General features: G+C 42.9%; 1 protein-coding gene across 6 annotated transcripts; it reads right to left on the bottom strand.

Annotated features, from left to right (window-relative positions):
- Positions 1–50,917: 50,917 nt before the first annotated feature.
- On the bottom strand, positions 50,918–115,466 carry Dnajc15 (DnaJ heat shock protein family (Hsp40) member C15). Of its 6 annotated transcripts, none has more exons than XR_005493707.2 (7): positions 115,206–115,397; positions 98,661–98,712; positions 90,871–90,944; positions 75,658–75,734; positions 72,082–72,152; positions 70,974–71,067; positions 50,956–51,162 (listed from the first exon to the last, which is right to left on the bottom strand). XR_005493707.2 is itself a non-coding variant. In XM_063274152.1 (7 exons), the coding sequence occupies exons 2-7, from the start codon at positions 111,971–111,973 to the stop codon at positions 51,089–51,091; spliced, it is 396 nt and encodes a 131-aa protein (XP_063130222.1). In that variant the 5' UTR covers positions 111,974–112,044; positions 115,206–115,381; the 3' UTR covers positions 50,956–51,088. The 6 variants fall into 6 exon arrangements, 5 of the variants coding, with proteins under 5 accessions (NP_001099520.1, XP_063130222.1, XP_063130223.1 ...); XM_063274152.1 differs by lacking the exon at positions 70,974–71,067 and adding an exon at positions 111,926–112,044 and having other exon boundaries at positions 115,206–115,381; XM_063274153.1 differs by lacking the exon at positions 70,974–71,067 and adding an exon at positions 111,926–112,044 and having other exon boundaries at positions 114,248–115,315.
- Positions 115,467–144,179: the final 28,713 nt, after the last annotated feature.

Here is a 144,179-nt window from a genome sequence, read left to right on the forward strand (position 1 = left end):
GAGATGGCTCAAACTTCTGGAGCCTTGATAAGAGTCTTAAGCAGAGAAGTGTAGACTTAGCAAGAAGAGATAAACCTGCCTAACAAGAAACCACACGTCTCTGCTCAGCATTCATCTTTAGCAAAGCAGACTAACCTGAGTGGAAAGGTTCACTGTGACGGTGCCTCTCCACCAGGGTATCATCATTAAACTGATAAAGAGCAGGACTTTGGCCTAACAACCAGGAAACGCCCCAGGCAGATATCCTTTTAAGAATGAACTTGTTGCCAAATGTGGTGGTGCCCATGCCTTTGGAGTACTTGAGAGGCAACGATAAGAGGATCTCTGAGTTTGAGGTCAGCTTGATCTACATAGTGAGTTCCAGGTCAGCCAGGGATACATAGTGAGATCCCATCTACAAAGAAAGAATTGTGGTCTGGAGACTTAGCTTGTCTAATATACAAGAGCCCCCAGTGGGATCCCTACCATAAAACTGGGTGCGATGGCACATGCTTCTAATTCAGCACTGGGGAGGTAGAGACAGGAAGGGCAGATTAAGGTTATCCTCAGCTACATATCAAGTTCAAGGCTGTCAGGGCTACAAGAATCTTCAGTCTCTAAACAAACAAACATACACAAACCATGCACACACTACACACACACCGAAAACAAAACAACAAAACAAACAAGCAGAAAAACCCAAACACCAAAGCAAAATTAACTATCGGGAAGCTGAGGCAGAAGGATCATTAGTTCAAAGCCTATCCAGGCTACAGAGTAAGTTTAAGCCCAGCCTGTTCAACTAAGCTAAACGCTGTCGCAAGGTAAGTGTTGGGGATACACTGCCAGGTTCTAGTCCTGAGCAATCAGCCTGACTCCATTTTGAAGGCAAGTGTCATTCCACTGTATTGTTCAAAAGAAGTTTCTGCCACTGTTTCCTGAAACCTGACCTCCCCCATCCTAAGATCGTGACTTGATTTTGGAAACACCCAAACCTTCGCTAATTTTATGGCAAACCCATACTGTTGGCTCTTGCTTGGTTGGTTGGTTTTTGAGATTTTTCTGTATTTCTCCATTGTCTTGTATAAACCTGCTTTGCAACTCCTAAGGACCCTAAGAAATGGACTTGGGGTTGCTCTCTTTAACCCAACTTTGGAGGCAGTTGCTGGCCAGCTCTTGGGAACACCAAACTTGCTTCAAATTTGGCTCAAAATCCCGTGGGATTAACAGCCCCAAGCACTTCAATGGTGGGGTGGGTGGGGTGATTTTTCTTGAGGTGTGTGGTTCATTCTGCTTTGAAGCTGAGACCACATTCTGCCTGAGAAGAGTCTAGTCAAAGGGGAATTCAGCCAGGGGTGGACCACATCCCTGCAGGAGGAGCTTTACCAATAAGCCCATCTTTGGTCTAATAGTCAGTCAGTAAACACTGTTCACTCTCAGGTCTCTATCAGTGTGAGACTTGCCTTTCCCAAACCCCTCTTTGCCTGCCTCTCTCTTCCCAGACGTGAAAGCTAAGCCCCACCCTTTACCTTCCACGGCTTTCTTCTTCTCCATCATATCATTATCCCCTGATATCATGTGGCTTTTGAATGTTCCTCAAAGCCACATGTGGTAGAGGTTTGTTCCCCAGCTCGGGATGTCTGTGAGAGGTGGTAGACTCTTTAGTGGGGCCACATGGAAGGATGAGATAGAGAGACACTGGCTCCGCCTTTCTACCTCTTTGCCTTCTCTACTGAATGCTTCCCTTGTGTTGAACCTCACGCCCCGAGAAACAGGCTCAGGTCATATGGGTGGAAATCTCTGAAACCATGGACCAAAATAAAACTGTATTAGTTACTTCTCTCCTGCTATGGTAAAACGCCATTGCTAAGACAATGTAGAGAAGGGAGTGGTGTATTTGGGAATATGGTTTTGTAGAAGTGAGTCCATCATGGCCCAGAAACTTGGCACCTGGAGCAGGAAGCTGGGGGCTCACATCTCGGACCACAAGCACGAAGCAGAGAGAGTGAACTAGAAACGGTGTGAGTCTTTAAACTCTGAAGCCCTCCTCTGGGGACATACTTCCTCTAAGACAATACCTTTTAAACTTCTGAAACAGTGCTGTGAGCTGGGACCGAGTATTTAAATGTCCAGACTGTGGGGGCACATCTCGTTCAAACTACCATAAAACTTACCCCCCTTTAAACTGATTATCTCGGAGGATTTGTTAGAATAACACAAAGATGGCTAGCAGACTACTCACCCCATCCTGCCCCCCAAATCCCACAGCATTCTGCTTTCCAAAGGACTGAACAAATTTAATACACTGAGTACAGGAATTGATTGGAAGCCAAGATACAGAAAACTATGATCTTGAGGCAGCCATATTACCAGAGAAAAACCAAGATTTAGTAAATCCTGTTTAACTTGTAAAATGACATCGAGATCCCCCAAACTTGATGGAAATGAAGTGGCCTGGAAAGGCTTTGCAGCTTCTTCCTTAAAGTGTCAGGGGTGCCATGGGGACAATAAGCAAAGAACAGGGTCCTCAACGCCAGGCAGGCTAAGCAAGGAACCAAATCCTCTCAGATCAACAGGATTAGGTTCGCGTTAATGAGTCTGGTGCATTTCCTCTCATCCACTTCGCCAAGTGTGAGTCTTGTGAAAGGTGCCTTCCCTCTGCACGGCTGCATGTGTAGCGGGAAGCCTGTCGCTAGCTATAGACACTGCCAGAGTCCAGATGGGAAATCTCTCAGAGGTGCAGGCTTCGGTGCAGCCTACAGCCTGGATGAGCCTGTGCAGTTACTCTTCCCTCCCAAGTTGGAAAATCATCCTACCACAGGTGATGGGGCGGGGTGATGTCTGGAGCTGGTGGGCAACCATGGGGATGGATTCCAGCGAGTCCTTCTGCAAGCCAGCCGCAGACATGCCCGACATTGTCTTTGTAATGTTTCTTCAGTGGAGGGTGAAACTGGCAAGGCTTCTAGGAAAAGGAGAGAGGAGTGGGGAGAGCTCTGCTAGGCTACAGGCTTCCAAGCACTTGCTGGGTAAACAACTTTGGATTTCAGTCATTGCTAGGTGGATTTTCAGCTGCCTGGGACAGTATGGCTAGTGATCGGATCGCCATTTCCCTGAAAGGGAATTCAGCTCCCTCAGTTACCTGGTTTTCTATATACAGGCATTTAGATTTTTAAATATAAATATGTCTTCAAGTAAAACGTTAGTGTGCAAATAAAGATCTTAACATTGAGAACTTTTGTTTCTATGAAACTGAACAGTCATTACTTAAGGAATCCCCACAGTCTGTACAGTCCCTTGCTGTCAAATCACCAGTTCAGTTGGAAGTACAAGCACGCTATCCACTTGAGATCCAAAATAGTGTGCTTGGGCCTCCCCTAAGTGATGGGTATATAAGAGCTCTGTAGAAGGACTGAGGCCCTGGTAATTGAGAAGGGACCACTGCCCACATGCTTGCCCTACAAGAAGAAGAATGAAGCATTACAGATGGAGAACCGGTGTGGCACCTCTGTGTTACACAGACAATGGGGAGGACATTCTGAAACAAGTTTCCAATACCAAATACTATTTTAACATCATCCAGTCTAATGCCCTCACTGTCCAGACAGTAAGGTCTGGTCCAGGGCCGTGAGTGAGCTGCTAACTCATGTTGATGTTTGTTGTGACAGAGTTGGGACACTAAACCCAAGTCTCCTGAGGTCAGTCAGGTCCCTGTGCTACTGAGCTCCTTCAGTGCAAGGAAGGGCAGCCATAGTCTCTTATCTGATGTCGCTGCTCCCAAAGCATTTAAGACAGATTCATCATAACTATACCTAACGGAAATCCAGTGAGCTTCTGAGGAATGAACACATGCTGTGGTGTAACAAAGAAAGCATTGTTTTGTCAGTGACAATGTCAGACTTAAGAGACTAAACTTGTTGAAAGATGCGATTTTTTTTTCAATCTTAAATTTTTCCATTGAAATGGAGTTCTGTGTTGACACACTAGGGGCCGTGGACATCATAGGCACTCAATTAACACTTGCTGAGTTGGACTGAATGGAATCATTTTTATGGGGTCAGAAGCGTCAGTCTTACATAGATTTAGATAAATGTCTTTGCAATTACATTATTAGCAGCAACATTGGAAATTATGTTTTCTACAAACACTATTGGAAATGTGATGAGGACTGCCATGTTTCTAAGAAGTACGTACAAAAATACCTTATATAATTTGCACAATTTAACTAATAAATTAACTCAGTACACTTTATCAAGTTTTTCCTTTCAGTAGATAACCAAGCTCATTTGGGGGCTCAAAGATGAAATAGATACAGTGTCTTCTGTTCTCGGGATCATTTGCTCTCTAGATTTGATCTGTGTCTAGATCAAATAACTATGCCATGAAGATTACAGGACGCAGACATGTTTGCACGAACTCCCATGCAAGCAAGTACCCAGAGGAAAGGTGGGCCTAGCAATGAGTCCTAGAAGATCAGTGCCTTCAGCTCAGTGACTTCTCTTTCATCCACCTTGAGACATTGATGGTGCTGGCTGTGGTCACACATTCATCCTATCCTGACTTGTCATTTCCCAGTGCTGTGACAAAACACCCGGGAAAGTCAACTTCAAGGAGAAAACGGGTTATTTTGGCTCTTGGTTTCAGCCATTGCTGATTCACTGCATTGCTATGGGTCTAAAGCAGGGCAGGGAATGAATGGTAGAGCAGGGTAGCTCTCTCCACTGAGTCCAGGAAACAGACAGTAAGAGGCAAAGAGCCCTTGAAAGCCACAACCCTCAGTGCCCAACTGCCTTCAACTACCTTAATACTCAATAGCCCATTTCAATAGAGTACCCTGGTGATCCAGTAGCCTCTCAACAATGTCACCAGGTGGGAATCAAGGCTTTAACATACGTCCCTTGGAGCATAGTCTGAAACCAAATCATAACAGACCTGTCTTTCTTGTATCCTTTCTTGTATTCAAGTGTTCTCCTTGAAAATAATAGTTCTTTGCCAGCATAGAAGGATCCCGTACTCTACTGGGGCTTGGGAATGGGTCGTAGGGGAACAGTATGTAGTTGTGAAGAGAAAATGGCCACCGATGTGTCAAGGAGGGTGAGTAGGATGTGAGCTGGAGAACAGACAGTTTCGAATATGTAACTCCAAGGAGGGAACAGAACAGAAGCATTACAGCTGAGAAATGAAAATGGCGGGGACAGGGAGCATGAAGTAATGCAAGCTGGGAAGGAAAGCAGGTCCTCCCCAGCTAAGCTCATGATACTACTGGTCTTTATCAGGAGAGAAGCAGAAAACCACTGAAGACAGACAGTTGAATGGTTTCCTTGGTGAGTATTTTAAAGCACTCATTCATGCTTCAGGCCTGAGACTATTTATCTAACTACGTCAGCAAGTTAAGAATAGAGTGAGATACTGCTGATAGAGTCTGAAAATTGGTCTCAGAAGAATTCTGTCTCCAGCTCTGATGGCTGTGGAAAATTCCACAGCCAGCCCCGCCCCCTCCTTGCTCACCATCAGCTCTCACCTGAGTGCTCCTGGGGATCTGGTTGTTTATCGGGGCTGGAGGAGTCTGGGGCTACATTTGTGTCATGATAGATTTAATATATGCCTGCTCACAGCATCAGTGCTTTATCTGAAGAAAAAATGGAAAGTTATTCTGGGCTGAGAGGCTAAAGAGATCAGTTTATGGAAAAGAGAACTTCCTTGTGCAACACATTCTGTAAACTACAGATCAAAAGCCAGAAGAGGGATGCCAGCCATGAATAATGAAATCACACAGCCAAAGGTCTGTGTGGAGGCAGATTTCCTGATGATTTCTTTTTGAGGGAAAAAAAAAAATCAAGGCTTCTGCCTCGTGCTGAATGCTTTGAAGATAAGCGCCCCCAAGGCAGAGCAAGATAACTATCACATTCAGTAGCGATAGGTACGCTTTTGAAATTGGGTTCATTTAAATAGCGTGTCCTAGAGTGCCTTGCCAGATAAGGAGGGTCAGAGGGCCTTTCAGGGAGCTTGAGAGACACTTTAATCTCCAATAATTTGGTTGTTCCAGGATGTCAGGTGGCTAAGGACTGAGTAGATAGATCCTGAAAACTGTACTTTGGACTAAAATCACAAGTCTTCATCCTAAGAACTTCCTGATGTGGCAAAATCACGAGGAGGGGAATAGAAGTCAGAGCCACAGCCATAAACCTGAAGGTTTACTGCAGGATCACTCCCCAGCTCTAAGCTTCTGTCCTGCCTTCTTCCCACCCTCAATAATAACCCAGCTGCTGCTGTCAGGGCGAGCAGCATCCTTGTGGGGGGTGGGGAGGACCCTGCTACTTAAGGTTGGAGTCTACCGTGTCCAGATAGCTCCTCTGAGCTCTGCACAAAATGGACGTCTCCCTTTACCTGCAGGGCCTCCCCTTCTCCGACCTTGTCTGGGGAGCCTGACCCCCACACCCTCTACCTGAGGAAGGTCATGTACCCTTGGCAAACCTACAAGTTAAAAGTTCTGTCTTCCTGATAAGAACCCACTCAAGTACCTGTGATTCTTGGAAAGCCTCTCCATACGAACGAAGCATTCATAGTACATTAAACTCCAGCCAATGGTTTGCATTCGCCCTGAAAACTCCTTCCCACTCTCTAAGGTTCATATCCAGCCTTTGTTCACCCCAAACAAAGTACATGTGTACCAGCTGTTTCACTGATGATCGTCTATGAGAGCTGCTTCATTGAGTATCATCTGAAAGAGCAGTGTTGACACTAAAACCCTCAGAGAAGGCTTTCCTTGAGAACCAGACCAGGATCCTGAAAGCCCACCCATTCCAGAGTTTGACTCATTTTTCCACCCTGGTATGTAGCAGTGCCTGGACACTATGATGGAGGAAATGAAGGACTGGGAACCACATCCAGTCCCTAACATGCACACGCATCACACTTGTGTCCCTGAGAATGTCCAACTATGGAACTGAAATATGTATGTGGGCTACCTACTTGGTTCCTGGATATATAGATATGTCATAGGTGGCCATGGACACACAGACACATCAAAGATGGCTAGTTGCTAAGATTTCCAGGATTATTTGATGAACACATGCAGTGACCTGTGTGTGGTCAACACTTACCTGTTGTTGTAAAATTATAATAAATAAGTCTTTTTCCTGCTCTAGGTCTGGCACTGCAGTGCCTCAAGATATCTGCTAGATATCTTAAGTCTCAGTCAGCAAAGCTTCTCACCTGCTCTGCTCCATCCCTTATCACACGGCCAAAGTCCTCTCTCTGAGCCTGGCAGCAATCTCTCTACCCATCCAGTTCCCAAGGTAGGTTTCCGTGCCAGAAACACACATCCCAACTCCATGGCGGCCCAGACCAGCCACTGCACACTCTCTTAAATCTGCATATGAAAGAACACACAACACAATAACCTCTGATCCAATTGATAAGATATAATTGCCCACCTAAACATACAAAGCCCAGTACACATCCATCCCTTAAGAACATTCATAACAACCTGTAAATACACAGAGTGGTGGAATCTTAACGTCAGCTTCCATCACGTTCTCTCCGCCACAGCTACCCTCCGTCTCCTGTCTCTCAGTTCCTGTCTCCTCCTCTTTCTTCAAACTTTTCTCTCACTCATCCTTCCTTCTCATCCAATGACAGGCCTCCTTCTATCCTGTACCTGCCCTCACCTGTATTTTACAAATTCAATGGGGAGAAGGTTCTGGTGAAGTCACCTAAGTCCTGAGTACAGGACTAGGCAACCGTTCTTGGGGCAATAGAATTAGCATCAAAATACAGATAACACCAGGGCAAACCACAACACCTACCTTCACAGCAGGTACTAGTAATGGTTTGTCCCTGATCATGCCCACCATCCAGTTAGTTAGTCTGACTTTCTCACTTTTTCTTTCACTCTCTCTCTTCTTTTCTACTAACCCCCAGAATATCAAGGCTTCCTATCATGTTGTCTTTACCTTGCATTGCTGGTGCACATTTCCCTGCGCCAAGTAGTGGCTTACCCTGCATGTTTCCTCAGAACCTCAGAACATGGCCTTACTTGTAATAAGGGTCTTGACTAATAAAATTAGTGAAGAAAAAGCCTTTAGTGTCTCAGGGTTGGCCCTAAATCCAAGGTGATTGATGTTTTTGTAAAAAGGGAGTGTACAACAGAAAGACCTATGGGAGTGAAAGTCAAAGAGTGCTAAAGATGGTTCACAGCTAATAGAAGCCAGAAAGGACAAGGGCAAACACATCTTCATAACCTTTGCAGGGAACTCATCTCACCTTAATTTGGATGTCTAGCCTCGTGAAGTATGAGATTAGGCTGCTATTGCTTTGTACCACTCAGCCCACAGTCATTTGTCATGATGGGTTTAGAAATCTAAGAGTAATCATTTTATGTGCGAAGGTTATTCAATCCTTGTGGTTACAATTCAATATATATGTCTATGCCATCCATTCTTCTATTTCTGGTTGGGAGCCTAGCCTTTAACAGCTGAGCCATCTCTCCAGCCCTACGCCAACCATTCTTATGGCCTGTTCTAACTCTCTGCTGCACATTCTAGAATGTTTCCAAATACCTCCCAAAATAACACAAATACACGGTCATGGTCGGAGTTCTGCATCTGCTGTCTGTATAATATGTGCAAATGTGAGTTCATCCCTCCCACACGTCTGCCTACTCCTTAGCCATTTTTTCATCTAGCTCAGCGACCCCACAAAATACTGGACTCCCAAACCTCAAATCTTGATGTTACTTTTGATTCTCCCTGCTCCTCTACACTTCACTGGCTATTAACACTAGAAGGGTGGTGAGGTAGGAGGTATGGCCAGCTCAAGTCATCTCCATGGTTCAGTTCTTGATGGTCTGCATCTTGGGGGAAGAGACTTAGGGTCCATCCATGAGCCATTACCAATGAGAGAGTTGATTCATGAGGATGGAGTTGGCTCTTTCCTACAATACATCAACCTACACTAGGAGAATGAGTTCAAGCTAGGGTGTGTTGCCTCATGCCTATAGTTCCAACACTCAGAGGATTGAGGCTGGAGGATTGCTGCAAAGCACAAGCTCAGCCTGAACTTACAAAGTGAAACCTTGTTTCAAAAAGTCAAACAGACTAAACAAAAACAAGGTCATAATTCCCTCTCCCTTCTACAATCAAAACCCTGGTGGCAGGAGACCTCTCCTGCTGCCTCCTAAGAGTCCTTCTGTTATTTATTTCCTAAACTCCTTAGAGGGACATCCCTTCTTTGTTAACAAATTAAACTGGCATGAGAAAGGGCAGTAGGCGGGTGCTCTGGCCAGGAGTGTCAGAACCTATCAGAGATTCGCTGAAAACTGTAGCATAACCAGTTCCCCTTGTTGAAAGGGATGCTGAGGCGTGCACCAAGCAGCAATGGAGGAGACCTGGGAGAGTAACTGGTACCTGCAGCTCTCTTCCTTCTCATCTTTATTCATCGTTTCCTGGTTCTGCTCCCCTTGTCCACATCAAACACAGCATGACTGACAGAAATTTCTTGCTTCAAAAACCCAACAGGAAAGAGGAACTTCTTTCCAAATCTTTGAATTAACCCCACAGCAGGGTGTGACTGACTATGCATCTCATACCCAGGCCTGGCCAACAGCCATGTCAGGGCAAAGGCCATGGTAATGGGCTAGACCTGTGTCAGGAGACGTCTCCACAGTGAGGAGATGAAGTCTGTTAGTAGGTGACAGTAAGTGATGGTGGAAAGCAGTGGATTACACAGCCACACCTGTGTCCAATTTCATCTTCCCTTGTCGCTCTGATTTCTCTACATCTGTACCTACTGCCTTAAAAGCTACATGGGAAAGTCTGATCCCATCAAGAAATCCAGAACAGATAAATCATTTAATCCTGTTACAGCAGTGTCACTAAAGAGGGGAGAAGAGTATTCTTCCATTGGAAACACCTTGTCTGACATCCTAAGGATGTCATTCCTATGAAATCAGCAAGGGTATGGATGGCAAGTCAGGAGGGTGACATTGAGAGTGCCTAAGCACAGAGAGTAGGTTATTACTCTCAAGGAAGGAAGGAAGGAAGGGAGGGAGGGAGGGAGGGAGGGAGGGAGGGAGGGAGGGAAGAATACTGGGGACTGGGGAGATGGCTGACTGGCTCAGTGGATAAGCCTTGGCCACTCAAGCATGAGGGCCAGGACCAGTGTTTAAATCCCCAGCACCCATAAAAATGCAGGGTAGGCATGGCAACCCCTTCAAACTCCAGCACTGGGAAGGGCAGGCTGGCTAGATGGTCCAGCAATACTTGGGAAGCTCTGGGCTTAACTGAGAGCTTTGCCTCGATGACTAAAGTGGAGTGACTAAGGAAGACTCAAGCTTCCCTATGCACACACACGTGCCCCAACACATGCAAACATGTGTGTGTGTGTGTGTGTGTGTGTGTGTGTGTGTGTGTGTTACGGAAAAGAATTACCAGCTTTATATACCTAGTCTATTCTGACAGACTCTGATTCTGTAAACATCATAATTCTCGACTATCTGTCTTTCTCAATGTAGAGATGGAGATTTCTCCAGAATCCCATTGAATGTGTTTGCTTCCCACCTCCAGGCCCTACTGCGGCTCTCCGAGGACATCAGCTCTGCATCACTATGTCTCAGCTGTGTCAGGGCCTACAGAGAGCTGGTGGGGTGGAAATGATGGTTTGTAAATAGAACTGGCTCTCCCAGAATGGGACCCCTGATCCACCTCTTGGTCTGAGACATTTGTCATAGGAGATGAGGCTGGCAGTTCTGCTATGGGCCATCCTGGTACAATACCAGTCCTGGGTGTTGACTGTAATAAGTCAGTAGAACCAGAGTTACCAGCCAAGGCTGGTGTAAAGGGACTGTTTAGCTCAGTGGTTCTCAACCTTTCTAATGCTGAGACCCTTTAATACTGTTTGTTCCTCATGTTGTGGTGACTCCCAATGATAAGATTATTTTTGTTGCTACCTCCTAACTGTAATTTTGTTACTGTTACGAATCATAATGTAAATATCTATATTTTCTGATGGTCTTAGGTTGAGAATCACTGGTTTATACCTATCCTCACTTGCATAAAACACAAATGTGTGTGCTTACTGAGAGAGGTCTGGTAAATGGAGTTTGTGGCTTGACAGAGAATCATTAATACATTATCTACAGAAAGTTTAAGACTGTCAGTGCAGGCCCATAATGATTACTCCCAGAAGACAGACTGTAATTGTATCATTCCATCCAAATGTACTGGGAGAAATGTTTTGGGAAGGACAAGAATCTAGGCAGAGTAGAAGTGCTCATGCCAGATTAACAAGAGGAGACAGGGGTGAGAGGAAGTGGGAAGGAGCTGGACAACACACAACTACACAGTGAGAGCAGAGTGTGACTGTTGCAGGATATTTGATCACAGATGAGCCTGAGATTGTGTTATTTGCTGATAAAAAACTTTTGAGTTGTGGTGTGGTGTGGCTCAGTCCTTTGCACACACTTTTAATTCCTCTGGCTGTATTGCAGACATGTCCTTAGTACTCACCTCTAATCCCAAACAATGAAGGTTAAGTTAGTTTGTATAGGAAGCAGCCATGTTTGAAAGTGATGTCTAATTGAGTGACAGACTAAGCGACGAATCAGAGAAAGACTGATAGAATGAGATACCCCCAACTTTCAGGAGAACAGAGAGGACTTTTACTGGAGGAAGAGGTGCAGGGGGGAAGGAGGAGGGGGAGGGGGAGGAGGAGGAGGAGGAGGAGGAGGAGGAGGAGGAGGAGGAGGAGGAGGAGGAGGAGGAGGAGGCAGTATTTACCTGGAAAGTTTTACAGAGACGGGTTGAAGAAAGAATGAGTCAGAGAATGAGAAGGAGCTAGAAGATTAGAACATATTGCCAAAGTTAGTATGAAGCCAAGCAGAGTAATTCAGGAGAGACTGAGAGAGAGAAAGAGAGAGAGAGAGAGAGAGAGAGAGAGAGAGAGAGAGAGAAAGAGGAAGAGAGAGAGGGAGAGAGAGAGGGGGGAGGGGAGGGAGAGAGAGAGGGAGGAGGAGGGAGAGAGAGAGAGAAAGAGGGAGAGAGAGAGGGAGGGGGGAGGGAGAGAGAGAGGGAGGGGAGGGAGAGAGGGGGGAGGGAGGGAAAGAGATGGGGGAGGGAGGGAGAGAGAGAGAGAGAGGGAGGGGGGAGGGAGAGAGAGAACAGATTGAATCGGGAGCTTTGAGGCAGAATAGCTGAGTTAGCCAGCCATCCAGAGTACAGAAAAGGAAAAAGAAAAGGTAAGCTCACCCAGCTGTAAGTTTCAGAGGCTGAAAAGATTCTAGGCCTAGAATTGTACGGAGACTGGACGCTTCCAGGACTAGGCCTGTGTTAACAGACGGGGGCAGTAAGCCTCAGAGACAACGATTACATCAAGAGAATAAAAGTTACATTGACACGTGATATGGAAGGTGCTCACACAATAAGGCAGAAGGAGTCGTAAAAGGGAGGGGACTATGTAACCCAGGACCCTCGATGTCCATTGTTTTGGGTTTGGTTTGGGTTTTTTCTAGAAATGTTTTGCATGTGGCTTTCTTGTACAGACAGACTTTCATTGCCATTATACTGAAATAACTTTAACGGCTAGGCAGACTCTTCTCAAACCAGGGGATTTCTTCTAACCATGATGTCTTCTCTCCCATTCTCTGGCCCAAATCACATCGATATGCTTGCCTGAGCTGTTGCTCCTTTCCCCCTTACTGCCCCATTCATAGTTGGAACCACTAGGGGGCAGTCCAGAGCTCCAACCTCCGTGAGATGGTGTGACATCATATACTCACATACACGCGCACAAACAAGTCTACAAAGTAAAGAGAGCTGTTTCCCTAGACCTTGAAAAGGCAGTTGAATAACGTTCTATAAACCAATTGCTAGGTTAGCTAATGTATAAGAAAGGCAGCGCCCCAAAGAATGCCCATCTACTGCATGCTATAGAGATTCCCATACGGGGTGGGGGTTGAGCCAAGTTCTCCCTCACCTTTCTAAGTCTTAGGCCCTTTATATGTAAAGAGAGAGAGAGAGTCACAATAAAAAGAAATATTGGAAGGTAAAAGCCACACAAGGAAACACTCTGCTCTGCTGCGCTATGTATCCTGCCTGGGTCTCTAGGATGGCACCGCTCTGCCTCAGGCTGCAGAGTGGCTCTTTTATCGCGTTCAAATACTCACCAGCAGCTGAGCTAATCTTGGTTGTCGATGTCACCATGTCTGGACTCATCTAAAACCCAAGTGGCTGGACACACTTATGAGGGACGTCTTGATTGGATCTGTTGTGGTGGGAAGACTCACCGTAACCTGGGCCACATCTTCTGGTCCACATAAAATGACACGGGATACAGAAGCTTTTGCATTCTGTCTGCTTGCCCTCACCCTCACTGGCAAGTTCATCCACCCTGCTGATGAGACACTCATTTCCTGATGTTATAACTTTGAGATTCTGACATAGACTGAACACTAGCAGCTCTCTAGGAATCCTCCGGAATGCCAGCACCATATATATATAATTAGAGATACATACTTACATACATACATATGTGTATATATATATGATTATATACATGTACACACACACACACACACACACACACACACACACACAGATCCATTGTACCAGAGAAGCCTATCACAGCACCTGTTTCTCTTTGAAGAGAACCTGATCCTCACAGCATACTCATCCCATTTCTCTTTTTTCTTTGGATAGTTCTGGTGACAACCTTCCCCTCCTCACAGCCACCACAGCCTGAGATGTGCACAGAGGACCCCCGATTAATATCCAGGTGCCTGCTCTACGAAGGGGTCAACTCTCTAATCATCAGGACAGAGCGCCTGACGCTAGGCTGTGCATAGGGGGTTTCTCAGGCCATTGTACTAGAGAAGCATGTGGAACCAGTGTATCTCGGGCTGCATAAAAGTCTTGCCCAAGGTCAGCCTGGAAGTGGCCAAGGAAAGGTTAAAAGCAACTTTGTCCATTTAAGATTTTCTTTAGCTTATTAAAAACAAGATTTTGTTACAATTCTTCCTGTTGCATCATTTGGAAAGATATTCCTGAGTTATAAAGGTCACTTGCACCTTAACAGCTTAAAAATTCTAGTTATGTGTGATTAAATTGTGTAATTTAGAATGTGATGCTGCTGCTGTATTAGCGAGATAGACACACTTAGTGATGCTCACTTCTGAACACAAAAGAGCCATTTAATTTAAACAAGATAATTCAAATGTCTTCTGTGCCTAAAGCTCATAAGGCGGCCATTTCATTAAATCATGTTTTCATTTATGTAAGATGATAGTCATAGCTTTTACCGTTATAGACGTGAGAAGGGTACGGGGCATTGTTATTGAATTATGGCCATATCAGGAAAACATACCTTTGGGAATAGAATAACTTTTGCTACATTGATTTATTTATTTACCTACTTCATAAATACACAGTATCTGCCATGTCTGGGGATGACCCTGAACACCCAGGTTACAACAGCTTTTCTCCACTGGGAGTGGACAGAGGCGGCAATTGCAGGAGGTTGGGGGGTGGCCACTGATGCTGTCAGTCTCATCTGTCGTCGGTCGTCATCGATGCCACCTTATATTGAAACGAGGCTTTTGCAGATGGGACTAAACACAGAGGCAGGACTAGGAAGCGCAGAGCAGCAGTGCTGGTGGCTTACCCAGTGTACTATCTTATTGTAAAAGCTGTTCTTCTGGGTGCTATTTTAATCAACATCACCACTATTTCCTCAGTGACAGAGGGTAATAAATTAGACAACACCTTTTTCTTTCCTATCTCCCATCACCCACCCCCCATCATACATGACCAGTGGCACAACGGTAAATGCACCACTCTCACCTCCCTGTAGAAGGCATGGACTTGAGGTAACACAGCAAAGTGCTCTGAACAAAGGATGGGTGCCACCCATGAACCATAAACCATCCCCTTCGCCTTCACTGTCTCCTTGAGCTTCATCTTTCAGTCTCATTTCCATCCTGGCTGCTCTTTCTTCTTCCCACCTTCTTATCCCCACACCCACTGTGACAGATTTAGTTTTCCAAAAGAGCTGTTGGTCATCTCGCTCTTTTCAGATCCCCAGTCAGTGCAATATCCCCGCCTATGTATGCAGCGTGAACACCACAGGCTGACTCCTAGCTCGCCTACACACCTACACCTACACCTACACCTACACACACACACACACACACACACACACACACACACACACACACACACACACACACAGAGAGAGAGAGAGAGAGAGAGAGAGAGAGAGCCGCGCTTGCCTTTTTTAACTCACGTGGATTTCCCCAGTGTACAACTGCCATGCCCAGCACGACCTCCAGGTGTTTTGTTTAGTGCCTGTCAGTGTGGCTTTTCCTTCTCTGCACCCTTCCAAAGTACTTCCCACCTCCCACAGGGTCCTTCCTCTTCCCAGCTCTGAATAAACTCATCCATCCATCTCTTCATTAGACTGGGCAAAACCCTTTATCTTGCCTGTCTTTATAGGAAACACCCAGATCAAAACAACTTAAGCTGATGCTGTGTCCCGAGACAGTTCTCTCTGATGGCCTTAAAAGGTGGGGTGAAGGTTTGTGGGGGTCTGAGATGGAACAGAGGGAGAGTTTTTGCTGAGAATTATAAATACAGTGAAGATTCAAAACAGGCAAATGCCGAATCTTTTCTCCATGGAAGACGAGAAAGATCTGACCTAACGAGGTAATGAACCCACTAGCAGTTCCCTAGTCCACAGTCAAGAGCTGCCAGTTCTTGACTGTCCAGCAGCCATGATGGCTGAGCAGAAACCATCACTGCACATGCGCAAGGGCTCTCCAATTTAGGATTCCTAAACGAAAACGTCAAACCTCCATGGTCCATGCACGGAGAGGCCTGGGTGTGGCTGCACAGGAGGTGACCAGAAGGAAGAAAGCGAAGGATAGAGCTTGCTGGATTGCCAAAGAGGCTCGGAGGATGGGAGAAGCAAATAGTATACTCTGTCTTCTAAGCCCCCGTGTTGGAAAGGATTCTTGAAAGTTCGGTTTCACCGAGTGGACCGCTATCTTTTTCGCTGCCAGCATGTTCTCAGCTGTGCTCCCACCTGATACGCACATCCATTTTCACGGAGGAAGACTTTACTCCAATGTTTGAAAGAAGTATAAGAATGCACACTGTGTGTGGTTTCTGTGTTTCTCTCTCTTCCCTTTCCTTAAAGGAGAGGAAAACCATGATTCAAGAGAAGCAGGAAATTCTGGCATCTTTCCCTGTATACTAACTAGTAGGGGGGAGCCTTGGCCTTAAGAAAAACAGCACCTCTCTGTGCTCAGGCACAGTGGATCCTTGGCTCCCTTTGATCCATACTGTGTTGCCAACCACACGCATATTCCAGAAGGCCAGGGTAGGTTTTGATTCTAAGCCTCTAGTGACTTAACCTCACCAAGTTCACTTCTGAGAGGGAGTAAGATCCCTTCTGTCCCCAAGGACTCCACAGAACTGCACTTCACAGCCCTACTCTTGCAGTGTTTCTGGATCCTTGTTCATCCCCCAGTAAAATGGATCCTGCCAGAGGTTTACCCTGGAGACATTAGAATCCAATCAACCAGGAAAGGACTCCATGTGTCTACATAACGGTTTAGGCTGTGAAGATAGCTGGTAAAGATAAGAGGTACCTGAGTCAGGGTTCTCTAGAATGACAGAGCCAAGAGAGAGAAGATATAGGTTAAGTTTCAAAATAGAAACAACAACAGTCCCACACCTGAGAGGTTGAGAATTCAGTCTTTGAGGCTGGATGTCTCAATGGTCAGAGAAGGTCCTTAATTGCTGCCTCATACTGAGACAGGGGATGAGGGGCAGTTACTTAGTCCACAAAGCCAGTGTCTCCGTAGTCCCTACCTAGAGCCTAAATCCCAGAAGGCTCCTGGAGAGCCACTGGTCCCTATCCCACAATGAAAACTTAGAAACACTGATTCTGCTAGCACAAGGTCCTGCCCACACCGGGCTAGGTCTTTCCGCATTGAGCAGGCCAGGTTTTCCAGTGATATTTTTTCGACTCCAGTGATTCTATTAGGTGGAATCTAAAGCAAGGGGAGTCAAGGAGAAATAAGCTGGTCCTGTCTGTGGGGTGCGTGACTTCTGAGATCACACGTGGAATCAACTGCACAGGAGAGAGAAGATTTAGGACCAAGAGCTGCCAGAAAAAAAATTCCTCTTGATTGCACTCCAGGGATTGGCAAACTCCACTTGGAAGGGCAAAAATGCAGGAACCCCAACACAGAGATCCATACCTCTCATCTCCTGCCAAGTTATAAGCTCTTCATAATCTGAAATTATGTGGTGTTACCTTTATGCTGAACTATTACGCTCTGGGCCTGGCAAAATCCACTCAGATTGATTGGGTCTGAATTCAAGCGAGAAGGAACATGATGTGCTTATGTAGATTTCCAGTGAGGTTGCAGGGCACAGGCCTGACAAGGTTAAAGAGAGTCCCCCCTCCCGCCAACTGTCACTAGTCAGCTCCTTGGAAAGTCGAGTAAATGACACCCACCAAACAAAACAGGAGTTTTTAGATACAGGGAATAAACAAAAGGTTGTAAAAGAGAGTCAAAATTATTACAGAAATTGAAGGTTTCTCTGGTTTTCCAGCTGTCTTTGTTATCCTCTAGGTGTTAATTACATGTCATCCTATAATCATAATAATTAACTTCACGCTCCTTCACCTTTGCTAGTCTGGGTTCATGTGTGACCATGTGTGATCACACATGCACACACACATATACAAACACACAGCACTTGTCCCTCTCAACAGTGTATGCTCTAAATGGCTATTCAGAAGGGAATCCATGAAGAAATAAACTCCCAGTAAGATTATTATCATGAATCTTTTTCAGGGCACAGGGACCCTCTTGTCATGGCCTCTTATAGGGAACGGCAAAGTTCCAGCTGCTTCCCGGTGACTAAGCCACGTAGGTGAAATTGATGACCTGAGATTCTGTCTTGGGGCATTTGCTTCCGTCAATTATTGAAGTCACAGCTAGTTTTGAAATAGTGTTTGCTTTAAATCTCAAATAATGCAAATCTTCCTGCAGGAGAAGTCCCTTAGCAGCCGTTGCAGCTCCAGAGGAACAAACGAGAGACAATACTGAGCAGCTATGAAGCTTTGGAGACCACGGCTCACGGTCTAGATGGTGAAACAACCATTGCTAGCACGCAGAGGGAAGACGAAAACTTCCGCTTTGCCTCATGCACGGTACGGAAAGAAGTCAGCGGCTCGAGTATCAAATCATGCCCATAATAGGTCATTTACACAAATCAAAAAATGAGATTGGTGCATGTATTTTACTCATAGCAACATTCTATAATCTGTAGGGAGGAATTTCTCCCTTGTTAATTCTTATATTTTGTTTGTATTTAATACACCATTAAGAGCTGGAGCCCTAAAATTTGTTCACTCAACCAAAATTTACTGGCATACAACGTGTCCTGTGATAGGCAATAGGCTCCCGGGACTCTTCAGAACTAGAAGTCTATTGAGTGAGAACAGATATGCTCACTACAAAACGCCATTACAGTGCTACTGGAGGGGCCGCCAGAGGGCGCATTAGTTTCTTAGGGTAGTGTAACAGAGTACCACTAACTGGGTGGTTTCAGACTACAGGAGTCTGTACTATGGATACAAGCCAGAACTCTAACATCAGGATCAGCAGAGCATGCTCTGTCAGCAGGCTCGGGGAAAGATGCTTGCTTGCTTGCTTGTCTCTTTCCACTCTGTTTTCTGTCAGTCATCCATCCTTGCCTTCCTTTGGCTCCACCCTCACCATCAGATATTTTCTCACTGTGTCTCCATGTACCCATGCACTTCCCGTATGATTAACAGCCGTACTGGACTAAGGGCCTGCCTTACAGTAGGATCTTATTGGAATAGACTGAAGCTACAATAACCCCATTTCCAGCTAAAGGTGCACCCAGGTATCAGGGTTAATACATAATCAAAGGATACTAAAGTGTGACGAGGTGGGGGCCAGGAGATGTCTCAACATTAAGAGAACTTGCTGCTCTTTCAGAGGATCTGGGTTTGATTCCCAGCACCCACATCAGGCAACTCACAACCACCTGCAATTCCAGTTTCGGGAGATACAGCCCTCTGGCCCCCACAAGCACTAGGCATGCATCTGGTTGGCGCAGTGACATACATGCAGGTAAAACATTCACACATATGATGTATCCGTGTGTATATAGGTATATATGTATGTATGTTTTGGACTGCTGTATTTTGAGTGAGAGCTAAGCATCTTGCCCTCTGTATGGGACTTAGGGTTTGCTCGTTTGATTAAGAGGCTGTCATTTAATGCTGGATCCATTCAGGTGCTATCCTCTGAGTGACAGGGCAATGCTTTTAGAACCTCTGCAAAGAGGTGCATCTCTCTGCTTTTCCTTCCTTTATCCAGAGTGCTTGAAAGTTCTAGGTTTCCTCTTGGTTATCTGTTCACTGTGAAAAACAGCAGCAAATAAAAGTCCATGCCATGAACAGTCTTCCTTGTGCCTAGGCGAGTTAATAAGTCATGCGGACATGGTCACCTAGGGCACTGTTCTGCGACCACTGACAGGCTTGAAGCTGTACAGTTTCTAAGAAGGAAAAGCATTTGTGGGGCCAAAGAGGAGGCTTCAGGTAAGATATCCTCCCCGTCAGTCATAATTTACCTCTGTAAGAACGATCTAGCATGGAACCCGGCAAATTATTTACCTCAGACTTGTTACCACAACACTCCACTGTGTAACTTCCTAAACGTCTGTGCCATCTTGGTCAGCCTGCTTCCAACCCAGACTGGAACACAAGAATCAAAGAAATGTTCTTTGCTTCTGAGATGCCCTCCACCAAGAAGGTAATAGACTTCCTCCTCATATCTAAGATCACCCCATTCTCCTATCACCTCCATTTTAGTCCAAAAGCTGATTGTAAAGTGTTTTCCTTGTTTGTTTGGTTTTTTTTTTTTTTGGTTTTTTTTGACACACACACACACACACACACACACACACACACACACACACACACATGCACGCACACACTATTCTTCTTTATGCTCTGGCCAAGATAAATCATTGCCCACTTGGTATAGGATCTCATTGGTCCTGAGACTCTGAGAAGGGAAACGGGGCCCTTTTGGAGGTCAATGTTGACGTTGGTAGTAGGAGGCTAGTTATTGAAGGGCCAGGGATAGCTTGCATTAGTGTCAAGGGCTCAGTCCTATGTGGATTTAGCCACCAGATTCTCCTAAATGGCAACCTTACAGCCTTGAATGTCATAAAGCACTTCCCATAATGTCACCCTGCCACCTTGCAGCAAACTCCTCTAGGTGACCCAGCCTCTATTCTCCCTCAGACAACTAATTCAGTTTGTTCCTCCCGGTAGGTGGTTCAGCACAAAAGTTCCCTTTCTGGTTGTGAGTTTGAACAGTCAGATGCTAAGGAGGGATTCAACCCTGCTGACACCAGAAAAATGAGGCATGGTATTCTTTTCTCTAGAATGGGAGAGGGGATGCTCTGAAAACCACCTGGGGGCAAAGAGAAGGCGCCTCAGCCCTATCTGCACCTACTGAACCAAAGCACCCACTTTTAATAAACTCTTTCTGCTACTGTGAGACATGTGTTCATTAGCGTCTGAAAACACCCTTCTCTCTCAGTAGTAATCAGAAAGGTACAGGCATCTGGTCGACACGTGTATGTTTATGTCATTGACATTAGCCGAGAAGCACGGGGCTAGACACCTCTTCCTACCTCCCATCTGCTGTGTGTGAACCTCCAGATTCAAAATAGTTCCTAACCTTTTCCGTTAATTCTTCGGATGGTATTTTCTTAAAATTTGTCTGATGAGTTACACGTAATTTGAAAAGTTAATTTCTAAAGGTTCTGCGTTCATCCTCTCTCATCTGTTTTCAGTAGAGCATATGGCTGAAATGGATCGTGTCCCTGGCAGGGAGAACCCACATGAGCTCAGCTGGCTTTTGAAATCTATTCTCCAGCAAGGCGATCAGACGCCACGTGGTTAGTGTCCTCCCAGGCACAGGCCTTTGTGTGAAGCAGGTTGTAAGAACTTCCAGGAAACAGTGGCTCCTCAAAGCACTAGAAGCTGAAAATTCACAGGGACAAGGTAATCGCTTTGTAGACCAGGCTCATCTCGAACTCACAGAGATCTGCCTGTCACTTCCTCCCAAGTGCTGGGGTTAAAGGTCTGTGCAAACTCCTCATGCTTGTAACTCAGTTTACCATGAAAGTTGAAAATCCTGATGGGAAGTCTCTTCAGCATCCCCAGAGATTATTCTTCCTAGACTGTGCCTAAAGTATAAAACGGGACCTTGGAAAGAAGATGGAGCAGTCTCCAAAACTCAAAACATAAAATATTAATCAGGTTTTAATTTTTGGAGCCATTTTCTTATTCAATTACCATTCACAAAGCTTTCAAGACAAGAATTCAACACACGACTATATTTCCTCAACATGCGTTTCAACACTTTATTGCCAAACTTTTGTAGTCCCTCTTCCCCAGCAAGCATCAACTTCTTGGCCACCAAGCTCAAAACCTTATGAAGAAAGTAAAACAAAACATACCCATAACCCTCACACAAGGCACAGCCATTCCAGAACACTGGGATAATCTGTTCTCTTGTTCACACAATGGCTTCCGGCAAAATGCATGCTCAGACATAGCAAGGCCGTTTTCTTTTTCTGATCTGAATTGTAAGTCCAGCCCAAGAAACCTACACATTTGCATGAAATACTCTTAACAAGTGCTTCCCAGGTGAGGAACTTTACATGAATGTTTTTGTTTTGCTTTGGCCAGAAGAGGCAGAAAAATGGCTGCAGCTGGTCAAGGGTTATATTTCTTACAGCCAGAAGATTCCAATCTGTTTCTTAGTCCATGGGATCAATAAACAGACAGGCTGATATGCATAAAACTGCTTCGGTCTTGCCAGTATATACTCACATGAATTTGTGTGCACATGAGCGCGCCCACACACACACATACACACACACACACACACACACACACACACACACACACACACACACACACACACACGCTCAGGATTTCTTGGCTCCCCTTAAGGTGGAGCCATTCCAAATCCTGACATCATTGAAATATGTGCAGTAAGAGAAGTAATAAAGGGAGAAACACAAGAGAGAGACTCGGCTCTGGATGTGCCCTCAGGACAGTTGTTCCTATGGTGCAGGCTTTGTTCTTGTGCAAGCGAAACACAGACCAAATTCAACTGTCAGCAAGGACACTGGCACAGTGGCCCCAGATGGGACTGGTAAGATAAACGACCTGTGTGAGAAGAACCGAGGAGGCAGGGCAATCACAGTTAGTCATAAACCCCCTCAAAGGGCCCAAGATCTGCAGAACACAAGGATTGAAGTGGCTTAAATGCTACAATCTCCATTTATAGACTTCCCCAGGACTCCATCTAGGCCTCGCAGCTATGCCGTCCTTGTCCATCCACCAGAGCTTCAGCACCTGTTCACAAAGAGGAAGGCATAGCCTGCAATGACGCAGATGCCCAGCTTCCTCCTGGAAGCAGGACCCTGGGAAATGGGGTTCCTGGAACACATGCTCTTCTCTACTGTGGGATAGATAACTTCTCTAAGAAGCCTGGGTGAGAAGGTAAGACAGGAGGGCCATTCTGCCATTTCTCAAACGCTCACTAGTGTCTTCTTGGTTCTCTTTAGAGTTGGTGAAAAGGAGAATTGAGAATAATAAAGTTGAGTATTCCTAGTCTGAAATCCAAACTGCACCCAAATCCGCTCACGCTACCATACTATGTGTATTCTAAGTCCCCCAGCTCTGAAGCCCTAAGCATTTAGATAAGGGATCCCCGAGCTGCTTCCAATCGTGGGTATTTGTTGATTTGCTGTGGATGTTACTGACGTTGACAAGGGAAACACTTGGTAGAAAGGAGCCGCAGTTCTGTTCTTCAGGACCTCGTGAGCTAAGGAGGACACAGAGAAATGAATGTTTTGTTTTTCCCTACCACACAGAGGGAAGTTCTACAGCTCAGGAAGGAAGGAAAATATCTGCACAGGGGGAGTACTTCCCAGACCCACGTCCTCAAAGAGAGTCCATCCCTCTGAGTTCTAAAGGACAAGTTAGGGTGACAACCTAGTGCTCACAGCAATAGATTAGGTTCCCTGAGCAGACAATAGTGTCCTGGGTTTGAAAGCAGGCCCTGAATACCTCAGAGCCTGAGTGGACCTCTGCCTGAGTCTGTCACCTGAGAATAGTACATTGTATAGGAAAAACCACCAGAAAACATACACCGTGTTCACGGTAATGCCCCTTCCAATAAAGCATGGTCTCTATGGATTTGCAGACCAGAGAGCTAGATTCTAAGCTGGACACAATGGGCCATGTATTCAGAAACAATCCCAAAGGAGGGAAGGTTGGAGGGGCTCTGATTGCCACCTTCCTGACTTGGCATTTTAAAAGAAAGAACAATCCAGATCTCCAGGGCCTGGCACTAAGGAGAGGAAAAGTCTTGCTGGTTTCCTTATGAGTTCTCAGTCTTTGAGGGGAACTTAAGGAGCCCCTCAACTCCCATGAGGGAGAGAGAAAAGGCCTGGTACAGCATCCTGCCAAGCTGGCTGGTGGGCACCATGCAAACAACGCTGCTGGGGTCCTCCTCACATGCATTGCCTCTTACCCTTGTATTGCTGCCACCCTGGTCCCCAAAAGTCAGGAGTACAGACTGTTTTGGCTCCACAGCAGCAGTCAGAGTGAGATTCAGACCAGGGCCATCAGAGAGTTGGGCTTGCTAAAATGTCTCCCTCAAGGCAGGCTGGCTAGTGCTTGCATTTGCGGCATCCATGAGTTGCCAGAGTTAGCAAGCCAAGCTAGGTGATGTCACACTAAATTTGAATTTCACATAGATTTCTTTTTCCTAGAGTACAACTATGTCCCAGGGGTTATATGAAACATTATTATATTAATATTTTGCTTCGGGGTTTGAGACAGGGTCTTGCTATGTAGCAAGGCTGCCCTTTGGAATGTCCACCCCACCCCCAATCCTTCAGCCATGCCTCCTGCACATATACTGGATTACATGTGTGCTACATGATTCCAGCTCTGTGGGTGGGTTACATGTGTGCTTCATGATTCCGGCTCTGTGGGTTACATGTGTGCTTTGTGATTCGGGCTCTCTGCTATTATAGCTTATCTGAAATCCAGAAGTACGTTTGTATCCTGTATTTGTGTCTCAGTTCTTTCATTTGAGGCTTTTTAGTTGTTTGTTTCTCAAGCCCCAGCTGGCCTGGAACTCATTATGTGACTCCAAGTGACCTCATACTTCCAACAATCCCCATCCTCCCAAACGCCACTGCAGCTTATCACCCTTCCTGGATCATCTGATAATCTGACATACTTTAAAATTAATTGTGTGTGTGTGTGTGTGTGTGTGTGTGTGTGTGTGTGTTCACTGTAAATATGTAAAGCTGTGCGGGACATGTTTGCACATGCCCGTAGAGGCCAGAGATCACCAGTGTCTTCTTACATGAGCATCACTTTGTCTTTTAAACACAGTCTCTCACTGAGCCTTGGACTCGACAATTGGCTTGGTTGACCACTCAATGAGAGCCAAGGGACCCTGCTGTTTCCATCCCTATTCAGGGTGGTGGGGTTCCACACGGGCACTGGCATACCTGCATGCTGACAACCTGAACGCAGGTCCTCATGCTTCTGTGGACTGTGAACTCCAAAGATCGGGATTTTAAGTTTTATTTTGTTCTCTCCAGTGTCTCCAGCCTCTAATAAGCATCCTATACATCCTATAATAAGAATCTAATAAGCATCCTATACATCCTATAATAAGAATCTAATAAGCAGCCTATACATCCTATAATAAGAATCTAATAAGCAGCCTATGCATGTTTGAGGAGATACATTATTTTTTCTTATATATTGTCACAAAAAAATTAGAAGGAAATGGGTAACTTCCATCTATTTATTTTCTGGTACTGGTGGACATGTCCTCTCTGAAGACTACCTGTACTATGATTCGAGAACAATACCTCAAGATAGCTTAGGCGGCAGTGAGCCCTGCCCCCTGGTCCCTCAAATACAATAGGTGCTCGGTACTTAGTGACTGGATGCAAAAGGCACATTTGAAAAGCATTTCAGACTGAGTAGCAAGCCCCGGATGAACGTTGCTGGCCTTCGCCTTCCTCCGGCAGAGGCGGGGTCCGCACACTGAACTGCGCATGCTCTTCTTCGCACTCCCCCAAGGCCCTATTGCCCTGTGGAACACAGCCCAAGTTCTGTTCGGAGTTGTGTGAGCGAAGCCCCTGATTACTGGGAAAGAAGCTAACTGGCTCCCTTGGGGATGGAGGCCAGAATTTGGTTTATTAGCACCAGCTGCAACCAACCAATCACATCACAGACTTCACACGCAAATAGCTGACTGGCTGAGCCAGGTGTCTGAATGAAGCAGCACACCTGTAAATAATAAATACTCGCAGGAAGCAGACGGTTTAGCAAGACCGTGAGGAGGAGGTACTGAGGAGGGAAGGTTGGCTGTCCTTTTGGTCAGGGCAGGGAGTTCTGATGTTTCGAGGTAGGTATGAGCCCTCTCCCACTGTGACCACATGGACAACTGTGACTTGGAACACAGGTTATTCACATAAATATCATTCGTCTCAAGGGAGAATGAGTGCGAGTGTCTTAGAACTAAGGCGGCGTTGTTTCTTACTAGTTTGTGTTTTTTCAATTAAGAAAGGAGGCCCACAGGAGTGGAATGGCTCTCACCTGTAGACTTAACCTTTAAGAGGCTGAGACAGGGACTGTGAATTCAAGGCCAGTGTGGCCTAACACAAGACCAACAACACAAAAGACAGATTCACCACTTCTGAAAAGCACCCGAGGGCTGGCGATGCTTGCCTAACACGCAGGAAGCCCTCGATTCTGTCCTTCCCTTTGCAAACACCAGGAGTAACAGCAGCCTGCAAACCTAGGGAGGAGGAGGAGCAGGAGTTCAAAGGCATCGGGTTGTGAGGCTAGCCTGGGCTACAGGAGACCCTAGATCTTTCTCATAAAAGATTTTTAAATGTCCATATTCAGGTTGGGTGGGACGGTGGTTCATACTTGTAATCCCAGCTCTTAGAAAGCAGAGGCATGACGATCAGGTTCAAGGTCAGGCTCTGCTACAAGGTCAGTTGAGGTTCAGCCTGGGAAACACAAGTCCAGAGCTCACCTCAGGTAGAAAAGGGGTGTGGGTGTGTGTGTGTGTGTGTGTGTGTGTGTGTGTGTGTAGGGGGGTGTTAAACAATCTATCAACTTGATGCTTTCACTGCCGTCTCTAAAAATCATGGATCATTTAGCAGACAAAGAGAGTGGACGAGCTTCTGAGAAAAGGTTCTTGCTTCTCACCACTTGTTCCTTTCCCGCGGAGCTGCTTCAAGTATGCAGCTCAGCAGCTCTCAGAGAAGAGCCCCAGAGGGGAACTGACCTGGGTTAGTTTTCCTGCTCAGCCTTCATACAGAGCCGGAGGCAAGAATTACAGTGCGGCCTGTGTACCAGGAGTCCACACTCAGGAGGTGGTGTGAGGAAGGAGTAAGAAAGGAAAGCTTTCAAAATTAAACCCTGGAACCAGTGAGCTGGGCAAGCGCTGGCAGCATAAGCCTGTTGAACTGAGTTTGAACTCTGGAGCCCTTGTAAAGATAGGAGAGGATGGATTCCACAAGCATCTTCTGACCACTGTATATCATTGGTGCACTATCCATGCACCTGCATTTGCACGCCCATCCACGGCATGTATACACAGGGCATCTGTGTGAGGGTGCGTGTGAGTGTATGTGTGCGCACACACACACACACACACACACACACACGTGCACACGTGCACACGCACTGCTTGGCTGCCCAGTACAGGGCTCGATGGTCAGGAATACTCCCAGGCTGCCCCTGGGTGTGTCTCCTCAGTCTGTAAGAGTCAGCAGAAGATTTCTGCCAGGAGAAACCATGTGTCCGCTCTCTGCTCCTCCTCTCTGTGCTCTACACTCATTTCTAGGCAGGCAACTGATGGTGGCTAGGGCACCTCATCAAGACCAGCCATAGAAGAGCGTTTGGACGGATTCTGTTCAGTGATGGGCCTGTGGGTCACCACTCAGGGTTAAGGCTTAGCTTTGGGGATCCGGTTTCTCCAAAGCTTGGCACAGCCAGTGATGGTGTTGGTGGTCAGGACAGGCATGATGGATAGGCAGAGAAGGGAGCTGAGGAGCCCCTCAAGGTTTGTGTCCAGTACAGTGAGAAGGCTCACAGAGTTCTTCCAACTCCAAAACTTAATACAAAATTGGCTTACAAAACTTGTTTTGAAAACCAGTGGCCATGACTTTTGGATACTGTGTTTGCTTTAAATCCAAACCAGGTCAGAGATTTCTCTGAAAGAGTTTGACATGCCAGTGCCCTGCCCACACCTACACAGAAGCCTCGCAGACAGAATTGATCTTTTTTTCTTTGTGTGTTGTTGATAGATCATATTATAACTCTCTCTCTCTCTCTCTCTCTCTCTCTCTCTCTCTCTCTCTCTCTCTCTCTCTCTGTGTGTGTGTCCCCTATTCCTAGAATGTGCTTGCTCTGTCCAGGTGACCCCTCTTTCTTTTCTACCCAGCCTCCTTCCTCCCAGAGGACTAAAATTCTCAGTGTTTACGCCTTAGAACTTAACACTGTGGCCTTGACCGATACAGAAGCCCCAGAAAAGATTGCTCAGTGTTCCCAGGGAGGGGTGCAGTGAAATCAGCTCCGATGAGAAATGGATCTGAGGTGGGGAAGAGGACGGGAGCACGGCTGGGCTGACAGTGGCCCAGCCAGCTTTACAACCAGACTTCCTCAGCCCTGTCTCTATCCTGCGTCTTGGGGGCCAGTGCTACACAGTTTCCGTGATCACAGTGGTTGGGATTGGATGCTTTCAGCCTTGGAAGCTGGGGCCACACCGTGGCCCAGTTGGTGGGGCTGGGGAGATGCTTGTCACCAATGTCTGCAGTCCCACCACGCATTTGATGTAGGACAAGGGAGGTAGATTGGGGTCCACTTAGCAATTTCTTTCAAAGGTGATAGAATATTCGTAAAAGTAGATGGTAGAGTAGGCATAGGGAAAATATGCATGTTACTGTAGATGATTCAGTCCTGTGCGCCTGAGAGCACTGTGTGTGTGTGTGTGTGTGTGTGTGTGTGTGTGTGTGTGTGTGTATGTTAGGAATTGCAAGGTCAAAAAATGAGGCCAGAATAATATCTGAGAAACATTTCTCAGTGATCCCTTGGTCTCCCACCACACACATTTTACAGCACAAAGCGAATCAATGCAGCCGGCTACTGCAGAGGCAGTCGGTGAATAGAAATCTCCCTGCCATTGCCCTGCTACCAGAAAGGACAGGGGCTCTTCCTGCCCTTTAATTGTTCTGCCTACAAGATACATTGCAATGCCTTTTCTTCCTTTTTTTTTTCCAGGAGAAATTCAAAATTAATTTGGCTTCCCGGCATCTTGTCCCATTTTTATGTAGCTGCTAACGGTTCATTCAAAAATAAAAATAAAAGGATCGTGGAAGATGCACGCAACTGCCTTTTATCCTTAAGGATGAAAAACTGGTTATGAAGGAGGTTAATGTTGTTATTCCAGAGAGATAACCCTGGTTGCTATGGTGAGGAATCTTCTGTCAATCATCCCAATGAAGTTGGGTCCGTTTACAAGAACGGCCTATATTAGAGCCACAGTTGGAATCTATTTGCCACTGAGCTTTGACTTAAATGTTTAACTTAGCGGACAGGTCTGTGTTTTATCAATTTGGGAAACTGTAGCCTTTAAACGCAATGCCTAGGAAGTGCAGCTGGGCTTTCTGAACACACTCAGAAGGGGTCAATTTAACAACTCAGTCTGGATAGCATTTAACGTCTGAATAAGTACAGAGGGTTTTTTTTTGTTTTTGTTTTTGTTTTTTTTGTTTTTTTTGAAATGAGAACTAGCCTTAACCAGGAAAGGAATAGCCACAAGGAATTCAACAACATAGAAGGTGTGATTCACTATCAAATGGGGCTTCCTTTGATGAATTTGTTGATTGGTTTTAAAAAAAAATGCAATGGTTTTGATCTGCGGTGTTCACAGCTTAATGATCTGCCTTTCTGTCTGAAATTTATTAAGGCAATAATCTACCAGAAATGGGCTGTTTCCAGCACTTTATGACTTGTTATTTAACATTTAACAGAATGGCTGTTTATTTTGGAAACAGCCAATTCTGAGAGGTTTATTGTCACTGTGAACCGTGATCAACCGCTTGCATGGTCACAAGTTCTGCCACAGATAAAATGGGCAGCTGTGATGGGGACAGCTTTTGCATTTGCATTCTGGATTGCACAGGGGTAACTCTGCCTTGGAGCCCATCTGCATTCACAGCTACTTCGGATTTGCCTTCCCCATGAAATAGTTCGCTGTTACCACAAGTTCCAAATACGATACCGCTCCTAAAAGTCCCTGCGTTTCTCCCCAAGTTACTTACATGGCAAGAGAAGATAAGGCCTGGATGAACGGAACCATGTTGTAGATTACATTTTGTTTATCCCAGTATCGTAGCGGGAATTAAGTTTCCTTGCTTTGTGGAAGCCTATGTTCGGGTAATACATTCCAGTGAGCCCTCAGAGAATTTCTTTTGTCACAGTCTTTCTGCTTCTATACTTGCGGGGCTGGAAGATTCACGGCTGGGACTGAGTCCTGGGCCCTGATTAGATCTCTGAGCTGCTCCCTGGCTGGGCGACCTGCAGCACAGGTGATTTATAAAGGACACCATGTGTCTGGGAGACACACAGGTACTCTTGGATACCTTTAATCTGAGAGGTTAGCGATTTCCACAGGGAATCAGTCCTAGCGTTGACAGGGACACCAAGAGGCTAGTGGGTTCCGAGAAGGCATATCCTGGGGCCGAAACCCCCCCCCCCATGAAAGAGAGCAGGGCTTTGCGTCATTCGGAACCCCTATTCCCTTGTCCAGAAGGCAGATAACAATCTCACAGTGTCTCCTAATATACAAAGATTATGCCAAAGAATACGTAAGATGAAGTATGGAGAAGCCAGCGGTGAAAGTGATAGGACCAAGTACAGCCTTCTGTTACAAGCTCCTTACCCTTTGTTACTCAGCGCATATGTGTGGAGAATAGATCCGTCCAACACCTACAGAGATGAGGCTTCCTACACTTGGTATTAGAAAGGATCTGTGAGAATTTTAGTAAGACCTGAGATGTGATTTCCTCTCCCAGACGTGTTCCAGGTGGATCCCCTTATGAGAGTCTCCATGGAGAGCATCTTCTGTTTATGGAGAGTATAGTTGTCCGAGCCCTCGTGTGCTGCAGGAGGTTAGTGGGGCAGATTGGGCAGGAGGACCTACCTACCCTTGACACAAAGGCTCTGTATAGTGGCATGGAGGAGTGAGAGGTCTCAGAATTGTGTCCTTGGGGCCTAGAATCTTTCTCCCCTTGCCTGTGGGAATGCTGAGTCCTGCCATGTTGTCACCCACCTATTTCTAGGGCAATGATAACTGGTATTTTGTTCTTAGCATTTATCCTTTGTCATTCCAAAGGCCCTTGCACAACAATTCACTTCCTGTGGCCTGTGGATCAAGATGCAGAACTCTCAGCTCCTTCTCTAGCACCATGTCTGCCTGCAGGCCACATTTCCTGCCGTGATGATAATGGATTAAACCTCTGAACTGTAAGACAGCTGTCTTAGTTAGCAGTTTATTGCTGTGAAGAGACACCATGACCAAGACAGCTCTTAGAAAGGACAACAATTTAATTGGGCCTGGCTTACAGTTCAGAGGTTCAGTCCATTATCATCATGGTGGGAAGCATGGCAGCGGGCAGGTGGACATGGTGCTGGAGAAGGCAGGCTGAGAACTCTACATCTTGATTCAAAGGCAGCAGAAGCAGACTATATCACACTAGATGTAACTTGAACAGAGGAGACCTCAAAGCCTGCCCCCAACACTTTCTTCAACAAGGCCACACCCACCCCAACAAGGCCACACCCACTCCAACAAGGCCACACCCACTCCAACAAGGCCACACCCACTCCAACAAGGCCACACCTACTCCAACAAGGCCACACCTACTCCAACAAGGCCACACCTACTCCAACGAGGCCACACCCACTCCAACGAGGCCACACCTACTCCAACAAGGCCACACCTACTCCCAACAAGGCCACACTACTCCAACAAGGCCACACCCACTCCAACAAGGCCATACCCACTCCAACAAGGCCACACCTACTCCAACAAGGCCACACCTACTCCAACAAGGCCACACCCCCTAAGAGCCCCACTCCCTAGCATTCAAACACATGAGTTTATGGGAGCTGTACCTGTTCAAACCACCACACCAGCCCCAATAATCTTTTCCTTTATAAGAGTTGCCATGGTCATGGTTTCTCTCCACATATAAATCCCTAACTAAGGCATATGGGTAATAATATTTTTGGAACATTTCAGATTAAATATACACACAATTCCACAGAGCCTCATGTGTGGCCTACTTTTGCACAATTCTATTTATGATCGCACCTTATATTTTATTAACACCCATTTTTGTTCCCATTTGTTACCACTCTACTTGGTGGCATGACCCTGGGAGAATGGAGCCTAGAAATGAGGTGGACTAAAGTCTCATCTCATAGCTAACTCTATTCCGAGCATCAGACAGTTTATATCCTGGGGGTGTCCTGAGGGTATCCTGAGGGTTAAGCAAAGCCATGTAAGCAAAGTTCACTTGAGTACAGTTTGTATACAGGGCGAGGTCACATGGGCTTAGGCTGTGAACAGTCTAGAGGGCAATGTCACATTAGTTTTGTATACAATAATAAGGACCACTCATGCTTGGAAACATCATCTGAATGACAGTAGATGATGGGTCATCTAAACCCACTCCTGTGCACTATACCTGGGAGGGGCACGGAAGCACATTGCAAGAAGAACCCATGTTTTGGAAGAACAGAGACCACAAAGACTCTTCTCTCGTTTATTTAGCATTTTCTCACAAGCTCTCAGAAATCTCACATGGCTTCATTTATGGGCTGTGCTCTGACATTCGTTAACATAACACAGCAGTTTCTTCAAACTCCAAGAAAGACATTTGTCAGAAATTGTTTGATCATCCTACACCTGGCCCTTAGACCCAGGCCACCCCAATGAATACACACTTGGAGCTTTGATGCGGCAAGTAGGGGACTAGGTTGCTGTGCAAAGCCTCTGCTCCAGTTGAATCTCAAGGAAATGGGGTGTAATATACAGCATATTGGTAAGTTGTCATTGTTGTTGAAATCTGACTCCAGGAGCAAGGAGGCCCTCCCTTGCCTCGAATTTAAATGTGTTTATCTCACGTGTGTAGGATGATGTCACAGGTGAGGCAGGATAGAAGGAGGCCTGTCATTGGAGGAGAAGGAAGGATGGGCGGGAGAAAAGTTTGAAGGAAGAGGACTAGGGGAGAGAGGGGGAGACAGGAGACAGAGAGAGGGGAGAAGCCGTGGCAGGCGATGTTAAGATTCTGCTCTGTGTATTTACAGGTTGTTATCAATGTTCTCAAGGGATGGATGGTACCGGGCTTTGTATGTTTAAGTGGACAATTATATCTTATCAATTGGATCTAAGATTATTGTGTTGTGTGTACTTTTATGTGAGGGTTTGAGTGTAGGAAAGTGTGCAGCTGGGCTGTGTTTCCGCCAAGATATCTAGCAGATATCTGGGCACCACAGTGAGGACCTAGTGGGGTAAAAGACAATTACTGCATTCTATTTTATATATTTTTACAACAACACACGTGTTCTTCAGACCTCTCTGTCCAGGGTCCGGCTGGCCCTCAAACCCTGTGACACAGAAAAAGGGAACAGCATTAAGAAAACATTGTACCCCTGAGAACAGATCAAGTGAGCCATTCCCAACAGAGGCTATTGTTGTTTATCCGTGGTATAAAAATGCCTGTGTTGTGGAGATGCTCTGCCCAGGGGCCGCTCTGTCAGAAGTTCCAGCATGACTGTTTTCAGCAGGGCTTCTCCAGTCACTTGATGTCGCTTTCTTTGTTCTCTCTACTGGGATGCTCCAGTCATTTCTGCAGCATGTTGTAAGTGCCCCATTTATAGATAGTGTGTTTGCTATCTATCTAGCTATGATGTATGATGTATGATCTATTATCTATCTATCTATCTATCTATCTATCTATCTATCTATCTATTATCTATCTATCATCTATCCATTTTTCTATCTATCTACTTGCTACTCTGGGTTTTCTTGTTGTGGTATGCTATATATTTTAATAAGCTCCCTCATTTGATATCAAAAGCTATTGTAGGTCATTTTCCATTCAGAACATAGGGGATATAAATGCTAACTCCCTAGTACCATGATTTGGACACTCTATCCAAAATTCATGTTGGAGATTAATCTTCAAGCCTGTATGTAGATAGTATTTAAAGGTGAACTATCTGAGAAATAATTGTGGTTAGGTAAAGTCTTCAGACGTAAGTAGAGGGAGAGAGTCCTGGGCTGGCTGAGGCTTATTCTGACTTACCATGTGTTACCTTTTGTCAAGATGCAAAATCTGACCTTGGGTAAATGCTAAGCACAGGTGCTGCCGTGCCCCTGAACTAGGAGTCAGGTAGAAACCTTTTCTTTAGTAATGACTCAGGCTTGGGTATTTTTGTTCTAGCATCAGAAAATGGACTAAGATGACCACACACTAAGATAGCCTCTATATTAGCTCAGGCTGCAGAGCCTGCATAAGGCCCAGAGCTGATGACCATGATGGTAAGGCCTCTATTCAAGGTTGTTTTTAACGCATATTCTCCTGAAGTATCGTGCTGGACTCAACAGGAAGGGCGTAAAAGGAGGCGGCCAAGGGGGAAATGGGGTGCTTCTGTCTGTCTCCACAGACACCCAGTGTGTCACAGTTCTGACAGCTCCTGTAGACTTGAGGTCCATGAGAATGGAGTCGGTAGGATTACTGCCTCTGCTTTGGTGCTCCCACCACAGTCAGCTACCAGAAATGTTGGCTATAACTCCACAAAGAGGCAAGCAGGCCACTGGTGCCCAGTGGAGCTTCCTGCAAAAGCAGAAACATTCGATATCTATGCTCATAAAATGGTAAAATGAATGTTTAATGTATGGTTAGTGTGCCTAGGAAATTAATTTTAATTAAATTTGTGTTGACTGATGTAAATTAAACAGACACCTGTGATTACTGCTGCCACGTTGGACAGTGTCATCCCGTTGACAACGGTCAATGGCCTGCCCGTTCTGAGTCAGTGCTCTATCTGGACTTGTCCTTCGGGGCCTGCGAGTTTTGGTTCGTGTATCTTAGGGACTATGTGGGCAGAGCTGGCTTATATCCTAAATCTGTAGGCATCCTTTGTTTCCCCAGCAGTTGACTAACCTACATTGTGGATGTAGGTGGACAGAACACACAGCGGAATGCATCAGGCAGTCTCTAGTGTGTGACTGGAGCCAACTCAGGCTGATCTAAGCACAAACAAAACCATTAGAAGGATATTTAGAAGGACTCAGAAGCACCAGGAGGGCAGAACCTGGCTCAGGGATTCAGCTTCATGAATAGTGGCTTGGGTCAAGAGAGGAGGTCACAATTTATGTCATCAATAGGATGTTCCTGTCACTGATGGCTCCAGGCAGGATGTCTGTTAGTGTTTGCAGCCACCGCCAACATCCTCGTCATTGTTGTCACTCTGACTGGTGGTACCTGGGCCATCTGTCCACCTGCTACTAGAAGGAAGGCTAGGAAAGGAAGCAACTGCTACCTTCAGCTGCAGGACTGGAGGTGAGGCCTGTGTTAGTTTGGGACAGTGGTTCTCAACCAGTGGGTTGTCATCCTTCTGGGAGAACAAAGGAGCCTTTCTCAGGAGTCAAATATCAGATATCCTGCATATCAGGTATTCACGTTGTGATTCAGAAAAGTAGAAAAACTATGGTTATAAAGTAGCCACAAAAATAATTTGATGGTTGGGAGTCACCATGAGGAGCGGTATTAAAAGGGTCTCAGCTTTAGGAAGGTTGAGGAGTAGCCAGTGAAAGGGCTCATGTTCCCTAGTATTCACGCCTACTATACGCTGCTCGACTAAATTTTCATCGAGGCAAGAAAACTGTTGTCTCATTAGATCCAGTAAAGGTTGCTGGTAAACCTAGCAAGCTAGCAAAAAGCCATACAACTTGCTCTCACTGGATTGGCCACCCTGGCCATTTCTCTGCCTGGTCCTGTGGTGTAATGCCATAGATAGAAGGATATATGTACCACTGCCACCTAAAACTGCATGTCCATCCTAAGGGTACTGTGGAAGACATGGCTCGTGGTCACTGTCAAGTTCCTCTTCATGAGAAACCATGGGGGAAGTTTGTCTTCGGTCCCCATAACAGGAGAAGCAAGCCTCTTCTGACCAAGTGGGACCAGTGAATCAAGGAAATAAGAGCCCTGGTTCCAGTCAGATCCTGGGAGGGTTAGGGCCAAAGCTGTTAGCCACTTGCAGCCCAAGAAAAGCACAAGAGCATGCGTTTCACACAGATTTGCCTTCTTTTTCTTCCACTTTCTCAGTATTGAGGATTGAACATAGGCTCGCACACATATAAATTCTCCCCAGCTGAAATTCCAGCTTACCTTAACTTTTCTATTCCCTGGGTCCTTTGCCTTCATTTTGTCCTCAAGTCTAAAGATTTGTCTTTTAACCATCTTTGTGATCCTCTTTAATTCCTTTGAGTAGTGGGTCAAAGGAAACAGTGTTTGCCGAAATTAGCTTAGAAGTTCCAAGGGTGTCCAGTGAATTGGGGAAGCGAGCAGGCAGGGGCTCTTCCTGAGGCCGTCCGTAGGACAGTGCTGTGGACACAGCCTTCAAAGGCCATCAGGCAGATCTCCATTTGTGAAAAGGATGAGTCAAAGGTACTTCCCAGGCCATGTAAGATCCCAGTTTCCAGCAATATTGCTCTATAGTTTGGAGGAGAGCCTTTAAATGCCCACGCTCCTAGAAGGCTGTGGATTATATTTTTGCCTTCTGTGCTTTGCCAGTTTCCAGGCAGACCACGGTTGCCAGGAGAGGACTCTGGAACTAACTTAAGGGCCTCTCTGCTGGTTCTGTATTCATGCCTTCTGCCCCCTTTGGCTCCTGTCTCTTCTGACAGGTGGGCCCAGTATGGTGGCCAGGCCCTTCAGTACACTGTGGGTAGTTGTGAATCTGTTCATTCACTCTGGGAAGAATCACCCCAATCAATCAATTCTCTTTGGTGGATTTCACAGCCAGCATAGCTTTCTGGAGAGCAAATGGTGCTGGAACAGTTTCGCTTCCTTGTCTGATGAAAGGAGGCACGTATAGGCACATACAGATAAGGAAACAAGCATCAGATGCAATCTCTCGGGCTGTAGGCAGGCTCCTCACTCTGCATGGTGACTGATTCACGAGCTCAGCAGGACTGGGGGTCAGGGAGGAGTGAGAGACGGGGTTCAAGTGGCCCTTGACCATCTAAATGCTGAGTCCCGGCTAGAACCAGCCTCTGCCATCAGGGATCAAACTAGACTGTTTCAAAGATTCTGCTGAGAACTGAGGGCCCTTTACTTGAGGATTCACTTGTCTTCCTGATGAGCCCTAAGCAGGATGATGCGGAATCTCCTGCTGGAGGGACTGTTGTGGTGGTGGGAGCTCTTTTGGCCCATGGATGGAGTGGGGAGTTCTCTGTCCTGAGCCTTGCACTGTGAGAGGGAAGCCTCGGCTTGTGTTTTACAGAGCCCAGCTTTGGGTTTCTTGCATGGGACAGGTATTTCGGCTTAGATATCAGTGTTGACCTCACTAGCTGAGCTCAGACTTAACTCTCTCCAGGCCTCGGTTCCCTTATCTGTGCAGTAGAGGATGATTCTATGTACCTTGCACTTCAGTCAGCACTGAGAAGCCAGAATGGAGCAGCAAAGAGCATGGTCTGCTCTTCCCGAGGTCCTGAGTTCAAATCCCAGCAACCGCATGGTGGCTCACAACCATCTGTGATGGGATCCGATGCCCTCTTCTGGTGTGTCTGAACAGCTACAGTGTGCTTATATGCATAAAATAAATAAATGAAGAGAGAGAGACAGAGACAGAGACAGAGACAGAGAGACAGAGACCAGAGGATAGTTTCTTGAAAAAGCAGGGGTGGGGGAGGGTTAGAATGGGGCCTAGAGGCATTACCCAGCTATATAATATATAATATATATATATATATATATATATATATATATATATATATATTGCTCTTCCAGAGGACTACAGTTTGATTTCCAGCACTCATGTTGAATAGTTGACCTCCTTCAGTACCTGCACACATAGGCACATACATAAAATTGAGTAATAAGAATAACTCTTTAGAAATAAAGTCCAACGAACATAACATACACAGCACTCTCATTCTGTTTTCCCTTCTCATCTAAGCTCAGATTTCGTGTTTCCCAGGACTTTATATCCAGTGAACCAACACTGAGCACATAGGCTAGATATGTCACCACTGCAAGAGCTGTGTAGTAGCACATGTTTCTCAGGGTTTCAGAGTTCCAGGACAGCAGATGTGGACCTCTGTCCCCTCTGCCACCTTCTTGACCTAAGAAGATGTAGAAGTCATTCAATCCTCCCCCTCTACTTAGACTTCCCAGGAGCATACACATCTGTATGGCAGTCAGATGCCAGGGTCCTTCTTACCAGCTCTGATTAGATGGATTCTTAGGACTGGGGTGGAGCTCAGGATGGACCTTAGCACTGCCAAAAAAGAGACCTTCACTGGAAAACCTCCTTCCCCTCTTTGGCTCCACAAGTCCTCAAACAACTCTCATTTGTTCTAGAGAACTTGAATTTTACACACACACACACACACACACACACACACACACACACACACACACACAGCCTGCAGGGAAAAAAAGACTGCCCAGTGTAAATTTTGGTATCGATTACCCACCACCTCCAAGAAGCCTAGAGGGCTCTTTGGCCAGGCTTGGGACAAAGCAAGACTCGTAAGGCAGAAGACAATCAGGGCTCTGCTATTGAGCCTCTGCCAAGTGTTGGGCACATTTGACTGCATTTAATCATCACAAAAGTTTACAAAGCAAGAAGGGTTTCTTTGGTACCCTGAGTCTGTGGATCATGTTTCAGAATAATGTTTTTAAATACATACCCACAATAATAACAATTGCAAAGGAAACCAATTAGTTTAAAATACAATTTCATAAAATTAAAAAGCTTCCCATGCCTCATTATTAATGCATTAAATATCAAGAGCTAGCAGCAAGTCTAAAGAACGGTGGTTAAGGCCGAAGCACTTGAATGCAGATGCTGCTTAGAGACCTCTGCAACAGCATTCAGGTAGCCTGGGAACAGCTGTTCTACAGCGACAAAGACACCAGGTGTCAACAAATGCTAACATTCAGAATCAACTGAGATACTAGGTTTCAGTTAAGAGACAAGAAAGAAAAAAAAAAAACAATTTCCTCTTACACTAAACAATAGTTTCCTCTGTTTCATCCACAATGGTCCATTATCAAGGTAAATCACTTTGTCCCTAATTTACACATGAAGAAACTACTTCGGGGAGACCAAGTAACCTTTCAAAGATCAGGCAGTTCTCTGCCCCTCCAGCCTGTTCCATTTCCACTGGCTGTGCTTAGCAGTTTTTAATGAGCATGCTGTCAGTCACTTGGAAACCATCTTCCAGTGTGTGAGCCTGGCTTTCAGCTAGAGATTGTCTCAGTGGCTCTGCTTTCTTGGGAGTGTTTGGTATGGAATTCTGCATCTTTGACCAGCCCCTGTGATCCTATGTTATTGTGCCAGGGCCATAGTTACATCCTTTGATAGTAATGTAGGAAACCCCAGTGAGAATTGCTGGTCACTTTGGGGATGTGTACTGAGCAAGGCTGCCTGTGTAGTTGCATCTACAGGGTAGACTTTGTTCCCGTCCTCTCTGAATATCTCCTCCTCTCTTCATCTTTGGGTATGATGCTGCCTTAGGCTTCCATTTTCATTTTATTTTAGGCTGTTCTTGCTTGGGGTAAAATTTTGAAGAAGGGAAAGCCCCAGAGTGATGAATCTGTTAGGTCTTGGAAACACCTCTGTCTGGCCTGTCCAAGATAGTTGAGGGCTCCCTCTCACACTCCCCATCAACCTGAAGCCCAGCTACCTTGGGAGCCAAGCTGCTGAGGAGGCCATGCAGAGAGGCTTGCCCTGGGCTCAAATTTAGTCTATTGATGCTTAACCTAGGCTGGTCAGGGAAGCAATAAAGCTTTGATTGATGCTTGTGCCTGGCTCCACCCCAGAAAGCTGGACAGTCTGCCTGGGCTTTAGGATTTTAAAACCAGATGGTTCTAAGAAACAGCCCAGAATCGCTTGTTCAGTGAAAGAGCATCCGCTGTGCTCATGGCTGGGGAGGGCCAGCCCCATCCTGACACGATTTGATGGCTCCACTTGCACCACTTCCCCATCCTCACAGCAATCCCGAGTGGGGGTCTTAGGTCTACTTTATGAGTAAGGAAGCTGAGCTCAGAGCATAAGTAACTCGTCCACAGTCATGTGACAAGCAAGTATATGAGCAGGGATCGAAATCCTCGTTAGTCTCTCCTGAGCCTGAATGAATAGAATTCCATCCATCCCCAAAGAGAAACCACATACAAGTGGTAATTTTTTTTTAAACCCCAGGATCTAAAGTTTTCCTTTTCATTTAGTGTTGATCATTTTTGGGGTGATCGAGCACACGAGAGATGCTGCAAACCTGGAAAGCCATCAGGCCACACCCGCGGATGGCTTCAGAGCTTTTTTCTTCTTCCAGTTACCGCGCAGGTTTCTGTGACAGAGGTGACTCCTGTCTGTCTCAGCAGATGCCTGCTCAGTGTCCTAAATGTTACGTGACAGGTGACAAATGCTGCGTGAAGCAGGGAGGCCCTTGACTGTGCTCATGCTGGAACGAATGACTACCTTGAGTAGGCTCAATAAATTACCAGCTTCCAATTCAAAGTGAGAGAGAGAGGCTCTCAGGAACTCGGGCTGAAAGGCGGAAGGGGTGAGTTTGGCGCTGACCTGGGAAACAACAAAGGGAGAGACTTTGGGGTTAGACTCTGGGAACAGAGCCCACTCTTCCTTTATTGACTGTGTGGCTTGTGAAAGGTAGTTTGACCCTTGAGCCCCACTTTGTATAAAATGAAATTAAAAATAGCTAGCGGTCTCGTTACAATAAAAGCGAGAAGAACATGAACAATGGTAGCTACGTTAGGCACTCAATGACTGACAGCCATGACTGTCTCCTTCTTCTGATTGTTATAAACCTGCACTTGGCATGCAGCTGTTAAGCGGGCATTCTTAGCTTTTAGAAAAGATAACCGATTCTATGCAATGTTGTTGTTGCTTCAGACCTCGAGATGAGCATCTTTGTCTCCAGGCATTTCCAAGGCCCCACATCTCTACATGTACCAAAGGGATCGATCACTCTTTCCCTGAACACGAGATGGTTATGAAACAAATGTTGGAGTTACTCATTGGTAACACTGTTCTTTTAAAATTTACTTACTGTTGTTGTAAGATGTGAACAGTGTCTGAAATGTAAAATAAACTGAACAGGGACATCTCAAAGAGTGGTGGGGAAAAGGAATAGCTTTGAAAAATCAACCGTGCACAGGTGGGAAGCCCACTCCTTAGTGTCTAGACAATTGCCTAAGGTCCGTGTCATTATGTCAGGAGCTGACAAAATTGCTCCACGATCGCTGTTAGCAGAGAGTGACTCAGAAGAACACACTTCTCATGACTGTTTAAATAGGAGCATCTAATTTAAACAGTTTCAGTTTTGTCTTGCCAAACTGCACACGAGCTCCAGAGACAGATGACTAGAACTCAATTTAAGACCTAGGTGTGTTCTTCAAGATAAGTTGTTGTCATATGCATTTTACAAAATGGAACACAAAAGCCAGGTAATCTTTATTAGGCCACAGGGCCTGCATCAAGCCAGAATCCTAGAACTGAGAGGGGAAAGTGGGTGTGATCTCCCATTTCTAACCTAGAAACTATCGATGGTTGATAAGGAAAAATTGGTTTTCTCCAATAGAGCCTCCCTGGGTGTATAGACCTCACTCAAGGGCAGGCCCATGGCCATCACAAAATAGACTCAATGGTGTTCTGCAGATTCTTTTTTTGTTTCCTATTGCTTTGTTTGTTTTTAATCTTACCGGTGTTTTGATTTCTGATTTGTATTTTTATTGGCTTTGTTTATGTGATTTTTTTGTGCTTTTTTCATTGTTTTATTCCAGTTTGTTTGCCTTTTTGTTTGTTTTATAAAGAGAGAAAAAGAAAGTGTGGAATTGGATGGGTGGGGATCTGGGAGAGGTCAGGGAGGGGAAACTGTACAAATTCTCAATTAAGTTAGACCTACACATTTTCAGAAAAGGCCTGAACAAGATCATGAAGGCTGTTGTCTCTGCATTCCCGAAGCACTTTGGCTGGGAGTGTAGTTTCCCAAGAGGCATCATCCCACACATTAGCAATATGGAGAAAAGACTAGATACCCCCACCCAAGTGGCAGTCCATGTGGATGCCTGCCTAATGGAATGAATGTAGAGGGAGCATGACCAAAGAGAGCTGTGTCAAGCGAAAAGCATCTTCCTGCAGTGTTTAACTTGAGCAGATCCCATCACAGGGAGCCAAGGCATCTACAGATGCTACCTCGTCATCCACTGCTTCCACCTGGTCCAGAGAAAACTCGCTAATTGGCTTCAAGGTACACTCATACGATTGACTGGCTGGGCTGCAAAGAAAACTTCATTCCATCGGTGTGCAAAGATTGCAGCATGGCGCCCACACAGCTCTCTACACACCGTGGACCATCTGCTTGACACTGCCTAACTCGTCTAAAATGCTCCAAATAGAAAACTTACAATGTTTCAGTACTACCCAGGGTAGGTTTAAACAGACAGACTTCTCAGCCACCTGCGAAATGGAGAAATACTGGCTAGAAATAAAAAAAATCTAAACCCAAACTACAACTGCAAATTCCCCAAAACAGAATTCTGTAGTGGGCTCCGTGTGCGTTGCTTCCCCGTGGACCAGAGACCTTGTCGGGTGTGATGGAGTAGGCATGACTGTAATCCCAGCATGCTAAAAGCCTTGGCAGAAAGACTAAAGCTCTAGGGCAGTTTGGACCATATGGCCAAACAGAGCCAGAGAACATATATATATATATATGTGTATATATATATATATATATATATATATATATATATATATATATCTGGAGAGAATGCTTCCACACCAGCAACTCTGCACATGCAGAAGCCAGCACTGCCGCTCCTCGCAAAGGTGCACTGAGCGTGCCTCCCATGCAGGCTAGTTCTACGGCAACTTGACACAAGCCACAATCGTCTGGGAATAGAAAACCTCAATAGAAAAAAATGCCTCCGCCAGAATGGCCTGTGATACACTGTGGACTGGGCCACTCTGGATTAGGGGTCCTGGGTGCTATAAGAAAGCAGGCTGAGCAAGCCATGAGAAGCAAGCCAGTTTGGAACTCCTCCCTGGTATCTGAATTGGCTCCTGCCTTGTTTGAGTTCCTGCCCCGACTTTCCTCTGCAATGGAGTGTGACGAGAGTTGTAAGCTGAAAGAAAAGCTTTCCTCCCTGTTATTTATGGTTATGTTGTTTTTATCACAGCAGTAGGAACTCTAACTAGACACCTCCTCTCAAGGAGTCCAGAACGCGGTATGTGTCTCCCTAATTATTCCCAAGCCCACCCTTCTCGTCAGTCTGACTCGATCTCTGCAGGCAGGTGGATGGTACTCCAGAAAGGGAAATAAAGCACCGGTTTGAGCTGGGTGGAGAACTCGGCACACGTGTGTGTCAGCAGGACCCATCCCTAGTGTGTGTGTGTGTGTGTGTGTGCATGTGCGTGCATGTGTGTTCGAGCGTGTGTGCCTGTCTATCCATGGATGCAGGGCAAACAAGTACAACACAATGACGGCCAAGAGTTGCAAAGGGGAAAAACAGGGACCTCTTAGAAGGAAAGATTTTCCTGTCATTATGGATTCCCGATGTCCCTTAGGCTACACTGTCTCAGGAGGAGACTGTTGAGATGGGGGATGCAAACTTTAATGCTAAGCAAGCCTCATAAAAAGCTGAACTGTATTTCATCTAGTCCAGAAAGTCAGCGCCATGGTCAGTAACTGGAACACTAAAAATCTACAAAACTTCCCTTGGTTCATCAATTTGTCCCCTAGGCCAATTTATACCACGGCAGTTCCCACTGCTCCCGTGAGTGAGGCTCAGAACAGTTGCCGCCTGACCTACGCTGACCTCCACTAACTAGGTGTTCAGAGCCGGGTATTTCTGGTCAGTAAAGGTAAGGGACAAACTTGTCACCTGGACTGTTCTGTCCCTGGAGTAACTGTCCACCAGGCTGTGAAGGAATTGATCTCCTACTCCCATGACCTTGTTAAATCCCAAAGGCCCTTAGACCTGCTGACCCTGCTCAGAGCTGGAATGGACGGAGAGCATTTCTAGGCCAAACAGCAGATCTGAGGATCTGCCCCTTAGCGATCTTCGCCTTGTTAAAAAGCAGTCCGTGTAGGAAGAACAGAGTAACAGTCTCAGGATCTCTGTTGGTATACACAAGAAGTTGCTGCTTTACATGTATTTTGAACACAAATTTCAAATGAATAACTTCATCACTTTTTATCTGTTTTGAAGTCTTCTGACTTTCCACTTCATTAGTAATTAACATCCCCCCATGCCTGATTGCCACATGGTTTCCTATCATGGTAATATGTGTACAGAAAATTGATGTTCCTTATACAAATCCCATGGACGGTCAGATAAAAGATGCTCACCGCGTGGTTTCGTGCTTTGCTTTTAACTCAGCAGACTGCTGTGAATAACGTATTCTGTCAAAACAAACTCAAGCTCCTACTTTATCCCTTCATGTCATGTTGGCCCAACAACGTCCATCCCCCTTCTTTGATGGATGTGAATACACGTGCTCATAATGGCACCAATGAGACCTCCCCAGGCTATGTAAAATGTAGTCAACCCTGGACTACCGGTCAACATAGGAACCTCCAATGGGAGTCTGGGAATGAAAGGACAGGGACAAAAGAAGAATGGCACCGAGACAAAGTTCTGATCAAGGCTCAACTTTATTGCAAAGCAGCAGGCTTATAAAGGCAAAAACCACAAACCCAACCCCTAGACATGACTGATGACGTAAATCACCTTATGCTGACAGCCAATGGCCTAGGTTTTCATTTCTCAGCATGGGTCTCTCTTAAAGGAAGGAGAAACTGAGATCAGGCCAAAAGTGGACCTCCCAACTTGGGCGGGGAAATCTCACCAAGGGCTGTGATAGCAAAAGTAGCTGATGTGGCAACTTCTGCTGTGCTGGTCAGGGTAGAGCCTCCACAGTAAAGCACAGCGATGCATGCAGTGCCGGCTGCGGGTCTATTGGCCATGGTGAATGTGACTGTAAGGACGTGTGTGTGAGAGGCAAAGTCTACACACTCGCAAAAGTATGTTTCCACGCACGCAAGCATGAGAGGTGAGAAGAAGGGGAGGCCAAAGACAAACAGCGGTGTGTAGAGTCCTCTCAGCTAAGAGCCGAGCATTGCCCTTGTCTTCCCTTTGCAAGATGTACTCGTGTAGGCAGAGTTATTAATACATTCCGGGGGTGACGGCTCTGTTGTGTCAGCATTTCTGTTACCACATGCCTAAGTGTGAAATTCCGTCTGTAGTCAAAAGTGCTGAGGGCCAACAACTGGTAAAAATACCTGAGAACAGGACCAAGGAACCAGACACTTTAGTTTGGTTTGCTACATTGTAAGACAGTTAAGAAAATAAAATTTAAAGTATTCTTGGGCTGATTTCTATTCCCTATCCAACCCCCACCCCCGATCATTTTGACATGAAAAGAAAAAACCCAGGTTTTAATGCCATATTTTGGTTTTACTCCCCACCCCCCACCCCCACCCCCAGGCCAGGGTCTTGCTATGTAGCCTAGGCGGGTTTAAAACTCCCCACCTCCCTCAGTATCCTGAGTGCTGGGATTACGGGAGTGCAGCTCGCTGCCTGGCTTCAATAGCTAACTTTAGAATGAATCAGTCAATATCTTGTCTGCAGGGGCGCCTGTTCTGAGCAGCTCACGAAATGTGGGGAAGTTCAAATAGATAAATGCCTCCGTCTTTTAATAAAGAGCACACAATGTAGATGGGATTATGTAATACACAAGGTACTTTTCCAGAGTTCTACAACAGAAAAATTGAGTGTAAATTCAATTTTGGCAGGTAAGATTTTATTTTAACTGTACTGGGAAAAAACCTATAGATGCATCACACAGTTTATCCTTTATGATGTTTAAGGGAGAGCAATATAAGAGCATTCCATTTCATTTCTTTATAGTTCAGTATTAAAAAAATAAGTTTTGTTCTCCAGAAATAGTATATATCTTTACATTGTTTTTTAATCCCTACTTTTAGGGTGTGTGTGGGTGGGTGGGTGGGATACAGTCTGTAAGTGAGTAAGAAGTGGGCTAGAGAAGACCCCCTGAATAGTTACGTGTCAGGAAGCAGCGAACAGAAGATACTTCACATCCATGTGGGATTAATTAGGGGAGGCTGTTGCTGTGGACACTGCTGCTTTCTGCAACACTGCCCTATACAACATCTCAGAACAGCCCAAGAGAGGCGACATGCCCAGAATCTCCTAGCTCACCACCAAGAACAAACATTAGGTCAGCTCAGTCTGCCCTAGAGGCACAGAAACAAAAATACAAACACCTACAAACTCACATCTGGAACACCTTATTCACAGAGCCAGAGCAAAGACACCAGTAGCCAGACGGCATGAGGAAGCCAAGGAAGCAGCCATACTTTCTGAGCCTACGTGTGGTGGTTTGAATAAGAATGGCATCCATGGGCTCGTAGATAGATATGCAGGCTTGGGCACCAGGCAGTGGTGCTGTTTGAAAGGATTAGAAGTGTGGCCTTGATGAAGGTAGTGTGTCACTGGGCGTGGGCTTCGAGGTTTCAAAAGCCAAGGCCAATCCCAGAGTGGGTCTCTCATACTGATGCCTGTGGATCTGGATATGGAGTTCTCAGCGCCTTCTCCAGCACCATGTCTGCCTGCAGGCCACTATGCCTGTCACCATGATAATGGACTAACCCTATGAATGTAAGCCAGCCCCAATGAAGTGTTTTCTTTTATGAGTTACACTGGTCATGGTGTCTCTTCATAGCAACTGAACCTAATACTCAAAGAGCTCACATTTCTGCTGTAAATACTGAAACCATTTCATCTGTTGGTTCTAACTGATGCAGACACTTATGGGTTGAATCTCAAGACGGTCTCAACACTCACGGCTGATGCTCTGTAGACTCTAATAGAAAACCTCACCAGTGTGCAAATGCAACTTTACCTTTGGAGTAAAAGCATGGCATGGGCATATAACTTGGCTATAGAAACACACTCTGTGTGTGTGTGTGTGTGTGTGTGTGTGTGTGTGTGTGTGTGTGATATTGACTGGACCCAGAACCTTCTACCTGGTTGGGGAGGGGCTGTATCGCCAAGCTACATCTGCACCCCAAAGCACCTTTAACAGTTCCACAAAAGCACCCAGTGGCCCAAGTTCTCTTCTGGCGTCAGTCAGTTCTCACTCTGTAACCCATCTGTTCCTTTCCTCTCCATTCTGTTTTATTAATTTACTGAACTACCTTTCTCACCCAAAGTCAGGCTTCCCTTTTGTGACATGTCTTTTATTCCCAGTTCTGAACATGCTCATGTATTTTCACTAGAATGCTTCAAATGGAATCTCATCAGGGATTCCCCCAGCCCCGAGCTGAGAAAACTCACTGCTCAGCCTGACAGCCGAGACTGCTAAGTGCAGCTAGAACGTTGCGAGCTTAGGGCAGTTATGCATTGCTTCTGATGTTCAGAACTAGATTCTTCTGCACATAGGTCTATGTCACACTCAGGATCCAGTTCATGAGAACAAGCCAGAATGATGTAAACCCCATTGTCTTACTCCTCCCAACATATCCAGTGCCTTGCTTCAGGGTTGAGACAAACTATGTTGAGACCCTACTCCCACCTTTTAAGAAAGAAATTGTAATCTTGAAAGGGATTTTAAACTCCTATCCAGCCTGCAGTATGAGAAAAGAGTCATACCCATGTCTGAGATTAGCTCTGAAAATCAAGAGATCATGTAGGAAAATGTTTGCATAAGTGTTTGGCAAATGTTGGGTATAATTATATTAGTTTGTGGGGCTGGAGAGAGCGCTCAGGGCTAATAGCACTTGTTGATTTTGTCGAGGCTGTGAGTTCGATGCCTATTACCTGCACAGCAGCTCACAACCATCCGTGACTCCAGTCCAGTCTTATCTCCTTGGGCACCAGACATCCACATACATTTGTACGGGCAAAATATTCATGTGCATAAAAATTAATCTAAATAAAAGAAAAAAACCCAAAACAAAACAAACAAAACAAAAGGTTGTGAAAGCGAAGTGGTTTCCTAAGAGACGGCGGCTCAGATTTCAGTGTTGAAGGTGCTGCTCCGTACTGTAGGATGATGTCATTACGCAGATGAAAGCAGGTACCAGAGCTGACCAGAGCAAGGCCGAGAACTAATGTGCCTTAATGAGCTTGCATTTCAATTGAACAAGGTTTATTTATCTACAAAAAGGTTTTTATAAGTTCTTTGGCTCAGCAATAAACGGAAGCAAGAAGCACTCAGTTGGGAATAGCTGCTCGGCTCGCAGGGCGGCATCAGGAGGAGTGTTCTCCTTATCTACCACACTTGGAGGCTACGATCCAGATCACCTAGAGTCTACCTATAAAAATCAGGCCGGAGAACGTTTTCAGAAACTTCAGCTAATAAATTATACGACAGATTTTTATTTCCTAATGTATGTAACTACCCATTAATACAATTTTGGCCCATAATTCACAAAATGTTTTTGACAACTGGAGGATACTGACCTAGTGCTAATAGCATGTGCTGCTTGGTAGCCTTTCTTTAGAAGCAAGGGAGGATGCTGACAGGCAGAGACCTTCCCTTCCATCAAACTCTCGCACAGCCAGAGGTGAGTGTCCGGAGGAGTTGGGGAAGTGACAGGGACAGCAGCACACTTCCTTCCCACTCTGGGATGGAGCAGCCTCCCTGGAAACAGCTCTTGGAAAAGGGGCTCCTGCAGCTCACCCTAGGCGGACTTAGCCACAGAAAATTTTGACATTAAGGATCTGAGTGAGTCATCTGTTCCCACAAATGCCATTAAACTATTTTAAGCTAATTATGAAGGGCGTTGAAGATCAATCGCACAAAATTCTTGTCTGTATTCAAGGTTTTCCATGACAACCAAATTTTTTCCTCACAGATATGCAATCTTTAATGGCCTTCCTGGGAAATCATAAGTAACACAACTCTTGAATTTTCTTGTTATAGAAAAGTAGGAGGCAAAAGTTACCTGCATTTAAAAGTATTTTTTTTTCTATTTAGTTTGAGCATTTACATTTTAAGAATGTATTCTGCACCCTTACTGCAGTGGTGAACTCAGTACCAAGTAAAACTTTTAAAATGTTCAAACAAAGCGCAGGGCATGCACTGAAGACTCAACAAAACAAAGCCTATTATGTTTGGTCACCGTTCTTTCTCCTCCCTCACATGGTCCACCGTTTACACTGCATTGCAAATTGGCACTGCTGACTGATCTAATTGGCCCTACATAACCCCCCTTAGCTGTTCCTCAGAAGTACACATTCTCTGTCCAGCAACTGTGTTTTTAAAAGGTCTTTCTTATTCTCAGACTTAAACTTAGAGAAAGCAGAAACTGCAATCTCAACAATGCTTAACTGGGCAGAGTAGGCATGACAGGAAACAGAAAAGCAGTCTTTACTGAAGATGAGTAACCATTCAAATAAGCTTTTTACAGATGAGGAATTGAGAGTAAATAGTTGGTCAAAATCCAATTTTAAAGCTATATCACCATTCAGCGAATTACTACTGAAGTACTTTTACCCCAAATGCAGTTACGTGAACTGAAAGTGGGAGCTTAGGCCCCAGTACCTGTAATTAAGGGATCCATCACAGTCTTGTGCACGCCACTCATGTGCTCTCTCGGAGGTCAACTCCAGCTCTTCTCATGTTTTGGGTGGTTTGCTTTGTTCTATTAACTCATTCTGAACTATTTCCAAGTTTCCCAGGCTGGCTTGGAACTTGCAGTCCTCTTGTTTAACCTGCCCAGGTAAGGTGTGTCCTATTGCATCTGTCCCCTCTCTGTGACTGATTCTTTTTTTAAATAATGCCTAAAGCTGATATGGTAAGGGGTGAAAGTCCTCTGAGAGATACAGAGGGCTCCCCTATGAATCTGGCAGGCTCTACAACTCTTAGGTCACCAAGGATGCAGAAATGATGCCTTCACAGACCCCAGACCCAGGATGAAACGAGCAGCTTCCATTTCCTGTTCCTGGACAACTGTCCCCGGCTGTGGGTGAGCATGTTCTTGAGCTCTGTGGAGAAGCCCATAGAAAGAGGACTTAGGGTCCAGCCGACAAGAAGCCCCATGAAGCGGTTGCCCTAGCCACAGTTGATGCTGCACAGGACGGCGACGAGCAAGCCCACTGCTCAGACCCACATCAGTCAGGGCAAAGGACTAAGGGAATGTGCGCCGAGCCTTAATCTAAGGTTTCCCAGAAGATAAAATGAAGCAGGGGCAGTAAAAGAATACACTTAACATTTGCTACCTGCTAGATTTCTTATACACCTTTAATCCCTCCGACCTCCATCCTAGACATGATTACTCCCTCTATTTTGCACATGAGGGTTATAGACTCACAAACTAAGTAACTTTTTTATTTTTTTGGAGCTGGGGACCGAACCCAGGGCCTTGTGCTTGCCTAGCAAGCACTCTACCACTGAGCTAAATCCCCAACCCCATAAGTAACTCTTAAGACTACATAACTGGAAGAGAAATTTCAAAAGGAAATCTGACCTCAAGGGACTTGCTAGCAGGGAGTGAAATGAAGGGGACTGCAAGCTGCTGCAGGGTGACTCACTTGTGCTCTAGTTACATGGCTGCTTTCACAGCCACTCCGTGCGTCCATCATTTACATCTGAGTATCCCTGCACTCTAGTCACCGCAACTGATGTGCTTACTTCTGCTCTTCTGACTTCAGGAGAAACAATACCGATGATTACATGGTGTTTTGTAGTTTTTTTTAAAGCCCAGGGTTTGTTCCATTTGTTTCAGGTAGACCCTCTCAAGTTCTGAGATTTAAAACACACTTCTCTTACTGCACTTTATCAGCAATGACGTGTACCTGTCTGGCTGTACTCATCACTTGTATAATTCATCTTTTCTCTGGGTTCGTAACTGGTTCATACATGTTGCTCTCGGAGGACCCAACGTTACTTATGCATCATAGCCGGGTCAATAAATACTCATAGAATGAATTATTGAGTACATATACAGCATAGGAAGACCATAATCAGATGCAAACTTAGGTTTTCCCAGCTCCGTCTGGCCTTTCCTCATAGTCTACTTTAGTAAATCCCTAACCCATGTCCTCATGCCTCCGCTGTAGGGTCTTAGCAAGCAGAGTCCCTTAAAGTTCCAAACACTCGCCACAAATCCCCATTTAGTAAATTACATACATTTGGGATCTTTTTCCTCATGATGTAGTAGTCACTGTTTAATCTCAAAACATTTAAAGGCCTTGGCATTGGCAGAGTCCCAAATTCTTGTAAAGCAAGAGACACTGTGGAAGCATTGAGAGGACACTTTAGCTCTGCCCAGGAGAAATCCCACTGCCGTCATGACGCTCAGACTTTTCTGTGTGTGTGTTAGGGGCAGAGAGAGGGATAGACTAACATCACCACAGTCTTCACAAGGAACACCTTACATATGAAATGATGTGGAAAAGCACTGGCTACAGAAGGTGTGAAGTCCCTTTCAGAGGAAATTTCCAGAGGAAGGCTGCAAGGCTTTTATTGCTGCACGCTTAGTGACAGAGAACAGACTTGGTCAGACAAGACCACGTCCCACATTCTTCTGAAGGACCTTTAAAGTCTTGCGTTTCATTTCCCCTGGCACAGTCCTTCAGCATCAGTTAGCTTTGCTGGATGCTTCGAGCAAATCTTTTGCTTCATTTATTTTGGATGCTAAGTAAGGAGATCCACCTGGGACGACAAAGAGAAATGAATGATTAAGGTTTATGTCTTTACTGACATTTTACAAAGTCAATACAGGAAAAACAACAATTCAGGTATTTTCTCACACATACTTTTCCCAAGAAACTATTGTAATGATTACCAGAAATTAAACAGCACAAATTAAAATTAGTGAAGTATTACAGTTACCCAACAACCAAAATACATTTTATGAGAAAAAATTAAGTAATCACATGAAAACACCCACCGGTTATATAGTTATCATATAGATGTTTGAACAGAATATTTTCTAAAATTAAGTATATTATTGGGTAAACAAAATAACAGTTTCTATATAGCTACATTTTAAAAGCAATAAATATTCATTCCTTTAAGAAGGAGGTAAATCTATCTAAAGGGGTCTTTTTATGCTTATCATAATTTCAAAAAAATAAATGCATGCATAAAAGGCAAATACATAATATCTACCTAGTGGTATGATAAATGAACTAACAATAATGACAGTGATGATAAAAATAATGCTAGAAGAAATTCTCCCTGTTCTCTGAAACAATTCTATTACAACATTTATAATCGAGTCTTAGATTTGCAATGTCCTCAAATAAAATTAAATCAGTTCTTTTTTTAAGTGTTCTTTGCAATGAATTCTTTCTAATGCAAACAGCAAACTGAGGTGAATTTAAAATCAGAGTCATTATAACCATAAACAATGCATATTTAACATACAAAACCCCAAACTGTCACATCAAAGCAACACATCAGGGCCCTAAGTTCTGCTCTAGGTCACTGCCACTGCTGAATGCTGGAGCTGATGACCACACTGCAGGTCCCAGTCTCTGCATTTATTCTGTAATGCTCTCTTAAGTACAAACTATCTATGGCTGTTGGAAACACGGTCAAGTCTCACTGACCTTTAAGAAGAAATCCTTTGGACAGTATAGGTGTAAACCATCCTGGCCTGCGCCCGCCCTCTGCTGTTACCACCCGCCATGTTATGTAGGAAAAAGCAAGCAGAGAAAACCCGGCAGCACCCGGGCTGCAGAGGAGCTGGAGGAGGCTGTAGCTAGCTTTTGTCCTTGAGGACACCACTGACATTTTCATATCAAGATCTGACGCAGGATAAACATTTAAGGAATATATCACACAGTGACCCTGAGCACAAGGAGAATTACAAGGGAGGTCCTGACCCTCGAGGGTGTGAGTAATCTAATAATGACCTTGGGACATGCAAGGCTCTTCTTCATCAGCTACTTAAATGTCTCACTTAGCAAGGAGCTGCCAGGCATTTTGTCTGCTCCAAAAATACTAAGATATTAACTGATCTAAGCTATAATCTTTAATTGAGCAATATGCATTCTGATTATTTAAATTAAAAATCATTGTAGGCTCATAACAGAAAACAGATAAACAACCAAAAAAAAAAGGGCCCATAAGAGTAAAAGTCTTATTAAACGTTCTATTTATTGATGGTAATTAATGTCAGATGAAGCAATGATAGTTTATTTAGAACAATCCTGGGTCCTCAGCCACTCCTCTGAAGCATGGGGACACCAGGCTTGTAACTTCAGTACTAGGAGGGAATTCACACTGGCTCTCACGTCTCTCAGGCTACCTCATTGTACCTGCAAGAGACTAAGCCAAAGCACAGCTCCCAAGTCCCCATCCATGGTAGTTTAACTCAGAATGAGTTTTTACCAACTAGAGGCACGCTTGTGTTACCTAAATAAAATGTCTGCTTCTTGCCCCTAATCCTGACAGACAGCAAGATATAGGATGCATAGCCTATAACTAACGGAAAAATATACTCTTTAATTTTCCAATCCCTTTCAGTTTGGGGGAATGAGTCCCCTTGATTCTACTAATTACATAACTCTCCTTTCCATATAATCTGTATATGTTTGTACCTCCACTAACTATTGCTATTATTAACCTTCTTGTTTAAGATCTACCCTTCTTTTTTTAAAAAAAAAAAAGAACAAATACATCGGGATAAACATACTGGAAGGTTTCTAAGTCAGGGAGCTCCTCACTACCGACATCTGATTGGGAAAGTGCACAGTGTAAGTCTATCAGTGTGATTTGCTTTTCCTATACAGACCAGAAACTAATTATGCAACTCCGCCCTCCTCACACTCTGGACAAGGCATATTTACCACAGTGATGAGAGCAGAACCAGCATTGCCCAGCTAGAGGGCACGATATGGATAGGAAAAATAAGGGTTGGGCCTTTAACCTGATGGACGTCATCTATGGCTTGCTAGGTGAAGGATCACATGGCTGGAAGTCTTTGCCAACACTCATCAAACTGCACATTTAAACGGCACATAGTACCATATACTACATTCATATTTGATATAGATTATCTGATAGGTTTATTTATTAAAAACATTAGCCTAGGCTAAAGGAAATTTTTGTTTTCAAATAATATAAAGATTTACATCAATAAAAAAAGTGAGCATTGCTTTGCTAATTTTCACAGGAAAACGCAGTAATAGAGATTCAGGGTGTCTACAGGACAAAACACTGAGATCTAGATTTTGTACATGCCTAACATCTTAGGATCAGAACATATAAAGAAAACCCTGACAGCACCAAAAGGAAAAACGTACTTATAATCACTGGGAAGTTCAAGGCACGTCTCTCAATAATTAATTGAAAACTAGAGAAAGGTAAACAACAGGACGCGCTAATGCGACTGAACTGATGTACATAAAACACCCCACCCCACAAGTCAGATCCAACTTTTAAGCTGCAAACTTACAAATTCTGAAATTCACCAAGACTCAGCAAACTAAAAAAATAAAATAAAATGAGCAGTGTGAGTCGTCCTCTCTCTGCCCTGAGGCTGAAGTGGGACTGGGATGAACAGGTCCCATGGGTCTCCACTGGGCAGGAAGAGTCAGAGTGTTACAGTTCTTACAAGACACGCGAGGTGGTTTGGGCCCCACTACTGCAGCGGCGTGCCAGGTGGTCCAGTGAGGAGTGCATCGGGAGAGTGGGCTCCTCCCCAATGTTACAGCCGCTCTCAGACGACTCTCAGCGGACTGACTTGTGTGCTTATGGCATTGACATTGGCAAGGCGCTGGACTTTAGGGATAGACGTCTCCTATGGCTTACCCTCAGACGCTAGTGCTGCTCTATTTGCATGGGGAGAACTCCAGATGATTCCCTACATGACTGACTGTCATGGTCCTCTCAGTAGGGTGTCATGGATACCTGTTCCAGAGCAGGTAGAAGTAGGCAGGGATGGTTCCACTCCTACTCTTCTCAATTCTGAAATTCACAGGGTCTGAGCTCACTCATCCTTACCAGCTCTTCCTTCTGCTGGCATGGTCTACTTGCCCCACAAGTGTGTTCTGTTGACAGTGACCAGCCAAATTTAGAAACCAAGAATGCTCTACAAATGTTATAGATCATTTCTAGATATTTGTTGTATTTTACAAAAGACACCGGGGCTATAGAGAGAGCTCAGAGGTGAAGACTTGCTGCCCTTCCTGGGCTCAGTTCCACCAGCCTACATCATTAGCTGTCTGTTAGCTCTGGCTCCAAGAGATCTAATGTCTCTGGGCACTATGCAGAATCCCTCCCTCACATGCACACACCTACACGGAGATTCAAGCACCTGAACACAATTACAAAAATAAAACATTTTTAAAAAATCACCAGAGATCAAGGGAAAAATACAATACAGTGCTTGACAGCACTGACATGCAACTCTACACTAGTAGAATTATGACAGAAACCAACAACACACTTAGAGGATCTCAATGTTTAGAAATAATTCACATATAAAATGTCACAAAATAAATTAGCACTCAAGAGAGATTCAACAAATTCAAAGTTTAGTTTCTTTTAAAACAAGGAGGAGGAAAAGAAGGAGGAGGGGAAGCAGGAAGAGGAGGGAAAGGGAAAGGGGAAGGAGAAGGAGAAAGAGAAGGAGGAAGAAGAGGAGAAGGAGGAGGAGGAGGAGGAAGAGGAAGAAGAAGAAGAAGAAAAGAAGGAGAAGAGGAGGATGAAGGCTCAGTAGGTAAAGGCGCTTGCCAAGAGCTTGAGCTCTATCCTCAGAACTTAGATAGTAGAAAAGAAAACTGACTTCCACGCATGTGCTTCCCTCTCACCACACACACACACACACACACACACACACACTAAAAATACAAAAACTTTCATGTTAAAGTGAAAAATTTACTGAAAATTTTAAATGAAAAGATAAATTCCAGGAAAAATGTGGTCTATCACAACCACAGATCTGAATCACAGAAAATCTGAAAAGTCAAAAGCATCGTATTTACTTAAGGAACTGAATCTTTATTATATTACTAGCCAGAATTTTATCAACAAATCCCAGCCCCAACAACAACAACAACAGAAAACCAACCAACCTGAACAAAATGATGAACAGGAGAACACGCTTTATCATTGTCTATGCCCAGAACGGCTGCTGATAACAAACTGCGATGGAGATATCGCAAGGAAACTTCAGATCAGCATTGCTCACAAATGTAGACTCAAAAACACTATGCTCACTTCTTCAGTCAGAGTAAACATCACAACCAAGTGAGGCTTGGATGAGAAGAGCGACACTGGCTTTAATGAACAGTAAACATTTAAGCAATGTAATTCAATGCATTAAGAGATGAAAAGAAGCACGCATCTTACATATACATCTCAGAAGACACAGACAATTCAAAACTTGTAATAAACTTTTAATTAATTAAGAATAGATGGGCGTGTGTTTTGTGGCATTGTTAGTAGTGAAATACTGGGAACTCTGGCTGTGAGGTGAGGATAGGAAGAGAGACAGCAGCCACCTCTGCTCTCATTTAACACCACACAAGAGGGTCCTGCCATTGTAGCCTTCCCTACCTGCTCTCCCTCACAGAGATGGAATAAAGACTAGGAAGGAAGGTCACTGCTTACAAATGATGGCGCTTATTCTGCAAAAAATCTAAAATGATCTAATACAAATCACTGAATCCATAAATAAATCCAACAGGTTGATGGACAGAACATAAAAATATTTGGATGTCAGTATTTATGTACCTTAGCAATGAATAACCTTATAATAATCCCTGGAGCGATGTACAGCAGGAAACCCTGCCGTGCTAGGGTGAAGAGCTGGCTCACCAGTGATGAGCACTTGTTGCTCTCCCACAAGACCCAAGTTTAGTTTCTAGACCAACATAATGGAGTCCACAGCCCTCTGTAACTGCAGCTCCAGGGATCTGACACCGCTGGCTTCGAGGACACCTGCACTCACGTGCATATAGCCACACACAGACATAAACACCTACACATGCTTAGAAATAGTAAACATCAATCTTTACCCAGGGTCTAGGGCTGTTGCTCAGTGCAGAGGTACCAGTTTAGCATGTGCAAAGTCATGGACTCAACCCCAACACCTTAAAAAAATCCCCAAAAAACAAAGCAAAAACAATACCTGGCAGTAAGTGTGCTAAATCACGTATGACTAAAACACAGACACCATGAAACTGAAACAAAGATGATCAGAACAATGCTCCAGCTAAGTCAATGATGACTAAGCTACAGTCCATCATACCAAGAGAGCAGGAATAGAGAAGAGAGTAGAGAGAGCGGTGGTTCTCAACATGTGGATCGCAATTCCTTGAATGGCCCTTTCACAGGAGTCACTTAAAGCCATCTATAAAACACAGATATTTACATTACGATTCATAACTGTAGTAAAGTTATAGTTATGAAGTAGCAATAAAAGTAATTTTATGGTTGGGGTCACCACTAGCCGAGGAACTGTATTAGAAGGTCACAGTGTTAGGAAGGTTGGGAACTACACTATAGGGATCTCATTAAGAAAGAGAAATAGAATAGATAGATATAGATGTTGGGGGAGTGGGCGGGAATGTGAGGATCAAGTGGGGGCCAGGGGTAGTGGGAGAGGCATTAATATTAAGGGACATTGGTGGGGGAGTATGGAAATAATACAGTAGAAACTTCACATACATATATGAAGGAGTAGCAGAAAAGGGGAACATAATCAAGTGTGTGTGTGTGTGTGTGTGTGTGTGTGTGTGTGTGTGTGTGTGTGTGTGTTGGGTGGTGGGGCAGGACTGAAGCCCTGAAGACCAGCAGAAAGAATGGAAACAGGCAACCTCAGGAGGTTGGAGTGCAGGGGGAGGGGGGCCCTCTAGAATATACCAGAGACCTGGGAGGTGAGAGACTCTTGGGACTCAAAGGGAGGGACCTTAGATAAAATGCCCTACAGTGGAGAGAGGGAACTTGTAGAGTTCGCCAACAGTAGAAAGATAGGACATCAAGTGGAGGGATGGTGTTGCCATCCCACAGTCAAAAAATCCGAATTGTTCTTGTCTGAAAGAACGTCAGGGACAAGAATGGAGAAGAGACTGAGGGAAAGGAGCTCCCTCCAGTGACAGGCCCAATGTGGGATCCAGTTCAAGGGGATGCTCCAAGGCCTGACAATATTACAGATGCTATAGTGTGCTTGCAGACAGCAGTGTAGCATGAATGCCCAAACAAAAGGCCCGAAAAGCAGCTGAACGAGTCAGAGGCAGATATTCACACCCAATTAATGGACATACGTTGGTGATTCCTGTGGTTGAATTAGGGAAAAGCTGGAAGAAGCTGAGGAGGAGGGTGGCCCTGTGTAAAGACCAGCAGTCTCAATTAACCTGGACTCCTGAGATCCCTCAGACACTGAGCCACCAACCAGATAGCCTACAACAGCTGAGATGAGGCTCCCAACATAAATACAGCAGAGGCTTCCCAGTCTGGCCTCAGTGAGAGAAGATGCACCTAGCCCTCCAGATATTTGAGGCCCCAGGGAGAGGGAGGCCTGGTTGTTGTTGTTGGTGATGGTGGTGGTGGTGGGGTGACATCCTCTTGGAGACAGGAAGTGGGAGGCAGGAGGTATGGAATATGGAGTGGTCTAGGGAGGGGGCACACAGGGAGGGGAATGAAGTCTAGATTGTAAAATAGGATTAAAGAATTAAAAAAAAAAAGAACTTAAGAGTTTCCTCCTGCCTAACTTAGGAATTCAGTGATTCATGACAAGCAACACCAGGTTTGGATTTGATAATTCTTAAATTATGTTAAAATTAAAAAATGCTCAAACAGCCCAAGACATGAAACAAGAAAAAGCCTGAAATACTTTCACTATTAGAATAAAGCTCTTTATAAGTTCTAGCAACATAGTCAATATGGGATGGCACACTATAAAACCGACATAAAGAAACCAACTGTTGAAAGGAGAGAAAATGCACGTATGTCTGATTTACTCTAGTTTACACTACCAGCCATTAAAGAAATAATGCCTTTTCTGTAAGCAGTACTATGGTACTTGGGCTAGAGACAACCCTAGCACACAGCCCTAGCACAGCCCTAGACAGCCCTAGCACACACCTTTACTCTAAGAGCTTTCTATTTATTGTAAACAGGATTAAATAAAATCAACCATAGGTCAAGAGGTGTAGCAAGCAACCAGTCAACAGGGAGAACACAGAAAAAAAAAATCAGAGTCAGAGGAAGTCAGGAGGAGGGATAGAGAAGTAGACAGGAAGTAGAAGGGAGGGACATCCTGTTTTAGAGATCTTTGAGATCACCACATGGTGAAAGAGAACTTCCTTTTGGGATGTCAACTGTAGAGGAAGGTCAGCTGGGCGCTTTCTCTGCCTCTCTGAGCTAGCAGGCTTGTATCTGGCTCCTTAGTCTTTACTGGCAAAGTAGAACATTTGAGATTTTGTTAAAAACGACATCATAGCCGTGGGATTTTCATGACCTTGAAAGAAGTAAACATTTCTTAAAACAAAACAAAACAAAAATAACCTACTGAAAATGAAAACGTTAAACTGGGCCACTTTAAATTAAGGATTTCTGCTCATGAATGAATGTTACTAAGAGTATAGAAAAACAAGCTTCACAGAGGAGATATTTGCAATAAAAGGACTCTTACCTGTAACATTCACAAATGTTCCCAAATGTCAATAAACAGAGACAAGCTGGGTGTGCACGGGGGGGGGGGGGGGGGGGTACATACCTGTGACCCAGCCCTGGGAGGGGGGTCAAGAGGTCATCCTTAGGTAGGTACATACAGAGTTTGAGGTCATTTCTTAATCCAGGTACTGGCTACAATTCTGGGTCCACTCTGTAATAATTTATTGATTTATATACTTCTGTGGATGTGTACTTCAAGTTTTAAAGTTTATGTCAACACCGAGTGTGGCCTGATGACATTTCAAACCATCAGTGTTGAGTAGGCTGTGACTGAAGCCATGGGTGGGGAGAGCCGTTCCAATGCACTACCTCACTGAGCTCCCAAGCTATACCAGTACTGGTTTGCTTCTTATTTCCATTAGGTGAAGAGACCAAATTCACAACCCTACCTGGTTAACAGATGTCACAGAGCTAACCTGCGCTGGCTGGGCCTGTACTCCTTAGTCACCATCTCACACTACGCTTTACCTCACTTATAGGACTTCCTGTTTACCAATTTCCTCCCAGAAAAATACTGGTTACTTCTTCCTTATTTTATTCAAACCCATAATCTGACCCCTGGTCTTCTTTCTTACTGAGAAACACGAAATCATTTCCTTGTGACTAATTTCGTAAAACTTGAGCCTGGCTACCATTAGATAATAAATTCCTTGGGAAGAAACCAGGTCGTAGGTCTCTCTGGGTTACTCTCACCACCCTGAGCATGCACGTGAAGGGACTGTCTTTGCTGGAAGGAATGAAAGCGGGCCCTTGTGTTCCACAGAAGCCCCTCCGCAGTCACGGAAGGCAGGTGAAAGGCATGGATTGTAATGTAATTCTCATACGTGCAGCCAAGAAGCAGAGACAATGGAAGGAGTGCACAGTTTTGGCTGTGGCTCCCCATCGGATAAAGGTTATCCACGGGATGCCAGAGCTAATGCCACCCAAAGGTGAAAGATTAGAGTTTTCCCCTAAGATCAAATTAAAAACAAGGATGTCCATTTTTAACAAAAGGCATCCAGAGAGAGATTAAGAGTTGAAAATCTTTATTAAGGGATGATATAATCTTACATCGGACAACCATGAGAACACACTCAGAAGTCTTAGAATTAATGATTTCAAGGTTGCAGAATGGATGTCCAACACACAAAATCATCGCATCCCTATACATTAGCACCGAATAACCTGAAAATGAAACCATGACAATAACCCCATTTGCAGCATCAAAAAGAATAGGAAATTAGAAGCACAAAACATAAACGCGATTACAGAATATTTAAATTCATGAGAAAACATCCCACACCCATGATCAGACCACTTAACACTGTTATAACAGCAAAACTCCCCAAATTGCTTTACAGATTCAGATAATTCCCATCAAAACGCCTTTGTAGAAATGGAAAGGCTGATAGTAAACTCACCCAGAATTGAAAGGTACCCAGAATAGCCCAAACAACCCTGCAACAGAAGAATAAGCAGGGCTAACACTGCACAACGTGAACCTCTTCCAAAACAATTACAATCAAGGCTTTGTTGTACTGGCACAAGGACATGATCAATGGGATAAAACTGAAAAGTGGGAAGCGTGGGTCTATTTGGTCTGCTTCCTGCTGCTGGGATAAAACACCATGGCCGAAGCAACGCAGGGAGGAAGACCAGGTTTATTTACTTTGCACAGCACATTCACAGGAACTCCAAAACAGGCCCCTGGAGATGAGAGGTGGATCGGAGGCCAGAGAACACCTTTGCTTACTGGCTTACTCACTTGTTTCTGATAGCACCTAGAACCACCTGTTATGGGGTAGCTGTGCACATAGTGATCTGGGCCCTCCCCCATCACCCATCAATCAAGGAAATGCCCTACCCAATTGCCATGGCAATATGATGGAGGCATTTACTCAACTGAGACTCTTCTCACAGGACTCCAGCTTGTACCAAGGTAACAAAACAAATAAGCAAAAACAACCTAAGCAGGAAAAGGGTTTCTTTCTGAAGTAACTGAAATGTTCTAACGATGTGGTGATGGTGGCTGCCCCTCTATCACACACTACTGAGACATACACACTTTAGCTAAGCAAATATGAATACCTTATCTCAACAAGGTGTGCTGCAACAATGATGCAGACCCAGCAGTGCTGGCTAGACAGATGCTGGCCGAATGAAGAACGAGGACATTAGACTGTAACGCCGGGTTTTGATAAAGATGCTGTATATCCTCCACATAGATCAACTTTTTTGTAGGTTTTAATACCAAGGAGCCTTGTAGGCTTTGAGAACACATATACCACAGCTCCTTTTCCACACCAAGCCCTGCCAGTTTTCTGTTCTACATTTATATAATTGATTCAGGAACCTAAAGAACATTGTGTTGGCTTGAGTTTAATCTCTTCTAATTTACCAATCTCTCTAGTTGATCATTTTCATAGATGCACAGGCTTGCTCAGCATTACAAGTGCTTTCCCCCTCCCCTGCCCCTTTTCTGAAGGGCCCAATCCTCTCCTGCAGTCACTCCATTTCTTTCCTCCTTTTCCTCACAGACAAAACCAGGTTTAAGTGTTTTTGTTTCTAAATCAGTGTCAGCTGAAACTGTCTTAAGGTCACAGATTCTTCTCCTCTTCTGTTTTTGTTTGTTTCCCTCTGCCTCTGCTTGGATTAAAGGCATGTGCCACCACACCTGACACAGATTCTCCTGTCTATCTGGGCTCTCATGGTGGTACTCAGTTTAGCTACTTTTCTTAAATAAATGTCTCTTGTCTCACTTCATTATACCACCTTCTCCAACCATCCCTTTTACTGGCTTTCCCTTTTCTAATTTATAAATACTTGCAGTCCACCTCTCTTCCCTATGTCTACACACACTTTCACTTCCTACGACTTTTAAGGTGCTATTTTTGTAGTACTAGGAATTGAATCTAGGTGTTCTGTGCATACTACATAAATGCTCTACCTCTAACCCAAACCCACAACAAACAAGCAAGCCAAAACATGGAGACAAAGCCTTACCATGGCACCCAGCCAAGTTCAAGGCAGAACTCCAGATCGTTGGCCTTAGCCTCCAAGTAGCTGGAGACATAAGCCTATGCCCGCAGGCCTGACCTCCACGGTTAAGAGTAAATACAGATTCCTCTTCTGTACTCTCAGCTTATCCATTTTTCTATTCTAATTCCACCTAGATTGTCTCTCGAGTACTTCATCAAAGGAAGACAATAGTACTCTTCCCCAATCCTGTCTACAATCAGCCTGCTCCTCCAAGCCCTTCAATTCAGTACATTGCTCTTCTACAGATTTACTCTTGAACTCAGAGCTCAACCAGAAGTAGTGTGTTTCCAACATCAACCGAGAGTCACCGACTATCTCAAATCCATCTGCTTCTCTCAGTCCTGAAGTAGCTCATTATAAGTATTTCCATGTAGATTTCCAAACCACCCTTCTAAACAGTCTACTCGTCAATTCACCTATCAGATGCTTCAAAAGCGAACCCTTTAACTTCTGCTTTCAGTAATGATGGAACAGCTTGTTAGAGGCTATTGTTTGTATGGAAATAAGGCAAAAATTAAAGACAAAAATGACACTCTCCTCCCCCCAGTAAAAATCAAAAGAACGAGCTCCTTCCTGCTTCTTATATTTTTGGTTGTGAGCCTAGCCTCTAATGGCTGAGCCATTTCTCCAGCCCCCCTTCCTGTTTCTTAACACAAGTCTCAGTGACCAAAGGTTCTGGAAGAGACACGAGGAAGTTGAAGAGATTATTTTGCTATTTTACATTTACTGTCCCCTCTCCCGGGTTATTTGTTAGTTCTTGGTGTGGGAAAGAGGCTAACACACAGGCAAAAGGCTGGGAAGGCTGCTCAAGGGCGGGACTGCTTACTATCCTAGGACACAGAAAGAAAAAAAAACAAAAACCTAACGGCAGTATAGCATTAAGGCTGTAGGATCCAATAGGGGTGAAGGAGGGGGGCAGGGTTGAAAGTTTTCTCTCCAAATATGACCAACTTTCGAACTTGGACACGACAGAGGACAAAGAAGCAAAAGAGAAAGGTTTAGAAAGAAGCAGGTGGCCTTAGTTTCTAAACATTCCAGATGACCAGAGGGACAAACATGGCAGAGGTCAGAACCAGTTCTAATGAACACCTCTGAACCTGGGTGGGAAACTTGAGAGCGGGTCCCAGACGTCATTCAGCATCAGACGCTCTAGAGAGCCCTATTCAGGTTCTGACTCTGTAGGTCTAAGGTGAACCCAAGAATTTGCTGCTAGTCCCCAGAATCCATCTTGAGAAATACTCCACAGTGAAATACATCAACGCTCGCCTCCTCTGGAACGCTCAGTGCTCAGTGAGCACAACTTTCCAAAGACCAGCAAATGATGTTACAAAATCATTCTTGGGCATAACAACCCACTCAGAGTTCATGATAGCCCAGTATATTTTATATAATGAACTTTGGAAATTCATTGGTGCTGTTTTAGATCCAAATGCTACTGATTTTAAAAAACCACCACTGATGAATTCTGGTACAGTGATAACAAAGAGTCTCCTTACCCATCCTTTTCCAAATACCTATGTGTGTCAAGTCATATTTTCTTTATATACTTAAACAAAACTACATATCATACCAGAATGAATGCAGAGGCTGACACTAGTATGTAGTTTTTTTTGTTTTTGTTTTTTTAATAAAGCCAGAGTAGGGATTAAAAAAGAGTAAAACAAGTACATTACCACACACCATTGCTAGTACCCATTTAAAAATAATTAAATACACGAGTTGAGACTGAATGGAAGAGAGAGTAATTTCATGAGTTCTGTAAAGCAGTGAAGCACCTGGGCTTGCCAGCAAGGACCACAAAACAAAGTGGGGTGTCTCCTACAGAGTCAGCAGTGCTAAAGCATTCCTTTCCCTCCTTTTCTTTCACGGTCTCAAGAACATTGTTTCTTTTCCCCTAGATCCTTTCATGAGAAACCCAAACTCAAGGACAAACCCACTCTAACAGAAGCAGACACAGGACAAGTGAACAGGGCACATGACACACAAACACCACCACGCTGTTCTCCAACCGACCAATTCCCTATAAAGGACCCTGAACTACAGACCAGGTGAAAACACCCGAGAAAAACTTCGAAAGCCTACTTTTGAAGCAAATTAACGCTCATATAGAAGAACAAATGGTGAAGAAATTAAGGAAATGTATCCAAGACCTGGAGAAGATAGTCTCTGAAGTGAACAAAACAGTAAGTTAGACGTGAAAGTACTAAATATGAAGAAAACTTAGCAGAGAGTAAGATGCTGAAAAGGAGTCAGACAAATACTTGACCAGAATGAGAGGATGGTTAGGTCTGAAGAACCAGGACAAGTGCTAACCTCGGTGTCTATTTAACATACCAAAGCAGACTCTGGCACTAGTCCCCTCAGCCCAGCCACTACCTGGTCCACAGCCCAGGCTCCTCTCAGCACTTCTCAGCCAGCCCTCTACTCTGAACCTCTTCCTTGCCCCTTCCCAGCTTTCTGAGTCCTGAATCATCACCTCAGCCATTTGGTGACATGTGTTCTTGGTCTCTTGGTCTCCTGGCTCACTCCTGGCCTCTTGGCTCCTAGTTACTTCTTCTCCCTCTCTCTCACCTCTCTTTTTCTTCCTCTTTGCCACCCCGCCCCCTTCTCTCTCCTATCACAGCCCTGGTTCAGTTAGAATTCTGAGATGCTATGCTCTGGCTATGCTCCCCCTCATACACACCATAAACCTTCTCCTCACAACGGTCATGTTCACATATTTTTTCCATTCAATGATCAATCAAGTAAAAACCACAAAAGAAAGCTTCTGTAAGGCAAAGGACACTGTCATTAGGACAAAACGGCAACCAGCAGATTGGGAAAAGATTTTTACCAATCCTACAACAGATAGAGGGTTAATATCCAAAATATACAAAGAACTAAAGAACTTAGACTCCAGAGAACCAACTAATTCTGTTAAAAATGTGGTACAGAGCTAAACAATAAATTCTCAACTGGGGAATATCGAACGGCTGAGAAGTACCAAAAGAAATGTTCAACATCCTTAGTCATCAGGGAAATACAAATCATAACAACCCTGAGATTCCACCTCACACCAGTGAGAATGGCTAAGATAAAAACTCAGGTGTCAGCAGATGCTGGCGAGGATGTGGAGGAAGAGGAACACTCCTCCATTGTTGGTGGGATTGCAGACTGGTACAGCCACTCATGAAATCAGTCTGGAGGTTCCTCAGAAAACTGGACATAGAACTACCTGAGGGCCCAGCTACACCTCTCCTGGGCATATACCCAAAAGATGCTCCAACATACAACAAAGACACGTACTTCACTATGTTCATCGCAGCCTTATTTATAATAGCCAGAAGCTGGAAAGAACCCAGATGCCCTTCAACAGAGGAATGGATACAGAAAATGTGGTACATCTACACAATGGAATATTATCAGCTATCAAATACAATGACTTCATGAAATTCATAAGCAAATGGATTAAACTGGAGAATATCATCCTGAGTGAGGTAAACCAGTCACCAAAGAACACACATGGTATGCACTCACTGATAAGATATTAGCCCAAAAGCTCAGAACACCCAAGATACAATCCATAGACCACATGAAGCTCAGGAAGAAGAAAGAACAAATTGTGGATGCTTCAGTCCTTCTTAGAAGTGGGAACAAAATACTCATGGGAGGAAATACAGAGACAAAGTATGGAGCAGAGACTGAAGGAATAGCTACCCAGAGACTGCCCCACCTAGGGATCCATCCCATATACAGATACCAAATCCAGACAATATTTCGGATGCCAAGAAATGTTTGTTGACAGGAGCTTGATACAACTGTCTCCTGAAAGCCTCTGCCAGAGCCTGACAAATACAGTGATGGATGCTTGCAGCCAACCATTGGACAGAGAATGGGGTCCTCAATGGAGGAATTAGTCAAAGGATTAAAGGAGCTGAAGGGGTATGCAACCTCATAGGAAGAACAATAGTATCAACCAACCAGACACCCCAGAGCTCCCAGGGACTAAACCACCAACCAAAAAGTACATATGGAGGGACCCACGACTCCAGTCACATATATAGCAGAGTGTGGCCTTGCTGGGTATCAATGTGAAGGCTTGATGCCCCAGTGTAGAGGAATTCGAGGACAGGGAGGCAGGAAGGAGCGGGAATTGGCGGAGCACGAGTGATATTTCCAAGACATCTGTGACACTTTCTGTGCCTTCTCTCGTTTTAGCTGAGGTTTGCTGGATCGCTGTGTGGGATGTGGTCTTTCCTGGCTCCACTATGGTTCTCCTTTACTGTCATGAAGGTTAAGCTCTCTCGTTTTCCTAAAGGGGACTATCCTCCTCCTTCCTCCCTCTAAGTATTCAATTAAGAGTTTCCTTCACTGGTGGCTCGTGCCATTAAATAGCTTAATTTGTGTTTGTCTTAACATATCTTTAGTCCTTCATCAAACTGGACAGATACTTTTGCAAGGTATAGCACTCCTGGGTTCCTAGCTGCTTATTTTTAGAGTTTGAAATGTTTCATTCCAAGCTCCTCTGGCGTATTGCTGCTGATGGAGAGCCTGGTGATTCCAATATTTCTGTCTTTGCGTATGAGTCCACGTCTTTCTCACGATGCCTTTACCATTTTCCCCTTTACTTTATATTTTTAACACGGAGCTCTGTAGACCTCATGTGTTTGGATATGAACTTCTGTCCTCTAAGTTTGGAGAGATTCCTACTATCATTTCATTAAGTAGTCTGTCTACTCCATTTTATTTACCTCCTCTGTTCCTTTTATACCACGAATTCTCAACACATTCAACTCAACATCTCTCTCAATAGTTCTCTATTTAAAAAAACATAGAAAACATCAAAATAATCCTGTGAGTCCTATTGAAATACAATGGAATGAAAGTAGAAATTAACAAGAAGAAAAGCTATAGAAACTATAAAAATATTTAGAAAATAAAACTTTTTTTTTAATAAACAGTTTGACATTCAAGAAATCAGAGAGGAAATAAAAAAAAAATCCCTAGAGAAAAGTAAGAATACAACCTCTCAGAACCTCTGGGCTCTAAGTTAAAAAGTCCGAGAGATGGGAGCTCACATGTGCAAGCACCCCAAGATCTGAAATAACAGCAATAATGAACCTCAACAATTAGCTAACCCCAAACCTATTAGACAGCAAGAAACAGGAGATTTAGGTATGAAACTTATGAACCAGAGACTAACAAGAACAGTGGACTCGATGTACTGAATCAACTCAAGAGTTGGTTATTTGAAAGTTAGTGAGACTGATAAATCCTTAGGTAATCTGATAAAAAAAAGAGGGAGAAGACATAAACTAACAGAATAGAGACCAAGAGTGTCCTTACAACAGACTCTAATGAAATACAGAAGATCAGAGAACATTTTCAAAATGTGTACTCTAAATGGCTGGGACATTTAGAAGGAATAGAAGAATTTCTAAATGCGTATCTACCAGAGTGAATGCCAGAAGACATAAATAAAGAGACCAATCAAAAGCAATCAAAAGATCTAAGCTGCAAACAAATGTCTCCATCAAGGAAAAGCAGACATGCTCAATGCTGAATTCTATCAACCTTGAAGGAAGATCTCATATCAATTGTTAATAACTTGTTCCACAAAATAGAAAGCAAAGGAACACTATCAAATGCATTCTATAATGCCAGGATTATTTTGATCTTAAGACCAGAAAAGATATAACAACAAAACTACAGACCAATGTCTTTGATGATGTCAAATGCAAAAATTTCCAATAAAGTATTTGCAACGCGATTCGGGAACATATGAACAAGTTGTCCTCACAGATAGACAAGGTTGGCCAACATAAGCACTTACTTTAATTTTTGAGACATGGGCTCTGCCTCACTCAATCTGGAGCTCCTCCACATGCCTAGGCTGGCCGGCTAATGTGTGCTGACCATTGAATGTGTTTGCCTCCCCAGCACCAAGAGCACAGACATGCGTGCCCAGCTTTCAACACAGGCACTGAAGACCTGAATCAAATCCTCATGCCACACAGTAATTAATTTACCGAGTGAGCCACCTTTCCAGCCCTTAAAACATGTTTGCTTTAGTCTCTCGCTATTGATTTTTTAAATGCATTATAAAATTATCCATTCACAAAAAAAACCTCTTAAAGTTTTAAAGCAAAATAAAGCATTTAAAATAAAGATGCAAAAAGAACTGCTGTGTGATGGGGAGGGTGGTTGGGGAGGAGAATCTATTTCATAGATTATAGAAGAAAATCAGCTGGGTAGAGTGATGTATGCCATTAATCCCAGCACTCAGGAGACAGACACAGGCTCTGCCAGTTTGAGGATAGTGTGGTTAATATAAATACTGAGATCCAGGCCAGCCAGGGGGACATAGTAGGACCTCGTCACAAAACAAAACCAAAAATAAAATAAAAACCAAACTAGTTAGGCATTGCTTTTCCTAGAGAATCCATATAATTCTAGTGACCACACATCTCTCCTTCTAAATGTTTATACATGTTTAAATATAAAATATTGAAGTAAGTCGTAATTTTATCCTAGAACTTCATGTCAAATTTGGCTTTTCAGGAGACTAATTAAAATCCATTCAATAATACAATGACCATATACTTTAAGCACAATACATTAATTTTGATTTCACACATTTAAAAGTATGAGAATATTGAATCTTTATTAGAATGGATACAAATGGGACTCCCCAGTGTAAGCAGGCTCATTCCACTCAAAGGAAAGAAGAGCTATGCAGCAGATGGAGCTGTCTGCCTCACTGAGACCAGGAAAACCTCTATTCCAAGTCTTCAAACAGAATTAACAGGCCACTTTTTTCCCAAGATGAAAATGTCTGATTTGAAGAGACAACACCAATTCCATTAGTGTCTCCTGGACTCTGGGGGATGAAGACAGGGCTCGGAGCATGAGGTCTACCCTAACCCAGCACTACTACTTTATTACATAACACAAGGCATCATATCTGGAGATCCAAGTGTGTGTGTGTGTTCTATTTATATCTATGTTATGTTTTACACACACACACACACCCCACTCAGGAAAATGATAAGAAATACCCTTAGCTTGCCTGTACCAAGTCTCTGCAATCAGGCTGGAGATGCACCTCGGCTGCTGAAGTGTTTTTAGCTTACAGGAAGGCCTGGCTTCGGTCCTTAGCACTCAGTAACCAGGTGAGAAAGGTCAGTAACCAGGTGAGATAGGAGGAGATAAAGCCCGAGGTCATCTTCAGCTACATGATAGGCTTGAGGTCACAGAGGAAGGAAAGCTTACAGCCCACAGTTTCCAATTTGCCTCATCTGTCTGTCTTCCCTCTTGGATGTTCATCAGGCATTATATCAAACTTCTGACTTTATAATGAATAATTCCTTTCTTTAGCAGTTAAAAAAGTTGATAAACTAAGACATTAGCCTTAAATCATCAGATCAAAGATTTGAGATACTTTTTTACAGCAGGAATCTTCTAGCTCACTATATTGAAGAGGTAAAATGTACTCTTTACTGAAACACACCTGAAAGTTCATTTCTTTTTTTTTTTTTTATTGAAAGTTCATTTCAAACCAGTTACAAAAGCATTATTTTCAGTTATATCCCACATTCATTTCCCGGAGTCCTTTTCTTTACACAACCTGATAAAGAAGTATGTAAGAAGTTACAGCCCATTACATGCTCCAAGTTTATCCCACCAGCTGGTAACAAACAAACAGAAAAGTTACCGTGGGCAGAGCTGGGAGAGCATTCACGAATCTCCACACTGGGAGGGGTTAGCATCTGTAAGGGCTTACAGCACCGGATGCTAATCCCTGCAGAAAAACTGTGGTAGAGAATGAGAACAGGTGGGACAGAGCTGAACTGCTATCGCCACGCTTTGCAATATTCCTAGCTTTCCCTTTCCAAGGTCAATAACATGTTCTTGTTTAAAAATCTGTTCTTTCCCAAGGATAATTTTCAGATTTATGAGGCAGGATTCCAACTTCATCATACATAGTGGGTGCCAACATCCCCTTAGTTCATTGCTGTGTCCTTCCCAAATGTGACTTTATTTTTCTGGTACTGTGGAAAGATGCTCAGACAATAGCAGCTCAGGGGAGAAAGGGTTCAAGGTCTGTCACGGCAGAAGTCACTATGAATTCACAAATGCAGTGATCAGCCAGGTTCCATAACCTACAAAACCCAGAATTCCTTGCATTGGGAGGAGTTATCCACAGTGGGCAGTAAGAGCCCACAGGTCTGTTCTCCATTACATTCTAGATTCTGTCAAGTTGACAACACTGACCATCACAGTTGGTTCATGGATAGGATTTAGGAAGTCCATGAACTTAGGAAACTCCAAATGTTTTAAATTGAATGGATGACCAATTCTATGAGGGAAAATAACTCAGTGTTAATACACTCTTAAAGGGTAAAAACGTGAAAAGACAGATCTTTCTTAAACGTGTGATCTGAAGAGAAATACAGAGTAGAGTTCCTTCCTTAAATAAATAGGCATAAAATACAAGTACACTAAGTTCCATAAACAAAAAAGACTTTAGAATAATTCCCTTTGTTTATGATAAAACTAAAATTTGGAGACATGAAAGAAATGCGAAGGCTAGGATGTGGCAGAAAACACTACTTCCTGCCAGCTTGCTTGTTCTTTCTCACTAGGCTGCACATACAGAACCAGACAGGAAGGCCCTGGAAGGCTCACTGGCAGCAAGTCCCATACCTGATAAGTATACTAGGTAAGCAAAAAAAAAAATTGAGTCATTATTTTGGGTACTACTGGGTCCCAACACATGCAGACATCTTAATTTTTATGTAAACAACACTGTCTCTTGGATACAGTTTAGAACTTGCCTCTTTCCTGGTAGAAACAAGCAACAGCTCGTCAATCATCTGACAGACAGGAATGCTTAACGTGACTGCAGTCCATCCCAGCCAAGAGCACACACTTGACCCAGCAGGGGCAGAGGGCAGTGAGGAGAGGAAGGACGTCAAGGAGGCACTTAAACACAGTTCGTGCTCAGTCAATTACACCGAAAGTACACAATAAAGAGCAAATTAGTCGAGAGGATCTTTCAGTAACTGCTGAAGCTGTTTAAAATTTTTAAGCAAAACCTCTTTTCAAAGTTTATTCTCTTGTTTATTCACACGAAAGACCAGTGAGTACAAAACCCGAGAAGGATAATGTTCAGTGAAAAGAACTTTGATAGTAAGTAATTAAGTTGAAAAAGCTGAAAAAGAATGCCTTATTTTGGTGTCAAGATGAATAGGAATCTGAAATTTGTTTTTAATTTTTTCCAAAATAATTACAAAATGGAGTCTATAAATAAGAATCTAAGAAAGCCTTCACTTCCCTGCCCCCCTTGACTTCTGAAATACAGTGCAACTTTCTGCCAGCTGTTATTTTAAAGCGGAATCAGTAATGAACATATGGGGCTTTCTCTATCAAGCAGCTGTAGTGTAGTTAAAGTTATAATAATTGTCTTTCTGTAAGATAAATTTACATTAAAAACATGGCCAGTAAGAAATAAATAGCTGGGCCTCAGAGCCTTCCTATACAAAATTTAAAAATTCACAACCGTCTGTGACAAATTACAGAGATGTGGATGAAAGCCCTAAATCCTGCCCTTTGATCTTTAGGGTTTAGTAGATATAATATCTGATGCACAGATCAGTTTGCCCCAGTCCCACAGCTCATAATTTCCTTCTTGATCACAATGTGGTAACATTGGCGAGTTCAGATACTTATCCCTAAAGCCAGAGACTAACTTCTTAAAAGTCAACTGTTCAAATCCCACTGGTCATTCAACTCTGAACCCCAAGCCCGCTTGTGTATGAGGACAATCTCAACATGTGACACATAACTGGACCTCCAGCTATGCATCTCTTACGTGAGTTTGAGTAAACCAAAAGGAACCCTCAGCACATTTGACCACTCCATGGAAATGGAGCTGTCACCTACCTTTGTCGGGATGGTTTAAAATCATAATTCTCTTGTGTGCTGTTCTAATCTTGGCCTTGCCAGCAGATGGGCTGTAAAAAAAATTAATAGTGCAAAATGCAGATTATAAATTAATGATTTATTTGGGTTACAAGAAATTAAAAACTAATGAGAATTTCACCATCTTGTGGACAAATACAAAATTACAAGCTTTATGCTTATTTCCACTAACCATCGAAATAAATCATCGTGACACTACTGTATTTTCCTTCAGTCGCTTATAATGTCAATCTTCATTCTTGGGTTTAGAAAGTAAGTAAATAAAGGAGATTTACCTCCATCACAGAACCCTAACTAGCAAACACAAGAAAGACCCCAGGGGGGTTGGGGATTTAGCTCAGTGGTAGAGCGCTTGCCTAGCAAGTGCAAAGCCCTGGGTTCGGTCCCCAACTCTGAAAAAACGAAAAGAAAAAAAAAGAAAGACCCTAGGTTCAGCACCCAGCGCTAAAGCCAACACAGCAATACCACAAGCAACAAGCACCCCACATAGCAGGCCAGTAGCATCACGGAATGCACAGAGCACTGAAAGTCTGCCTCGCAGGCCACTCTGGAGGAAGCTAACGTGTCACTGGGATCTGAGTTCCCGAACTAGCCTGCCAGCCTCTGAGATCAGTTTTGTTAGGGAGTATTGTGATACTGTCCAAGTCTGAAGCCCTGGGCTCAGTCTCCTCACTGCAGGGTACCAACATACTCCCCACAGGGCAAGGATAACGGGGCCCAGTAGGAAGTGTGTGCCCCAGAAGAGCTGCCTTCACCAAGTAATCTCAAAACTCCATGTAGTGTATCTAGCTTTGCTAAAAAACCTGTGGGGAAATTTGGGAGTACAGTATACAATGTGGGTGAAATTAAAGAAGACAGTTTAGATAAATAAAAAATTACTATGTTAGACTGATTTTCAGAATTCCAAGCGTTTCTCATTTGTACATTTTCTAAGCATGAGAAGAATTTTAGTACCAAGGGTAGACTCTGCTGTATTAATGGCCATTGGATTTAAACAAGTTCACCTTACGAGGTTTCAAACGGGTAAATTAACAGCCAGCCTAAAGTATGCCGGTGGCTGTGAAGCTCAAAGGAGTCTGGATGGATGAACCGCGCGTAAAGCACCCAGTTTTAGTTATTCAAGTCTAAATTTAAAAGTCCTGATTCTACTGCTCTTCAGCTATCAGCCTGTCCTGCTCACTTAAAACTCTGAATTATAATTTTCTCAAACGTAACATATGCACAATAAAACCTACCTCCAAGGATTACTTTAAAAAGTAAAGGATGTATATAAAAATTATACATTTTGTACTTTTAAAGAGTGGACTATAAACACTCTAACACTTCTTGGATGACTCAGAAGCATTATCTGGAGTATGAACTATATGCAACCCTGAGAGCTGCAGAGGTTGGCTGAGCCTTCCAACGGGCCTGGGATGCTGCTTAAGACCCTCTTCCTGTTTAAGTAACACCTTGATATCAGCTGTCAATCCTTAGTTCTGTTCCTGTTCCAGTTTTTAGCAGTTTCTTGCCAAGTACATGCTACCACTAACCTCCTACATGTAAATAACATTACCACACACGTTAAGACCCATTAAGGGCCTGGAATAGTAACGTATGGCTATACTTCCAGCAGTCAGGAGGTTGAAACACAAAGATCTTGAACTCAAAAGGCAAAAAGACAACTAACTCTCCTGTAAAAACAAAAAAAAAGAACAATTACTGGCTAAATTAATACACAAAACATTTTTCCATGGATAAAGTAATCAAGGTCCTTTATGCAAGGACCCAAGAATACTTCTTTCATCGCTTACGGAAAGATGCCTTATGGAGGAACATTTGAAGTCACATGGAGTATTGCCTCTTACTTTGGATATTAAGTTTTAACTGAAAACATGAAACAAAATCTGGAAATCATGTTATAATATCCTTAAAAATCAATTACCCTGCCTATTTAAAAACAAACAGTAACGTGCTTTTTTACACAAACCCTGAAGTACAGTGTACTCTGAGGTCTGCTATCCAGCAAACTAGATTAAAGTAAAAATTCGTGGCAGAGAGGTTTGTGTCCACAAGTAACTTATGGCATTGCCTTTATGGTAATTATCATCTTAGTGGTGAGCTTTGAAGATGAGGGGATGATTCTCAGTTACATGCAGTCTATTCCCCTTTTGCTTTGGCTCTCTTAAACTCTAAGTCTTTGCTACATTCTAATAGATTTATTACTGCCTCCACCATGGATTTCAACTGCTCCCTGTAAAATGTTTGATTGGCAGGGGAGGGGGTAGGTGGAAGAAACAGGTGTGTGAAGCTGAGTGGGTCCTCACCCCGACAAGGGAAGTACTACGCGGGCGTAAACAAAGCCATCAGGTTTAGGGATGACACTGCTTCATGAGCAGTGCGAGCAAGGAATGGTAGTTACTAACACGGTCCCTTGGCTTAAGTCTGTCTGCTGCTTTCTCCCATCTCTTAGATTAAAACAAAGCACTAAGCAAAAATAAGCCCTAGTTTTTAAAAATTACTATTGCACTTATTTATTTGTGCCGTCTGCCTGTCTGTCTGTCCATCCGTCCATCGCGCACCACAGTATGCCTCTGAATGTTAGGGAGCAACTTCTGGGCGCGAGTTCCTCTGATTCCAGGTCCACATGCACTGCTCTGCACTCAGGTCATCAGGCTTGGTGGCACACGCTTTATGGGCTAAGCCATCTAGATAGTCCACAATTAGTCTGTTTGTTTAAAGCAGGTCATAACTCTTCTGCTTAATCACACTGATTAAGTCACTCGGAAATTTGATATATTGTGACCAACTCTCTGTGTACAGTAGATAACTCTATCCCTAGAATCTGGGATGTGGAGGAGCATGAGTTCAAGGCCAGCCTAGGTTACAGCTTTATAAAACTCTAACAGCTGGGGACACAGTTTAGTGGTAAAGTGCTAAGGCCTTCATGGCCTAGATTTAATTCCCAGCACCACAAAACCCACAATCAATCAAACCACTTGAGCATGCGCTTTAAGGGTCAATACGAGAACCACAGGAACACAGATTCTAGTAAATCTGTGATGGAAGAAAACAGTTCCTCGGTCCCCAGCTCAGGAAAAAAAAAAAAAAAAAAAAGTTCCGACACTATTGTTAATCATAACCACACGACTTCACTAGCTCCCCTCTAACGTCTAACATTAAACAGTAAGTGAATGGTGAATGTAAAATAATACACGGTAGACAGCAAACTGCAAAATAAAAAGAGAACTGTGAACAAAATCTGGGTTATAAATTAAAGATATTCATCAAATTTTAAAACTGGTCCAGAGAGAAATCAGCACGACAGTGAGGAGCTTGTGATGGACAGACCTGGATGCTAGGAATCCTTCTTAAAGAGCAAAGAGCACAACTTCAACTAATCCAGACCTAGAGTTTTAAAAGGCAAAAACATGCTACGTTCCTTTCTGGGCTTTATTTTTTGAAGTTTTAAATATAAGTACAAACTTATTGAAATTCCCCTCCCCAATTTTCAAGGCAATCTTGGCCACAAAACAAAACTACGTATGCAGCGCTTACCTTACTCCTAAAATGAGACTGGCTTCTCGCCTACTCATTTTCTGCTCGAATCCTCCTTTATAGTAGGATGAAAAGCTCTGCACGGAAGAGAACAAGAAATAATTAGTTCCATGCACGAAGTAGCATGACCTCAATCCCTCACACTGGTACAGTAAGAGCAATGCATTTTACTAGAAACCAACGTGAAATTGCAGGGGAATGCACTATACAATGATCCTTTCATGAAACTCCAACCGAGATGAATGTAAGAAAAAAGTTAACAATGTTTTCAGCTTTTTCAGTGCATTAATTTTTCTATATGAGATATAACTGAAGGATGAGCAAAAGCCAATGCTTCCCTAAGCAAAGAACTGCTTTTCTTACTGGATAACCTTGACCAGGCCACTTATATCAACACGGCAGGGATATGTTTGCCTGCATCCAGGATGACAGAGGAAGAAGAACGGGCCAAGGTAACAGACAGGAAAGTCAAGAGAGGCAGGAAAAGTAAGCCATGGCCACGGTGGCTGCCAGTGTGAGCTAAGAAGGTACGAGCCAAGAGTGCTAAGAACCCACTGTGAAAGCCCTGGTAAGCTATGGAGAGAAGTTTTTACTCTCAATGGAATGAAGTACATCATTTGGCATTTGGAAGGATTAGCTTGAATCTGGGGAGTGGGAAAGAACCAGGGTAGAAGAAGGGACCAGCTGAAGAATATTACTGCTGTGATCTAGCAAGACACTGTGGATAAAGGAAGTCAGCAGCTGAGAATGGGGTGGAAAGTGGCCAGTTATTTGTCATGTATCTTGAAAGCAAACACTTGCTTGGTGGACTAGCATGGGACATGACAAAAAGAGAATTTTAAATGGTGTAGAAGACAGTTACATGTTGTCCAGACGCCTTGTCAGGACTGAAGGACTCAGACACAGGGATGTTGCTTGCTGGTCAGCCTGAGCTCTGACCATTTAAGACCAAAGTCAAGGCCATGCCCTCTTCCCAGGGCAGGTCACATCTGAAGGGACTGGGTGAGGTGTGTCACTGTGGTTGTCCAGGGTTCAGGCCTGGGATGCGGTTATACTTGCTTCCTAGGCCACTTTAATCTCATAACCCTGCTCTAACCACACTGCATGGCAGCCGCTGTGGCCCAGCCTTCGTTGTGTTTGCACTGCAGGCCAACTTGCTCCTCTACCCTTCTTGTCTTGCCTGAAGGATGCCAAGTCTAAAACTGTTCCTTAAAGTTACAGCACTCCGATCCCGGCCCGCAGCAGCTCTCTGCTCACAGACCCGGTGAGAGAGAGACCCAACCGCCTGGTCAGGTGGGCACTCCTGAGGCTGCAGAGCGGAAGAGACCACCAACACTGCTCACCCCTGCCCACATCCCTGGCCCAAGAGGAAACTGTATAAGGCCTCTGGGCTCCCGTGGGGGAGGGCCCAGGAGCGGAAGGACCCCTGCCTGAGACACCGCCGGACCCTGAAAGAAACAGACCAGATAAACAGTTCTCTGCACCCAAATCCCGTGGGAGGGAGAGCTAAACCTTCAGAGAGGCAGACAAGCCTGGGAAACCAGAAGAGACTGCTCCCTGCACACACATCTCGGACGCCAGAGGAAAAAGCCAAAGACCATCTGGAACCCTGGTGCACTGAAGCTCCCGGAAGGGGCGGCACAGGTCTTCCTGGTTGCTGCCGCTGCAGAGAGCCCCTGGGCAGCACCCCACGAGCGAACCTGAGTCTCGGGACCACAGGTAAGACCAACTTTTCTGCTGCAAGAAAGCTGCCTGGTGAACTCAAGACACAGGCCCACAGGAACAGCTGAAGACCTGTAGAGAGGAAAAACTACACGCCCGAAAGCAGAACACTCTGTCCCCATAACTGACTGAAAGAGAGGAAAACAGGTCTACAGCACTCCTGACACACAGGCTTATAGGACAGTCTAGCCACTGTCAGAAATAGCAGAACAAAGTAACACTAGAGATAATCTGATGGCGAGAGGCAAGCGCAGGAACCCAAGCAACAGAAACCAAGACTACATGGCACCATCGGAGCTCAATTCTCCCATCAAAACAAACATGGAATATCCAAACACACCAGAAAAGCAAGATCTAGTTTCAAAATCATTTTTGATCATGATGCTGGAGGACTTCAAGAAAGACATGAAGAACTCCCTTAGAGAACAAGTAGAAGCCTACAGAGAGGAATCGCAAAAATGCGTGAAAGAATCGCAAAAATCCCTGAAAGAATTCCAGGAAAACATAAATAAACAAGTAGAAGCCCATAGAGAGGAGACACAAAAATCCCTGAAAGAATTCCAGGAAAACACAATCAAACAGTTGAAGGAATTAAAAATGGAAATAGAAGCAATCAAGAAAGAACACATGGAAACAACCCTGGATATAGAAAACCAAAAGAAGAGACAAGGAGCTGTAGATACAAGCTTCACCAACAGAATACAAGAGATGGAAGAGAGAATCTCAGGAGCAGAAGATTCCATAGAAATCATTGACTCAACTGTCAAAGATAATGTAAAGCGGAAAAAGCTACTGGTCCAAAACATACAGGAAATCCAGGACTCAATGAGAAGATCAAACCTAAGGATAATAGGTATAGAAGAGAGTGAAGACTCCCAGCTCAAAGGACCAGTAAATATCTTCAACAAAATCATAGAAGAAAACTTCCCTAACCTAAAAAAAGAGATACCCATAGACATACAAGAAGCCTACAGAACTCCAAATAGATTGGACCAGAAAAGAAACACCTCCCGTCACATAATTGTCAAAACACCAAACGAACAAAATAAAGAAAGAATATTAAAAGCAGTAAGGGAAAAAGGTCAAGTAACATATAAAGGGAGACCTATCAGAATCACACCAGACTTCTCGCCAGAAACTATGAAGGCCAGAAGATCCTGGACTGATGTCATACAGACCCTAAGAGAACACAAATGCCAGCCCAGGTTACTGTATCCAGCAAAACTCTCAATTAACATTGATGGAGAAACCAAGATATTCCATGACAAAACCAAATTTACACAATATCTTTCTACAAATCCAGCACTACAAAGGATAATAAATTGTAAAGCCCAACATAAGGAGGCAAGCTATACCCTAGAAGAAGCAAGAAACTAATCGTCTTGGCAACAAAACAAAGAGAATGAAAGCACACAAACATAACCTCACATCCAAATATGAATATAAAGGGAAACAATAATCACTATTCCTTAATATCTCTCAATATCAATGGCCTCAACTCCCCAATAAAAAGACATAGATTAACAAACTGGATACGCAACGAGGACCCTGCATTCTGCTGCCTACAGGAAACACACCTCAGAGACAAAGACAGACACTACCTCAGAGTGAAAGGCTGGAAAACAACTTTCCAAGCAAATGGTCAGAAGAAGCAAGCTGGAGTAGCCATTCTAATATCAAATAAAATCAATTTCCAACTAAAAGTCATCAAAAAAGATAAGGAAGGACACTTCATATGCATCAAAGGAAAAATCCACCAAGATGAACTCTCAATCCTAAATATCTATGCCCCAAATACAAGGGCACCTACATACGTAAAAGAAACCTCACTAAAGCTCAAAACACACATTGCACCTCACACAATAATAGTGGGAGATTTCAACACCCCACTCTCATCAATGGACAGATCATGGAAACAGAAATTAAACAGTGATGTCGACAGACTAAGAGAAGTCATGAGCCAAATGGACTTAACGGATATTTATAGAACATTCTATCCTAAAGCAAAAGGATATACCTTCTTCTCAGCTCCTCATGGTACTTTCTCCAAAATTGACCATATAATTGGTCAAAAAATGGGCCTCAACAGGTACAGAAAGATAGAAATAATCCCATGCGTGCTATCGGACCACCACGGCCTAAAACTGGTCTTCAATAACAATAAGGGAAGAATGCCCACATATACGTGGAAATTGAACAATGCTCTACTCAATGATAACCTGGTCAAGGAAGAAATAAAGAAAGAAATTAAAAACTTTTTAGAATTTAATGAAAATGAAGATACAACATACCCAAACTTATGGGACACAATGAAAGCTGTGCTAAGAGGAAAACTCATAGCGCTGAGTGCCTGCAGAAAGAAACAGGAAAGAGCATATGTCAGCAGCTTGACAGCACACCTAAAAGCTCTAGGACAAAAAGAAGCAAATACACCCAGGAGGAGTAGAAGGCAGGAAATAATCAAACTCAGAGCTGAAATCAACCAAGTAGAAACAAAAAGGACCATAGAAAGAATCAACAGAATCAAAAGTTGGTTCTTTGAGAAAATCAACAAGATAGATAAACCCTTAGCCAGACTAACGAGAGGACACAGAGAGTGCGTCCAAATTAACAAAATCAGAAATGAAAGGGGAGACATAACTACAGATTCAGAGGAAATTCAAAAAATCATCAGATCTTACTAAAAAAACCTATATTCAACAAAATTTGAAAATCTTCAGGAAATGGACAATTTCCTAGACAGATACCAGGTATCGAAGTTAAATCAGGAACAGATAAACCAGTTAAACAACCCCATAACTCCTAAGGAAATAGAAGCAGTCATTAAAGGTCTCCCAACCAAAAAGAGCCCAGGTCCAGACGGGTTTAGTGCAGAATTCTATCAAACCTTCATAGAAGACCTCATACCAATATTATCCAAACTATTCCACAAATTTGAAACAGATGGAGCACTACCGAATTCCTTCTACGAAGCCACAATTACTCTTATACCTAAACCACACAAAGACACAACAAAGAAAGAGAACTTCAGACCAATTTCCCTTATGAATATCGACGCAAAAATACTCAATAAAATTCTGGCAAACCGAATTCAAGAGCACATCAAAACAATCATCCACCATGATCAAGTAGGCTTCATCCCAGGCATGCAGGGATGGTTTAATATACGGAAAACCATCAACGTGATCCATTATATAAACAAACTGAAAGAACAGAACCACATGATCATTTCATTAGATGCTGAGAAAGCATTGGACAAAATTCAACACCCCTTCATGATAAAAGTCCTGGAAAGAATAGGAATTTAAGGCCCATACCTAAACATAGTAAAAGCCATATACAGCAAACCAGTTGCTAACATTAAACTAAATGGAGAGAAACTTGAAGCAATCCCACTAAAATCAGGGACTAGACAAGGCTGCCCACTCTCTCCCTACTTATTCAATATAGTTCTTGAAGTTCTAGCCAGAGCAATCAGACAACAAAAGGAGATCAAGGGGATACAGATCGGAAAAGAAGAGGTCAAAATATCACTATTTGCAGATGACATGATAGTATATTTAAGTGATCCCAAAAGTTCCACCAGAGAACTACTAAAGCTGATAAACAACTTCAGCAAAGTGGCTGGGTATAAAATTAACTCAAATAAATCAGTTGCCTTCCTCTATACAAAAGAGAAACAAGCCGAGAAAGAAATTAGGGAAACGACACCCTTCATAATAGACCCAAATAATATAAAGTACCTCGGTGTGACTTTAACCAAGCAAGTAAAAGATCTGTACAATAAGAACTTCAAGACACTGAGGAAAGAAATTGAAGAAGACCTCAGAAGATGGAAAGATCTCCCATGCTCATGGATTGGCAGGATTAATATAGTAAAAATGGCCATTTTACCAAAAGCAATCTACAGATTCAATGCAATCCCCATCAAAATACCAATCCAATTCTTCAAAGAGTTAGACAGAACAATTTGCAAATTCATCTGGAATAACAAAAAACCCAGGATAGCTAAAGCTATCCTCAACAATAAAAGGACTTCAGGGGGAATCACTATCCCTGAACTCAAGCAGTATTACAGAGCAATAGTGATAAAAACTGCATGGTATTGGTACAGAGACAGACAGATAGACCAATGGAATAGAATTGAAGACCCAGAAATGAACCCACACACCTATGGTCACTTGATTTTTGACAAAGGAGCCAAAACCATCCAATGGAAAAAAGATAGCATTTTCAGCAAATGGTGCTGGTTCAACTGGAGGGCAACATGTAGAAGAATGCAGATCGATCCATGCTTATCACCCTGTACAAAGCTTAAGTCCAAGTGGATCAAGGACCTCCACATCAAACCAGACACACTCAAACTAATAGAAGAAAAACTAGGGAAGCATCTGGAACACATAGGCACTGGAAAAAATTTCCTGAACAAAACACCAATGGCTTATGCTCTAAGATCAAGAATCGACAAATGGGATCTCATAAAACTGCAAAGCTTCTGTAAGGCAAAGGACACTGTGGTTAGGACAAAACGGCAACCAACAGATTGGGAAAAGATCTTTACCAATCCTACAACAGATAGAGGGCTTATATCCAAAATATACAAAGAACTCAAGAAGTTAGACCGCAGGGAAACAAATAACCCTATTAAAAAATGGGGTTCAGAGCTAAACAAAGAATTCACAGCTGAGGAATGCCGAATGGCTGAGAAACACCTAAAGAAATGTTCAACATCTTTAGTCATAAGGGAAATGCAAATCAAAACAACCCTGAGATTTCACCTCACACCAGTGAGAATGGCTAAGATCAAAAACTCAGGTGACAGCAGATGCTGGCGAGGATGTGGAGAAAGAGGAACACTCCTCCATTGTTGGTGGGATTGCAGACTGGTACAACCATTCTGGAAATCAGTCTGGAGGTTCCTCAGAAAATTGGACATTGAACTGCCTGAGGATCCAGCTATACCTCTCTTGGGCATATACCCAAAAGATGCCTCAACATATAAAAGAGACACGTGCTCCACTATGTTCATCGCAGCCTTATTTATAATAGCCAGAAGCTGGAAAGAACCCAGGTGCCCTTCAACAGAGGAATGGATACAGAAAATGTGGTACATCTACACAATGGAATATTACTCAGCTATCAAAAACAACGAGTTTATGAAATTCGTAGGCAAATGGTTGGAACTGGAAAATATCATCCTGAGTGAGCTAACCCAATCACAGAAAGACATACATGGTATGCACTCATTGATAAGTGGCTATTAGCCCAAATGCTTGAATTACCCTAGATCCCTAGAACAAACGAAACTCAAGACGGATGATCAAAATGTGAATGCTTCACTCCTTCTTTAAATGAGGAAAAAGAATACCCTTGGCAGGGAAGGGAGAGGCAAAGATTAAAACAGAGACTGAAGGAACACCCATTCAGAGCCTGCCCCACAGGTGGCCCATACATATACAGCCACCCAATTAGACAAGATGGATGAAGCAAAGAAGTGTAGACCGACAGGAGCCGGATGTAGATCGCTCCTGAGAGACACAGCCAGAATACAGCAAATACAGAGGCGAATGCCAGCAGCAAACCACTGAACTGAGAATAGGTCCCCTGTGGAAGGAATCAGAGAAAGAACTGGAAGAGCTTGAAGGGGCTCGAGACCCCAAAAGTACAACAATGCCAAGCAACCAGAGCTTCCAGGGACTAAGCCACTACCTAAAGACTATACATGGACTGACCCTGGACTCTGACCCCATAGGTAGCAATGAATATCCTAGTAAGAGCACCAGTGGAAGGGGAAGCCCTGGGTCCTGCTAAGACTGAACCCCCAGTGAACTAGTCTATGGGGGGAGGGCAGCAATGGGGGGAGGGTTGGGAAGGGAACACCCATAAGGAGGGGGAGGGGGGAGGGGGATGTTTGCCCGGAAACCGGGAAAGGGAATAACACTCGAAATGTATATAAGAAATACTCAAGTTAATAAAAAAAAAAAAAAAGTTACAGCGCTCCAATTTTTGCCCCAATTGTCTGCTTTTCAAAGAACCCAAACCATACGAATAGTTTCAAGATTTGTGGCCTAGAACTGCCATAATGACTAAAGTCATCAGTCATGGGAAATGGACATGAGGAGGATGGCTGTTGATGGGTTACATTTGAAGCTTCTATCAAATTTCTAAGTGGCAAGAAGTTCAATCTACAGAAAGTCCTGAAACTTCTCACTGTGATCAGGGCTTGGTGAAGAGAGATTGAGCAGACTCCCAAAGGTGTGCAAGCATAGAGACTGAGCCTCAAAGTTTACATCAAAGCTTGAAACCAAAGAAAACTAAAAAACGCTAAGCAGACTGACCACATACGACATAGAAGGGAAACTAGAAGCCAAAAGTGAAGTAGTGAAAAGTGGTTTCCAATGCTTCTGATGGGGAAAAGAGAATGTGATCCAAAAATCAACACCAGAATTAGCAAAGGTCAACAGAGAAGCAGAATTGAGTTCCAGCCCAGCCAGCCTGGACTGTACAGAGATCTGTCTCAGAAACCAAGAGCACATGAAGCCAACTGAGTCACAGTGCATAGCTGTGATCAAAGCACTTAGACGAGAGAGGCAGGAGAAGCACGCACATCACTGCTCTCTCTGGCAACAGAACAACACCCTATCTCAAACTAGGGAAAAGGAGAGATCAGAAATGAGAGGGGAAGAAATCAGAGGAGGCAGCAAGGGAAAGGAATTAATTTCAGGAGCTCCAAACACAAAGTAGGTATATGAACTCAGCTTTTAGAAAGAAATAAAGGCATATATGATTGCATATATATATATATATATATATATATATATATATATATATATATATATTTCTAGACAGAAGCTTGTATTTTCATGAGATACAATAAGTAACTATAGTCACTGACTATAATATATATCAGAGATTGATTCCAGAACCCTGGACGTATTGAAATGCTTAAGTGTACAAGTCTGTTACACAGAACGGCAACATAGTATCTGTATATAAGCTATCTTACCCTCTTATACACCCGGAATCACCTGTAGGTCCCTAAAACAATGCAAACTCCACACAAATAAGCAGTGGCTATACTGTAATTGTTTAAAGAATGATTAAAAAGGAAAAAGTGTACACACTTAGTACAGAAGCAACTTCCCCTTCCACGTAGACGATCGGCTGCAAGTCCTGTCAAGGGCTGTCTTTTACCACATAGACACTGATCTAAATATCGAACAGGGCACGAGAGTAACATGCCTTATTCCAAGTGCCACGTCATTTTCAAACTACTACGAAGCAAAACACAGAGACTGTTACAGAGGACAGGAGGGTAAACCTCAAGCCCGAGCTGGGGAGAAACTGGAGGAAGGTCAGATGGGCCTAAAGGCTCTCCCAGGAGACTAAGCTCTTTATTAGATGCAAACCTTACTGCTAGCTGAAAGCAGGTTATTTGAGTTGATTATGGGAGCCATTTCTACAGGAGCACATTTGTTCTTATTTTGGTCTTAAATCATTTTTTTTTCTTTCTTTTTTTTTTTTTCCGGAGCTGGGGACCAATCCCAGGGCCCTCTACCACTGAGCTAAATCCCAATCATGCTTAAGGCCGATAAAGTTTTCTCTACAAAAAAAGGTATTGCTGTGAGTCTTCATCTACCTTAGGGAGCTCTAAGACTCAGAGTCAGCATAAGATAAAATGATGCTCCCCAAACTGTGATTCTCCCTATAGTCCCAGTTACTACTCTTAAAAGCAAGCGCTGGTTGGTATTTGTGCTATTTTTCTTTTTACTATGTGAAAATGGTGCCACATAAGTTTCCTCAACATCCAGCGTCTGTGAGAACTTCATATTCAAAAGTCATCATACTTTCTAAAAGAACACTATTTCATGGACAGACACTTAACACAACAGGGTCAACAGACAGAAAAACAGACAAGAGAAAATGGAAGCCTATGTTGCGTAACTACTAAGACATAGGCACATTTCTTCAGAGAAAATCCTGCCTTCTAGTACTATAAAATTTAGATTTTCCTATTAGTTTTTAAAAAGAAATATTTTGGGGCTGGGGATTTAGCTCAGTGGTAGAGCGCTTACCTAAGAAGCGCAAGGCCCTGGGTTCGGTCCCCAGCTCTGAAAAAAGAACCAAAAAAAAAAAAAAAAAAAAGAAATATTTTATAATATACCAATCTATTATCTTTAAATTACTATTGGTATTATAACCAGGCACAAAATTATAACTCAGTATCTCTCTCCTTTAATATTAAATAATAACTCAGGGTGTCTGAGGCGAGATAAGATAGAGCAACACTGAATTGTTTAGGGTACAGAGATAAGATGCTGCAGTCCCTTCTCTGAAAAGACGTGATCCCGTGGAAATGTCTAGATCCATTAACATGATACTATGACAAGTAACAATCATGTGATTAGATATGGAGAGAAGATGGTGTGGTCCACTGGAACCACCCTGGAAGGTAGAAATTATTGTTTTGTATTATTCTGTTCAAGAAGCAGACACAAGAAACTCCAGGAATCACATTCATTTCTCTCCGAGATTAGGGTGAAGTGACTCTGTGTCAGGCTATCAAAGGGATAGCTCAAGCTGGACAGATCTTTGTTAGACATGCGAGCAGCACAGGAACAGCCCTCCGGAAATCCAGGTGAAAGTGGCATCATTCACAGAGCAAGGTGAAGAATACATTTCATTGAGAAATCAAGAATGATCTGAGTTATAGAGCAGGGTGACTTAAAAAAAAAGACAAGTCACAAATAGAAAATTAAAAGCCTCGAAGAAGATAAATGATTCAGGACTCTATCCCCAAATTAGGAGTGATCAGACATTTGTTGAACCAATTAGTATTCATTTATACATTTCTAATAACAAAGGGCACTAGTTAAAAATAACAGACTGAGTCATTGTGGTGCTTTGAACTGGAATGGTTCCCATTTTAATGCTTAGCCCATGGGGAGTGACACTATTTGGAGGTGTGGCCTTGTTGGAAGAAGTGTGTCACTGTGGGGGCGGGCCTTAAGGTGTGATGCTCAAGCCAATCACAGAGTCACTCCACTTCAGCTGCCTGAAGATCCAGATGTAGACGCCTCAGCTCCTCTAGCCCCATGTCTGCCTGCACACCACTATGCTTCCCACCTTGATGATAATTAATCAACCTCTGAACTGTAAGCCAGCTCCAATGAGATGTTTTCCTTTGTAAGAGTTGCTAAAGTGATGGTGTCTCTTTAGAGCAAAAGAAACCCTAAGACAATCATAAAGATCCTTTGTCTCCCAAAGTGACTTAGAAATGAGAAAGTAAATATTTATAATAAGAAAAAAATAATAGACTTTGAAAGTAAGATGTAAGCAGTAAGGTACAAAGTTTGAACAAATAGTGATGTCTAAAACATGAAAGGCTGCACTGACAGGTGGAAAAACCGTCACAGTAGCCTCAAACGTCAGGAAACAGAACAAACAAATACACCAGGAAAAAATAAACTCCTGCTGGGAAACCAAGAAAAGCCATTAAGTTCAGAGGCCATTTCTTTTTTGAGTATTGAGGTAAAGAGTAAAGAGGGGCCATCACTATACTCTACTAAATTCCAGCCTAAAAGCCCAGAGCCTGTGACTTTTCCCTTTGACCAAGAAAACAGATACATTGCTATGAAGAAGAAATAAAAACAATGGCCGGTCACCTTGTCTGGCCTCAGTGGGAGAGGATAAACCTAGTCCTGCAGTGACTCCATGTGCCAGGGTGGGGTGAAACCCTTGGGTAGCCTCCCCTTTCTCAGAGGAGAAGGGGGAAGGGGAAAGGGTTGTGTGTGTGTGTGAGGGGGAGTGCAGGAGGAGAGGAGGGGGCTGTGATCAGGACATAAATGAATAAATAATGAAAACAACAACCACAATGAACAATGACCTCTTAGACAGTACACTTTTCTCTTGTATGGCTGAGGAGATGGCTGGTAGTTAAAAACACCAAGGCACTGAGCTGGAGAGATGGCTCAGTGGTTAAGAGCACTGACTTCTCTTCCAGAGGTCCTGAGTTCAATTCCCAGCACCCACATGCTAGCTCACAACCATCTGTAATGGGATCTGATGCCCTCTTCTGGTGTGTCTGGAGACAGCTACAGTGTACTTATATATAATAAATAAATCTTAAAAAAAACAACAACAACCCACCAAGGCTGTTGCAGAAGCATCACAGCGGACATCCCACGTCGCCCACCGTCCAGCCTCTGGGATCTAACAGCAGCTCCTACACCCGTTAGGCACCTGCACTCATATGGGGGCTGCTCCACAAATACATCCATAAGTTAAAATAAAATACATTTAAAACATTTCCCTGATATAAAACTCAGATGAATTGAATTAAAGATGGCCATTGCTAACCATCAGCCTGGTGATTGGCAAAATGAAGAATTATGAAACATAGAAGAAAAATCCAGGAACAAAAGAGAGAGAGAGAGAGAGAGAGAGAGATAAACCAGGTAGACACTTCTTCCTAATAAGAATCCTATAGAGATTTAACAGAGGGAAGAAATAAAGAAAAGCATAAGAAGTATGACAGAATAAAACAGTACTTTCAAATAAGTTACAATGTATTCCGAATCCTCATGAAATGCTAAGTAATGCTAAGATACTAATAGTAAAGGAAACAAACTAAAACCATCACACAGTGAAACAAAGCTACAAAGCAGGTGGTCCAGGTGTAAAAGGTAGTCAGGTGAGCAGCAGAAACTCTGGCTGTGACCGTGCAGGGACCAGGAGGGCGGGCAGTGAGGTTGGGCCCTAGGGACTCTACTTCTGTTACAATGGTACCACGAGATTTTAAGCAGCCACAAGTCACAGTTAATCATGAGGGGCAACACAAGTCTTGTAGTGGAAAAACAGTGAAAAGATCCACCATCCTTGCTCACAGATGAACACTCACTCTAGCCAGCATTCCAATACAATACATTTTAGACATGCGAATAAGCAAAGTGGGATTTAAGAACAGGACAGTTAATCTCGAGTGATAAAGACTATACAGAATGATAAGCAGAAAGCCCACTGCGCCTGGAACCATCCACCCTACGGATGTGATAGTGACATACAATTTTGTTCCTATTCTTTTAGTAACCCAACTTGGCTCTAAAGTTCATACTTATCAAACCCTGTAATGCTGCAGTTATGAAGTGTGGACTCCTTAGTGTGAAGAGAAGCTATGTAGATACTTCATGTCTCAGTTTCTCTGGAGGGGTTAAATGTAATGAATTATTTTTAAAGATGATGAGTACAGTATTCTAAACTGTTTTTTATTTAAAAAGAAAAATACAGATGCATTAAAACATCCTTACGAGGGGAGGGCAGGGCAGCAGCACATCACCATGCTCAAGCCTCTCTCCTTAGGAAAGGCCTCCAGTAAGGCATGCCAGGCGGCCCGGCCTGCTGCAGGCCTCCCCTGAGCAGTGCACTGGGGAAGACATTCTCAAGGCCTTTTCCTTCTTCTGCAGCACTGAATAACACAGTGTTCCATAAAGCTTGAAGGTTTTCTATTTGTGGTGTACATATGTGTACAAAAGATCACCAGGACGGAAGCAAGGTAATTTCTGATTTTTCCCAGTTATAAGTGACACACATAGAAAGACAGAGCCAACATACACTCACTGAACCCTATTACGGTTTCCACTCCTGTCACTGTGACACTGCCTAACATGATTCCTTCTCAACTACCCTCACAGTGAGCTCTGGCTCACTCTGGTCTACACTGAAGATTAGGCAGGCCAAACGATAAAGCTAATTACAGCAGACCAAATCTCCTTTCCCCTGTTCAAAATCTTTCAAAAACAGAGGTGCTACCATGGTCCTAGGCAGTAAGAGATCTGGGCCCCAGCCAACTTACTGTCTTCAGTCACCACTGGAATTACCCTTGCATTAGGGACCTCCCACCTAGGGACCTCTGGTACTCCTATTGCCCAGAACACTGTCCTTCACATGTCTGTGGACTCGCCTCCTAAAAGGCTGTCGGCCTGAATATACACACGCCCCTTTCCTCTGCTATTCTTGTATTTTATCCTGGTTGGATTACTTATGGATACTTGATAATTTTGGGAATCTTCAGGTTTTAAATTGCTTATCTCCACTAAAATGTAAAACTGTAAACTCCTAGAGAGAAGTATCTTTGGCCTAGGAGTACGTTCCACTGCCATGTAGCAGACACACAGTGAATAGTAACCAAACAAATGCTAAAATATCTATGTACCAATGTTAGTCAAGTCAAATATAAATGGGAAACAGAAAACAAAGCTATATTCTATAAGCACTATAAATTCTACAAACTGCATTCACAGCTTTCAGAAAATCTCGTGCGTGTTTGAAAGGACTCTGAATTACTTGTTAAGGCATCCTTTGAAGGGGCTGCCATCAACCAAGCCCCACCGGCTGGTAATGTCTGTGCTAAAACAACTCATTCTCTCTCATTAGCTGGCTCTAATCTCCATAAGTCAATGTTTACATTGCAGCGATTCAGCGAATCCTTATGGTGAACCCTTCAGTGACCACAAACTGCAAGTCACACTGCAGCAATTTTTAAGAAAAAATATTTATTTTTCATGCATTGTTGTGTCTGTGTGAGGGGGTTGGATGCCCTGGAAATTGAGTTACAGACACTTGAGAGATGCCATGTGGGGACGTGGAATTGAACCCGAGTCCTCTGGAAGAGCAACCAGGCTCTTAACCACCAAGCCTCTCCACCTTCCAACACACTATAGTTTTTTAATACCTATTTTCATTCATTCTGTACTTCTATTAAGTTTATAGGGAATATCTAGAATTCTGTTAAATGAATGTATAGGCCCATAGGAGTTTGTGGCTGGACTTTCCTGGTTTCATGTTTAAGATGGTCAAATGCAGTGATACAGAGTATCAAGGTGACATTCACTCTACAGAAGTCTACCACTGCTTTACTTAGCTGTCACTCTTACCTCCTGGCACAGGGATTGGTAAGTGGCGGGCTCTCACTGTTTATGAAGTAACTAAACAGTCGTTAGACGGGAGAGATGACAGGTCTGGTGGCACATGCCTGTAATCTCGACACTCAGTGTATGAGGCTTTCGGGTCAAGAGTTCAAAGTCAGCTCTGACTCAACAGTGAGATGCTAACTCAAAAACACAAATCCAAAGAGGCTAGGTGTGTGTCTGCAGCCAGCCACTCGGGAAATGGGAACAGGAGGAGCAAAGAGCTCAGGCCAGCCTGGGCTACATGAGAGCCTGCTTCAACACCTGACAGTCTATCCAACACTACCTAGAGTATAACAGCCGTCAGAACCAGAAATCGGAGTTCATACGCAAAAATCCTATGACTGAGGAACTTAACTCCATAAACTAGACAGACACACAGGTGATGTCAGGGGAGCAAAGGCCAACGTCTGCCCAGCGTCCAGGTGGGCAGCCTAAGATGCGCTCCGAGTTGCTCTGAGCTGCGCTGCAGTAGGCCAAGAGACCGTCAAAATGTGCTTCCTGATCACAGCCTCGTTTCACTTACTGGAGAGGAAATCTTCCTTGCTGTTGCAGTGAGTACTTGTTCTAGAGGTTTCCAGATTTGAAATGCATAGCGACCTAAACAGTAAGGAGAACAAACACAAATATATTTTTCATAATCAATGTCAATCATTACTTTAAAGTGCTTATCATACATAATTTATTGATAGTTTATCTTATAAGTGCTATTTCAAATGAGTATTCAAATTTTATCAAAGAGACCTGTTATTTTTCAAACTTGTAATTTACTAAAAGACAGACTTTGACATTAATATCACCACAGGCAACACACATATCAAGTTCTAGCTCATTTAATGGAATTAGTTTTCAGTGTTTACATGTATAACATTTTATACAATGTTATAGAATACAATAATATCTTAACACTCCTTCCATAATAAACTGAACAGAGTAAGTCACTGTAACAGATACCTAAATGTAAATGATACTAAATGATTAATTATATTGTCACTTATGATGATATACACACTGAAATACACAAAAGACAAACTTCTGAACACACATGGTATAGGAAGGCAATTACTAGAGTAACCTGGAGAGTAAGAAAGCAACCACATGTGAAGCTAATTACTAAAGAATTGATTGTCTGTCTTTCTCACTTTAGATGTTTACTTTCTCTAAAATCTTAACTTTGGTTTTCCTTTTTTTGGTTTTTAAATCTTTAATCTCATTTATGTATGTCAGATTACAGTGATTTATCATCCATAAAACTTAGTATCATGGGTTTTTAGCTGGATTCCCAACCTCGCTGATCCCCGCCCGCACCTCACTGCTCCCAAACCCCATGGGAGAGAGAGCTCACCTCCCAGACAGGTGGGCACCCCTGAGACTGCAGAGCTGAAGAGACCACTAATATTGCCCACCCCCTGCCCACATCCCTGGCCCAAGAGGAAACTGTATACAGCCTCTGGGATCCGGTAGATAGGGGCACTGGAGTGCAGGTCCCCCGCGCCCGAGACACTGCCGGAACCTGAAGGGACTGGATCAACAGTTCTCTGCACCCAAATCCTGTGCGAGGGAGAGCTAAACCTTCAGAGAGGCAGACATGCCTGGGAAGCCAGAAGAGACTACACTCTGCCCACATTTCTGACTGGGAAAACACCAAATGACATCTGGGACCCTGGTGCACAGGGGCTCCTGGAAAGGGTGGCACAGGTCCTCCTGGTTGCTGCCCTCCCGGAGAACTCATAAGCAACACCCTACGAGCAAACTTGAGCCTTGGGACGACAGGTAAGACCACCTTTTCTGCTCCAAGTGACCTGCCTGGTGAACTCAGGACACAGGTACACAGGAACAGCTGAAGACCTGTAGACAGGAAAAAGTACACGCCCGAAAGCAGAACACTCTGTCCCCATAACTGGCTGAAAGAAAACAGGAAAACAGGTCTACAGCACTCCTGACCCACAGGCTTATAGGACAGTCTAGCCACTGTCAGAAATAGCAGAACAAAGTAACACTAGGGATAACCTGATGGCGAGAGGCAAGCGCAGGAACCAAAGCAACAGAAACCAAGACTACATGGCATCATCGGAGCCCAATTCTCCCACCAAAGCAAACACCGAATATCCAAACACACCAGAAAAGCAAGATCTAGATTTAAAATCATAGTTGATCATGATGCTGGAGGACTTCAAGAAAGACATGAAGAACTCCCTTAGAGAAATGCAGGAAAACATAAATAAACAAGTAGAAGCCTACAGAGAGGAATCACAAGAATCCCTGAAAGAATTCCAGGAAAACACAATCAAACAATTGAAGGAATTAAAAATGGAAATAGAAGCAATGAAGAAAGAACACAGGGAAACAACCCTGGATATAGAAAACCAAAGGAAGAGACAAGGAGCCGTATATACAAGCATCACCAGCAGAATACAAGAGATAGAAGAGAGAATCTCAGGAGCAGAAGATTCCATAGAAATCATCGATACAACTGTCAAAGATAATGTAAAATGGAAAAAGCTACTGGTCCAAAACATACAGGAAATCCAGGACTCAATGAGAAGATCAAACCTAAGGATAATAGGTATAGAAGAGAGTGAAGACTCCCAGCTCAAAGGACCAGTAAATATCTTCAACAAAATCATAGAAGAAAACTTCCCTAACCTAAAGAAAGAGATGCCCAAAAGCATACAAGAAGCCTACAGAACTCCAAATAGATTGGACCAGAAAAGAAACACCTCCCGTCACATAATAGTCAAAACATAAAATGCACAAAATAAAGAAAGAATATTAAAAGCAGTAAGGGAAGAAGGTCAAGTAACATATAAAGGCAGACCTATCAGAATCACACCAGACTTTTCGCCAGAGACTATGAAAGCCAGAAGATCCTGGACAGATGTCATACAGACCCTAAGAGAACACAAATGCCAGCCCAGGTTACTGTATCCTGCAAAACTCTCAATTAACATAGATGGAGAAACCAAGATATTCCATGACAAAACCAAATTTATACAATATCTTTCTACAAATTCAGCGCTACAAAGGAAAATAAATGGTAAAGCCCAACATAAGGAGGCAAGCTACACCCTAGAAAAAGCAAGAAACTAATCGTCTTGGCAACAAAACAAAGAGAAGAAAAGCACACAAACATAACCTCACATCCAAATATGAATATAACAAGAAGCAATAATCACTATTCCTTAATATCTCTCAACATCAATGGTCTCAACTCCCCAATAAAAAGACATAGATTAACAAACTGGATACGCAACAAGGACCCTGCATTCTGTTGCCTACAGGAAACACACCTCAGAGACAAAGACAGACACTACCTCAGAGTGAAAGGCTGGAAAACAACTTTCCAAGCAAATGGTCGGAAAAAGCAAGCTGGAGTAGCCATTCTAATATCAAATAAAATCAATTTTCAACTAAAAGTCATCAAAAAAGATAAGGAAGGACACTTCATATTCATCAAAGGAAAAATCCACCAAGATGAACTCTCAATACTAAATATCTATGCTCCAAATACAAGGGCACCTACATACATAAAAGAAACCTTACTAAAGCTCAAAACATACATTGCACCTCACACAATAATAGTAGGAGATTTCAATACCCCACTCTCATCAATGGACAGGTCATGGAAACAGAAATTAAACAGAGACGTAGACAGACTAAGAGAAGTCATGAACCAAATGGACTTAACAGATATTTATAGAACATTCTATCCTAAAGCAAAAGGATATACCTTCTTCTCAGCTCCTCATGGTACTTTCTCCAAAATTGACCATATAATTGGTCAAAAAACGGGCCTCAACAGACACAGAAATATAGAAATAATCCCATGCGTCCTATCAGACCACCACGGGCTAAAGCTGGTCTTCAATAACAGTAAGGGAAGAACGCCCACATATACGTGGAAGTTGAACAATGCTCTACTCAATAATAACCTGGTCAAGGAAGAAATAAAGAAAGAAATTAAAGACTTCTTAGAATTTAATGAAAATGAAGGTACAACATACCCAAACTTATGGGACACAATGAAAGCTGTGCTAAGAAGAAAACTCATAGCTCTGAGTGCCTGCAGAAAGAAACAGGAGAGAGGATATGTCACCAGCTTGACAGCACACCTAAAAGCTCTAGAACAAAAAGAAGCAAATACACCCAGAAGGAGCAGAAGGCAGGAAATAATCAAACTCAGAGCTGAAATCAACCAAGTAGAAACAAAAAGGACCATAGAAAGAATCAACAGAACCAAAAGTTGGTTCTTTGAGAAAATCAACAAGATAGATAAACCCTTAGCCAGGCGAACGAGAGGACACAGAGAATGTGTCCAAATTAACAAAATCAGAAATGAAAAGGGAGACATAACTACAGATTCAGAGGAAATTCAAAAAATCATCAGATCTTACTACAAAAGCCTATATTCAACAAAACTTGAAAATCTGCAGGAAATGGGCAATTTCCTAGACAGACACCAGGTACCAAAGTTAAATCAGGAACAGATAAACCATTTAAACAACCCCAAAACTCCTAACAAAATAGAAGCAGTCATTAAAGGTCTCCCAACCAAAAAGAGCCCAGGTCCAGATGGGTTTAGTGCAGAATTCTATCAGACCTTCATAGAAGACCTCATACCAATACTATCCAAACTATTCCACAAAATTGAAACAGATGGATCACTACCAAATTCCTTCTATGAAGCCACAATTACTCTTGTACCTAAAGCACACAAAGACCCAACAAAGAAAGAGAACTTCAGACCAATTTCCCTTATGAATATCGACGCAAAAATACTCAATAAAATTCTGGCAAACCGAATCCAAGAGCATATCAAAACAATCATCCACCATGATCAAGTAGGCTTCATCCCAGGCATGCAGGGATGGTTTAATATACGGAAAACCATCAACGTGATCCATTATATAAACAAACTGAAAGAACAAAACCACATGATCATTTCATTAGATGCTGAGAAAGCATTGGACAAAATTCAACACCCCTTCATGATAAAAGTCCTGGAAAGAATAGGAATTCAAGGCCCATACCTAAACATAGTAAAAGCCATATACAGCAAATCAGTCGCTAACATTAAACTAAATGGAGGGAATAACATTCGAAATGTAAATAAGAAATACTCAATAAAAAAAAATAAAAAAAAAATACAAAAAACAAACAAACAAACAAAAAAAAACCCTTAGTATCACTTTTAGCTCTAAGGTACCTGAGAAGAGTTTGGCAATTTGGCAATTATCTCCATCTTGATCAAAAGATTATAATTACTATTATGTTATATTTCATATTATAACTACTACTGAAATTGAAAGTTAAAATCGTTCAGTTTATCTAAAGACAGATTTACATTTTTAGACATATATATTGGAGTAAATGTCTCTATTTGATTACTAGAAAGTAATCAAATTGAATCACTAAGAAATAAAATTGGAATTGGAAATGTAAAATGTAAAATGGAAATATAAAACCAAGTAGAAAATAAGTGCTTATATTATACTTTGAGAAAGTGTAAGAAACTCTGTGAGTGAGAGAAATGTTAGTTGTTAAATGAAAATAGCTAAACTGGTCTATGCCAGAGATTTCCTCTACCAAAGATAAAAAATTTAATATGAGTTTCTTTTCTAAAACATATCTGAGTTTTTAGGAGGAGCAAACTCTGACTTTAATTTCCCTTTGTTAAGTATCCTAATAGCTCCTTGTGCTGGTAAGTGGGAGCTACAGCAATACAGATCCTAAGTCATGCTGAGGGCCCTGCCCAAGGATACCATCAGAAGGCACACGTTCCACCTGTGCCTTCCCACAGGTCTTGCTAGAAAATCGTGTAAGATACCACAAACCTAAATTCTAATACCAGACAGAAGCTCATGTGCAAATTAAAAATTCCAGTGGGAAGATTCAACTATCTGGATCTTTCGGGGTAGTTTACTATTTCGCTCCATATATAAAATATCACTTTCAAATCACCTCAAAGTTCTTGAAAACCACAATCAGGCACACCAACTAAACTCCTGCCTTAGTGGACAGGAAAGATAAATATTTCAGGAAGTGATATTTGAGGTCCATTTAAACATAAACTGGAAGATCTAGTTGCAACAAATGGAAGTATATGGTCTCCTACGTTCTTTTACTCAGTGTTATCTAGCTCTGGGCAACTTCTGCTACTCTAATTTGTAACATGAGCTTTTTCTGTGTAAAATATGCATATAAGTTCTTGTCACTGACTGAAAGAAGAAGAGGTAAGATATATGCCTTATCTAAATTAAAATGAAAAGCTCACAGTTGAATTTATAGTTATGCCTACCCTATAGTAGTACTAAAATTGATTTATTCTTTTTTTTTTTTTCGGAGCTGGGGACCGAACCCAGGGCCTTGCGCTTGCTAGGCAAGCGCTCTACCACTGAGCTAAATCCCCAACCCCCTAAAATTGATTTATATTTATGACAACTTTTAGGATTTCTTTGAAAACACTATCTTTTTCTCATCAAAGCTCAGAAGTAGTTAACTATAGTAGAAAATTGGTACATATACCTGCTGGCAAAAAAAAAATCTAAAGGGTCTTGCTAATTTTAAGTTCTGACTGTTTTTAATGAGAACTGTATAAAGTTAAATACTGTATAGAACCAAATAAACTCTGTCATTTTGTACTGGAACTTAACTGTACCACACCGAATGGAATGTAGCTTTATCCAAAGAAAAATACAATGAACATAGTTGAACCCGTAGAATTTAAATAACATGGTGTAATAGTTAATTTTAACTGTCACCTTAACACAGTCTAAAAATCACCTGGGAAGAGTGTTTTAATAAAGGGCCATCTTAGCTCAGGTTGGCCTAATGGACATGTCTGTAGAATGTCTTCATTATGTTCATTGGTATGGGAAGACTGCCCACTATGGGTAGCACCATTCCTCAGACAGAGAATCCTGAACTGAGTAAGGGTAGAGAAAGACTGTTGACCACAAGCATGCATGCAATAATGCTCTTTCTGTTTTGACTGTGGATGTGGCTAGCTGATTGTAAGTTCCTGGCACCTTGATTTCCCTGCTATAACTGTATCTGGAATTGTAAAACAACCCTTTCTCCCCCAAGTTGATTATCAAGTTATTTTAACAAAGCAACAGCACAACACTAACACATGGAAATATTATCAGATTAATATTTAGTGAGGGAATAGCTATGCAACTTAAAGTTGTAAGTTAATAATAGAGTATCTTTAACATTTAAAACTATTTTTCTAATAAGATAATTGTAGTGGTGGACTAAATTCTCCCAAGTTTATAAACAAACAAAAAGCTATATCAAAAAATAAACAAAGAAAAAAGAAAAAACTATATCAACAGTTACAAGATGACTAAGCAGTCTTCAGAAGAAAATGGTGCCTTGAAATGTTCAAGTCCATATAAACATGAGAGCATAAGGAAACTCCTTCACATGTACTGAATTGTATTAAAGACTTTAGGGCAGGGAGAAGGCTAGAGGGTAAAGGTACTTGTTGTTCAAGCCTGACAACCCAAGTTCCATCCTGGAACCTCTCTCTGTAGGAGAAAGAGAACTGACTCCTTAAAGTTGTCAAAAGCTGTCTGTGTACTTCTGCTCAGACTCACTCATCATACGTGTATACAAACACATGATCGGTTAATACCAATAAATAAAACAATCTTTTTAAAAAGATTTACTTTATTATTTATTTAGGTGCATTTGTGAGCAGGTATCTGCAAAAGCCAAAAGGGAGAGTTGGCTCTTCTGGAGGTGAGTTAGAACGGTTGTGAACTCCTGATGCAGGCGCTAGGAGCTAAACTCTGGTCTTCTGGGAGAGCAAGTGCTCCAAAGAGTGAGCCATCTCTCCAGCAGGCTGTCCTTCCTTATCACATGTATATGTGTCACACTGGGTGTGCAGAGTCAGAGGAAAACGTAGGATGCTGGCCTCACTTTTGACCCTGTTTGACACAGCCTTTCTGTGGTTAACTGGTGGATGCTGCAGGCTGGCTGGTCCAGGACTTCTAAGGATCCTGTCTCAGCCCTCCACTGTGCACTGGGATTACATGAGTTCCTGTGTGACTTTAGCATGTATGCTGGTGTCTCACTTGGATCTTTAAGCTTGCACGTAAGTGCTTTAGCCACTGAGCCATCTCAGCAGCCCATACTAGAGATTTCTTATTATTATACACTATAAATAAAACTGGAAAGAACAAGCAGGAATATCAACCATTACGCAATTTCTTTACTGCAATGCTTATTTATATTTTGCTTGACTGATTACTGCTAGGTTGCCTGTAAACGGTGGGGAAGGTGTTACATCTGAAAACCGAGACAACATACCTGCAAATGCAACAGCTGCGACACCTAGTCCTACAGCCAGCAGCCTTCTTCCCTGCGGAGGAAAACGTATTATCATTTATAGTCATGCCCATGACGCTATAAAAGTAAATCTCTTCAGTAACAATGATAATTACATTAAATAAACTTTCTTCAAGTGCTGCTATGAAGAAGACAACTTAAAAATCTATATTGTCTATGGGATTCTATATACTGCTTGCTTTGTGGGTCTCTCTCTCTCTCTCTCTCTCTCTCTCTCTCTCTCTCTCAGGGTTTCTCTGTGTAGCCCTGCCTCTCTTGAAACTGGAACTTGATTTTTAGACCAGGATGGCCTTGAACTCACAGAGATTCCCTCCCAGTTATTAGTTAATTTTTAGTAACCGAAAATAATTCCAGATTTTCATTTAATTTCTGAGTTCATTCTAAGGGTTTCATATTATGTGCTGTTAAAATCTTTTCTGTAGGTTATTCTCAATCGTGGGTTTAATGTTTGTCTTTCATAAAGATAAAACCACATATTTTCCTCTGTAATACTCTATGATTACAATGCTCAATTGCATTTTCTATACTTAGAATTTTAATAAAACCTTAGATATATCCTTAGGAAAGAAATATTCAAAATTAGTAAAAATAACAAATGATTTTTAAATTAATTTTCTATTCTTCTAAGACAGGTAAAATTATTTTATAGCAAGAGCCTTTAATTCAGAATGTCATAAAATTAATGAGCTAATTCTGATGAAAAAGATCTGGTTAAAAATTGGATATATGTCCATGTCATTCTAAACTTTTCTCCTTAAACATTCTAGGAAAATACATCAAAAAGAAGGTTGTGGCAGAGACAATGGTTGAACCGAGTGTCCTTGGGTCTCCTTGTCTTCTAGAGTGAGAAAATTCTCTTTAGACATTCATTGCAAACCTCCCTTAGATTTCTGGTTTTGGTTTTTTTGAAACCCAAAGCTATGGTTACCTGCACAGAACTTACACAAAAGTGACCAGCAAGTTCTATAAGGAAAGAGACACCTAAGTGTTAAGCAATCAAAGCTTAATCACGATTTGACTCTAAAATGATAATCATCAGATCAGAAAGGGCAGCTGCACAATGGTGCAAAATTTATGTCCAGTAACTCATTCAGCCATCTAGAGATCTTCATAGGGAAGCAAGCTCCCCTAGTCTTGCCATCCTGGGTCCAGTCTACAACAAACTCCACCAGCCTAGGACACTAGTAAAGGACTACTCACTCCCTTGCAGAAGAACACTGATCTACTCAGAGAAACTTCAAAGTTCCTTTTAGCTTAACTGGCCTCATTTTTACTAAACAGAAGGGAATTAAGTATTGAGTTATAGGAAATGCTCTGGAGAGGCACAGTGTATTAGCTAGGGTTTTCATTGCTGTGAAGAGACACCATGACCAAGGCAGTTCTTATAAAGGACAACATTTAATTGGGGCTGGCTTACAGGTTCAGAGGTTCAGTCCATTATCAACATGGCAAGAAACATGGCAGCATCCAGGCAGGCTTGGCACTGGAGAAGCTGAGAGTCCTACATCTTGTTCCAAAGGCAAACAGGAGAAATCTATCTCATAGGCAGCTAGGAGGGCCTCAAAGCCCACCCCCACAGTGACGCATTTCCTCCAACAAGGCCACACCTACTCCAGCAAGGCCACACCTCCTAAAAGTGCCACTCCCTGGGCCAAGCATATTCAAACCACCACAAGGTTTCCTTGGTGATATGTTCCATGGTGTTATGAACTTTCTACATCTTTTTTAATGACCTCTTTTTAATCAAACCACTTTTTTCTTTGGAAAATCTATTACCCTTACAGTTTTTATATTTTCATCTATTAGAAACATCCATTTTTGCCTATGCTAACCTTCCTGTTCTTAATAAGACTGCAGCGTCAATCTTCTACAGACTGGCAGAAGTCGTTACAACAAGCAGCATACACCCAATATACAGATGGACTTCCTCCAACTTAGCAACAAAAGACAATAGGATAGTAGGTCAGAGGCTTTTATCTTTTAAGAAAATCTCAGAGACAAGGACTTAGATGAGAAAGGCCTTGTGTTCAACTTCAGCAGGGTCGGTGGAGGATAGGGCTAACACATAAATGCTCATAAACATGATAAAGTATCCAAGAATAAGCAAAAAAAAAAAAAAATACCAGCAGCAACGAAATGGTAAGAAGATATTCTTGCCAGAACGTAAAGCTCTATGTACCAATTTGCAGAGCGGATCTGTCCACTGATACATTCCAAACCGCTATCAAGTCTGCACACACTCATTGGTTATTATTAGGACAAAGTATACGAATATCTACAAAGGTCTTAGCACAATGGGCTGGCACGTGTTAAATAGTAAATGTCACCATCCAATATCAACTGTGAGTGGTGTGGCAGAGGTATTAGCAAAGTCCTTTGGCCCTTATATTTGTCTAAGTACAGGAAGAACTGACTTCTGAGGAAGGCTCCAGAAAATTAATTGGTCTTCCCTAGGTTAGATACACAATCATTTACAAAACTTTAAAATTGAGATGAGACAATTAGCAAGCTGGGAGTCAGGGATCAGAAACAACAGAACTCCCACCTCAAGTTCTTTTCTAAATAAAGCTTACTTTCTGGCCTATAATGTCCATTTATAAATTCTTTTACCATGAAATCAATACTTTCAACAAAAAAGGACTTGGATCTCCTTGTTCCTTTCCTATATAACAGAGTTACTCTAGTTTCAAACCCTTTGTAGGATAATTATTGTAACATTTTGCTAATGTAATAATTACAAAATACATGAGACAAACAGTTGACAGAAAGCTTCTATAGGTAAACTGGATTCCCAGGACCTTGCTCAGCCTTATCAGCTGAAAGAACCAGCAGAATGAGAGAAGCACAGAAAATGTCTACTGAGCAAACACTTTCAGGAGGACAGTCTGAAGGGGAGACACACAGGCCCCCGTGGCTGTTTCCCATTCAGTTTCCCATTCTCAAGCCCCTCATTCTACCAACTTTTCCCCTTGGCAGACCCCTCACTTTTGTTAGGGAGAGAGGCTGCCCCTTGTGTGTGCTGATAAACAGTTCCTTCTAGTGAGGTCAGACTCTGGTCTCTTTACCGATGTCTTCAGAAATCTAACAGTTGCCTCTCCGATTACAAAGAGATTTTACTTCAGTACTAAAGGTATTTTATTAGGACATATTAACCCCCAGGCAATCGGTTTATTCTAATAATTTGTATAATTACAATATATTTAAAAAAACCGATTTAATTCAATTAAGTGTCGAGTACTCTAATTATTTCCCTACTTGCTTCCCCAGGCCCATTCTCTACCCGCCTTTGTCTACTTTTGTATTTTTACCTCATTTCCCTCATCTCTAAACCTCTACCACTCAGTATTCTTGCCCTCGGACCTCTGGCTGACAGAAGATGAAGGTGAAATAGCATGTGACTCCCCAGTTCCTTTTCTGCCTTGATCTCCCTGGGCTGCGGGTCTGTTGAAGGAGTGTTTCTTCATGCCTGAACTCTCACCGATTTCTGGTCACAGTTTAGAGCCTTGCCTCCTCACTTGAGGGACATTCCCCAGCTCTAGCTTCTCTCAGTGATTCATTCTCCTTTTGATTAACTTCCGCAGCTCACACCTCAGCAAATACTTCCTTCAACAAAAGCATCCACTTATTACAAGAACTTTCACTAATGTGCCTCTTATTACCCACCACCTCATTACATGCATACATATATGTTGGGTCTCTAGCAAATATGTCCTATTAAGGACCCTGCACACAATAGACCTCCAATATCTTCTCCATACCAATCTCCAAAGACCTTTACTGCCATTCTTGTTTCAATATTTACAGTACTCTATCCTTACTAAAATGAATACACGTATCACTCTAAGTTGTACAGACACTGCTTTTGTCTCCTGCAGCTTTCTAGGCACCATGGGTTTTCATAAAGGGAAAAGAATCTTATAACTTTTAAATACACTAACAAACAAACTCAAGTTAGACAGGTCATGGTTTAAATAAGTTCAGTAAGTAAATGACCAAAACTGTGCAATCACATCTTATTTATACAATAAAGGGCAAAGAATGATAAGACTACTCAAAATCCTATTTTATTTATTGTAATTAAAATGCCCTATTGGAAAGGAATGTCTGAATTATCTCTTTAAGTATATTAATTAATTTCTACAGTTTATGTACAGCATAAACAATGATAGCACACGCACGGTAAGTGGATGATTTCTGTTGAAGATAGTTTGATGAAGGAAGTATTTATGGAGGAAAATGAAAACCGAGGTCAATCTGAAAGATGTACACCCTACACAACTAGGTTTCTACCTAAAGTTAGAATGAGTCCTTTTAATCAGGTTAAATACAGAAATGTTAAGTAAAATGGTAGACATAAACAGAGTTAAATCAAAACTTAGTTGATATAGGATATTATGTCTAGAAAATACTATGTCCTATCTTCTTCCTTCACTAAAATGCTCCTGCCACTGGGAGCGGAGTCTGGCTGGCATGGGCCTGTAATCCTAGCACTCAGGAGGCAAAGCAGTAGCGTCTAGAGTTGGAGGCCAGCCTGGCCTACAGGGGGAATCTGAAGTTAGCTTATACTGCATAAGAAAATTCTCCCTTCATGTTTTTAAGTCCATTAGTCTTTTTATTTTTAAAATTATCTGTGTATGTGCAAAGAGGCTTGTGCACATGAGTGCAGGTACCCAGGGAATCCAGAAGAGTTCGGTAAATCTCCTGGAGCTGGAGGTGCAGGCAGTTATGAGATACTCAACACAGGGGCTAGGACTGAACTCGGGGTCTCAGCAGGAAAGGCGTGTGCTCTTCACCATCTATACAGTGCCTGGTCTTCCTTCCTAAGCACAAAGAGTGAGTTATAACTTACCAATAGTTCTTTCTAATCCTCTACATCTGGGAAGGACTCATATGGAGAGGAAGCCACATTTCTAATTCCACATGGAGAAAACAGGAAATAGAAGAGAGCCAGTCTTCAGTCTGACAAACAGCTCATACTGGGCAGATAACTCTGACCTTAATTTGTATATGTATGTATATATTCACATGCGGATGTGGATATGTGCTTGTATATAAGTTGCAACGTTTCGGGGTGTTCTTTAGATGACAACCACTTTTTTTTTTTTTTGAGACAGGGCTCTTACTGGCCTAGAACACACCAAGTACTATTTGTGAATCCCAGAGATCTGTCTGTGTCTAACTCTCTAGTGCTGGGATTCCAAGCATGCAGTGTTATACTTGGCTTTTCTTACTGTGGGTTCTAGGATACAACTTAGGTCCTCATGCTTTGCCAGTAAAGCATAATGACATTAAGAATGTAATGGAGCCAGGAGTGCTGGAATGTGCCTTCAATTCCAGCACTGGGAGAGAAAGAAAGAGTCACCATGATTGACTGCCTTTTCTTGTGGTGCTGAGGACCAAGTCTGGGCTTACACATGCTAGGTAAGCAATCTCTCGCTCAATTATATGCCTAGCCCTGTTTCAGGTAAGCAAACCCTACTTTGATCCAGCCAAAAGAATGAAGGTGTACTTTAATCTTTACTTTGCATCCTTTTGTCTTTGTGTGTGTGGATGCTGATGTGCATGGAGGTTCATGCACATGTGTGTGCATGCAGAGGCTAGAGTCTGCCTTCTTCAGTCCCTTCATCTTATGTTTCGAGGTAGGTCTCTCAGTAAGCTTGGAGTCCACTGCCTGACGAGGCAGGCTGGCCTGGGAGCTGCTGGGGTCTGCCTAGCTCCGTTTTGCTGGTTGCCCTGACACTGGTGGTGTGTGGGTGTTTAGGATCTGAACTCAGGTTGTCATGTTTGCACAGCAAGTGCTTTCCCAACTGAACCATCTCCCACACCTTTTACTGTTTTTTTAAACAATGAGCTTTTAAAACTAAATTGCCAGTGACAAAATGAGAAAAATCAGATTGAAAAGCACATAAAAGCTAAATGCAGAATTAGGAATAGAGTTAGTAAATGTCAGTCCTTTTCTACCAACTATACTAAATTAACCAGATGTCTAAAATTGTTCATACAACAACACACAGAACAATGCACTTAGAAACTTACTGAAATAAAAAGTTGCTAAATGTCCCAGACAATTAGGACATGTGCTGAAAAATATAGTGTTTTTAAAAATATATAATACAATGTAGTAGATCATGTAAGTCATTTTAAAAATGTTTTATTTGGGCTCATGATTCTACCCCAAGAGCCAGGGAACATATCTAGTAATAGCCTTCTTGACAAGTTGGTGATGTAGGGCCACGTGGTAAAAGATAGGCAAGAAGTGTGTGTATATGTCCTACTGGTCTTTTTCCCTGTTGTATAAAACCACCATCATTCCATCTTGATAGCTTTATTAACATTACTCACTTCCCACAGACCCTACCCCTCTCAACACCTCATATGGGGTGTTCATTAAACTTCAAAATGAATCTTAGAAAGTGAACAAGCTATATTATGCCATACCAAGCAAGTATTAGTTGTGAAACCTTTTCTCTGAAGACTTAAATATGTATGATTTAAAATCCCTGGGGTCTATCAGGTGTAGTACTACCTGTCCTGTGGAAACAATAATCAACCAAACTGTAGCCATGGTGGTTGTGCACACCTTTAACTCCAGCCCTTAGAAGGCAAAACCAGGTAGATCTCTGTGAGTTTAAGGCCAGCCTGGTCTACAATGTGAGTTCTGGACTGGTCAGGGGTACAAAGTGAGATCTTGTTTCAAGAAAGACAGAGAGAGAGAGAGAGGCAGGAGGAGGAGGAGGAGCAGGAGGAAGAGGTGGAGGAGGAGAAGGAGGAGGAGGAGAAGGAGAAGGAAAAGGAAGAGGAGGAGGAGGAGGAGGAGGAGGAGGAGGAGGAGAAGGAGAAGGAGAAGGAGAAGGAGAAGGAGAAGGAGAAGAAGAAGAAGAAGAAGAAGAAGAAGAAGAAGAAGAAGAAGAAGAAGAAGAAGAAGAAGAAGAAGAAGAAGACGACGACGACGACAATGATGACGACGACATAGGAAACAATAGTTTACAGTGATATGTACCACAGGAGAAAGAAAGCAGGGAACACCATGACAAGTGTGTATAAAGTAGATACAAAAAGTTTCACTGAGAAGGTGACTGTAAAAACTAAAAGCTGTAGAAAGCAAAGAAGCCATGTTCACATCTAAGAAAGATCACTACAGACTAAGGGAACAAGCCTAAAGGAGGCAGCAGCTGGTGTGAGGAATAAACAGGCCAGCAGGCATAGCACAGAGAGCAAAGGGAATAAGGAAATATGTATAGAGGTCAGGTGTCATACACTTTCCACCTGTTGACATTACAACACAATAGTGTGACCAAAGTTCCCATTCAAGTACCATGCAATCAAGTTACAAACAAAAAACAAAACAAAACTCTTACATTTTAAGTAAGTTTACAATTTTGTGTTGGGCCGAACTGCATGAAGCCCACAGGTTGGACAAGCTATTGGAGGGCCTCTCAGGGAACCTCAGAACTTCAGTTGTCCTGCTGTTTCCAGCAGAGACCTAACACTATCACAGTCTCTAGTTATCATGTTGAAAATACAAACAAAAAACAATAGAGTCAAAACCAGAGTAAGTATATTAAAATAATCTAAGAAAAAATAATGGGTGATAGTGATGAAAATGGTAAGGTTCAAGACTTTTGTATTTTAAAAGTAAAAAGATTTTTCTGATACTGTCTGTGATATTCGAGTGACAAATCTAGAATGTCAAAGTTACTATCTTGAACAACTACAAAAATGAAATTGCCTTTTGCTGAGGTCAGACTAAACCCCTTGGAGTGGAGGTAGGAAATCTGAGGAACTCTCTTTAGGCTTACTTTAAACTACATGCGGTGCTGAAGAAGATGAATTGTATAGGAATTCATTAGCACTGGGTTGAGAGGGAAGAAGGAGGAGCAGGATTAAGCAGAATCATTCTTTCTTGTTTCCTGGCAGGGTCTCAATTCTCAAGGGTTAATCGCAAGCAAATCACTTTTGCTGAACTCAGTGTTTTATATTGTCTTATTATTCGGTTCAATTTCCACAAAGAAAACTCTCTGAATTTAAACAGCATCAAGTAAAAGGGAAATATGAAGAGGGAATAACTAAGGCTACTGATGACTCAGCAGGATGGGGGGCATTAGAGGAGTACTTCCGGGTAAGAGTAGTGTGCTGAGCTACCCCAGAGGTGGGAAGCAAGCACAGTGTGTGAGGGCCTGGGTTCCACCTCTACCATCCCAAAGATGAAAAGACACACACACACACATCAGCCCTTAAAATGACACTGGGAGAGAGATTTTACAATATCTTACCTGAAAGTTTCAAGCTGCATGAATTTCTCATCTCTCCTGGCCAGTCCACAGTACCTCCTCGGCCCTCAGCAATGCTGTTCCACAGCACATACTCACGGCTCAAAACAATCCCCATGCCAATAGGAGACGAACAGCTGGTACAGTTCTATTATTCTGCTTTTAAGCCATTTAATTTCTTTTAAACCAAAGGCAAGCATTAAACTTTATAACAATACTACTGAATAAATGGGGCGTGGGGGAGGCATGACGACAATGTAACAAAACCAAGCGTCAAGCACAAGAAACAATTCTTAGACTCACCTCCAGTGAGTTGTAGTTCACTCATCAGTATAATAAATGAAAATTTCCCAAAGCTCCACTACATGATTTCTTAGGAATAATTTTTTAAATGCTGCTTTGGCTTTATTCGAATAATGTTGAGTTTTGCCTGCACTTTCTCCTGGTAACGTCAAAAGCTCTTTGCTCACATTAAACTAAAACCTGAATGAACGTATCTACAAACCAGTCATGGTAGCCACAGACAGAGACAGGCTGTGGCAAATTTCCAACTAAGCTGCAAATTTGCTCCAGGTTCCTTCTTAAGCCAAAGACACAGTGGGGGTGAATTTCATGTGTTGACTCAGCTAGAATAAAATGCTGGGCTTGTCTTGGAGATGCTGTGGGTATTCTGTAGATGTGGTTAACACTTATTATCAGTTAAAGACTGCAGATAATCTGTGGTCTCAACCACACCACTGTCACACTGAGCAGGATAAATGACAAGGACAACAAAGGGACTGGAAGAAAGAGAAGAGCCCCTTTCCATTCTAAAGCTGGCTTATGTCTCTCTTTGACATAAACCTAAAGGATTCTGACCAGCTGACCAAACAGCCCTAAAATCTGTCCATAGAGCCTCCAGGAACCACATTCCTCTTTTTTTTTCCTGAGAGACACCCCAGGTCAGCTCACTCAGAATGCCTAAGAGCTATTTATTCTTTGGTTTACACTGTATGTTTTGACATCATTAAAATAATAATTCCTCAGATTTTTTTTGGAATCATATTCTTTTAAAATTTTTATAGCATTTAATGTATACAATCTGAAGACAAATTATAGGCCCGTGCCTGCTAATGAGACCACGAGAAGAAGGCTCCTTTCTTCCTTCATTACTACTAGTCTGGTTACCTCTGCAGAGTGGGTGACAGTCTGGTCACTTGGGACTCTCTGGAGCTGAGGACTTAGTCTATCTCTGGTATCAGTAGCAAGATCAAATAAGCATCCACACAATAAAAAAGCCAACACACAATAAAAAAGCCAATGCCTTTCCCCAATCCTCCCAACTCATACTGCTCTGCTTTCTAATTCCTCTGGGCCTTTGACTCTCCACTACGACCACATTGCAAAATCTGGCTCCCTCCACTACACATGAGGTTCTAGAGAGCAAGAAACAGGCTCTGTTTGTTTTTTTAGTCTCAGTCTGAGCTAAATAAGATTAATTACCTACATCGATACACAAATGGTTAGGCAATGGTGTTTGGCCTGAGTCAGATTCCTTCTGAGAAAAGTAGAAATAAAAATGAAGGACAGTGGGGTCAAGGTTAGGATAAAGGGCTTTAGACAAAAGGAAGCACAGGGAGAGGACACAGATTATGTTGGTAAACATCAATACTGATTTTGGTTTTATTCTCAATTTGCTATTTCTTACATCATTATAATTTGAAGAAAGGGGCCTTTTTCACCCAACCAATTCCTTTGTTATTTTTTATTAGTTTGACATTATCATCACTATTATTATTTTTTTTTCTTTTTTCTTTTTTTCGGAGCTGGGGACCGAATCCAGGGCCTTGCAGTTGCTAGGCAAGTGCTCTACCACTGAGCTAAATCCCCAACCCCATCACTATTATTATTATTTTAGTCCAGTGACTTCCTGAACTAATAGATCTAGACTATTTTGCTACTGTTGTGGTGAGGTTTGAATCTGAAATGTTCCTGACAGGCTTGTGTTCTGAACACTGCTCCTTTAGCTTATGGCACTATTTTGGAGACTAAGGGAACTACGGAATGAGGCCAAGCTGAAGGAAAAGGTCACAGGGGGTGGGTCCTCAGAAGTATGCTATCACTGCCCACTTCCTGTCTTGATCTCTGCGTCTCTGTTGGCCAACAAATGAACATCTCTCCACATGTTCTCACCGCCAGCTTGCTCTGTTAAGCCCACAGGACCAAATGCCCACGGATGAGCCCTGAGAGCTCTTAAGCCAACATGGACTCTCCTACCTTATGTTGTTTGTCATGAATCTATCCAGCAATGCAGGACTTACTCACACAGCCAGGCATGGTGGCCTGCAACTTCAATCCTATCACTCTCGAGGCAAAGGCAGTTAAATCTCTGAGGTTGAGACCAGCAAAAGAAATTCATTTTAACCAACAGCTCATAGTCTGAAATGGCAGGAAAGCAGTCTGATGAATAATCTCTAGATGCAGGAGGATTAAAAGTAGAACTCCATATCTTGAGGGTAATTTAATAAGACTGAAACATCTTAACTATCTTATCTACAGTATTTTGTAAGTTTTCTTATTTCTTACTTGGGAATTTATCTCCTTTCCAGAAACTACTCTTCCTCCCTTCCCAGAACCTACCTCACTGTAAGACAGAAATTGCTTAGATGGACCTTATCACAGCTTTTAATTTTCATAATATATTATTCATCCCTTCCTTGTTTCAAATCAATCTGCTTTGAAGCTTAAGAATTTATAAACATATCTAGGTTTATCTGAAGACCTTGAAAATTATCATAAAAGCCAAGGCTACAAATCACTTTTCGGAACTGAAAACCACCCTTCTCCTTTATCTAAAGGACGGAATGGTAATGTTCTATAGCAAAAGGGACTGGCCTTTGCTTCTCCAGTCCTGCTATCAGTGTAACCTTGAGAGACTTAATTAACCTCTTTAAGGCTCATCTTCTTTGTGTGAAATAAAAATCTCATGAAGCCCCACACAGGCTTTATGAAGAGAAACTGCATGGCAGACAGTTATTAAATGTTAGCTTACGTCTTCCTTAACTATTTACACATACTGAAGAACAGAAACACCAGGCTCAAGAGATGCCTTGGTGGTTAAGGACACTTACTGCCCTTCCCTCTTCTGATCCTGACAGGCACACATACACAACAGTCACACACAGACAGAAGCGAACATTTTTATGTTATAAAATAACTTACTTGAGAGAATTGTGCAAAAGTGTTTTTAGGTTAAATGGAATCGGGGGGAGGGGGTGCGGGTGGTCATAGAGTAGCTAAAAGTACCTAAAGCAATATCTATAGAAATCTTAGTCAAAAATACTTATCATACTCAGAAAATATAAACAACAACTATGAGAATAATTCTAAATCACAGGATATTCTAACCTCAAGCTGCAAAGGATTGCAAGGCTTCTCTAACTACAGGCTAAATAATTCACAGGTTAACTCCCTTTCTTCCCCTTTCTCAAAGTTTGGCTCATCCACTCACTTTTCTATACTTTGCTGATTTCCCAAAGTAGAAACAATGGGTCTGAGCTCAAAGGAAGCGTCTGCCATACACCAGGCTCAGCCTCACTAACCTGTCCTTGACAAACACAAGGACTCTACAACAGGCTCTGTGGTGGCTGTGCCCAGGGGAAGCTGTAAAAGGGTGGCAGACAGGGTCACTAGGAGCAAGTCTCCCAAGCACAAATGCATGTTTTGACTTGACTTTGTACTTACTAAAGCATGTAGGCACCTTACACACCAAGTAAAGACTCCATAAATGCACTGTAGGTTGATGTCATTATGCAGGTGACGGCAGGTACAGGATCTATTAACTAAAGTAAGCAAACTTGGGGGTTCTGTTTGGTGGGGGTGATAGGCACACCACTGTACATATGGAAGTCAGTGGTCAACTCATGAGGGCTACTCCCCTACTTTCCTATGTGAGTCTTGGGAATGGGAAATTACTCAAATGTTCCACTACCATGAATTAAAAAAAAAAAAAAATCAGAAAACTAGAAAAGCAGCCCACACTACCGCAGCTGCTACTGCTGATTTTTTTTTTTTAAATGACACCAAAATTGTTTAAAAATTCTCTGTGGCATTTTATTCTCCCTGACAACAACTACCATCTACATAGAAACAAATTCCCTAAGTATTATAAAATGCTAAAACATCTGTCTTGAGCCTGCATCACTTGAATTCAAGACAGACAAAGATTATGCCAGAGGGAAACAAACAGAAAAAAACAGCCTTATTCTCAAGGAGTAAAAGTTGGGATAGAAAAAGGAAGGATGGATCGTACACTAAATAATTATTTAATTGGCATTTACCACATGAACATGCCAGGCCTTGTGCTAAGCTCTGGAGAAAGAATAGTGAGAAGAGAGATACTTATTCTTGTTTCTTGTCCTTCTTTACAACCAACAGGAAAAAATATGTACCAAGCCGGTGTTAGACTCAAATACCCACATTAGCTATGCAGTAGCAGAAGACGAAACTGGTTTTGTTGTTTTTTGTTTGTTTTTGAGACATGGTTTCTCTGTGTAGCCCTGGCTGTCCCGGAACTCACTTTGTAGACCAGGCTGGCCTTGAACTCACTGAGATGCCCCTGCCTCCTGAGTGCTAGGATTTAAGGAATGTACAACCATGCCTGGAGTACTAGGTGCTTACATAAATATGGACATAAATAATTTTGATAATGTATTCATTACTTTTCTCGTTGCTATGACTAAACACCAGAGGATAACAACTTAAGCACGTGATATGGTGGAACACATCTGCCATCCTAGCACTCTGCAGTTGGAGGCAAGAGGTTCAATAGAAATGTATTCAGTGGGCTCATGGTTTGAGGATGTACAGTCCATCCAGATAGGAAAGGCATGGTGGTCCAGGGAACAGGAGGCAGCTGATCACAAGGCATCTATAAGCAGGAAGCAGGAAAATGAAAGCTGCCACTTGGGGCATCACCTCTTTATTTGGCTCAGGATTCTTCTCATGGGCTGAAGCTGTCCACATCAGAGTAGGTCTCCCTCTTTGCAAAACACCTCGCAAATACCCCACAGGTGTGTTTCCTGAGAGACCTAAACCTAGGGAAGTTGAGATATAATAATAAACTACAATAAAAGCCTGTATAACTTTCTAAGCAAATAAATAGGAGACAAACTTTCCTACTACAGAAGAGAAACTCAGGTCAGGGAAGGCTCTGGACCTGGGTCCAGAGGACCTGGGCCTTCAAAAAGGAAGGAGGAACTTATGCAGCAAAGAATGTTAGCCAGAGAGAAAGCTTTAAAATGCCATAGAAGTAGGCGTTTTCATAAGGTAAATGGAAACCCAGTTTAACCACGGTATATGGGCAATGTGTACTCCAAAGGACGGAAAGCATGGCTGGGCAAGCCACCGAGGACCAGGGCATGAACAGTCCTGAAGAGTTCCACCCTGACTAAAGTTAAGAGCTGGCCAGCTGCATGATTTGAGAACAGGAGTGGCCACATGACTAATCTGCTGTACCGTGGCAGTGTGATATTCGAAGAGTGTGAGCTAGCAAGGTAAGGAAACCACTGTTAAAGTGTGTGATAACAGGTGATCCTCTGCTACAGAGGAGAAATGATAAAGACTACGAGATTAACAATGAAGAGAGAATCTGGGGCCTACACCTAGGTGGTTCATGGTCAGAAGTAAAGGAGACAGTAGAGTTGATAGCTTTACTCAGGACATGGAAATAGCAGAATTGGCGTGTTTGGGGACAGGTCAGATAACAACCATATTTCAAAGATGTTAAATTTTTGTGGTTTTGTTTGTAAGACTCATTGTTAGGCAGTGGGAACTTCTTACTGTCCATCCTTTGAGAAAATCATTCTTCTCATCCCTTCCTCTTCCAAAATAGCATTGCTGTTCCTAATACTTACTTACTGCATATCAAGCACTAACAGATGCTGGACAGTTACATCAAACTGTCAATATAACTTGTAGCATGGGAAAGCAAGAACAGAATCAAGGTTAAATATGTCTTAGGTGTTAATAGGAAGTTATTTGGGGGGAACAAATGCTTACTAAGACATTAGCTACTACATGGATAGGTTTAGCCTTTAGGTAGTGGTTATAATGAAACATAGGTGCTAACTGTGTTACATGTCTTACTATCCTAATAATAAATTATGTTTTCTGGAAAAGTAATAGAGTTCAAAGGCTACTACTCCAAAGTGAGTTTTATCTAAACATGTAAATATTGGTAATAGTCTCATCCTAACTAAAGTTTCTCTTCTCCTTTTCTACTAGAAGCAATTTTGCTAGAAACACATTTGACAACAAAGTAGAATGTTACTTTATCAAAGGTAACTAGATACATATTTACCTGATCCATTTAGTCTTGTTTACAGGTAAATGACCATTACATCTTAGTCTATTAACAGAAGCTTCATGAAAAAGGAGAACTATTTGGTAAGTACAGAAGCAGTTATATTCTACAATTTACATAAAAGTAAATTTCAGTAAATTTAGTAAAACAAAAAGGTTTCCCTTAATTTCTAATAAATATCAGTGCCTACTTTTTTTTCTTTTCTCTTTGTTTTTCAAGAAACTGTTTCTCTGTGTACTCCTGGTTGTCCTGGAACTAGATCTGTAGTCAGGATGACCTGGAACCTACAGAGATCAGCCTGCCTCTGCCTCCCGAATGCTGAAGGCTTACACCATCTGTTCACTGTCTAATTTTTTCTCGTTTATTTCTCCTTTTTTTTTCTTTCTTTTTTTTTCCTGACATAGGGTTTCTCTATGTAGCCTTGGCTATCTAGGAACTGGCTATGTCAACCAGGCTAATTATTTTCAAGGCCATTTTTTCCTTTCCTAACACTTACCCTTTTGTCAATCTCCCATTACCTTCAGTTACCTGAAGTTATTATCAATAATCTTGTCGTCTACCTTATTGGTTTGATTTAGACCAAGTATTCTCAACAGCATCAACAAGGATCCCTCCGGGACATTCTGAAAATGTTGTGAAGCCCTTTTGAGCTTCCCGAATAGTTTGCATAAGAGGAAGGGTACTTTGTGGATGGTGGACTCCTGAATTCAGAAGTCCTAACATGTGTAAGGCCAGCCAACACAGAAATAAAGAACCATCCCTAACTCTTTTTTTTACAAGGTACCAGTGACATTATGTAGGGGAGTAGTCCGGTCATCTTTGTTTTGTTAAGAACTTCAAACCATTTAAATGACTTTTACTCCGTTTTAGTACAGACATCATTTTCCATAAGTGAATTTACCATGTAAACTGAGGAGACAGTCTTAACAATTTACCTCAGAGTGTTCACCTTTTTGGGAAAAAAAAATTAAAAATAACAACAGGATACCAATATCTGATAGGCCAGAAGTAAGAAGGCTGAGGCCGGAGGATCATAAGCTCCAGTCCAGCCTGGGATATGCAGCGAGTCCTTTTACAAAGTAAAATCCTGACGGTTTGCATTTGTAGCTCCACACACAGAACTGCTGCAATACAAGGGCAACATGATCACTTTATTGCAACCTCTAACACAATAACGTGAACGCATTTCACACAAATTCAAACAGCTACTTGTCACTACGAAGATATTTACTTCACCTTTATGTTTCAATTTGACTATTATACTAATTTTTAAAAACTTAAGTTCATGTCAAGATATCACAAGGAAGTTTTTTTTAAAGTTCCTGTTATTAAAAAAGGACTGGTGAAGACTCACACACAATTTAGCATTCCTGAGACCAGCCAGTCAAGAGACCTCCTAAAGTATGTCCTGAATCCTATACACCCCCCTACAGAGGTGAACCAGAGTGGTGACTCAGCCGCTGGAGGTGCTGGCCGACTTAGTTCGATCTCCAGGGCCCAGAGGGTTGAAGGAAAGAATTTGCCTGAGTAAATCGCATGCACTTTTCTGACTGGACACAGGTTGAGTGCTCCAGACTTTAGGGATGCTAGAGAAGCGCTTCTCCCACCTCCCTTCGCTGGCTCCTAACTGTTCTCACGGATCTTCACGCAAAGGTTCTTAACTACTTTTCCCCAAGGAGGCCCCCCGGGTCCCCTCTGCCCAGGGAGACCCATAGGTATCTTCACTGGATATGTGCGGACCAGTTCTGTGGTCCGTGTCACTTTGAGGAGACAGCGTGTCTACCCCGCCGGGCACAGGCAGCCTCTGGGCTTAAGCGAGGCGCCCGGCGAGCCGGTGGGAGTGGGAGGTCTTGGGTTTTAGTGGTGCGGGACAGTGGCGGCCCGCAGACTCACCGCTGTGTGGTCGATGTCGGCGTCCGGCCTTTGGGCAGAAGGAGGCAGGTATTCGGCGTAGCGCAGCCCCTCTCTGGAGGTCACGCCGCCACCGGTAGCCATAGCAGTTCAGGGACTCCGAGGACGCGCTGAGTTGACTACGAGGCGTCCGCGGGGACAAACTAGTGCGGACGGGTTAACTTCGCATTCAGGGCAGACGTCCCGTTTTATTAGTGGAGATCTAGCTGCAGAAAATATGGTTCACACTCCAATCTACTTACCCTGTCAAAGCCCAGGGTCAGACCCTTAAAGGACCGGTCTTTTTTTTTTTTTTTTTTTTTTTTATTTTATTTTATTTTATTTTTTTATTAACTTGAGTATTTCTTATATACATTTCGAGTGTTATTCCCTTTCCCGGTATCCGGGCAAACATCCCCCTCCCCCCTCCCCTTCCTTATGGGTGTTCCCCTCCCAACCCTCCCCCCATTGCCGCCCTCCCCCCACCAGTCTAGTTCACTGGGGGTTCAGTCTTAGCAGGACCCAGAGCTTCCCCTTCCACTGGTGCTCTCACTAGGATATTCATTGCTACCTATGGGGTCAGAGTCCAGGGTCAGTCCATGTATAGTCTTTAGGTAGTGGCTTAGTCCCTGGAAGCTCTGGTTGCTTGGCATTGTTGTACTTTTAGGGTCTCGAGTCCCTTCAAGCTCTTCCAGTTCTTTCTCTGATTCCTTCAATAGGGGACCTATTCTCAGTTCAGTGGTTTGCTGCTGGCATTCGCCTCTATATTTGCTGTATTCTGGCTGTGTCTCTCAGGAGCGATCTACATCCGGCTCCTGTCGGTCTGCACTTCTTTGCTTCATCCATCTTGTCTAATTGGGTGGCTGTATATGTATGGGCCACATGTGGGGCAGGCTCTGAATGGGTGTTCGTTCAGTCTCTATTTTAATCTTTGCCTCTCCCTTCCCTGCCAAGGGTATTCTTTTTCCTCATTTAAAGAAGGAGTGAAGCATTCACATTTTGATCATCCGTCTTGAGTTTCGTTTGTTCTAGGGATCTAGGGTAATTCAAGCATTTGGGCTAATAGCCACTTATCAATGAGTGCATACCATGTATGTCTTTCTGTGATTGGGTTAGCTCACTCAGGATGACATTTTCCAGTTCCAACCATTTGCCTACGAATTTCATAAACTCGTTGTTTTTGATAGCTGAGTAATATTCCATTGTGTAGATGTACCACATTTTCTGTATCCATTCCTCTGTTGAAGGGCATCTGGGTTCTTTCCATTTTCTGGCTATTATAAATAAGGCTGCGATGAACATAGTGGAGCACGTGTCTCTTTTATATGTTGAGGCATCTTTTGGGTATATGCCCAAGAGAGGTATAGCTGGATCCTCAGGCAGTTCAATGTCCAATTTTCTGAGGAACCTCCAGACTGATTTCCAGAATGGTTTTACCAGTCTGCAATCCCACCAACAATGGAGGAGTGTTCCTCTTTCTCCACATCCTCGCCAGCATCTGCTGTCACCTGAGTTTTTGATCTTAGCCAATCGCACTGGTGTGAGGTGAAATCTCAGGGTTGTTTTGATTTGCATTTCCCTTATGACTAAAGATGTTGAACATTTCTTTAGGTGTTTCTCAGCCATTCGGCATTCCTCAGCTGTGAATTCTTTGTTTAGCTCTGAACCCCATTTTTTAATAGGGTTATTTGTTTCCCTGCGGTCTAACTTCTTGAGTTCTTTGTATATTTTGGATATAAGGCCTCTATCTGTTGTAGGATTGGTAAAGATCTTTTCCCAATCTGTTGGTTGCCGTTTTGTCCTAACCACAGTGTCCTTTGCCTTACAGAAGCTTTGCAGTTTTATGAGATCCCATTTGTCGATTCTTGATCTTAGAGCATAAGCCATTGGTGTTTTGTTCAGGAAATTTTTTCCAGTGCCCATGTGTTCCAGATGCTTCCCTAGTTTTTCTTCTATTAGTTTGAGTGTGTCTGGTTTGATGTGGAGGTCCTTGATCCACTTGGACTTAAGCTTTGTACAGGGTGATAAGCATGGATCGATCTGCATTCTTCTACATGTTGCCCTCCAGTTGAACCAGCACCATTTGCTGAAAATGCTATCTTTTTTCCATTTGATGGTTTTGGCTCCTTTGTCAAAAATCAAGTGACCATAGGTGTGTGGGTTCATTTCTGGGTCTTCAATTCTATTCCATTGGTCTATCTGTCTGTCTCTGTACCAATACCATGCAGTTTTTATCACTATTGCTCTGTAATACTGCTTGAGTTCAGGGATAGTGATTCCCCCTGAAGTCCTTTTATTGTTGAGGATAGCTTTAGCTATCCTGGGTTTTTTGTTATTCCAGATGAATTTGCAAATTGTTCTGTCTAACTCTTTGAAGAATTGGATTGGTATTTTGATGGGGATTGCATTGAATCTGTAGATTGCTTTTGGTAAAATGGCCATTTTTACTATATTAATCCTGCCAATCCATGAGCATGGGAGATCTTTCCATCTTCTGAGGTCTTCTTCAATTTCTTTCCTCAGTGTCTTAAAGTTCTTATTGTACAGATCTTTTACTTGCTTGGTTAAAGTCACACCGAGGTACTTTATATTATTTGGGTCTATTATGAAGGGTGTCGTTTCCCTAATTTCTTTCTCGGCTTGTTTCTCTTTTGTATAGAGGAAGGCAACTGATTTATTTGAGTTAATTTTATACCCAGCCACTTTGCTGAAGTTGTTTATCAGCTTTAGTAGTTCTCTGGTGGAACTTTTGGGATCACTTAAATATACTATCATGTCATCTGCAAATAGTGATATTTTGACCTCTTCTTTTCCGATCTGTATCCCTTTGATCTCCTTTTGTTGTCTGATTGCTCTGGCTAGAACTTCAAGAACTATATTGAATAAGTAGGGAGAGAGTGGGCAGCCTTGTCTAGTCCCTGATTTTAGTGGGATTGCTTCAAGTTTCTCTCCATTTAGTTTAATGTTAGCAACTGGTTTGCTGTATATGGCTTTTACTATGTTTAGGTATGGGCCTTGAATTCCTATTCTTTCTAGGACTTTTATCATGAAGGGGTGTTGAATTTTGTCAAATGCTTTCTCAGCATCTAATGAAATGATCATGTGGTTCTGTTCTTTCAGTTTGTTTATATAATGGATCACGTTGATGGTTTTCCGTATATTAAACCATCCCTGCATGCCTGGGATGAAGCCTACTTGATCATGATGGATGATTGTTTTGATGTGCTCTTGAATTCGGTTTGCCAGAATTTTATTGAGTATTTTTGCGTCGATATTCATAAGGGAAATTGGTCTGAAGTTCTCTTTCTTTGTTGTGTCTTTGTGTGGTTTAGGTATAAGAGTAATTGTGGCTTCGTAGAAGGAATTCGGTAGGGCTCCATCTGTTTCAATTTTGTGGAATAGTTTGGATAATATTGGTATGAGGTCTTCTATGAAGGTTTGATAGAATTCTGCACTAAACCCGTCTGGACCTGGGCTCTTTTTGGTTGGGAGACCTTTAATGACTGCTTCTATTTCCTTAGGAGTTATGGGGTTGTTTAACTGGTTTATCTGTTCCTGATTTAACTTCGATACCTGGTATCTGTCTAGGAAATTGTCCATTTCCTGAAGATTTTCAAATTTTGTTGAATATAGGTTTTTATAGTAAGATCTGATGATTTTTTGAATTTCCTCCGAATCTGTAGTTATGTCTCCCTTTTCATTTCTGATTTTGTTAATTTGGACACACTCTCTGTGTCCTCTCGTTAGTCTGGATAAGGGTTTATCTATCTTGTTGATTTTCTCAAAGAACCAACTTTTGGTTCTGTTGATTCTTTCTATGGTCCTTTTTGTTTCTACTTGGTTGATTTCAGCTCTGAGTTTGATTATTTCCTGCCTTCTACTCCTCCTGGGTGTATTTGCTTCTTTTTGTTCTAGAGCTTTTAGGTGTGCTGTCCAGCTGCTGACATATGCTCTTTCCTGTTTCTTTCTGCAGGCACTCAGCGCTATGAGTTTTCCTCTTAGCACAGCTTTCATTGTGTCCCATAAGTTTGAGTATGTTGTATCTTCATTTTCATTAAATTCTAAAAAGTTTTTAATTTCTTTCTTTATTTCTTCCTTGACCAGGTTATCATTGAGTAGAGCATTGTTCAATTTCCACGTATATGTGGGCATTCTTCCCTTATTATTATTGAAGACCAGTTTTAGGCCGTGGTGGTCCGATAGCACGCATGGGATTATTTCTATCTTTCTGTACCTGTTGAGGCCCGTTTTTTGACCAATTATATGGTCAATTTTGGAGAAAGTACCATGAGGAGCTGAGAAGAAGGTATATCCTTTTGCTTTAGGATAGAATGTTCTATAAATATCCGTTAAGTCCATTTGGCTCATGACTTCTCTTAGTCTGTCTACATCACTGTTTAATTTCTGTTTCCATGATCTGTCCATTGATGAGAGTGGGGTGTTGAAATCTCCCACTATTATTGTGTGAGGTGCAATGTGTGTTTTGAGCTTTAGTAAGGTTTCTTTTACGTATGTAGGTGCCCTTGTATTTGGGGCATAGATATTTAGGATTGAGAGTTCATCTTGGTTGATTTTTCCTTTGATGAATATGAAGTGTCCTTCCTTATCTTTTTTGATGACTTTTAGTTGGAAATTGATTTTATTTGATATTAGAATGGCTACTCCAGCTTGCTTCTTCTGACCATTTGCTTGGAAAGTTGTTTTCCAGCCTTTCACTCTGAGGTAGTGTCTGTCTTTGTCTCTGAGGTGTGTTTCCTGTAGGCAGCAGAATGCAGGGTCCTCGTTGCGTATCCAGTTTGTTAATCTATGTCTTTTTATTGGGGAGTTGAGGCCATTGATATTGAGAGATATTAAGGAATAGTGATTATTGCTTCCCGTTATATTCATATTTGGATGTGAGGTTATGTTTGTGTGCTTTCATTCTCTTTGTTTTGTTGCCAAGACGATTAGTTTCTTGCTTCTTCTAGGGTATAGCTTGCCTCCTTATGTTGGGCTTTACCATTTATTATCCTTTGTAGTGCTGGATTTGTAGAAAGATATTGTGTAAATTTGGTTTTGTCATGGAATATCTTGGTTTCTCCATCAATGTTAATTGAGAGTTTTGCTGGATACAGTAACCTGGGCTGGCATTTGTGTTCTCTTAGTGTCTGTATGACATCAGTCCAGGATCTTCTGGCCTTCATAGTTTCTGGCGAGAAGTCTGGTGTGATTCTGATAGGTCTCCCTTTATATGTTACTTGACCTTTTTCCCTTACTGCTTTTAATATTCTTTCTTTATTTTGTGCGTTTGGTGTTTTGACAATTATGTGACGGGAGGTGTTTCTTTTCTGGTCCAATCTATTTGGAGTTCTGTAGGCTTCTTGTATGTCTATGGGTATCTCTTTTTTTAGGTTAGGGAAGTTTTCTTCTATGATTTTGTTGAAGATATTTACTGGTCCTTTGAGCTGGGAGTCTTCACTCTCTTCTATACCTATTATCCTTAGGTTTGATCTTCTCATTGAGTCCTGGATTTCCTGTATGTTTTGGACCAGTAGCTTTTTCCGCTTTACATTATCTTTGACAGTTGAGTCAATGATTTCTATGGAATCTTCTGCTCCTGAGATTCTCTCTTCCATCTCTTGTATTCTGTTGGTGAAGCTTGTATCTACAGCTCCTTGTCTCTTCTTTTGGTTTTCTATATCCAGGGTTGTTTCCATGTGTTCTTTCTTGATTGCTTCTATTTCCATTTTTAATTCCTTCAACTGTTTGATTGTGTTTTCCTGGAATTCTTTCAGGGATTTTTGCGATTCCTCTCTGTAGGCTTTTACTTGTTTATTAATGTTTTCCTGTGCTTCCCTAAGTGTGTTCATGTCTTTCTTGAAGTCCTCCAGCATCATGATCAAATATGATTTTGAAACTAGATCTTGCTTTTCTGGTGTGTTTGGATATTCCATGTTTGTTTTGGTGGGAGAATTGGGCTCCGATGATGGCATGTAGTCTTGGTTTCTGTTGCTTGGGTTCCTGCGCTTGCCTCTCGCCATCAGATTATCTCTAGTGTTACTTTGTTCTGCTGTTTCTGACAGTGGCTAGACTGTCCTATAAGCCTGTGTGTCAGGAGTGCTGTAGACCTGTTTTCCTTTCTTTCAGTCAGTTATGGGGACAGAGTGTTCTGCTTTCGGGCGTGTAGTTTTTCCTCTCTACAGGTCTTCAGCTGTTCCTGTGGGCCTGTGTCTTGAGGTCACCAGGCAGCTTTCTTGCAGCAGAAAATTTGGTCTTACCTGTGGTCCCGAGGCTCAGGTTTGCTCGTGGGGTGCTGCCCAGGGGCTCTCTGCAGCGGCAGCAACCAGGAAGACCTGTGCCGCCCCTTCCGGGAGCTTCAGTGCACCAGGGTTCCAGATGGTCTTTGGCTTTTTCCTCTGGCGTCCGAGATGTGTGTGCAGGGAGCAGTCTCTTCTGGTTTCCCAGGCTTGTCCGCCTCTCTGAAGGTTTAGCTCTCCCTCCCACGGGATTTGGGTGCAGAGAACTGTTTATCCGGTCTGTTTCTTTCAGGGTCCGGCGGGGTCCTGCCGCTCCTGGGCCCTCCCCCACGGGAGCCCAGAGGCCTTATACAGTTTCCTCTTGGGCCAGGGATGTGGGCAGTGGTGAGCAGTGTTGGTGGTCTCTTCCGCTCTGCAGCCTCAGGAGTGCCCACCTGACCAGGCGGTTGGGTTTCTCTCTCACTGGGTCTGGGAGCAGAGAGCTGCTGCGGGCCCGTCTTTTTTTTTTTTATTTGTTTGTTTGTTTATTTATTCTCCTGGGGCAGGACTTGTAAGATCCTCCACTACAACCACCAAGCCTGGAGAGGCGGGGCCTTCTTAGGTTTACCTTGAATTTCCTCTAAAACCAGGCAGGGAGAGACTCCAAACTTCTGCGTAGTGGGGCCGAGTAGACAAGTCCGGGGCTTCCCTACTTGACCTTCCCAGCTAGAAATGAATATGATTTCACATGTTAGTGAAATTACTGGGAAGAAACTGATGATCAAGTAACTTGCGCTCACCCGCAGATGATTTTGACTTAATTTGAATGCATAAAGGCTTCCTTCATTATTAATTTTTAGGTCAAGCTATTTCGAACAGGTATTAGACAATAACTGAAGCTGATACTCCTTCTAACCCCTGTACCAACTTGGCTGCTGCTTTACCCTTTTATACACTTCGCAATCCAGCCTATAAGAAGGTTATTATTTTTCCATTCTCACGTCGAGTTGTAAGAACCAATTAATTTATTCATATACTTGACATTATTCTCATGCTTAGGGCCTGAAGGAATTTATAATCAGGAAGGAAAGATTACACGGACACCATGCTAGTGCTATATTACCAGAGCACAAGCATGCTACACTGGCTGCAAACAAAACCAAAAGCAGCATCAGAGTTTACTGAGAGGAACAAGGACAGTCACAAAGGCTTCCTTGGAGGCCCAGCCACTGATATGGATCAGTAAGGAATATGGGTTTTGTTTCGTTTTAGTTAGAAAAAGAAAAGGGTCATGGAAATAAACACCAAGAATTGAAATGGCAATATGGGATAGTGTTAAAAGTCCTTAGGAACTCTTCAGAAACACAGCTTTTATTACATGGATTATGTTTTATTAAGCCAGTCCACAATTATTTGTGGTCAAAACAAACGAATTGGATTGAGGCCTACACGTCATTCATCCATCATCCATCGGTTCGGGGTATTGGACTTACTGAGCATGTGTCAAATTTTAGGCGCAGCGCTGGGGCTCTGTGCCTTCAGCATCAAGTAAGCAAACGGGGTCTCTGAGTCTTTGGCGTTACAGTCTGAGGGAGCCTAATGATGGATCCTAGCAGCTGGACCCTAACAGTCATAGGCTGCTAGCCTGGAGCAAACAAGCAATTAGAGCAAGACAGGAGTGAGCCAGCTCTTTTTAGAACAGTGCACCTGCTCAGGAGCTGGAAATAAAGCTTCCAAAGCAGGAGCCAGGAGAAAACGGGGGCTGGGGTGGAAAACACAGCAGAAGGGAGGGCAGCAGGGAGGGTAGTCAGCCTGCTGCTGCATTTCTGGTTAGACTCCAGTCTATGGAGAGTACATTAACGGCTGCTTGCAGACTTTACTGAACTTCCTTCCACTGCTACTTCTACAGAAGTGGACAGTGTTAGAGGGAAAGCTCTCCCCCAGTGGCTACTCTGTTCTCAGCCTTTGGTTCTTTAGTAGGCTCAACCTTACCAGCAAGAAAGATAAAAACAAAAGCATCGAAATCCTTTCCTCTTCGTGCAAGGTCTCCTCTGGGTTTATCTCGACTCCCTGTTACAGCTTTCTTAAGAAAGAAGATAAAGAGCTAGGTGTGGTGGCACACCTTTAATCTCAGCACTCAGGAAACAGAGGCAGGAGGATCTCTGTCAGTTCCAGCCCAGTCTGGTTCACAGAGTGAGTTCCAGGACAGCAAGGGCTACACAGAGAAACCTTGCCTCAAACAAACAAACAAACAAACAAATGAACAAAAAAGAATAAAGATAAGCATTGTTTTGTGAATAATAAAAGAGAAGTGTGTTACATTTCTATTGGTTTTCTCTTAATTAATTCTACCTTCTCAAAGACAGATTATAGTATGTTCTATGGACCTTGTAAAACAAAAGCGGAGATTGGTAATAATTTTTGGAAACGTCTCAGTAAAAAGTTTAACATTTTGTTAGGGTTTTCAGGAAAAGAACACACATCTTAACCTCTCTGCCCCTGCTTCCCCATCAGTAAATTGATTTAGCAGTATCACCTCCACTGTCTGCATTAAATGAGTCAGCTTTGTAGCCCTCTTAGAATGATGGCTATTATGGGTTGGATGGTAAGTGACCTCCGGAAAGGCTTTGGTTCCAGTGAGTGGATCCGATCATTGAGAGGCCAGTGGATCATGAAGGCACTGAACTTATCAGTGGATCAATCTGCTGGTGGATTCACAATTTGACACCATTGTTGGACTCTGAGGTAGGGCCTAGTTGGAGGAAGAGGGTCACCGGGTTGGGTTGGGCTTATATCTTATGCAGGGCTGTCTGGCTTCCTCTCTTGCTCCTGGGCTATGGTGAGGTGAGCAGCCCCTTCCAGCACAAGCTTGCACATGGTCTTCCTCACTGCAGGCCTACACTAATGGGTCTAGCCAACCATAAAAGAAGTCCCAGGAGTCATCTATTTCTCTTTGGTATTTGTCACAAGAACAAAAAAAAAAAAGGGAACTTAACTAATTGATTGTAAACTAGTAAGTTCTTCAAACATGTTCCTTACTATTTCTTCTTTTACAACTTCATAGGTAGTTACATCATTTCTACTCCTCTAACTACTCTGTGCCCCAAAACGCCCTCAAATCTATGACCTCTTCTTCTATAATTACCATTGTTTTGCATGCACTGGGCACGCGCAAGCATGCGCGCAAGCATGCGCGCGCGTGCGCACGCACACACACACACACACACACACACACACACACACACACACACACCATCCAGCTAGTGTTGTCAGCATGTAGATGTGTCTATGATTGACCGTTTTATCATGTTTCAGGAAGCTTGTCCTTAGAGAAAGTTGATTCTCCTACCCTCACAATCCATGAACTCCCCCTGGCTTTTTAATCAATTGGGTGGCCTTATTAAATTTCTGCCCACCCACGCTGGCAGGTTGATTGGTGTGGTCTCTTGCAGGCACCTCTATTGATGAGAGTTCATGGATGCTACATCACTGTCATTTCCAGAAGACACTATCTTGCAGCAATTACCCCAGGCCTCTGGCTCTTACGATCTTGCTGCTCCAACTTCCATAATGTTCCCGGAGCTGTAGACATCGGGATTTTATTGGTGAAGATGTCTCAATTACGGACATCTCAAGTAACCCCAGAGATATTTATTCTCTGCTTTTTGACACGTTGTGGATCTCTATAGTATCCTCTGATGAACTGAGATCCGTAGTTGATGAGTGCTGAGAGCTACACTAATCTACAATGTAAGGATCAGTACTCAGAGAGCAGTTAGATACGGTAACTTTCTCATAGTAGGTTCTCCTCTCAATCTACATCTTTAGTCATAAGTTCTTGGCTAAGAACCCTCCGATTGAGCAGGCTATAAGTACAATTAGACAGCTGATAGTTACCTTGAAGATATAAATGTCACTATTGTTTTTCTGGGCTAGTCATTCATGGGCTGTTGTGGTCCGCAGACTTTAGAGCTGGGTAAGACTTGCATAGCACCTTCTAATTATATGAAATCTAGACCTTAGGGAGGAGGCTACCAGGTCAGTACCAGCTTGGTTCTTCTTAAAATGACCAAGGTAACTCCATTCTGTCTTAAACTCCTCTGTTTGCCCTCTGCCTTAGTTAGCTTGTACCAGTCTCCCACACCCTTCCTGGGTAAACTGCAAGAACTAGCCATGGCCAATCAGTTCATTGCTGACACAGACATAGCCAATCCCCGTAAAGGACAAGTTGCCAGTATTGCTCCCTTTTTCCTGCTTGTGCGTATTGTTGTTGTTTGTTTGTTTGTTGTTTTTGTTTTTTGTTTTGTTTTGTTTTTCTTAAAAAGACCTTTGAGAGCTGCTTGCTTGGGGTCATGGTTCCAGCCCCTGAATCTGGCCACATTTCTAATCAATTAACTTTAAAAATCCATGGTAAACAAACTGTTCATGCTTGACTTGTACTGCAGGGTCCTCATCATTTGCATGATCCCAGACCCAACACTCTAAGACCTGTGGCCTTTTCAGCAACAGGGTCTTACCTTCAAGTTCTGGCAGGTAACCAAGGGGGGTGGCAGTAACCTATATTGGGAGCATGTGTCCCATTACTTGGAGAGAAAGAGACCCTGCATCCTATGTGTCTTAGTTTCTTTTCTATTGCTGGAGCAAAATACCATGCTCAAGATAATTTATAAAAAGAAAGCATTTTATTGGGCTTACAGTTTCAGAGGGTTAGGCATGGCAAAAGGAATAGCTCACATCTTGATCTGTAAGTAGGAAACAGAGAGGCATACTGGAAGTTGGGAAACCTCAAAGCCTATCTACAATGGCAGACCTCTTCCACAAGGCCATGTCTTCTATCATTCCCAAGCAGTTCCACCAACTAAAGACCAAATATTCAAACATATGAGTCTATGGGAGCTTGGAGAGTTCTCATTCAAACTTCTACATTGTAATAATGATGATGATGGTGATGGTGATGATGATGATGATGGTGGTGATGGTGATGGTGATGATGAAGAAGAAGAAAAACAAAAAAAATGAAAGCAATAGAGGAAAGCATTCAACATGCCACACCAACCTCTAGCCTCCATATGTGAAAGACAAGTTCAAGGTCATCTTCAGCTACAAAGCAAGTTTGAGGTCACTCCTAGGTTATGTGAGACCCTGTGTCAAAAGGAAAAGAAATGTCTAAAAGTGTTTCTTGGTGGTGATACAGGAAAGAAAATCATGTGCCTAAAATTTTGGCTACTCTGTGGGTTCTTTTTCCTTCCACCCTTCTCCACCCCCTTTCTACCCTTTCAACCTCCTAACACTAGATGGGAAAGAAAAAAAAAGGAAAGAGCAGAAAGGGGGTGATGTCATTGTTAGACTACTTCCTGCTGATTAGGGATATCAAGTTCCTTGGGGCAAGTTTGATCTTTGCCATCAGGATATCTAGTTTCTTCTTGTTATTGTTTCTTCTTTGCTCATGACTACTTAACAAATCACAATCAATAGCAACCAACAATGATCAACCAACTCTCAGGGCTCTAGCATTTATACACCCTCTGAAAGTCCCCAGGATTCCAAATATCACACATCCACAGAAACTATCTGAAGCTGGCAAAATTATGCCCCTGCTAGAGCACAAGGCAAATCATAGTCAGCTGCTGTGGACAATTTGAGGCAGCCCCATATCCCATACCTGGTATTCAAATGAAAGCATATTCTTATATTATTTCTGTGTTTTTAAGAAACCCAAATTCTTACTATGAGATTGTTTATATGGGATATTAAAAACATGTGCAAAGTGTGTATCACTAGTATTGTGATCCCAGATGTAATAGGCTTTCTCAATTTACCTACCAACCATTATCTTGGTCAGCAAAGAGGCTGTACTATGGGACAAAGTGTAGGGGAAAGACTGTCCAAGAAAGGAATGAGAAAACCCAGAGCTCAGGGTGACTATGAAGGGCTACAATCAGATGTGCCTCATTATAGGATGAGGCAGACTTGGAGGCATGGAGCACGTGAAAGCGCTGTATGTGAGCAGTACCACAAGTGGATCAGTTTTGTCAAAACTTAAATCATAAGGAAGGTAATAAAGATGGATGAGGTGGGCAAAATGCCAACACCTAGATATCAGACATCTTTCTATAATAAGCCAAGGCTTTAGGGTTTACTTTAAACATCAAAGACTATTGAACCCAGCTGTGTCTTGATGCTAGCATTTTGTCCCTAACACAAAGAACCTGAGAAAAACAACTTAAGAGAGGAAGGGTCTATTTTTGCCTCAAAGTTTCCAAGGTTTCAGTCCTTGGTCCCTTATCTCTGCTGTTCCTGAACTGTGGTAACATAGAAAAGGGAGCCATTAAGCAAGTGGAAGATCAGAGCTGCTCACTCTGTGGTATCCAGAAAGAATAGAGAGAGGGAGACAGAGAGAGGGAGACAGAGACAGAGAGAGACAGAGATACAGAAAAAGAGAGACGCAAAGAGACAGAGAGAGACACAAAGAGATAGACAGAGACAGAGAGACAGAAATAGATGAGATAGGTAGAGAGAGAGACAGAGAGACAGAAATAGATGAGATAGGTAGAGAGACAGAGACAGAGAGAAAGAGAGACACGAAGAGATAGACAGAGACAGACAGAGAGACAGAAGTAGATGAGATAGGTAAAGACAGATGAGAGACAGAGAAAGAATAGATGGGTCTACAGATAAGATCTACCCTTCAATAGCTCACCCTTAGTAACCTTGCTCCAGATAAGACGAACTTCCTAACATAGATCTACCCATTGATAAATTAAGAGCTTTCAAGATCCAAACAGTTATGTCAGCTGGCAACCAACACATCCAATCAGACCACAACACACATTGATGCACAGCCATTCTTTGTATATCAATATTACACCATCTACCTAGAGAAATATATAACAATAAATGAAGTTAGCTAGCTGAACTGGATTTAATTTAAAAAATGATTACTTATTGCTTGGCTACTTGTTAAAATATTAATCTCCTGAACATACTGATTCCACATTAATATAGGAAGATAGTGAAACTCCTGGCCTTTGTCTCTTAGTGTTTTGGGGAACTGGATACAACAAGGAAATATAGCCATAGGATGGTTTCAGGACTAATCTTACATGGGAATTTTTAAAATGTTAAGAAATAAACCCAAAGGAAGTCAGAAGGGGAAAAACCAAATAAAAATATGTGTTCGGTTTTTGGTTTTTTTTTTTAACTTCGCCATTTTTTTGCAGTTAATGAGAGCAGATAATTGGCTAGCCAGTTTGGGCCCACGTCAAAAACAGTAAAGTAAGTGCCCTTTGAGGGGATGGCTGCTGTCTAATGGGAGAAAATGGGTATCTGTGCCTCGTAGGTTTGTCTAATGGTCACCCGGAGCAGCATCAGCTGCTTGGGCGCCAGCTACAGATAATCCCTTGGAAGAAGAGCTGGCAGGGGCACGTGCGTTGTTTTCTGGAGCCAATTTGCATTTTGTGCTTTGTCTGTCTGCGCCAAAACAGCACACTCTATGCCAAACCTGGTTTTCTGATTATTTTCAGGCTGATTGAAACTGGCACATGACATGGTTTTATCTAATTAACCCACATGTGGTACAAAACAAAACAAATTTGAAATGGAAAGCTCTTTCTGTCTTCATTGAAAGGCAGAGGTGAATATATAATTATTTTGTCCTTGTCTCTCCGCCAAACTTACAGTTGTGGGAGGAGATATTTTCCTAATAGATAGCAAAACAAGTTCTATGTATTCTGTGTCTATAATTAAAAGTGATTATGTCCTACGTTTTCCTAAATCAGGGATTTTCCTTTACAACATCTGGAAAAAAAAAAAATTGTAGGCGCTGTGTGCTTAAATAAGCACAGGGGTTGCTCTCTCTATACAGACACTTCTGATATCACATGGGTAAGAGTTTGCCTCATACCAATTTTCCAATTCCCTGGACATCCAGGGTGTTCTACAATCCAGTCCTGACATTAATTATCCCGGAATTAGCAGAATTAGTGCAAGCCCAGAGGTTAAGAATTTCGTCCCACAAGACTGTCCCCACTTCAGATGCCAATTTCAGGTTCCAGAAAACCATCTGTACTTCTGACTGACTGGTTACAAACAGGGAGGGGGCAGGTCCTATAACCCGCTCCCCCTCCATTTTGATAATTTACTATAAAGACTCACCCAACTCAGGCTTTTGCTCACCATCCCTAGTTTATTATAAAGGACATAACTTAGCACATTCAAATGGGAGAGATTCAAAGAGCAGGGGCCCGGGTAGGGAAGCAGAGTTTCTGAGCTGCTCAGACCCTGATGTGCTCATGAGTCTAGCCGTTCCTCAAACCCCACTGTTGAGGGTGTATATAGAGGTTTCACTCCATAAACTTGCTATCTCGAATCATTAGTCCTTGGCGACTGAACTCAGGCCTTAGGGCCTCTCCCTTTCTGGGAGGTTTGGTGGGCGGGGTTACAAATACCACTTCCAAAATCCCGTTGTTTGTTCCTCTGCCACTCACCCCAACCCCTTTCTGTATCCCACCTCACTTTCACAAAGTCAAACATTGTATTAGTCACTTATTTCTGTGACAAACTTTCTGACAACTTAAGAAAGGGTTTATCTTAGCAAACAATTTAAGGATACACACTGTTCTGGTGGGGAAATCATGGGGGAAAAAGCCTGAGGTAGCTGGTTGCATTGAATCCCCAGTCTGGGGGTAGAAAGAGGCAAATACTGCATTCAGTTTGATTTATTCCTTTTTATTCAATCTGAGACTCAAGCCCATGAAAAAGAACACCCCACAGTGAGCAGGTTTTTCCGCCTCAGTTAGGGTGATCCCTTACCTAGATGCCAATCTAACTAGATAATCCCTCACAAGCTTCCTGCAAACCTTGTCTACTAAGTGATTCGAGTCTCTGTCAAGTCAGTAATGCTATTCACTATCACGGGGGTCATTAAGAGTAACATGTGTCTACCTGGGAAATTTTAAGTTAGTAGATTTGCAGTAGTGTCTGTATGTATTTGGTTTCTATTGCTGCTGTGACAAGTGGTATAATGCTCATTTCTATTAGTTTATACTTCCACAGCACCCAAGGGAGTGCAGCAGCTGGGCTCTTCGTACAGTCTACCCTAAGGCTGAAGTCAAGGTGTCTGGAACATCGCCTTCCTATCTGGCAGCTCTGGTAAACAATCTTCCAAGTTCATTTTGGTTGTTGGCAGCATTCGGTTACTTGTGGGGGGTAAGACGGAGATGTATTTTCCTTCTGGCTGTGAACTGAGGCCATGACGAGCTCTTTGAGCCCCCTTTCGGGCCAGAAACAGTATGTCGTACCTCTAGTGTCTCAAGTCTCCACTTCCCTTCTGCTCGCTGATGACGAAGACTGTTTTTTAAAGAACTTAAGTAGCCTAAGCCTGTCTGAATAATTTCACTAGGATCAAATAACCAGGCACTGGAATACTAGGAGTGCTTATTCTGTAGCTGCTGGGGCCACAAAGCAAGACCTTGTCTCAAAGATACAGACAGACAAACATTCATACATACATAGATTTAGGAGTTTAATTATACTTTCAAAGATCCTTTTGTAATGGTACCTACATTAATGTTTGATTAAATAACTTGAAACAAAAACCTTAGGGAGGACAATCTTTAGAATTCTGCCTACCATATTATCTATTTTCCTATTTATAGATCAACAGCTATTGGGTTGTGAAATATAGATAAGGTTACATATATGTGTAATATACATATATCCACATATTTGCTTACTTGTGTCTGTATATGCATACACATATTTCCTATGTCTTCTGGAAAAGGCCCAGAGACAATCCAGGAAAGAAATGTGTATACTTAGCACCTAAATCATAATTCCCAAATACTGTTCCTCAATTTGATAAAACAAGGCACAGTGGAGAAATGGTTAGGTTGAGAAAACGCAAGTCTGGGACATCTTACTGCATCAAGAAGTAAGGGCGTGCTCAGAGAATAGTAGGAGGATAGAAAGGTAAGAATCTCACTGGCCAAATGTAACAGGGAAAACAAGAATAGTGTTTGGTACACAGTCGGATATTAGTGAGTTTAAATGTTGATGATAAACTCCACTCTCATCAGCAGGCCTCCAATGGAACAAGTTCTATCTTTGTTTTCTGGTGGAGACATGGCGTTCTAAACCTCCCAAGAGTCCATAAGCTACTATCTAGTAAAGAACAAAGCCAAACTACTCTACTCTCCCTCAAGAGCTAACCCAACTGAGGGGTTGGGAATGATGCCTCAGTGGTTAAGAGCATTGCAGAGGACCTAAACTGTTCCCTGTACCCCTTAAATATAGTTACTTAAAATAGGACTGTAGGTTGTGGGTCCTTCTGGAGTCCTCCACTGTGAGTCCTCAGGAACTCTGATCCTAGTGAGTCTTGGTGGGTCCTGGGGAACCTCTTTCAATGGCTACTGCTTCTAATATACTCAGACCACACGTTGACAGGCTGTGAGCTTTAACTATGATCACTTGCGCATATACATTTTGTTCCATTTTGCTTGTTATCTTCTGAAGTTTAATTCTCAATCTCTGAGGCAGACAGTATCACCCTTCTTTAAAGGAGACAAATGGAGGTCCGGTTGGGAAACTTCTCAAGAACCTCATAGCTTGGAACTGGGTGTGTCCCAGCTGAGATGCTCTCTGGATCGTCAAAGCATGACATAGGTGTACCCCATGGAAAGCAGAGGTGCCCAGCATCTATCTGTCTGCTGGGCTCTAGCAACAGGCAGCTAGAAATGTTGGCTGGCTGACTGAATGTGTGTGCTGACTTGATCAAGCAGGCCTTCTGGTTGTTAGCAGATGAATATGGTTTTTACATGCGTGTTCATCTTTAGCATGTTTCCTCCTGGTCTGGCTTGTTTGATGTCAACTTGACACAAGTTGTAGTCATCAGAGAGGAGGGAGTCCCAACTGAGAGAATGCCTCCGTTAAAGTCAGGCTCTGGGTTAGCCTATAGGGCCTTTTCTTCTTTAAAAAATAGTATAGAAGCTACCTGAAATTCTTAGGTTGGCACAATGGTCCCTCTAGCTGCTGACCACTCTCAGCCTTAAGAATCCCTCACTTTAGCAGACTCTGAGTTATAAATGCTGCCTGTCTTCTACTCTGCTCTTGGGTGTCTTATATTTGTTAATGCCACAGAGATGAGCAGTGACCAGGGAACTGAGGGCAGTCCAGAATGAAATTCCGGAAACGACAGTAACATGTTATAACCCATTGAATAAAATAAAGATCCACAGGTCCCTATTTGTATAAACAATTGAAAAGGGTTATTCTCCAGGGCAAAGAGAATACTAGCTAATTCAGTCTGAAATTCCTATTTTATATTCATAAATGATTCAGGCAAAAAAAAAAAAAAATCCACGGATGCTAAAACCGGTGGGTAAAAGTTTGATGAGAAGCCGGATGTTTGCATCGCCCCGAAGTTTCTCCCCACAGATCGCTTATCAACTGCTTATTAATTATTTAAAAGCCCCACAGTGGAGGAACCCAGTATGTGTCATCTTAAACCAAGTGATTAGAGTCTACAGTGCCAATAACAGGACAAGTTGTCACCATGCATTTCCCAATATGATGCAGTGAGAAAAACACACCGTCCTTCTGTGGGATTCCTGCCAAAAATACACAGCTTAGTTTGAATCCTGATGAAACATCAGACAAAGGCAAATTAAAAATCATTCTGCAAAGTTACTGGCCTGTGCTCTTCAAAAAAAAAAAAATAAAAATCATTAGAAAGGGGAAATCTGGGGATTTTTTTTTCTAGCCTGAAAGAAATCAAAGAAATACAATAATTAAATAGTCCATCATTAAATCCTAGGTCAGGAAGGTTGGGGAAGGGGAGAATTTTACTCTTTGTTTATGAATCTGTTATCGGAACAACTTGAAAAAGTTGAGTAGAGTTTCATGTATTGGACGGGAAAGTGTGTCAGTGTTAAATTCTTGATTTTCACAGGTATGCTCGTTGCTTAAGGGGGTGCCCTCATTATTAAGGAATGTACACCAAAATATCCAGGAGCTTTAGGAAAACTGCACTGAAATGATTCAAGCAAAGAATACTTTGGAAACCCCCATTGGGCTCAAGTTGGACTTTCTGGAGTGTACGGTATGGCTTTGGTGTCTCTGAAGGTGCTGCATTTGGGGAAGACGTCTTTGCATATGCAACCATTAAGTTAGTTAAATTAGATCCTGATTGGATCTGAGCTTTTATAAGAAGTGAGAGATGAAACGGACACAGAGAAGTGTTGTGACGCTGGGTGAGCAGCTGCTGTGATGCTCTCCAAGCCAGGGATACCAAGGATTTCTAGCCAAGATCAGAAGCAATCCCTGGAAGACATAATCCTGACAACCCCTTGGTCTTTGAAGTTGTAGTCCCCAGAACTGAGAGAGCAAATGTTGGTTATCTTAAACAATCCAGCTTGTGGAAATTGGCTATGGCAGCCCTGGAAGTGAATAGATGCCTTTTGGTGTATGTTGTTCTGAGTTGAAAATTCTAAGAGATCTAGTGAAACAGATTTATTTTATATTTTAAAAGGTTAACTTTTATGATTTTAAGGTGTGTGTGTGTGTGTGTGTGTGTGTGTGTGTGTGTGTGTGTGTGTCTATGCATGTGAGTGTGGGCACCCATGAATGACAGGTTCTCTGGGGATAGGCTGGAGGTATGGGCGGTTGTAAGTTGCCTGACATGGGTGGTGGTCACTGAACTTGAGTCCTCTGCAAGAGCAATATGTGATCTGAAAACTCCTGAGCCAGCGTTCCAGCCCCTCAGCGACACATTTAAGAGATGCTCTCTCCCTTTTCCATGCACACACTTTTATATGATGTTGCTGTGCATTTTAACCCCCCACCTCCTCCCTGGATGTTGTCTTTAAAGAATCTAACTAGATACAACAAAGATGTGGACTGAATTATATTTGAAGCTATTTTAGAATTAACACAACAAAATAACAGTTCCTCAAAATGTCTGACCCAGTGATAAATCCCAGTCACTATGAATATAAATGCATGTGTGAAAGTCAAGTAACAGCTCTGAGATGCATGCACCACTGTGAAAATTGCAAAAAACAAACACTATGTTCAAAAATCGATTTTATTTATATGCGTGTGTGTGAGTGTGTGTGTGTGAGTATGTGTGTGTGTGAGTGAGTATGTGTGTGTGAGTGAGTGAGTGTGTGTGTGAGTGAGTGTGTATGATATGTGTGTGTGTATGTGAGTGTATGTGTGTGCGTGTGTTATGTGTGTGTGGTGGTGGTGGTGTGTGTGTGTGTGTGTGTGTGTGTGGTATATGTGTATGGTGGTGGTGGTGGTGTGTGTATATGTGTGTGAGTGTGTGTGGTATGTTTGTGTGTGGTGGTGGTGATGTGTGTGTGGTATGTGTGTGGGTGGTGGTGATGGTGGTGGTGGTGGTGGTGTGTGTGTGTGTGTGTGTGTGCGCGCGCGCGCGCGAGTGCGCATATGGTAGCCTAAGGTTGACCCTGGCTGTCTTCCTTACTTTTAAAAGACGTTTTCCTGTGTGTATGTGCCTGTATGAGTGAGTATATGCACTAGTGCATGCCCCTGAGTGTGGGTAAAGGCTGGAAGAGGCATCCAGAGGCTTCCTCTATCACTCCTTGCATATTCTTTTGAGGCAGGATCTCTCCCAAAAGCTGGGGCTCATGTTTCATCAGCTGGGGACACTGTAGTGATCTTTCTTTCTCTGAGCTGGCATTTTAGGCATGCATGGGGTACCCAGCTTGTTATGTGAGTGCGGAGAGTCCCCATGACTGTTCAACAAGTGCTGGATCTTCTTTTCAATCCCTTCACCTTAGTTTTTGAGACACGGCTTCTCATGAGAACTCACCAATTGGCTAGACTGGTGGGCTAGCAAGCCTCAGGGGTCCTTCAGTCTTTGTTTCCCTAGCACTGGGGTGCTAGATAGCCAAACTCAGGTCTTCGCGTGTTTGCACACACTTCACCTCCTGAGTCACCTCTCCTTCCACCAATAAGGAGGACTTGTTGAAAATTCTTCAAATTCAGCTTTCAGTCATCTCCTTAGAACATGCTCAGTACTTCAGGCAGAAATAAATATCTGGTTGGAAGAAAGGATTGTTGACAGAGCTCAAGTCCAAACCTACCCATTACTGTTTATAACAGGATTATGTTGAATTGACGGTTGCCTCCTGCTGTGTTTAAAAGTCTACATTGACATCCCGTGCTCAGGAGCACATTTGGTTAAAATGTGCTCCCAAAAGGGACATAGCATGATAATCCCAGGAGGCTTTTTGAAGAAAAAGAAAAAGGCCTACTTTGGCTAAATACAACTAGTTTTTGTTTCGGTCTCAACTTTGTTTTGGTGGCCAGACGGTGTGAGCATTGGAGACAAGTCTGCTAGATTGTCTAAGTCTAAAATAAATACCCAGACTCGAATGCCACCGTCTGCCAACTACCTTGCTTTCCTAGATTTTTTTCTTGTTTCCCCTACATGCTCACCATGTTAAATTTTTGAAACCACAGGGGATGGGGGCGGGATATGGGTCCACTTTCATTTTTTCAGAATATTGTGCCACAAAAACCACCTTGCTGGTGCAATCTCTCCAAACTCCAGCCACAAGCACAGGGTGACCTTTGCAGGATCAGCTGCAGATTAAGTAACCAGAAATGCGTTGAAAGGAGATGTGAAAAGACTACCAAACAGTTACAGTTTCTTACCTCAGTAACCTTTATACTTTTACTTTTGCTATATTCTGCTGAAAAGATGCCAGGTATTAAGTTCACTGCCAAAGCCTATGTTTTAGGGAAAGGCGTAAACACATTTCATTAGCACTGTGTTGTATGGTAGTTGATGTCACTTCAACTATACCATATACAGCCTGCCCCATCACAAGCAACAAGGAAGCAGCCCCAACCGACGTGTGTACATCCATCCCCCCAGGTCCTCAGCCAGATGTTGTTCTAAGAAATGGCAATAGACTCCCCAGTTGTTGCTTTCTTTCTGTATCAAGATAGAAAATTACAGAGCACCATAGCTCAGCCCACTGCAGAGCCTTCCCAAGAAATGGCCTGAACATTCTCTCTGCCAGATCCCTCAGACCCTCATACAAGTTCCATGTCCTGCCCACCTTGCTGTGGGCACCTGAATGAAGCATGCCTTTTCTCTCTGTGTCTGTCTGAAGGGTGGCACTGTGCCCTTCTGTGGGTCCCTCTGGTATACTGTTTAGACCGGTCACCCCAACATTTCATGCTGTTTTCTGGATTTCCAGCTGTCTGTCTGTCTGGGTAGATTTGGGGCTGTCCTCGGTGGGGGTTCCCGCTACTGCTGAGTTTGCTGTAACCCCAGCCTGGGGTTTTTGGTGAGGTGAAACAAAGTGAGCTCCTAGAAGCAACGTAAACTAGTTATTCAATGCTTCTTCCTATTCTTGTTTGCTTTTTAAGCTTCTGAGCTGTCCTGTCTTTCACAGGATAGTATTGACCTATTCAGGACAGTAAAGAACGCTGGTGAAGGGCTGGAGAGATGGCTCAGTGGTTAAGAGCACCGACTGCTCTTCCAAAGGTCCTAAGTTCAAATCCCAGCAACCACATGGTGGCTTACAACCATCTATAATAAGATCTGATGACCTCTTCTGGTGTGTCTGAAGATAGCTACAATGTATATAATAAATAAATAAAAAAAAAACCTTAAAAAAAAAAAAGAACGCTGGTGAAATGTTGGTGGGGTGAGTTAGTAATGGAAATGAGCTGCAGCCGCAGAGGTGCAATGTGCGGCCGCGGCCACCTGGGGCGCTGGTGAGGGTTCATAAAGACCATGACTCCTACCCTCCAGGAGTGAGGCTTCCTATGGACATTATACCTAAAACTCCATACTTACATTTGCTTTCCATTCTCTTTCTTCTTTCATGTTTTTTTCTCCTCACTTGTCTTAGGTATCTGATGCTCTATAACAAATTAATTACCTTCATGGTATCGTTTAAAATTAAATTAAACATTTATTTTCCCAAATAACCACTGTCCCTGTTTGTGTGTGTGTGTGTGTGTGTGTGTGTGTGTGTGTGTGTGTGTGTGTGTGTGATGTCTGTGTGGAAACAAAGGCTTGCTTTATAGCTCAGGCTGAACTCATGATCTTATCATAGTTTCTCCAAACTGAGTTACAGGTACCCGAGTGCCTAGACTCAGTGTCTCTGAGTTAGAAACTTAGAGACAGTTAAGCCGCATGTTTATCAGCTACAGTCATACTGTCCATTAGCTCCCAAGCCGCAAAGCAGAGCAAAGCAAGATGGGAGCTGAAACTGTGGTAACTGCGAGAGGTGAACCCATGCAATCACGTTGAATGCTAGGGCGGTGGGAGGTTAGATAAGTGAATGCAAGAAGACAAGAACCCCTGAAGGCTAGTTCCCGCAGTGTGTGCAGTGCATCTAACTCAGGATGGTCCTTTGGCTTCTTGAAATCTAGTCTGGCCATCTAAAATGTAGGCCAAAGTGAAGTGTTTAAGTTGTGCCCTTAGAGGGAACAGTATTGCCCACCTCTACTTCCCTGTCCACCTTCTCATTGGCTGGGTTTGTGTCAGATGCAGATAAAGGTAAAGACTCAGAGGAAGCAGAGTAGCAGGACTGAAGAAACCCAGGCCTTTGCCACTATGAAGACACGATACACACCATACATGTTTTACACACTATACACATTATACACACACCATACATACCATACACACCATATACACTATACACAGCATACACACTATACATAATATACACACTATAATACCATATACTATCATACCATATGCACTATACATACTATACATGCTCTACACACCATATACACCATACACACTACACACAGCACACACACTATATATAACATACACACTATACACACTATACATGCTGTATACACTATACATACTATACACACTATACACACCATACACACTACACACAGCATGCACACTATACACACTACACATGCTATACACGCTATACACACCATACACACCATATGCACTAAAAACACTATATACACCATATACACTATACACACTATACACACTATACATGTTATACATACCATACACACTATATGCACTAAACACACTATACACACCATACACACTATACCCATCACACACACTGTACACACCATACATACTATATACTATATACTATGGAGTACCAGCTTGCATATGCATAGACTGGTAACTAAAAGCAAGCCTCCAGGTCATGCCACTCACAACTGTTTTATGTCTCCATTACTATAGTTGACCTTATGGTTTAGCCACTATAAGGCACATAGGTGAAAGGAGTTAGGTTGAAAGATAATAATCAATTATTAGTACTGAAAGACAAATAACACTGGTGCATGTCTGTAGTCCTAGCTCTTGGAAGGGTGAGGCAGGAGGATTGTGAATTTCAGGTGAATCTGCACTACAGAATAGGTTACATGGGGCTAGTTTGTTGTAAAAGTAAGTAAAAATGGCAATCCAGGACTTCCTTACATACACCACTAAGTTTAGAATCTGCCACATCTGTTTACTCATCTGTTATTGATCATTTTTATTATTTTGAAAATTTAATGTATGTATATAGTGTGTCTTGATCATATTCAGTCCTCCCTCTATTTACCTCTGGAATCCCTTATATACACCATCCTCCAAATGTTCTGTTCTGTTAAAAAAAAAACCCACTAAATCAAATTAGTGCTGCCCATGTATTCATGAATGTAGGGTCATCCACTGGAGCATGAGTGATTTTTCAATGGATAACCTCTTCTCCCCTCAATGATCAACAATGAGGAATAAACTCCTCAGCGAGGGCAGGACCAGGTTGACCTTGTGCAGGTCTTATGCAAAGACCTACAGTTCTATGAGTTCATTCATAAGTTTAGTGAGCACGTCCTACCCAGAGGTCAGCACTTCAAAGCCGTCTTCCTCATCCTTCTGCTCCTCTGCTCTCTTGCCCCTTGTCTTGGTTATTGTTCTATTGTTGTAAAGAGACACTATGGCCAAGGGAACTTACACAAGAAAGCATCTAACTGGGGGCTTACTTAGGGTTTCAGAATCCTTGCCATCATGGCAGGGAGCACGGCCACAGGTAGGGCCACTACTAGGGCAGTAGCTGAAAGTTTACATTTGATCCACAAGCAACATTTGATCCACAAGCAGCAGGCAGAGGGAAAAGGAGGAGAGGGAGGAGGGGAAGGGGAAGAAGGAGGGGGATGGGGACAGAGATAAAAGAGACTGAGAGACTGGCCTAGGTTTTTGGAATTCAAAGCCTACCCCCAGTGACATACCTCCCCCAACAAGGCTACACCTCCTAATCCTCCCTAAACAAGTTTAGGAATTGGGGATCAAGCATTCAAATAATGCAAGCCTGGGGGGACATTCTCATTCAAACCACCACACCTCTCTTCTTCAGTGTTCCCTGAGGGTTGAGTTGGATGCTCTTAAGTAGATGTCCCTCTATTACTGAGTAGCGCTCACAGTCACTTAAGTAGATGTCCCATCCATCTATAGCTGCTCACTCCTGGTCATTTCTAATCTCTGCGTTCACCACCACCTTCTGCAGTTATCAATAGAGAGGCCTTTGAGTAGTTTCTGGTTCATGTTCTAGTGAGTAATGCCAATCTGAATGGGGCACACAGTTGTGTTGTGCATCTAGCAGTGGAGTGACAAGATATGAAAATGTTCAGTCATAAGTATTCTCTCAAGTTTTCCTAAGGGGATACGATAATTTCCGAGCCCACTAGCATAGTGCAAAAATGTAGTTGTTTTACAGGGTTTTCTGTAATCTTTCTAGCCACATTGTAGATATTTACTCATTTTAGCCACATTGGGAGTATGGAGGGATACCCCATCCTAATTTTAATTTGTGTTCTCTTCATGTCAAATGGAGTCAAATATGTTTATTATCCATTTGAGTGCCTTTCTGTGTAAAGGGCTTTTCTCCATTATTCATTATATTTATTGTTTAACCCAGGTAAATGTTCTATGAGCTGTTACTAAGCCTGTACCTCGTTTAAAGTTTTTGTGGCAGAGTCTCCCTTCTCCTTACATTGCCAAGGTTGGTCTTAAACTGGGGCTGTAGCCCAGGCTAGATTTCAACTTGAGATCCTCTTTTCTCAACTTCCAGTATAGCTGGGATTACAGGCCTGTGCCACCGTGCCTGGGTCGTCTTAGCTGTTGAGGACTTAGATTATAACCATCATGGCATCTGTTGACTATAACCTTGGCAAGTGTTAGGAAGAACTTAGTACTTATAGATGCACAACACAGCTCAATGAGATCGTAACTAAGGTAAGTGCTGCTCAACTTAAGATGGGGTCACATAGACCCAAATAAACTCATTAGAAATATGCTAACTTTAAGGTGCACTTACTCGATACTCCGAATCTACTCTAAGATGTGCTTATTTAACAATCTTAACCTACTAAGCTTAACAGCACACCATTGAGTCTCAGTCGTTACCCCTTGTGATCATGTGGCTGACGGCAAACTGCTGCTCAGTACTGGAAAACAATATGCTTTCACAGCCTGTGAGGAGAGCAAAAGTCATCACCATGCCAACCTCCACAAACAGAAGTCTATATACTAGTATCCACTGTTTCAAGGTCCAATATGAAAGCCATCTTATATTGGTTACTTATTTTTCTGAATTGAGTCATCACGTTCACACACCACAGGTATGTGAAACAGGCTTATTACTTACATGCAGACAGCAAAGACAGAAATCTCAGCTCCATCATGAGCTGTTCGCCAAAGCTGTTCTCCTGGAGCAGAAGGAGTCTTGGCTGGGCATGCCCTATATTGCACCACCCTTAAGTGACCCCAGAAAGCAGCCTGCTTTCAGAGACTGCTTTGAAGAACACCTTGCTTTTAGAAGAGAGAGGAGAAATTTTTGGGTTGTTTCAGGTAGCTCTTCTGTAAATTGAAAAGGGGGACAAGAAGAAAGGTTGGGTTATTTAGGAAAGTGTCTAAATACTATATCCCTGCACACCCTGAAAGCACTTTTGAAAACTACAAAAAAGAAAGATGAGAGACTTGGTTCTGGCCACCCAGAGAATTGTCCTATACTGGTAGATAAAGCTGGACTCCCACGCTTCCTGAAGACGGCACGTAGCCTCAACCTAACCTTGGTCTTCTCACTTACAATGCCAGTAATAGCCTCACTGGTAACTTGAGGCAAGGGGACATATGGTGGGTTGGTTGCTATGGAGCCTCAAGAAGACTCGTGAGTACTAAGTCATGTGCGGAGCCTGGAACCATGCCGGCCTTAGAAAACATATCCTTACAAAGTTGTCTGCATGCGTATGGGCTCATGCATGTGTATTTGTAAACATGGAGGTTAGAGGCTGATGTCAGGTGTCTTCCTCAATCCCTTCTCCACCTTCTTTTTTTGCAGCAGGATCTCTTAATGGCCTGGAGCTCACCTACTGGGCTACTGTCAGGCCCCAAGGATTCTTCCCTTCATGGTGCTGGGATTACAGACTGCACCTGGCTTTTTATAGGAGTGCTAGGGATTAGAACTCAAGTCCACTTGCAAGTAATTTACGAGCCATCTTTCAAATCTCCACAGTAGCAAATATATTGTAAGATACTCACATCCCTCCCTATGGCTAATAGTAGTATATAGATATGGGGCCCAAGAACTTGGAATTCCCCAAGAATGTCATGCTGAGGAGGCAAAAGCCTAGAACCCTTATGTCAGCTGGAAGGAAATGCCTTCCAGAAAGAGATTTCACACAGTGCTGACATCCAAGAGCCTAGACAATGATGTGTCAGTGATGGGGAAGACCTCACTCTACCAGCCTGATCATGCGTACTTCCTGCCCTCTATTTAAACCCCATATCAGGCCCTCAGGAGATAGCGCTGGGGAAGGGGATCTCTGGACCTTGTATTTGTTTTCTTTTTAATGTGGCTACATTGAATGAATCTCCTGTCTCTGCTTTTCACTGTTACTTGTTAACGTAATTGGGCCATTGAGGAAGGGTGGTTGATCCTAGCTTGTTAATGCTGTCAGAGACTAGGCCTGAACCCTAAAAACTCTAGTAACAATCTTATGGGGGGAATCCCATCTCCAAACACAAGCCTGGAAGCCTTCAAATGTGGAGATTCCTAAGACGGTGACTTCTCTATATAAACCTATCAGAAACCTAGGGATTATCCACAGCAATGGGATTTCCATCATCTTCCAGAAGTTGCCATGATAGCACTGTGTCACAAAGTGTCTGTGCAGTTCTTAGTGTCATCCAATGAATGACAACACAGTCTCAGCTTCACTGCAAAGTGTGCTCCTATGTGGGAGGTGGCAGCAGCTTCTTCTCCTTCTCCTTCTCCTTCTCCTTCTCCTTCTCCTTCTCCTTCTCCTTCTCCTTCTCCTTCTCCTTCTCCTTCTCCTTCTCCTTCTCCTTCTCCTTCCCCTTCTCCTTCTCCCGCTCCTCCTCCTCCTCCTCTTCCTCCTCTTTCTCCCTCTCTTTCTCCTTCCCCTCTTTCTTCTCCCCTCCTCCTCCTCTTCCTTTCCTTCCCTTTCTCTTCCTCCTCCTCCTTTTCCTTCCCTTTTTCTTCCTCTTCCTCCTCCCTTTCTCCTTCTTCTCCTCCTTTACCTTCCCTTTATCCCCCTCCTCCTTCACCACCTCCTCCTCCACTTTCTTCAGCCAAGGTTTTACCATGTAGCCCAGGCTGACCTCAAATTCACCATCCTCCTCTACCAGCCCTATGCCGGGCAGTTCTATATCAGTCTGTAGAAGTCCTCTAGAGGGGGTTTAAACTTAAAACACACTATGGATCTAGTTCTGTGATGGCTTAGAAACTGAAAACCAAAAGCCTTGGGAATTAAAACTAAAAATTCTCTAAGGACAACTTCAGGTATTAATAGAAAGAGAAAAGTGTTTTTTGGGCACTGATGGCTGAAAAGTATGTGTCCATTTATGCTGTGGCTGTCTCATCCAACACTAACAGACCTTGACAAGGTTGATAGGACAGGTGAGGTGGCTCTGGTTTATGCCTGCTGTCCTACAGATGCTGAACTTCAGAGCGGTGGTTGACTGAGGTCAGGACTATCTTAACTGAGTCCACCAAACCCTAACTAAGGTTTTCTGCATTTCTGTCTCCCACATGGTTGCTTCTTTTCTGACATACTCAGAGATATTCACAAAGGACTTTGAACTCTGCCATACTATTAGTTTAGAGTTAGAACATCAGGTCTATGGGTAGTTCCCTTAAAAGTAGATTTTGTTTTTTTAAGGTACAGGTGCTTAGTGAAATCCGAACAGTCTTCAGAGAGTTTCTGTTTGAATCGCCTTTTTAAAAAAAACCAAAACACCAGGGAATCTCCCGACAAGAGTCCACAGAAGTTTCCTCAGGGAAATTCTTTCAAGCCCCATAGCCTACAGAGATCTTGTGACAGCTAGAGCACAGCGTGACAATCCAAGATGGCAGCTGCTATCTTTCCCTCAGGTTTGAATTTCCAAACAAGGAAATCAGCCTGCTGTCAGATGAAAATCACTGAAAGTGAATTTCTAGTCCCTCATTTGCCAAGAGACAGCATTCGTTATCACTGGAAGTTCAGAGAACAAACGCACGGTTCTCCACTGCTGATGTGGTCCTTTGATCTCCGAAGCAGAGCACACTGTCTTCAGCCCCACTCACTGCATTCACTATGCGTGAAAGTTGACAAGTTGTTCACAAGTCTATCACCGTAGCAATCACTCGATCAAAATCATAGATGTGCGCGTAGGGTGAATGGGTTTTATTTGTTAGTGTTGACTGTGATAGTTCTGGAATCTTTGTCCTGTGTGTTTTTG

This window comes from Rattus norvegicus, chromosome 15 (assembly GCF_036323735.1).
Source record: "Rattus norvegicus strain BN/NHsdMcwi chromosome 15, GRCr8, whole genome shotgun sequence".
Taxonomy (NCBI): Eukaryota; Metazoa; Chordata; class Mammalia; order Rodentia; family Muridae; genus Rattus; species Rattus norvegicus.

Bases quoted from the DNA above. Each gene is read 5' to 3' on its own strand.
- Dnajc15 (NM_001106050.1), bottom strand. From the start codon at position 115,307: ATGGCTACCGGTGGCGGCGTGACCTCCAGAGAGGGGCTGCGCTACGCC. The intron at 90,945-98,660 runs GTATGTTGTCTC...CTTACTGTTTAG, and splicing joins CGCAGCTGTTGCATTTGCAG to GTCGCTATGCATTTCAAATC. The intron at 51,163-72,081 runs GTAGGTGACAGC...TTGTCGTCCCAG, and splicing joins TTTAAACCATCCCGACAAAG to GTGGATCTCCTTACTTAGCA.